This window comes from Momordica charantia (genome assembly GCF_013281855.1).
Source record: "Momordica charantia cultivar OHB3-1 chromosome 10 unlocalized genomic scaffold, Mcharantia_2.0 BLBB01000010.1, whole genome shotgun sequence".
Lineage (NCBI taxonomy): Eukaryota > Viridiplantae > Streptophyta > Magnoliopsida > Cucurbitales > Cucurbitaceae > Momordica > Momordica charantia.
In genome coordinates, this window is record NW_028275158.1 from 4,454,684 (window position 1) to 4,593,435 (window position 138,752).

The 138,752-nt window shown below is 33.2% G+C and overlaps 19 protein-coding genes and 4 non-coding genes across 43 annotated transcripts in view; 9 read left to right on the top strand and 14 right to left on the bottom strand.

The window, feature by feature from the left end:
• Positions 1-2,477: 2,477 nt before the first annotated feature.
• LOC111008098 (protein DETOXIFICATION 27) lies at positions 2,478-9,027 on the bottom strand. The gene is made up of 8 exons (XM_088118663.1): positions 8,658-9,027; positions 8,032-8,573; positions 7,831-7,917; positions 6,326-6,382; positions 3,874-4,112; positions 3,160-3,278; positions 2,922-3,011; positions 2,478-2,624 (listed from the first exon to the last, which is right to left on the bottom strand). The coding sequence occupies exons 1-8, from the start codon at positions 8,937-8,939 to the stop codon at positions 2,568-2,570; spliced, it is 1,473 nt and encodes a 490-aa protein (XP_087974789.1). The 5' UTR covers positions 8,940-9,027; the 3' UTR covers positions 2,478-2,567.
• Positions 9,028-16,090: 7,063 nt separating this feature from the next.
• LOC148208421 (uncharacterized) lies at positions 16,091-17,139 on the bottom strand. Its single transcript, XM_088118203.1, has one exon. The coding sequence runs from the start codon at positions 16,972-16,974 to the stop codon at positions 16,444-16,446; it is 531 nt and encodes a 176-aa protein (XP_087974329.1). The 5' UTR covers positions 16,975-17,139; the 3' UTR covers positions 16,091-16,443.
• Positions 17,140-21,997: 4,858 nt separating this feature from the next.
• LOC111008414 (L-arabinokinase) lies at positions 21,998-29,853 on the bottom strand. 2 transcript variants are annotated; one of them, XM_022281115.2, is made up of 26 exons: positions 29,503-29,853; positions 28,984-29,091; positions 28,134-28,202; positions 27,852-27,935; positions 27,682-27,758; positions 27,456-27,522; positions 26,796-26,853; positions 26,589-26,656; positions 26,445-26,507; positions 26,136-26,189; positions 25,932-26,034; positions 25,741-25,850; positions 25,529-25,648; positions 25,370-25,426; positions 25,104-25,276; positions 24,845-25,010; positions 24,688-24,771; positions 24,478-24,603; positions 24,186-24,398; positions 24,005-24,092; positions 23,874-23,917; positions 23,602-23,774; positions 22,884-23,247; positions 22,719-22,790; positions 22,418-22,621; positions 21,998-22,312 (listed from the first exon to the last, which is right to left on the bottom strand). In XM_022281115.2, exons 1-26 carry the CDS (start codon positions 29,608-29,610, stop codon positions 22,184-22,186), a joined length of 2,982 nt encoding a protein of 993 aa, XP_022136807.1. In that variant the 5' UTR covers positions 29,611-29,853; the 3' UTR covers positions 21,998-22,183. The 2 variants fall into 2 exon arrangements, with proteins under 2 accessions (XP_022136807.1, XP_022136809.1); XM_022281117.2 differs by lacking the exons at positions 27,456-27,522; positions 27,682-27,758; positions 27,852-27,935; ... (1 more) ...; positions 28,984-29,091; positions 29,503-29,853 and adding an exon at positions 26,947-27,012.
• An 852-nt stretch (positions 29,854-30,705) lies between these two features.
• On the bottom strand, positions 30,706-35,598 carry LOC111008324 (ABC transporter G family member 31). Of its 3 annotated transcripts, none has more exons than XM_088118918.1 (16): positions 35,287-35,598; positions 34,614-35,212; positions 34,348-34,508; positions 34,161-34,264; positions 33,926-34,079; positions 33,748-33,813; positions 33,539-33,639; positions 33,127-33,447; positions 32,736-33,026; positions 32,567-32,650; positions 32,324-32,457; positions 31,992-32,219; positions 31,655-31,826; positions 31,465-31,552; positions 31,211-31,377; positions 30,706-31,136 (listed from the first exon to the last, which is right to left on the bottom strand). In XM_088118918.1, exons 1-16 carry the CDS (start codon positions 35,581-35,583, stop codon positions 30,870-30,872), a joined length of 3,234 nt encoding a protein of 1,077 aa, XP_087975044.1. In that variant the 5' UTR covers positions 35,584-35,598; the 3' UTR covers positions 30,706-30,869. The 3 variants fall into 3 exon arrangements, with proteins under 3 accessions (XP_087975044.1, XP_087975045.1, XP_022136671.2); XM_088118919.1 differs by having other exon boundaries at positions 33,127-33,459; positions 33,551-33,660; XM_022280979.2 differs by having other exon boundaries at positions 33,539-33,660.
• A 231-nt stretch (positions 35,599-35,829) lies between these two features.
• Positions 35,830-38,041, bottom strand: LOC148208422 (ABC transporter G family member 31-like). Its single transcript, XM_088118720.1, has 6 exons — positions 37,860-38,041; positions 37,612-37,732; positions 37,432-37,520; positions 37,095-37,179; positions 36,087-36,249; positions 35,830-35,918 (listed from the first exon to the last, which is right to left on the bottom strand). Exons 1-6 carry the CDS (start codon positions 38,039-38,041, stop codon positions 35,830-35,832), a joined length of 729 nt encoding a protein of 242 aa, XP_087974846.1.
• Positions 38,042-43,535: 5,494 nt separating this feature from the next.
• Positions 43,536-44,358, top strand: LOC111008323 (zinc-finger homeodomain protein 2-like). The gene has a single exon (XM_022280978.2). The coding sequence runs from the start codon at positions 43,602-43,604 to the stop codon at positions 44,232-44,234; it is 633 nt and encodes a 210-aa protein (XP_022136670.1). The 5' UTR covers positions 43,536-43,601; the 3' UTR covers positions 44,235-44,358.
• A 1,963-nt stretch (positions 44,359-46,321) lies between these two features.
• LOC111008141 (Mad3/BUB1 homology region 1) lies at positions 46,322-49,721 on the top strand. The gene is made up of 5 exons (XM_022280740.2): positions 46,322-46,454; positions 46,531-46,675; positions 46,847-47,004; positions 48,230-48,314; positions 48,400-49,721. Exons 1-5 carry the CDS (start codon positions 46,366-46,368, stop codon positions 49,552-49,554), a joined length of 1,632 nt encoding a protein of 543 aa, XP_022136432.1. The 5' UTR covers positions 46,322-46,365; the 3' UTR covers positions 49,555-49,721.
• Positions 49,722-50,300: 579 nt separating this feature from the next.
• Positions 50,301-53,641, top strand: LOC111008475 (Actin-like ATPase superfamily protein). Its single transcript, XM_022281204.2, is given in 6 exon segments — positions 50,301-50,523; positions 50,606-50,657; positions 50,923-51,499; positions 52,516-52,671; positions 52,907-53,209; positions 53,211-53,641. Coding segments are annotated over 4 exon segments (1,062 nt in total). The 5' UTR covers positions 50,301-50,523; positions 50,606-50,657; positions 50,923-50,944; the 3' UTR covers positions 53,259-53,641.
• A 1,755-nt stretch (positions 53,642-55,396) lies between these two features.
• Positions 55,397-58,206, top strand: LOC111008400 (small ribosomal subunit protein eS4x). Its single transcript, XM_022281095.2, has 4 exons — positions 55,397-55,515; positions 56,144-56,402; positions 57,105-57,202; positions 57,543-58,206. The coding sequence occupies exons 1-4, from the start codon at positions 55,513-55,515 to the stop codon at positions 57,975-57,977; spliced, it is 795 nt and encodes a 264-aa protein (XP_022136787.1). The 5' UTR covers positions 55,397-55,512; the 3' UTR covers positions 57,978-58,206.
• A 2,099-nt stretch (positions 58,207-60,305) lies between these two features.
• Positions 60,306-60,387, top strand: TRNAS-GCU (transfer RNA serine (anticodon GCU)). Its single transcript has one exon. It is a non-coding gene; the product is annotated as a tRNA-Ser (tRNA).
• A 1,738-nt stretch (positions 60,388-62,125) lies between these two features.
• LOC111008322 (uncharacterized) lies at positions 62,126-64,604 on the bottom strand. Its single transcript, XM_088117390.1, has 5 exons — positions 64,311-64,604; positions 63,719-64,053; positions 62,642-62,746; positions 62,430-62,501; positions 62,126-62,338 (listed from the first exon to the last, which is right to left on the bottom strand). The coding sequence occupies exons 1-5, from the start codon at positions 64,459-64,461 to the stop codon at positions 62,267-62,269; spliced, it is 735 nt and encodes a 244-aa protein (XP_087973516.1). The 5' UTR covers positions 64,462-64,604; the 3' UTR covers positions 62,126-62,266.
• On the bottom strand, positions 63,241-63,331 carry LOC148208423 (small nucleolar RNA snoR128). Its single transcript, XR_015788609.1, has one exon. It is a non-coding gene; the product is annotated as a small nucleolar RNA snoR128 (small nucleolar RNA).
• Positions 64,605-65,737: 1,133 nt separating the features above from the next.
• Positions 65,738-72,203, bottom strand: PFK5 (phosphofructokinase 5). The gene is made up of 13 exons (XM_022281021.2): positions 71,660-72,203; positions 71,455-71,545; positions 70,898-70,971; positions 70,350-70,461; positions 69,966-70,061; positions 69,719-69,820; positions 69,453-69,527; positions 68,689-68,829; positions 68,416-68,532; positions 68,234-68,338; positions 68,009-68,089; positions 67,114-67,242; positions 65,738-66,196 (listed from the first exon to the last, which is right to left on the bottom strand). The coding sequence occupies exons 1-13, from the start codon at positions 71,971-71,973 to the stop codon at positions 66,029-66,031; spliced, it is 1,605 nt and encodes a 534-aa protein (XP_022136713.1). The 5' UTR covers positions 71,974-72,203; the 3' UTR covers positions 65,738-66,028.
• Positions 72,204-73,518: 1,315 nt separating this feature from the next.
• LOC111008216 (phosphoenolpyruvate carboxykinase (ATP) 1) lies at positions 73,519-77,932 on the bottom strand. The gene is made up of 13 exons (XM_022280848.2): positions 77,777-77,932; positions 77,255-77,531; positions 76,841-77,028; positions 76,428-76,581; positions 76,258-76,342; positions 75,928-76,028; positions 75,406-75,704; positions 75,039-75,212; positions 74,867-74,932; positions 74,526-74,704; positions 74,255-74,424; positions 74,012-74,180; positions 73,519-73,930 (listed from the first exon to the last, which is right to left on the bottom strand). The coding sequence occupies exons 2-13, from the start codon at positions 77,518-77,520 to the stop codon at positions 73,787-73,789; spliced, it is 1,995 nt and encodes a 664-aa protein (XP_022136540.1). The 5' UTR covers positions 77,521-77,531; positions 77,777-77,932; the 3' UTR covers positions 73,519-73,786.
• A 12,059-nt stretch (positions 77,933-89,991) lies between these two features.
• ABCD1 (peroxisomal ABC transporter 1) lies at positions 89,992-111,023 on the top strand. Of its 2 annotated transcripts, XM_088118439.1 has the most exons (27): positions 89,992-90,330; positions 92,166-92,285; positions 93,031-93,310; positions 96,076-96,300; positions 98,342-98,539; positions 98,679-99,133; positions 99,333-99,462; positions 99,537-99,615; positions 100,895-101,133; positions 101,240-101,544; positions 101,630-101,729; positions 101,839-101,997; positions 102,578-102,677; positions 102,759-102,867; positions 103,186-103,276; positions 103,579-103,703; positions 105,480-105,629; positions 105,707-105,779; positions 106,264-106,444; positions 106,521-106,679; positions 107,883-108,032; positions 108,118-108,351; positions 109,818-109,981; positions 110,085-110,137; positions 110,233-110,311; positions 110,532-110,619; positions 110,783-111,023. In XM_088118439.1, the coding sequence occupies exons 2-26, from the start codon at positions 92,224-92,226 to the stop codon at positions 110,616-110,618; spliced, it is 3,987 nt and encodes a 1,328-aa protein (XP_087974565.1). In that variant the 5' UTR covers positions 89,992-90,330; positions 92,166-92,223; the 3' UTR covers position 110,619; positions 110,783-111,023. The 2 variants fall into 2 exon arrangements, with proteins under 2 accessions (XP_087974565.1, XP_087974564.1); XM_088118438.1 differs by having other exon boundaries at positions 89,993-90,330; positions 92,171-92,285; positions 110,532-111,023.
• Positions 111,024-112,669: 1,646 nt separating this feature from the next.
• LOC111008491 (annexin D2) lies at positions 112,670-115,826 on the bottom strand. 5 transcript variants are annotated; one of them, XR_002601106.2, is made up of 7 exons: positions 115,629-115,826; positions 115,018-115,163; positions 114,645-114,863; positions 114,196-114,408; positions 113,357-113,780; positions 113,218-113,255; positions 112,670-112,922 (listed from the first exon to the last, which is right to left on the bottom strand). XR_002601106.2 is itself a non-coding variant. In XM_022281222.2 (5 exons), exons 1-5 carry the CDS (start codon positions 115,702-115,704, stop codon positions 113,484-113,486), a joined length of 951 nt encoding a protein of 316 aa, XP_022136914.1. In that variant the 5' UTR covers positions 115,705-115,826; the 3' UTR covers positions 113,257-113,483. The 5 variants fall into 5 exon arrangements, 1 of the variants encoding a protein (XP_022136914.1); XR_002601105.2 differs by having other exon boundaries at positions 113,166-113,255; XR_015788489.1 differs by lacking the exon at positions 113,218-113,255.
• A 1,877-nt stretch (positions 115,827-117,703) lies between these two features.
• TRNAG-UCC (transfer RNA glycine (anticodon UCC)) lies at positions 117,704-117,775 on the bottom strand. The gene has a single exon. It is a non-coding gene; the product is annotated as a tRNA-Gly (tRNA).
• A 1,005-nt stretch (positions 117,776-118,780) lies between these two features.
• Positions 118,781-118,853, bottom strand: TRNAR-ACG (transfer RNA arginine (anticodon ACG)). The gene has a single exon. It is a non-coding gene; the product is annotated as a tRNA-Arg (tRNA).
• A 90-nt stretch (positions 118,854-118,943) lies between these two features.
• Positions 118,944-122,641, top strand: LOC111008430 (TLD-domain containing nucleolar protein). Its single transcript, XM_022281132.2, has 8 exons — positions 118,944-119,336; positions 119,809-120,329; positions 120,442-120,514; positions 120,799-120,879; positions 120,962-121,025; positions 121,867-121,954; positions 122,093-122,177; positions 122,286-122,641. The coding sequence occupies exons 1-8, from the start codon at positions 119,202-119,204 to the stop codon at positions 122,367-122,369; spliced, it is 1,131 nt and encodes a 376-aa protein (XP_022136824.1). The 5' UTR covers positions 118,944-119,201; the 3' UTR covers positions 122,370-122,641.
• Positions 122,642-124,375: 1,734 nt separating this feature from the next.
• On the top strand, positions 124,376-126,809 carry LOC111008399 (F-box protein FBW2). 7 transcript variants are annotated; one of them, XM_022281090.2, is made up of 4 exons: positions 124,376-124,554; positions 125,028-125,093; positions 125,289-125,611; positions 125,957-126,809. In XM_022281090.2, the coding sequence occupies exons 3-4, from the start codon at positions 125,307-125,309 to the stop codon at positions 126,603-126,605; spliced, it is 954 nt and encodes a 317-aa protein (XP_022136782.1). In that variant the 5' UTR covers positions 124,376-124,554; positions 125,028-125,093; positions 125,289-125,306; the 3' UTR covers positions 126,606-126,809. The 7 variants fall into 7 exon arrangements, with proteins under 7 accessions (XP_022136782.1, XP_022136781.1, XP_022136783.1 ...); XM_022281089.2 differs by having other exon boundaries at positions 125,045-125,093; XM_022281091.2 differs by having other exon boundaries at positions 125,045-125,093; positions 125,294-125,611.
• Positions 126,810-127,904: 1,095 nt separating this feature from the next.
• LOC111008086 (Ribosomal L29 family protein) lies at positions 127,905-130,279 on the bottom strand. The gene is made up of 2 exons (XM_022280663.2): positions 129,867-130,279; positions 127,905-128,382 (listed from the first exon to the last, which is right to left on the bottom strand). Exons 1-2 carry the CDS (start codon positions 130,194-130,196, stop codon positions 128,206-128,208), a joined length of 507 nt encoding a protein of 168 aa, XP_022136355.1. The 5' UTR covers positions 130,197-130,279; the 3' UTR covers positions 127,905-128,205.
• A 1,673-nt stretch (positions 130,280-131,952) lies between these two features.
• Positions 131,953-137,920, top strand: UBP3 (ubiquitin-specific protease 3). The gene is made up of 6 exons (XM_022280945.2): positions 131,953-132,379; positions 134,015-134,131; positions 135,351-135,449; positions 135,695-135,883; positions 136,643-136,824; positions 137,203-137,920. Exons 1-6 carry the CDS (start codon positions 132,263-132,265, stop codon positions 137,606-137,608), a joined length of 1,110 nt encoding a protein of 369 aa, XP_022136637.1. The 5' UTR covers positions 131,953-132,262; the 3' UTR covers positions 137,609-137,920.
• Positions 137,921-138,409: 489 nt separating this feature from the next.
• The window catches only part of SR1 (signal responsive 1), a 13,484-nt gene continuing 13,141 nt past the window's right edge, over positions 138,410-138,752 (bottom strand). For all 7 annotated transcript variants that reach the window (XM_022280942.2, XM_088128394.1, XM_088128392.1 and 4 more), the window contains one exon: positions 138,410-138,728. In XM_022280942.2, the coding sequence (XP_022136634.1) occupies positions 138,618-138,728 (111 nt within the window). In that variant the 3' untranslated portion in view covers positions 138,410-138,617. The remainder of the gene's footprint in view (positions 138,729-138,752) is intronic.

Consider the following 138,752-nt stretch of genomic DNA (forward strand, 5'->3'; position numbering starts at 1 on the left):
CTACTATGATTTTGGGATAAATACAATGGACCTCACAAACGCTCTACAAAGCACTCTCTAGATGCCACAACAATGGCCAACTAGCTTCTAAGCACTATGTCAATAGATACTTAGAAATACAAAACGAAAAACCTCACTAACCTCAAGAGAACATGCTGCCGACAACGCTCTACAAATCAAGTTCTCTTTTCTTCCTCTGCCAACCAAAACAATGCCGCCACCTTACAATTTGTGCACCAACACAAACTAGCCGTCACCCTTTTTTTTCTTTTTGGTTTCCATCACTCACGGCGAAGTCGCATGAAAATCCTCCATCATGTGTATTAATATCAGGTCATTAAAACTAATGAAAACAAGGACAAGCTATGGGCTTAGGTGTGACTATTTTGGCCCAATAACCTTTAATAATTATTTTGTCTCCATTATATCCAAACAACTATTTTATTATTCAGGTTCTTCTTTAAATGAAAAAATGAAAAAGAAAATTGTAAAACTACTTAAAAAGAAAAAGAAAGTATAAAATTTGGTTAGGACTTTACAAAAATATTTACATAGTATATTATAAAATGAAGAAACCATGGGGCCTCTAGTCTAGGCCTTGTTGGCCTATGGGCCTTGCATACCTAACCTTTCTAATTTATATTTTTCCAGCCAGCTTCATATACTAAAGGGATATCATAAGAGTTTAATAAACATATTTTAGTCGTGTTAAATTAGTTAATTAAATTCTTTAATTAATTATCAATCTGAACATAATTCATGAGTATAAAATCACAATTTCGAAATTCATCCTACATCGTGTCAAACTCAAAATAAAAATGAAAAATACCTTCAGTACATTATTTCCAATCATCTTAGTGAAGCTTCTAAACTTGTTAGGGAGAAATCACCTCAACAAATTATAGATCATAAAATCCATAGGCTGGATATGAATTCTCGGATGCTTTTTACTTTTGTTAGATATCCATAAATGAATTAAATTTATCCAACAGTTTCTGGGTTGAGTGGTGGTTAATTCATCCTTAACATCAGAATTAGCATATCACAATATCTATCAGAGCCAACTATTTTAGCTTCATTATATATCAGAATTAGCCCAATATATGCTACTGGTTAAGTTGCTGAAGGGAATAGAATTGGAACTTGGAAGCTTTAGCCTTTGCTTGTTCCCCTTTTAATTTGATGCTCTGATCTGTGTGGACAAAAATTTTATTCATTGCAAAATCTAAATTCAATTACCGAAACCCTTGAATTTTTTGTTTAAATATTTCTCTTTGATCTACAATTTTACAACCTTCTAAACATAGAGGTGGTGTTGAAGCTTAGGAGGGTCGCGGAAGTGGATGATATACGTACTCATTAGGAGGGTTACGAGAATCAAACGAAAGAAAAAGATAAAAAATTATGCTCGTTTTCTTACCATTTCTTAATTCATTTGAGTTTTTTTTTTTTTTTTTTTTTGGCGGAATTTCAAAAACAAAAGGTAAGTAGACATGAGTTGCTATTTAGCTACCATAATAGGCCAATGAAAGATAAATGGTGAAGAAGATAATGAGTGGACCAAGCTATAAGGCTATAATTAGGACAATTATATGTCAAACATTAGAGATTTTGGCTTACAAAGAAACCAGCTGCCTTATGATTACCAATCAGGGTTTAGAAATAATTGGAATATGATGTGTTCAGAGAAAAGACAGAGAAAGAAAAGGGGAAGAAAAAAAACCCAATCTTTTTAGGATTTGGAAAGCACCGTATTAATCAAGTTTTGACATAGCTATGATCGAATGAAGAGGAAAGAAGACAGACGAGAAAAATGTAAAGAAGTCAGAGCCCGCTGAAGAAACAAATAAGACATTTCATACAAAATAATAGAAAATATACATGTATTTTATGTTTAGTACCAAATTTAAAAATTGAGTTTTAATTTAAAAAATAAAGATGTATTTAGTAATATATTTGTAAATTATCGAGAGTTATCAACTAAATATTTAATTTAATCTCAAACATTATTTATTAATTTATTAACGTATATATTATAAATATGGTATAACTACTATTTTATAATCTTATATAATATATAGTATAATATATGTTAAATATTTTAATTTTTTTAAAAAAATAAAATAAGTTTATAACACATTAGTTATAATTTTTTTGAAAAAAAAAAGGTAAAAGAAAACTTAATATTGTAGCTGTGGGCCTCTTGCGGCGCAGACGCAAGTGTTTTTGGATAAATTTAATTTTGACAATCATTTAATGCTTCAATAAAGGACCAGAAATTGAATAACGTTTATTTTATTAATTTGTCCTCCTTAAACAACCTATATATGAGGTGTCAATTTCATTCTTGAACTAAATATTTTTATTTCAGGAAATTTTAAAAGGAAAAAAAAAAAGTTGATTGAGATATTTGAAGATCTTAAAAGCCTAGGGTAAAATTGAGAATTAATTGTAGCAAAATTGGAGAGAGAGAGAGAGAGAGAGAGAGAGAGAGAGCATTTGCTTATTAATATGGGAAGCAAATAAACATATGTGAATATTTCCACTTTGAGAAAGAAAAATATAACTTAGTGCTCTGGAGTTTCTTCTGCCCACTTCTTAATGTGCATGCTTGCTTTCTCTGCCTGAAAATTCATCACATTTTAAGCCAAATGACTCATAAACCTAAACTACTTAATTATTTCACATAACTTACGTTAACTCTCAACCAAATTTTGTTCAATTTTAAAAAAGCTTCAATTACATCCCTCCATCTTATAATTCTAATAGGTCTTGAACATATTCATTAGGATTCCTTTCAATGTGGGATGATTAGGCATTTTGTATTTATAAATTCAAAAGTTTGAGAAATTTATTGATTTTTTTTTTCTTTTAAATTACTAAATAGGCAAGAGCTCGTTGGAGAGTATTTTAAAATTTACCTCTTTATCCCAATCGCATCGAATGGTCATAATGGACAAGATCAATGTCTGAATTGCTGTTCCACCAAATATCATTCCAGCCCATATGCCCTAATCACATTTCATCCACAACGTCATTAATAACATAACATCTTATGTTATACCATTTTTTTTATCTTTTTCTTTTTAAATGAAGTTTTTTTTTAAAGAAAATGGTAAAGGAATATATTCAAAAAAATAAAAATAAAAAAAAAAGTACCATAACTCCTTGGTTGAAGCCTCGACCCATCAAAAAACCAAGAGGCAATCCAATTAGATAATAGCAACCTAAGTTCACGTATGCAACATATGATTGCCACCCCGAACCAACTGCCACGCCTGTCAAAACAATCCAAAATTGTAAAGCGGGAGAAATTATTCAATGTGACTATCACGATGTGACTATCTCTAATAATTATCATAACTATTTATCCATTACATTCAAGGATGTAAAATTCCAACCCTTCAAATGATTTCTTGCGTGGTAGACAAATTAGAACATTAACAGTTTTCTTATTGTTAATTTTGAAAATCGTACTTTTCAACTTTTTTTTTTCTTTTGGAATTTACCTTAAAAAATGTATTAGAATTACAATTAAATTCGGAAAATTAAAATTTCGTTCGATACTCATCTCATTTTTCATTTTTGGTTTATAGATCATTTTCATTTCCAAAATTAAGGGTTGCTTGATACCATCATTTTAAAATGTAAACTTTGTTTTTTTAACAAATGTCTCTCTCCATCTTTCCTTTATCGCTCTCACACATCTCTTTCCCTCTTTCTAAGCTTTTTGTCTTTAGCTCTCTACATTTTTTTTTTCGAGAATGCAACAAAAAGAAAAATAGTGAACAAGTTTGTTCTTTAAAAATAAAAATAAAATCATGATGAAATGAACTTCAAAAATAAAACAGAAAGCCAACTTATAAATCATACCCGAGAGAATAGGCTGAACACTGTTAAGTAGAATACTGAAGGCCAAGAGAACAGAGAGCTTCTTAACTTCTTTGAGCACTGCTTTACTCGAAGTGAATATCAAAGCGATTTTGGAGTCGAATATCATAATCAATACCCAGAAAAATAGTCCAATTATGACCGATGTCACAACCGCCACCATTGTGGCAAATTTTGCTCCTTTTCCGTTTCCAGCTCCGAGCTCATTCGCCACCCTCACTCTAACCATCATATTTTAAACAAACACGTTAGTTTACACATTAAAATCTAACATATCTCTCTCAGTAAGATATTCAAGTTCAATCAAATTAAGGATACATAAATTTGAATATCCGACCTCAAAAAAAAAGAACAAATATTCTTTGTCGTTGAACTATGCTCACCTGTTTGTTAGGAGCCATACATTAAATCTTCTTTTTGACATATCATAGAATGTTACTCTATGAGTGATAGGTTGTTAATAAATTCTCTCTTCCAATCTTCCTTTGTAATATATTATTGTCAAAAGATTAAAAACCATGTGGAAAAAAGCTTCTATCCTTGTGTTAAAAAAAGTAAAAGGTACGAAAAAGCTAAACCTATAAATATATATATAAATACAAACTTTAGTTTTGTTTTTGTACCTTTTTCTTTTTCCAATGAATAAGAAGGGTCACTTTTCACTTTTCCCAAAACAATCCCATTTTTTATTTCTCCTTTCTTAAAACCTAGATCATAGGTAGTTGCCAAATTCAGTTTAATATCATGCAATGATTTCTCCAGGACTAAACATGTTTCGTATCACTAAATTAATCTATTAAATCAATTATAAAGATTTTATAAAAATGATAAAGATTAGTTTCTTTTCCATAAAATTTAACTAATAGAATATCCCAAACCAATAATGATAAAAATAAGATTACGTGTTAATATGAATATAGTTCCATTGATTAAAACTCCACCGTTAATTTACTTAAAAGAAAAAGAAAAAGAAAATAGAATCAGACAACCTTTGAAAGAATTTCAAATCAGAAATGAAACTAAGTCAGACTTCCCACTTTTCAGCATTTTGAAGGGGCCACATTTTTAATAAAAAAAAAACAAAATCAATAAAACAAAAACAAAAAGGCAATATTACGACAAATGTATTTTATTTATAATTGTTTTTTTTTTAACATTGTAGTTACAAATATTCTTAAAAACAAAGTTGTTTTCTGACAATAAAAAAAAGACACATAATTTTATGGTTGAGAAAAAAACTAATTTTATTTCCTATTTGATCCTAAATTTTGTAAAAAGAAATTAATTCAGTCATTATCACTCATTTAACAAATATCTGACTTCATTCTAAACTACAGCACCTACATTACATGCGATTTTAACTATTTGATATTTCTTGAAGAACTTGTTAAATAGTTTCTTACATACAATGACTGAAATGAACTTTCACCCAAAATCCAGATGCATAATCGAATCACACTGACTTTCGATATGAAAACGAAGTTGAGGATCGAAAAAGGACAATACAAGTCAAGGTAATAAATTTACAAAAACAAAAATGAAAGAACCAAGAAATTGAGAAACACGTTGATTTGCCAAGTTGAAGGAAAATTCATGAAATGCAGAAACATAGGGCCCGACCTATATTCTATACATTTCCGTTTTTTGTTTTTTTTGTTCATTTTAAATAACATCTAAAGAATTCAAGTATTATAAAACAATATTTTTATTTAAGTTTCAGAATAAGGAAATTAGAACAAAAATGAAGAATCGTATCTTAAATTTTTATATAATTTTGAGAATGTCTAAAAAGAGCAAAAGAGAAAAAACAAAATTAGTTGCAAAATACTGAGACTTCCTAAGAAATTTGAAAACAAAATGCTTATAATTTTGAGAAACCGGAACGTTATCAAACGGGTGACATACATGATATGGACCCGCTAACACACCCATTTCAATTTCAAACCAAACACTTCCTTGTTACTAGATTACTTTAAAATTCTCACATCCATATACACAACATTTAAAAATAGGGTGGGTTCACAAAATAAAATAATAAATTATTTAATAATGTATCAAATTGTAAATGGAAAAAGTTATAGTATCTACAAAATAAATATGTAGTTTCTAAAAGTATGATTATTGAATTGCTTGGTCCACAAATATTGTTTTATATAAAATTCAGAAACTAAAACAAGTATGAAAGGCAGAAAATTAGATTTAAACCAACTGTTTTACTTTTATCAGCAGCATTTACAAACCAATGATATATTAAATTCAAACCTGAGTATGTAAAAGACCATTATTATTATATAAAGCTAGATAAGGATGGTAATTAAAATAAATAGTTAACTTGTAGTATAAGCAAAATGAGATCTTTTAACTCATCAATTTCGAACCATGGATCTTTAAAAAAAGAAATAATTAAGAAAAATAGAGTAGAAATTAAAATTACCCGGAACCGGCGAAAAAAGCCAAAGGAATCATCAATTCCCAGCCATTAATTGTCATGCTGTCGAAAGAGACCAGTGATTCATACATTATATGTCAGCTTTTAATAGCCAGATGCACAGAACAGAGACAGTCTACAAATTGGAAACGTAACTCTTTTTTCGTTTTTTTTTTTTTTTTTTTAATTTCACATGTTGCCCCCTAATATTTTAGGTTCATGTCTGGTTCTAAATCATGTCTATTATTTTTATATTTTCTCAACTTTCTTGGCATCTTATGTTTGGCCTCTCATTTTTCTAAATTTGAGTAAGCAAATTCGTCTACAACATTATGTTTTTAGTAATTTGTTACAAAAATCAATTATATTATACCTAACGATTAAAATAGAAGCTTTAAAAGTTCAAGCGCCACTTTTTATTAAAAAAAAAAAAGGTTTAGTTTATAAATTATTTTCTTGAATTTTGGATTAAAATTATTTGTCAATACCATTAACTTTCGTTTAATAGAAATATAATATCTAACGTAATATAATTTCTTTTTTTCTTTTCAATTAATTAATGAGTGGATATCACAAGTGTAAAGAAAGAAACCAGATTTTCTACTAAATAATTAATAGATAATCAAAATCAATAACTATTATTTATGTAAAAGATTACATGCTAAAACAGGACCTTTTAAAATTTGGACCATACTAGGTTTCAAACAGACTGATTAATTTTGTCCTTCAGAATTCAGATACATTCTCTTCTCTAACATTGGTTAGAAAAACCTTTTAAAATTTTAATTATGATTTTTTTAATTACTAATATATCTTGTTTAGATTATTAGTAAAAATTAAATAGAGATTTTTTAAAAAATAAAGAATAAAATTAAAATTAAAAAACTAGAGTCAACGTTGAAAACTCAAAGTACTATGAAAAATGAAGACCACAAATACACCATATTTAAAACATACGAACCAAACATATTTACTATTTAGTTCCTATGTTACAAGACAAGTATAAGCTTTTTGGTCGCAATAAATAATCCCAAGCAATAAAATCATAAACAAGATCGATAGTTCAAATCTACCTAACCCATATTTATTGTACTACAAAACTGTGAAATAATTCGTTTTCAAGCTCAAAATGCTTTTGAAATATGACATTTCAAGGTGCAAACATAATAAAAATTAGACCAAGTTTTGAATTTTTTTTTTTAAAAAAGAAAAATATGAATTATAATAATGTTACATCTTCAAATTTTCAATTTGAATCGTTACTGTTTTAAACTAAAAAATCATTTCAATCAAACTCGTCATCACAAACTCCGCTAGTAATTGGCAAGTTTTGATTGCAACGACTCGGTAAGTTTAGGCAAATAATTGCTCTTGTAAAAACAGTTATTTCGAATTTACAAACAAAGAAAAAAGACCAATGTTTTTGTTTTTTATTTTTTATTTTTATAATATTATTCAACGATAGAGACACCACGATGAAGTATAAACAAAAAAAGGGTTGAACTCCTTACCATACGGATAAAGCATCCACCGCAATCTTAGCATTCTCCAAATTTCCAGCCATCACTATCAGTATTCTGTAATACCAATTCTCCAAACTGTAAAATAGTTTCAACAAAAACAAAAAATTAATTAATTAATCTCCAAAAAAAGAAAAATAATATATGTGGTTGGCCATGAATCATGATTATGGGTGAAAGAGAGAGAAAAACCAGAGCATGAGGCCGGAAGCAGCCGATAATTTAACAAACTCCCAAAGCCCAGAAAAGGCTTCGACGGAGAAGCCGGTCCAGGTGAGCGGGCAACCGCCGGAGACGGTGTAAATCAGAAGCCCAAACACCAAAACCCACCACGAAAAGTTAATGGTAACGGCGGTTCCGACCAGACCCAGCTTCAGCCCATAAACAAGCAGCCAGCTCACCAGCACGTGCACCACCAGCGCCACCAACGAAACATAAGCGATCGCCGCCGTCTTCAGCTGGCTCTGCAGGAACCTCTGCAGCGGGAACTGAAACGCAAAGCTAAAGTGGAGAGGAATCAGCAGCATCGACACTTTCCCCGACAGCTCCGCCAAATCCGACGGCTGGCCCAGAAGCTTCAGAGCCGGCGTCGCGAACAGATAAATCGGCAACAGAAAAATACAGCAAATGAACAGAACAATCCAAGACCGCTGCATATATATCCCCAACATGTGTAATTTCTTCGCCCCGTACGCTTGCCCACACAGCGTCTCCAAAGCGCTCGCCATCCCCAACTGAAACCCCCCAAAAAATATGAAAAAAGTTTAGAAGCCGTGGTGGTTACTAACGAATGCAGGGAAGGTGTTCGACGAAATTACCAAGAGACCAAAATCAAAGCCGACGATGACATTATTAGCGATGGACATAGCGGCGAGTTCTAGGTCGCCCAAATGGCCGGCAAATGCCTGGGTGATGACGAGCATGGAGTAGGAGGCGACGCGGCTGAAGATTGCGGGTCCGACGATGTGCCAGAGCTTTCTGGACTCTGCCCAGACCCTGGTGGAAAGGGGTTCATCGTCATGGTATTGTTCCTGGATTTGGGACTTGGGTTGCAAGAGAGGCACGTTGGCTTCTTCCTGGTCTGTAAGGTTTGACGACATGATCTTTGATTTTTGATTTGGTGAAGTCGAAGGAAGAAGAGAAGGCGCTGATTCGTTGGGCAATGAGAGATAAATGGGTGAAGTTGAATGAAACCAAATAAATAGCGGAGAGAGGAGAGAGGCGGTGTGTGGTGTGCAAGTTTCTGACGGCTGAGGCTGCGTCTATCTCCCGGGTCCACCAAAAATATTAGCGGTAACCAATTCCACTTTTTCCATTACCCCATAAATTATACCAAATGGGATCAAATAAATATATATTAATACAAATATCAATACATTTTTTATTTTTTAAAACAATATCACAACACTGGTTTTTGATGGGTCTCATGTGTTCTTTTTTTAATAAAATTTGAACCTAGTGCTATATATTTGAATACATGTTCTTTTTTACCATTTTTATAATTTTCATATTTTGTGTCTATTTAATTTTTATAGTTTTAAAAAGTCAATTTCTAATTATTTTACTTTTCTTTTTGTTTTGAAAGTATATTTTGAAATTAGAAGGAGTAGAATAGATATTTCAAGAGTGTTTTCTTTCCAAAATCTACATTCTCTCTTCTTGCATCATTTAATAGCTTTTGTTTTGTTCCCGTCCGATTCCCTGCTTCACCATAGATCTCGGCTAACTACGGAGTTTGGAGTTGGAAGACATTTGTCCATCCATAAATGACACCCAACTATTTGTTTCTTCTCCTTGTTTCTTTTCAATAATGATATCATTCCAAAATCTCACTAGAAAGAATAGATTTAATAATAATAAAATGAACAGATTTGTTTCCTTGTTTTTTCCTTTGAAAATCGTGACAGCATTGGTATCTAATGTTCTTATTGTTTTTCTTTAAAATATATATATATATATATATATTTTTTAATTTCATTTTCTCATCTTTTTACTTACATCAACTAAAATTGGTGCGAGAGTTTTAAGCAACTCTGTATTCGGAACACAAGTTTTTTTTTATTCTATTTATTTATATTTTTGTTAATATTCTTATGTTTCTTTTCTTAAATGTATACATTGTTTTCTCGTCTAAGTTATTAAAATATTTATTTTTAAATATTAGATTCATAACAAGTTTAGATCCATGGTAATTAACATCTATTTCTAACCAAAAGATCATAAGTTCAAATTATTGTATTCCTATTTTTTAAAATATATTTTGTCTTGTATTTTGAAAAACTCATTAAAAAAAAATTGCAAAAAATCATATTTCCATCCAAATCATAAACAAATTTATTGTCTTTGAGTTCTCGTAAAATATTTTGTTTGCTGTTAATTCTGATGGCGACTATTTAGTTTTATCTCTCATAACCAATTTAGATGGGTTACTTTTACTGTATTTGTATTTTTAGGTAGTTGGTCCTTAAATTTGAAGATAACTCTGAATTTAAAAAAGTGACAGTTTGATCCTTCACTAGAAAATAACCTTAAATTATCAAGATTATTTTATATTATTTTTATCTTTTTAAGTGTAATATTTTCTTTTTTTTTTCTTCCCCTCTCCCTCTTGCCTTCTCTTCCTCTCTCTTCCTCCCCTTCTTCTTCTCCAGTTCTGCTGTTCCATCTGATTTTCTCCCGTAGTCCCATCAAGCAACCAAAACAGTTTATGAAATCAAGCTGGCTTAATTCTCCTTCATTTATGAAACAATATTTTTTTAGATAAGAGGAAGAGAAGGAAGAGAAGGTTTAAAATTTCCGTAAAAATTTTAGGTCAAATTTTTTATATTTCATGTTTGTGTGATTCCTAAACATTATTGTGTGTTTAAATTTTTTTTACTTAAATTGCCTAAACATCACCAAACAATTTGCCCACCAGATTCATGCATAGAGACAATTTTCCACTTGCGAAAGCGAGAGAAGAGGAGAATGTGTAAAAAAGGGAAATGGAGGTTCAATCTTTGCGTTCTATTGCGCATCGCCTTCATTGACGAAAGTGATCGCCGCCGTCCATCAATATTCCTCTTCGCAGATACTTCAAATTCCCCAATTGGAACGAGCAATCAGAGCACGGGGCCTCCAGCCCAATTTCGGTAGATAGAGAATTGAAATCCTTCTCTTCTCTTATCTTCCTCTATCTTCTAATGGTTTCATAAATCAAACAGATTCAGAAAAATGGGGCAAGAAGAAGGGGAAGAAAGAGGGAGGGAATGGAAGAGAGCCAGCAAGAGAAAAATAAAAAACAAAATACGCATAATATAAAACTATTCCATATTGCCATGTCATTATTCCCTTAGTCAACTAACCGTCATATAAACTTAGGGACCATTTATAACTATTTTTCAAAGGTTGAGTATCAAACTGTCAGTTTTTTTAAAATTCAGAAATCAAATAGACATTTATCCTCAAACTCAATAATTTAAAAGTGTATTTTATCTTTTTTTTACGTAAGACTCGTGTCATTTCCCAAAACACATGTCATTTTAAGAGATTTAATTTTATTTAATTTTAATAGAGAATTTAAAACTTTTAAAATTATAGAAACTAAATTGAAACTATGACATATATGAAATAAAACGTTCTTTTAATGCAAAGGCAAAAGACTAAAATAGAACTTAAAAAAGTTCATGGGATAAAGGAAGAATTTAACATTAATCTAAAAGAAAAAAAGTGAACAACTTTTGTTTTCTACAATACCGCCAAATTAAATATGCAATGAAAATAATCACATTACTTCTTGAGCAGCACGGAACGGACGGCAGAACTGTATTTATCTTATTAGTTTTTTTTTTCCCCTTTTTTGGAGAGGAGTATTTATATTATTAGTTATTTATAAACGATCGGTCAAAAAATAGTATAATATTATATTAAAAACAAATTCTATTTAATTCTGATGACTCCGCTATTTTGTTTCTTCTTCTTCCTTTTGCCATAGCTAAATGTTTAAAATTTAAATCTCCAAAATTGAAAACTAAAGGGGTGTGTTTAGTATGGGAATATTGAAAATGAAGGTGTGGGAAGTTTCCAAAAGCTCTTGAATGACAATATCTACCATTTAATAAGTAATTTGATAATTCTATTTCATAGTGTAAACTAAGGGGTGTGTTTTATGAAAAATATTTAGAAAAATCAGAGGGACGAAGCCAAGAACAAATGTGTTCCCAACCTAAATTTTAAAAAGTGTACGGTACAACCTATATATGGAGGTATGAATTCAAATTCACAATGTTTTAGATCGTTTAGGTTGGTAGTTCATAAACTTCCAATAATATTATCGAATAAATGGATTATTTATGAAGGTTTAGAGCATGAAAATAATTGTTGATGTGGCCCCAAAATTTGAAAACAAAAGCAAACGTGATATCCATGGACTGAAGGATGAGGTGTGAGGGAGAGAACATGGGGTACTCCATCCTGAATTGATCCTACAAAATGCTACAGCTTCCACTGGGTCCTCAAAGCTGAAAGCTGTCGACAGGCCATAAATTAATGTCGCCCCTTGCTCTTTCTCCATTGTCCAAATAAAATAAAATTTGGACTAAAATTTTCTACTATGTACTTCTTAGACTTTATGTAGTAATTTTATGTAGCCAATGCTATTCATGTTATTTACCAAGCCATAACAGAGCATGTGCCCTATTATAAATTGTAATAGCATGGTGGACATGTGATAAAAAGAAGTAAAAGGATCGACTGGACAAAGTAGGATATGAGATGTTTAAGTCGAATTCTGATTGCTCTCGAGAATTGTGACAATCGAGGAGAATATGAAAAATAAAAATAAGCACTCTAAAACTCAAGTTAGTCTCAATTTGAATTATTTTGTCTCGAGCGAGCAATCAATTTCGTAGACATGTGTAAGGAAAGAAACTTTATTATTTATAGGTGCTTAGGAGTGGAAGCCATTCTTTGACCACTTTGCACGCTCGGTGGATTTCAGTGTACATTCAGCAGGAGTGGTAAGTGGAAAGTTGGCGGTCAGGTGTAGGATCGATAGTTCTATCGGTTGAGTTCAAGAGTCTCACTTAGGTCCAACTCTAAGAAAGTGTTTTACGTCGAACTTGCAGTATGAGAGGTACCTTTCACCTCAAATTAAATGCAATCCTTATTCTGACACGTGCCATGTCGAACTATACCCCTCCAACTCCGACATGATACATTATTTCAAGAGATGATATGTTATAAATGTATGTAGTACTTTAATTTGCACGTGGTCCTCCATTCCTTTACCATTCAATTATAGTGTTACTAATAACAAGAGAAGCATTAAAGTGAGCATAATTTAGCGATAATTGACATTATCTTCAACTAAGAGATTGTGAGTTCGATTCCTAAGTACTTTAAAGAAACAAAAGCACTTTTAATTTTCATAAGAGTTCAAGATATAGCTGTATGAAAAGACACCTTTTTTCCGCAAGTAATTGGAAACTTGGATGTCGGGATATTTACACCAATAATTAGGAATTTAAAACATGTCAAATTTTAATTCGTCAAATGATACGTAATATTTTCCAATAAAATAGGCTCTGAGTCAATGATAATTATCACTTTTATCATTTGGATTAACATCAAATCACGGAAGAAAAAAAAAGGCACCACAGGGAAAAAAAAAACAACTAATAATACATAGGTAGTAGACTAGCAAAAACAATTAGTACCAAAAAGGACGTTTTTTAATTTGATCATGAAAAATGTCATTTGTATTTTTCTAACTCTTTTACAATTTGATTTTGACACTTCTACCCTTTTAATTTTGTTATTATTTTTTAAAATTAAATATCCGAACTTCTATTATCTTTCTTAGATTCTAGTTTTTTTTTTCCTAACCATTATTATTTGATAAATACGTCAAATTTAAGAACACATCACACCGAATAAGATTAGGGAGGGAGGCAATCAGAGATGGAAGACAATTGGAGCCGGAGTTGGGGAGAAATGGAGACCGTAGAAATCCAGCAAGACAAAAAGAAGGGCAACCAGCTAGTCCTTTGAGAGTTCTTCAAGCTTTAGCAGATGGTACAAAACTACTTTTTAAAGAAAATTTACCTCCATCAAGAGGTGATACTCGTTTATTCAGGCCTTCCGTAGTAGTCATATCAATTTCACTAAGCTATTCAGTAATTTCTTTTGGTTATCGCCTTGTTTTAGCCTATCTCCATATCGTTGTTTTTTTATGGATCGCTATTTCAAGTGTTGCTCTCATCTGTCACGATATGGATCCAATAATAAATATTCTTTTTTAGATCGTCTACGACTGCTGCTCAATCAATTAGTTATGAAATACTGTTAACTGTATGTGTATTATCAATATCTCTACGTGTGATTCATTGAGACATAAACTTCTACCACTTTTTTAAAGAAGATTTTGTTAGGCGATGCTACAAATTGACATAATCAAGCGAGGGAACAACTATGGGGCAAAGCGGTGGGTGATAGAGCTAGTTGCAAGTGGGGCTAAAAATACGCCTTATTTCTTACCTTATATATTTCCCTTATTTGTTCACATTTTTTATTCATTGTTCGCTGTATTTATTATTTGTTACTCTATACGTCGTATTTGTTATTTGTTTCTCTATTCGTCATATTCATCTATTTGTTTTGTTTTTGGTCTTAGTATTTGTGTTTCTAGTTACATTTTGTTTATTGATATTTATTGTATACTCTTTTTAGATTGTTTTAGATTATCGTTTATTGTTGAATGAATATATTTTTCTTTAGATTTGTTAATATAATTTTTCTGAAAATTTGTTGGAAACAATATTTGAGTTAACAAATATTGTAAGATTCTAGAAATATTTGAATTGTCCTATAAAGTGGTAGAGAAAAATATGGTGGGATTCTCCTATAAAAAAGAAAGAAAAATAATATATTCATTTTAAAATTATTTTAGGGAGGCTAATTTCATAACTAAAAAATTAATAGAGATTTTCTTATTTATACGTTTGACCATGTTTTGAAATTACCTGTTTTAAATGGCTATATATATTGTTCTCAGTTGAATTTTTTCGTCTAGCACAAAGGTTGAATCTTCAAATATAATAATGCATGGTATGTTTTCGTTATATATATATATATATATATATATATATATATATATATATATATATATATATATATATATATAATGTTATTTTTTTATTGTTATTCTCGTTTCTCTCTGTCTTGATTTTTTTTCTTTTATATTAATATAGTAAAAGAAATATAAATATAATTTATTAAAAAAAAGAACAAAATAAAATTGATTTATTTTTTAAAAATGATTTAAATTGTAAAGATATGATATAACAAAAAAATTTTGATAATTTTTTTTGAAACATAACCAAATTTGTACCAAGAAATAAAAAATAAAAACGTAAATTCAAACACTCAAAAAAGTTATTTTGAAAAGTATTAAAATTTTAATTTATTATAGGTTGATTTCAACTCAAATTTAAAAAAGTTAATCACGTAAAATTCTGCTTTAACTTTGACTCATTGAGTTAACATTATGGATTGAGATATAGATCTTGATGGTGGGGCCTGTACAAACTCGATCCAAATAGTATTTAGGCCCATAAGACTTGGGCGTTTGCTTTGTTGGGTCGGACCGAGTGATAACGTCGCAAGTTTTCCATAAATATCTCTCGGGTAAATAGTAATTATGACTTTTATGCATTTACATTAACATCAAATCACCCCAGAAAGAATTTTAGAAAAAAAAATCAAAACATAAGGTACACTAGAAAAACAACTTTTTGAACTTTAAAAAAAGGTCTTCTTGAATAATAGTTCCCGATGCAATATCGCTTTCACATTCTATTTAAGTATATAAATTTTTCATATTTTATTTTAATTTTTAAAATTTTACTTAAGTTATTATTTTCATCTGTGCCAAAAAAAATTTCAGATTATTTAATAGAAATATAATGTGCAAATAAATCTCTTTCTGAATAAATATTTGAAACTATATCTAAGAAAAAAAAAATTAGCAAAAATGAAAATTTAAACTCACGACTTCTTGATCGTATATAGATGTCTTAATGAATCGAACTCATACTCCATTAATCTAATATTAGTGCTTTTAACTTATCAATATTCATGGGGTTCCATCTCAAAACCAATTGGCAATGAGAGGAGTAGCCATGTCTATTATAAACCATTGTTAGGTTCTTTCTTTTATCAACGTGGGATCCTTAACGCATAGCATTGGTCTATTATAAATTTTTTTTCAAAGTAAAATAAGAATGGGAAATATGATTTTTATTGAATAATAATCTGATGTACACAAGGATTCATCTACAATAACCACGTGTCCCACACATAAAAATATAATTGAATCACCGAAATAACAATAATCAAACTCCAATTCCACCTATCAAATCAACCACAGAAACATGCACAAATCGGAGAAGGGAGTTAAGAATCCAAAGGAATTAAAAATAAAAAATAAACACTACAGAAAGAAATATCAAATTTTAAAATTAACCAGAAAATGGATCTCAGCCAGCGGATTTCAAAAATATATTTCAAAGATCCACCGCCGCCCGGCTGAGCCACCGTGAGAATGTGCGGAAGAAACCGAGACCTCTAAGCGAACACCACCGCCAAGAAAGCTCCGGCCACCGCACCGCCGGCCATGACTGCCCGGCTAATGGTGGCCGCACCATTTCCTTCCGGTGGGGGTGGTGGCATGTTAGGTGACGGGCCGGCGGCCGGGCCGGAAGTGGGGCCCTGGGGCGGTGCCGGTGGTGAGGCGGAGGATGGAGTCGGAGATACGGCGGGACCCTCCTTTGGTGGCGGAGTGGGAGAGGAGTTGGGTGCAGACGGCGGCGGTGACGGAGGTTGGCTCGGCGGTGATGATGGAGGTGGGGTCGCCGCTGGTGGTGGGGTGGCCGGTGGGGTCGCCGCCGGTGGTGGAGTGGCAGGTGGGGTCGCCGCCGGTGGTGGAGTAGCCGGTGGTGGGGTGGCGGGGGGAGGAGAGGCTGCAGGCGGAGGAGTAGAAGTCGGCGGCGCGGCGGGGGTGGTGGGGGGCTGAGCCGGCGCGCCACCGGGAGCCTGAGCCATGGAAGAAGTGGCTAACAAGGCCAAAACCATCAGAAAATGGAAACCCATCTTCATTCTCTCTACCAAAAGAACAGATAGAGAGAGAAATCTAGAGAGAGTTAGTGGGGAGTTGAAACTGAAAAGCAAGAGCAGAGATTTATATATAAAAATGGAGAGACCGAAGAAGAAGAAGAGAGTGGTGGATGGGTTGAGGGAAAGGCTTCAGAGACAGCCTTGCTTTGTCTTTCCCCAATAATGCTTCAGATTCCCAAATTCCTTTTTTTTAATCATTTGCTCTAATAATCATAATTACACCCACAATTTCCACATTAAAAAACACTTACCCTTTCTAAGCCCATCACATTATTTACTCCATTCTTAAAATCAATTTAACACTTTTTAATTTAATCCAATAAAAGCTCCCACAGTTTGTAGTTTTATATTGCATTTCCTCAGGAATCCCATGTGGAAACGACTCAAAGTCATGCAACGGATATTTCCAGGGGTATTCTCGTCAATTCACAGTGAGGTTTCAACTCGGTATTAGCAATGGTAGATCTAGCTAACGGAAACTTTAACTCATCTTAATAAAAAAAAAAAAATACTTTTAAGTGTTTATCACATATGTCTTATTGTCGACCGCTACTAAAAATTTGATAATTCATTATGTTTTAAATTATATAAAACGGTACCTATCTTTCTCTAAAGGGTGGTCAGTGAGCCATTCAATTTCCAATTAAATATTGTTTGATTCTATCCGTTACTAATTGTTATTTCTTTAGTTTAGTGGGAAAAATAGTGAACTTCGTCGAATGAAAATTTTGTTTACTTGACTTTATTTTGTACATGTTAGGTTATTTAATAGTGATAGTTTAGAACAATGTATTAGTTTCAATGGAAATGAAAATGAGGTATTAGTATTTAGGGCAAAATACATTTTTGGCTACTGAGGTCTGAGATACGTGTCTACTTAGAACCTACAATTTCAAAATGAACACTTTTGGTCACTGAGGTTTGGAGGTGTTTAATTGGTCCCTATAGTTTGAAAATGAACATTTTTTGTCCTTGAGGTTTAAAGTAAGTGTCAACTTGATCCCTGAAGTTTCAAAATGAATACTTTTGGTCCTTTAAGTTTGATAAATAGTTCTAAATGGTCCCTGATTTTTTTACCATTAATTAATTAATATTAAAATGATATGACAAATTACAATTAAGTTATTCATTGTAGTTGCTGATGTTGCAAATTATATTAATTAAATGATATATGTCCAACAGCGGCAAAGACGTGGTCGTCGCCGGAAAATGGTAGGAGAAAGAGATGAGGAGATGATAGAGAAAGTACCATCACCTACACATATATTATTTAATTAATATAATTTGTCACAATTTAATTGCAATTTACCACGTTATTTTAATATTAGTTAATTAACAGTAAAAAAAATCAGGGACGATTTAAAACTATTTCTCAAATTTCAAGTACTAAAAGTGTTTATTTTAAAACTTCAAGGATCAAGTTAACTTACTTTAAACTTCAAGGACCAAATATGTTCATCTTGAAACTTCATGATCAAGTAGACACTTACCTCAAATTTTATGGACCAAAAATGTGTTTTACCTGGTATTTATCAATGGTTTCATGTCGTACATGAACTAATCATTATAATAACTATATAATAATGTTTTGATTCAAACTTTTTTTAGGTAAGAAAAGTTTATGAATAGCACCAAATTTCAAAAGTTTAGATAAATAATAAGAAAAGAAATCTCTTATTCAGTTGAAAATTTAAAATGGAAAAAATGGTTAGCAAGAAGACTTATTTTGTAATCATTAAAATCTATTATCTATCAACTTTATTAAGTTAATTTATTTTCATAAATGGTAAAAGTATGTGCCAAACTTTATTTATTATTTAATTTATAAAATAATTGAATATAGTTACAATTTCTTTATCACCTAATCTACTTTCAAATTTTCAACTTTTTTTTTTTTTGGAAATTCTTCTGAAAGAAGGATATAAAATTTATACGAAATGAAGTGAAGTCACGTCGATTCAATTTCTAACATCTTAATTTCACCAATACACCTGAATAAATAATTTATTGTTTTTGATTCCCCAATCGCGGGTATGAAATTTACACGAATGCCCTTGTGGAGGACACGTGTCAGATAAACAAAAGGTAAGTGGAATAAATTCGTAAAATTAAAATATTATTGAATATAATATAGAAATCTTGTAGTTGGCTTCACAGTCTGTCTCCTCCCCATGTTGACAATTTCTCAACAACCCTTGGCGTGATTGGCGATTTGACTGAAATGCCCATCACATCTTTAAATTTCCACAATGGTCCAGCCAATTACAGCTAACGAGTCCAGGGTGGATCACCCACCAAACGAGAATATTTTTTCAAGATAATAACGTGGACACGTGGCAAACACCCATTTATTTGTCTAACCATGTTCATTGGGTCCACTTCGCTCGTTCTCTACACCCAAATCCAACTTATATATATTATATATAGCAATTTCTCTCAAGAAAAACAAAAACAAATGAGTTTTTTTTTTTTTTTCCTTGCTGATAGAATGGTAATGCTAAAGTTAGAGAGAGTTAACATTCTAAGACATCTGACTGAATGCTCTATATATCATCATATCCATATATATCATCATACGCAGATGTATCACGTAAGATCACGACCACTTTATACTATAGAACTAAAAGGAGACTAATATAAAATCTTTATTTACCTGTAAAAAGCCTCGTGCCATAAGTAAACAAAAGTGATTATGATCTGAATCGACAAGTACTATACCATCTCATTTATTTGTCTAGCCATGTTGAACTCATGGCCTATGGGTCCATTTCACTAGCAAATCCAACCTACGTCTTGTACTTGGACTTAGGCGAAGGCAAGTACAAGGCAAAGGCAAGCATTTATGAAATTTCTAAATAAAACTTAGTAAGATTTCTTCAAAATTTCATGAAAATGAAAATTACTGATTACTTAAAAATTAAGACAATATTAATCTTAAGTACTTGAAAATGGAAATTATAGATTAAAATACACTTTAGTCCATGTATTTTTAGCTTTGTTTCATTTTAGTTCTTATACTTTTAAAATGTTTGTTTTTGTCTTTGTATTTTCAATTTTGATTCATTTTAGTCTATGTACTTCGAAAATGTTCATTTAGGTCCATATATTTTTAAAAAGTTGCCAGTTTGGTCTCTTCATTTTATTTTAAATCTCACTTTTTTCTATCACAATTTCAACATCACATTACAATCAATATATTTTTTAAAATATAAATATTACTTTATATTGAATAGTTTCTATTATGTGTAAAATTTATGTTAAAATCTTGCAAATATGGACTAAAATGAGAAATTTTTAAAAGTATAGGGATCAAAATGAATATTTTCAAAATATCGGAACTAAAGTGAACCAAAGTTGAAAGTATAGAGACAAAAATGAACATTTTCAAAATATAGGGACTAAAATAAATCAAAACTAAAAGTAAGAACCAACGTAGTAGTTTAACCAAAATTACATTTAGGGTCTTCCTTATTTAACATTTCTATTTACTATTTTTAAACATGATTAAATCATCAATTAACTTAAATTTAATTGGTGTGGATAAATTTTATTATTTATTGTAAGACAATAAATCCAACCTTATAGGATGATATTACAAGCTCTCCATACAATGCATACAATAATTGCAAGACAATATTCCACCGAATAGGATGATATTACAATAGGTCAAGAAATTCGAAAGAATTATTAAATCAAATGATACAAGTTCAATCGTACATGAACCGTCACTGCAAGTTTTTTTTTGCGACGAGTTTATTTTCGTCATGGTACTTTCATCAAAAGTCTAGTTATACTCAAAACAACAATATCATGTCATTGTGAGAGTATAGAGAATCAGTCATTTGGACGGACTCTCAATGTTTACCACCGTTAAAATTTCTCTCTTAGTTGTCAATTAAAATTTTTTTAATGGCAGCAAGAATAAGATTGATTCGGACATACACAAATATTTTCCCTTATTAAATGCCCATTCTTCTCTCGAACATAAACTACTCTCCAATATGATTTATGTTTTCCCTCTCTCACTTTTCATGGCATCCTTCTTACTTGTACTTTTCTCTCCTAACTATTCTTCTCTATAAAATTTCATCATTTCCTCTTTCTAATTTATATTTTTTTCTTTCAAACTTTTTTTCCCCCTACCGTTTCTTACTATCATTTTTCTTTCCCTTCTCTCTAACTCGATTGGTTTGATGAATGATCCAATCCATGTTGGTTTGTAAATTACAAAACTGATTCGTCGATTAGTCATTTGGTCAAAAAAGTGATTTTCGATCGAACCAACCTACTTTATAAAGAAATTAAATAATATAGAATGTAGCTATCCATAAGGTTTATGATTTCCTTTTAAATTTTCTTCTCCACCATTTCTTCAATTTTTTCTTCTTCTCCCTGCATCTCTCGCTTAGTCTTAATTTTTTTTTCCCTTTCTTCTCTCTCTTTTTCCTGGCGTCTCCTCTCAATCTCACTTCTGTCTCTCTCAAGTCTCTATGCCTCTCTTCGCACACTCACTCAGATGCCATAATAAGGCTCTTTTTGCATTCTTTTGGTTCTTTCTTCATTTCTTAATCGAATTTTTTTCCTTTGTGTTCTCCAGTCTTCTACTTCAACAAAAAGAAAAAAAGTCAGTTTAAACCGAAAGTGGCTGACCGAACCGATCGGTCAGCGTAACAAAGGAAAGAAAAAAATGATCAGTTTCCATTACTGAAAACCGACCAGGTCGATTTTAGCATCGATTTCAACGCCAAATCAATGCCATCCCTACACTACATAACTTCTCTCTATATGTTCCTCTCTCTAACCCATATCTTGCTTATAATTTTTTCCTCTCTAAAATAAAACACTATAATTTGACAATTATCATATAATTTTAAAAAATACTATTAGACAAAATTTATGTTTCTATTTTTGAAAAGCGAAGGAGAAAAAGAAAAAAAAAAGCTTAGAGAGGCACTTGAAATTAGGGAAGACCAAACAGAACTTATTTAATTATTGCACAACCAAATAGACGAATGCAGATAAATCTATATACATTATTTCAATATTTATGACGTAATATTATTTATTATATAAAAGAATGATATGATAAGAAGCTTTTTACATGGAATTTTACCCAAGTTGTCACTGGGTAAAAACAGGAAGCAATGCAATAAAATAAGCAACCAGAAGTAGATGATATGATCTTCTTATCCTAACTCTGTTTAGATTTGAGAGATGAGCGTCGGCGAATTTTTAGAAATCCAAATTTACCAGCACCAGGAGAAGAACCATCAAAAACATATGGCAAGAACCCTGTTGCTCCTTTGTATCTCTGCTGAATCTGGATCACCAAAATTATTAAACAAACATTCCCATTTCAACAAATACAATTTTGAGGATTGATCAGAATAAAATATAGGAATGTAATGTAAAAAAGTAAAGAGACCTCGAAGATTTGGTGGCTGCTGGCTAAGGAGTTTCTGCCCATAACGCAGACGGTTCCACCGGAGCCCCCACCAGTGATCTTTGCTCCATACAAGGTCCCATCTTCTGATTTGGATAACTTAGAGTGCTGCAGGTCCTGCACCAGTTGGACTAGCCTGTCCGTCCCGTCCGACCCCAGCCCACACGCGCTGTAACTATAATGACACTGCACCAAATCGAACCGAACCGAGTCAATATTATCACCTTAATTCCCATTCATTCAGTATAAGTCAAAAGTTGAGTGGTTGGTCCTACTATTGTACCTGATACAACAATTCTCCAAGAGATGTAAGTTGGTAGTCAGAAGTGGCAGAAGTGAGCAGCGCTTTGAAGGCCTTCAAATGAACCCAATGCCAACCACCATTTCATTCATTAGTTAAATTAAATAATACAGTAATTAGCAAAGCAAGGGAATAGAAATTAAAAACCTTGACACGGAAATTCTCATAGATGGGATGGCGAGCGGAGGCCCTGACTCCATAAACCCTCTTCTGATGGATCACCGTGACAGCGTCATTATGATCCTCATATTTCTCAAGAAAATGCTCCCCTGTTATGGAGTCCGGAAGCTCCTTCGCATACATGCCTTCGTAGCGGTGAGGCGGAAGATTGCACAGATACTCTAAGCAGCTTTCAGCTTCCAGCAGTTCCATGCCATCCTGATCCTCCAACTCCTCGCTGTGCGATGAGTATGACAACGATTTTGATACCAAATCGGATGCTCTTGACTTTATCATTTTCAGGCCCATGAACGCTCCAATCCGCACTGAACCGTAGTCTGCCCCGCCCACACTGTCCCACCCAGTAACCATTTTAAGGATGAATTTAAGCTGATGAATTGGGGGAATTTAATTCATATAATGTATATCTAACACTTCTCTCATTCGTGGACTTGGAACATTGCAACGAGTTCCAACAAGTGGAAATCATAATAAATGGAGAGGGAACGACAATGCAAAGGTGCAAACATAGGACCTTCCGTTCTGATATCATTTTAAAAATGAATAAACTATCATTCAACCCAAAAACTTGAGTTAAATATGAATGGATTTGATAAATTTAATTCATGGAATGGATATCTAACAACAATTACCGTATCATGAAATCAAAATCATGCTACTTGAATCAATTTAAAACCATTATTACCTGTGTCGAATTCCGGAATCGATTCCCCAGAATCGAATGTGAGGGGGTATATCAACCAAGCCAATCACCTCCGCTGGCTGGCACACCATTGCTAGAAGTTTATCGGCTTCCCCACACGCCGATGTCATCTGGTCCATCACTCCACACGGTGCTCCTACAATGTGATTCTCCACCTGATTTTCAACCAACCCCCATTATCAAATTTCCATCTTTTTTATTTTTTGAAACCAAACAAACACAAACTAAACTACTTCCATTCCCAAATTTCATACCTTTTGACAGAGTAGGGCCAGGTCTCTTGGACTGATCCTTAATCCTGCACCAATATATTTTCAACTTTGTTTACTTCATTCTCCTCCTGACTTTAACTTGGTTTTAGAAAGAAATAATTTAATTTAATTACCATGACCAGCAGCTATGGCAGACATTGAAGCAACCTCCACCGACGCGGATGATGACACGCCTTTCCCTTCAGGGACCTTGGAAGAAACCTGCATGCGCCATAAAACACAAGGAAGTTATAAATATATAATATTTGTTTGGTTTTTGCATGATATGGATAGATATATATTTGATACGCATACCAGCAAGCTGATGCTATCTTGGAAACGAACACCCAACTCTTTCATGAGAACCAAAATGGTGCCTGCAATATAGGCTGCCCATTTCTGTGCAGGATCCTGAGCAAAATATTTCCTGGCTTTCTCGTACGACATTGGCCTCTCCCCATCCATGAAGTCCTGCAAATCCATGTCGAACGTTGGCGCCCTGTTGCTCAACTCCGACCCATACGACACCTAGATTAATAATAACAATAACTATATAATCAGCAAAATATAACCACAAAAAAAAAGGGTAATGTTAGAAAGTATATACAATTTGAAGAACGGGCTTGGATCCTTCTCCTTTGGCGTTCTGCCGAGCCTGAGCGTGTTTCCAGAGGCGGTGTTTAGTAGGATGGTTTCTTTGCACCGCTACATGGCATGCTTCTCTTATTGGCATCTACAACACAGCACAGATACAAAATTTTTAACTGTAATTTCTTTAAAAAAAGGTAGGATTGGATTGGGAAAATTGTAAATTTACCTGCAGAACAAGACTTCCCGAGTAGTCGGCAATTCCTCCCATGACATCCAACCTTCCTGGAGCTCTTGTCACAAAAATATCTTCCTAAAAACACAAAAACAAACATGATTAAAAAAAGAAGGAAAAGTAGAGAAATTTTGGTAACAACATTACTAACCTCCCAATTGAAGAGTCCAGCAGCAGCCTTCCGCTCCCGCATTTGGCGTTTCTCAGCATTTCCGGATTCATACACTGTACCCAATTCAGCCAAACTCTTCAAGAAACTCATTGTATCAGAGAGTCCCTGAACATCTCCATGAACCACATCAAAATCTTCCAGATATCTATTAAAGTCATGATCCGGGGGGGAACAAAAGTCAGTTTTAAGACACAAGGAACTATCCATTACTTCATTTCAAGCTCGAAAAAGTTCTCACGATTCCATATGAGACCCTCTCCCTTCCACAGGTAAAGCTGCTGATTTGTTAGAAAGACCAAGTTCACTTTCTGCATTGGCATACCAATCTGGAATGCATAGATCTCGTCCCGGGACCCTCTGCAGTTGGTAACCAAGAACTATAGCGTCCCGCAACCTTCTCGCCCCGCTAAACTATATAGTTTGACCATGAAAATTTGAGGATAAGAAACAACATAAGATCTCATTAAACCCTGGAAAGAATGGTGTCGTTTGAGGGAATTCAACCTTATCTGATGCATAATTCTTCCCGCTGGCCGTCTCTTGCAAGATATGAGCTGCAACCTAACAGTTTCAAGGAGAAGCTTCAACTAGATGTATGAGAAAAAGTAAACAGAGCAATTAGAATAATGAATGGAATACAATATATTAGAGGACTCACTATACCTCACCGCCATTGGTACCGCACTCGTAGCAAGGTTTCAAACTGATAGCGCGTTCAAGATATGGTTTCCAGTGACCAGTGAGCAAGTCCCTTCTTATCATCTCAACACCGCTTTGATAATACTGTTAATAAGATTAAAAAAAGGAATCAGATTATCAACAAAACCAGGTTAAAGGAAGTACAGATTAGAAAGACAACAATACAATTGCACCACCTCAAGCATATTCCTTAGAAATGGTTCTTCGTTGAAATAATCTCGGCGAACAAAGACAAAGGGTAACTTGAATGCCAGAGCTTCACTGACAGTTCCATAACCAATTTTTCCTGAAACAGGAAGAACATGTTAATCTACTTCAATCCATCCAATTCAGCTTGCCACCGACAAGTAGCGATATTCTAACTCACCGAGCATACAATCAGAAGCAGCTATTAGATCAGGTGTGTATGCATCTTTTGCAAGCTTGATGAAATTTGGTGGAAGTTCCTCTGTATCAGAAGCACCGCAAACCTGAATCAAAAATCGAAAATGCCACGGTATAAATGTTCGTGATTATAGAATCACATGATTATCTAATGAAAAATTATATGCATAAGATGCTCGAAAGATACCAGACACAGCCAGCCGGGGGGTAGGTATTCCTCCTTCAACTTCCAGCCTGCAGGCTGCCAGTAAGAGGGACAGTAATAAGAAGGGGAAAAGTTGATAAGACTAAGTGATGATAATCATAAAATCGTTCCTCAAATGAGAGTGAAAATTTTACTAAAGCTATTTATAATGTCTTTTGCAAGGCATCTCAATTTCAGGAGAAAAAAAAAACCAATGAAAGCATTAATCTTTGATTGAGTTACTTCAAAAAGTAAAGTTTATTTTAAAACTTTAAACGAATCAAAGGTTGAAAACAAATCGAATTGACAGACCTGCCCGCCAAAGTTGAGGATAACTAACTTTATATCTTCTCCAATTCCAAGTTCCTTCCTCACCTAGAACATAATGATTCAAGTAAGATACTATTAATGACTTAAAATACTCAAGACGTATACTAGAACTTCATAAAACAATACCTCCTTTCGTTGTTTATGAAGCCTTCTAACAACTAGAGGTACATCGACCACATCACGAAAAGCAGGCACTGCAAAATGTGGATGTATTGTATAATTATAAATACAAATATAACAAAACTCCCAGCACAAGAATATGTGATTTGGGTTGTAATGTCATTAATTAAAAAATTAAAAGAAAAAATGTGACAAATTTTTAGACGAGATTACTTGGGCAGTATCCTGGGAGGCGGATCAAGAACTCGCAATGTGAATAATCCTCTGCAATCTGTGAAGAGACTTTACAAGTTAGATACAATTAATGACCAATCGAGGCCTATTCTAAGAACATTACAGAATGTTGAAGTATAGACAATATTACCTCAATCTACCCTACTACACGGGATGAAGAATATCAACTGTCATTGGAATTTTATTTTCAAGTATTTTTTAGTTCAGAATCCATGCATTATATCCCTCACGCATTAAAATTTACATCCTGATCTGAAAATAACAACCACCACCACAAATGGTCTGTAATTATGAAAGTTACATCCTCTCTAATAGTTGGCAAGAAAATCATATCTTCTGACTTAAAACTCACTCTGTGAAGACATGGTTCCAGTGGAATTCCTACCGAAAGAAAACCCCATCACTTCTAAAAAAAACTGTAAATTTCGGTGATAAGTCTATTATCAACTCATTTAGCTAAATCGGCATAATTGTATTCGATATCTGAATTAGACCAACGAAATTACCAAGAAGGTAGTGTTAACACAATGACACTCTTTTTAACATAATTCTAATCAGTATGATCACGGCCTCATTGGATAAGGTTGTTTTCTTTGACAATATTTCATCACATATTAATGCAGAAAGGGAACAATTTACCTGCCAGACTATAGAACGGTGATGATGCCCCGCAGCCATCACATACTCCGCATAGATAAAATCCCAACTGCAGATATTAACTAACGATCATCAGCCAAACGATAGAGTTTTAGAGTAATGCAATATAATATCATTTAAACTTTTAATACCAAGAAAAAGGAACATCAACATTAACCAGATTCTCACAGTTCTGCCTAATAAAAACAGATAAATAAATAAGAGTGACCTAAAGTTCGTGACACAAACAGAGCGAATTCCAGCATCGGCAGCGGCACGGCAAGCAACTGGTACAACATCAGAAACCTGCTCATTGCAGCAGCAGAAGTAAATCCGCCAAGCCCTTTTAACACCATACAGACTCCTTAAATTAGTATCTGTACGAAAAGAAGTGTTTACCACTAAATCAGCTTTGATGCAGTTGAGCCACTCTACTTCAGTAGCCAAAATGGAAGCCCGAGGGACGACGGCTGTCTCATGATACTAATTTAACAAAAAGATCATCAAAACAGTTGGAAATTAAAAGATGCAGCAGAAAAGGGACTCTGAGTTAATGGAATAACTAGTAGCTACGATATAGTTTCTTGTCTAAAGGAAGCAGGGGACAGGTGATGAATGGAACCAAAAATAGCTGGTAAGAAGAAAAACAAGAAAAGAAAAATGAGATATTTATCCCTTCACCTTCTCTAATGATGCCAAACGATCTACCGTCAATGCATCTGCTTGAACAGCTCCACAATCCAACAATACCTGATCATTGATGAGATTATTAAGACCACCATAAAAACTCATTTTTGCATAAGGATTAATATGGTTTGCAGAAGAAAGTTAAATGATAAGCTGTGACTACTAAAAGAAGGGGTGACATGGTTATTCATAACAAATTGCTTGACCTTATAATTGATAATAGTCACGTAATGAAATGAAATTTACAATCTCAAGAGCAACAAGAACCTTTTATTCATGAGGAATTGCACGAAGTTATAATTGGATGATCCAAAGGGGCCAATGCATTACACGAACAGAGTTTTTTTGTCGAGAAAATAAAATAATACAGATTTTGCAGAAGCAATAGTAAAAATCTCAAGGTTTCTTGAGCAAAGTAAAAATACAGGAGAGTGGAAACCCAAAATTAGAAGACTTGTTGTGAACGAATTTCTCTCTCAAACAAAATTATAGCTTTCAAATTCTAAGCCTCTCAAATCATTTCAGAAAGAGAGAGGGAAAAAAAATGAGGAATATAATGCAGAAGCAACAGTAAAAATCTCAATATTTGTTGAATACAGAGAAGGAAACAGTAACGGGTCAGTGAAATTCGAAAGGAAAAAAAAAAAAAGATAACAAAACTCAAGTCAAAACTTTATGAACAATGAACTTAGTAAAAAACTACAAAAATTTAAAAACATTAATTATTATAAGTGTTTAAAGTGGAAACGTAAAAGACAAGAAATTGTAAATGTGTAATAATCAAGTCAAACTTCAATTAAAAGGGAAAAAAATCTCTTGGGCTGGCCTTGGAATTTGGAACTACCTTCCGTATGAATAGCCGAGGGGACTGGATTGCCGAAGTAAAAACGAACTCAGGAGCACCGCTGACCACATGAACATCATGCCCAGCAAGTATAAGATGCCGCACAACCTTTTCACATAACCAATAAATCAAAAACCTTCGATTATCAGAACACGATCGCCAGAGTAAACTAAACAATCCAGTTCTTCTTCAAACCAGACATCAAACGAAAAATGGGAAAATTTTCAAGTCCCACATCGTCATTCCAAACCAAAAATCGGAATTCAAGAGGAACATGCCAGAGAAACCCAAAATCAAAATTCAAGAGGAACATGCCAGAGAAACCCGAAATCGAAACAGAAATTCATTACTGATTTAGCTCAATTAGAAGACTCGAGTCTCTACAAGTTCGAGGCTCAAAAGTCAAAACAACAGTTTCTCACAAAAGACGACGACCCTTTTTCAATCAAAACTCAACTAGATAAAAATTCATTGATTCTGAGAATGATCAACGGAATTGGAGGAGCAAAAACAGCTGACCTCAATAACGCGAGTAGCATGGCCGAAGCCATGTCCAGTGACATAGTAAGCGAAAACCAGAGGATTTCGCGACGCTGAAACTGCCTCCGCCTCCTTCTCAATCCTCATTTTCTTCCTCCCAGTCGAACAAACAAAATTCCCAGGCAATTACTGCTAATAAAACAGGGCAAAGGAAAAAAGAAATGCCACAAATTGTATTTCCCAAGACACGAGTTTATGATGATCTTGATGGAGACCCTTTTGCCATCGAGGAATATGGAGCAATTTCTCCGAAGAGAGAACCGTGTGACTCCGAGTTCGTTTTCGTCTTCGATTGAGACCGTTTTCTTTCGGATTCTGTATTTCCCTTTTGGAATTTGGAGGCATATATATAAGACATAATTAATTTAAAATTAATAATAGTATTCGAATAATACAGAAAGTAGTTTCGTCTTTGGATTTAATCTTAATTGCGTCAGATACACGTCACATTAACCAGACCAACCAATTACCAATCTTATCTCTTCTGCCATACTCCTATAAATGGGGATAATCAACTTCCAATCCATATCCTATTTAGTTTACCTTTTCAGGGAAAAAAAAAACATTTTTGCTTTTTAAAAATTATGCTTAGTTTTATTTATAAATTAATTAAGTGTTTGCCCAATCCCAATTGTAAAAGATACGAAGAAAACAAGTGGTTTCCATAATCTTTTTTAAAAAAAAAGGTTAATTTTCTACTTCAACCTCCGAACTTTATTGTTTTCATTAACAATTTAATAAAATTTCATAATAATTACTCATGTCAAAATTTTATTGTTTTCATTGACAAGTTAATAAAATTTCATAATAATTACTCATTTCAAAAGCAATAAGTAACCCCTACTTGTGATATTATACACTTATCTACTCAAACATCTTTAATTTATTGTCAAAATAAACATAGTTTAGTGGTGGTGAGTTCGATCTTCTACTTCCACTACTTCCACACAGGTTGTACTCAAAAGAAATATGAAAACTTATTAAATCGTTCATGTCTCTTTTTAATTTAATTTTTTTTATAAAGAATATTATATTTATAAAAAAAAAGATTTAAACTTACCACAAGCACTAATATTAATCAATGAATAATGTTAATAGTTGTTTACAACTCTCAGATGTTTATAACAAAAGGTTGTGAAATTGTAAGTTCAAAATGAACAAAAATTTAAAGTACTAGACCAAAATAATATTTTAATGACAACTTTCTTACATTAATTTCAAAAGAAGATATATAAATCTACAAAGTCCCAAGGAGAAAAAAAAAATGCAACTTTGAGATGAGATGTTACATCTGAATTTGTACATGGAAAAGAATGAAAATTGGAAGCGTCTAAACTTTAAATATTTCATCTCCTTTGAAAATTGATGAGTTTGATGGATACTGCAAAGATTGAGAAGAAAAGGATGATGAAGCCGAAAAGCACAGCCACAGAAACTCCAATCATACCAGGGCCATATCCTAAGCTTACTTCCAAATATTGTTTCACAGTGCCTTCAAATCCACCTCCTAAAATCTGTGTCTCTACATCACCAAGCTGTGAGCTTATAATGCCCCGCAAAGTCCATGATACAGGGCACAAATAGTGAAACCAAATCCACCATCCTGGAATACTCTGTTTTTTAACCAAACAAACAAACTGTTAAAATCAAAGAAGGAAGGAGAAGATCGAGCAATATTTTAACTTACTGGTTTTGGGACAAGAAACCCAGAGAAGAGATTCCATAAGGAGTAGAATGCAGAAGAAACAATGGCTGCCATGTGTTGCGAAGGAGTCAGCCCAACGGCCATCATTCCATAAAATGTGAAATAGGTGAATGTCAAGAACATGAACAGAACATACAGCAAAAACTTGCCTGCAACAAATTCCAAATGATCAACCATCAAGTTTCAAGAGGTTACAATTTGAGTTCAATCCAACGAGAAACATATAAAAATCTTACCCAAAGTTCTTTCAAAATTAACCATATAATATGTGATGACACCGAATATTATGGTCTGTGCGGCAATGTATGGGATCTCCACTAGACCCTGTTGAGTATTAAGGACCAAAAGTTAAATATAAGCCCTTACTTACTGATCGCATAACAACTATTACACATATTTCATCACAAAATATGCTTGATTACGTACCTGTGCTAAAGCATAAATGATTGGAGAATACATTCCAGCAGCTCTCTCTCGGTAAAATACCGTTCTCTCAATTGACACAATAGGTTGTACTGAAGAAGCATTGTTCACCCCAAGGAATAAGCATGCGGCGTAAAGAGCTCCCATAACAACAAATAATTCTTGGGTCGAACTCCTTTCATTTGAAACATTCGTAACATTAATATCATTTACTGTTATCAAATATAGTACAAAATATATATGGTATGGATACGCATGCCTGAATAGAAGATACAAATACATAAATCAACATCAAGAATATAATAGCTTGAGTTATTAGATTAAATGAGGAGATTTTTACCTTTTCATACCAATATCCCAAAATACAGAACCAAATATCAATGCACTAATGAAGGTGAAAAACAATCTCATGGCGTTATATTGTGGGCTTCTCCAATAGACAAGTGTTTGCTTCCAAAGACAAGTCAAAAATTGGGATAGTCTGTTCTGAGAATAAGTTGAAGCAAACTTCAATGGTTCTCCACCATCGGGTGGAATACTATTGTGCTTGATGAAAGCTTCAACATTCCTAGGAAAAGAAAATTGTAAACATAGAAAAAATGTTTAAAAACAGAAAAAAAAAAAAAAAATCATTGGCTTAAGTACATTAGTACAATTGCAATATGGCCACACCTGTATTGCTCTGAGTTCCTGTATAGGTCTGCAAAATCTTTACCAATTCTCTGCTCAGCCGCAGGTGTTGTGACCTCTAGCATCCAAGTAGCTGGATTGTAAGAATTTAGTATTGGAGCTACTCCGGTAATCCCCTAAGAATATAAGAATTAGTCTCTTTCAAATCTACCAATAAAATTGGGCAGAAGTGAAATATATTTTATATTCATAATGAAAATAAATTAGATTGAACTATGGTGTTACCTCAAAATAGTTAATCATTATCTGTGAATGTGTTCCTAGCTTTCCCCCATATATAACTCTTCCCCCTCGTTTCATAAGTAGTAGCTGCACATGAATTTTAACTTTTAAAATTTATGGCAAATATTCTCAATTATGTTGTTATCAATTATAACAAAGATTGAGATCTAACCTCATCAAACGCTTCAAATATGTCGATGCTAGGTTGATGTATAGTACAAACAACCGTTCTTCCAGTATCAACTGTATTACGAACCGTTCGCATTACAATGGCGGCAGCTCGTGCATCCAATCCAGAGGTAGGTTCGTCCATAAAAATGATTGAAGGATTTGCAACGAGTTCCACTGCAATAGTTAGGCGTTTTCTCTGCTCTGTTGATAAACCAGTGCTGCCAGGAATGCCAACCAAAGCATGCCTAAGAGTATCGAGCTCTACTAAGTTCATTACTTCTTCAACAAACTCCTGAATAATGTATGAAGATAAGATTGTGAATTATTTGAATCATTCAAGCAAATATAAATGGTAAAATTTTACAGATTCATGATCTAATGAAGCAAAATACCTGTCGTTTCTGTTTGCTGATTTCCTTTGGGAGGCGGAGAGCGGATGAAAACTGGAGGCTTTCCTCGATTGTCACTTGAGGAGAATGTATATCATTTTGCTCTACATATCCTGATATTCTAGCAAAGGTACGTTGCTCTTTTGGATAACCTGATATTTTGATTTCACCTTCAATGTATCCACCAGTTTTTCTACCAGCAAGTACGTCCATTAGTGTTGTCTTTCCCGCTCCACTTGCCCCAACTAATGCTGTTAGAACACCAGGTGAAAATACACCACTCACATTTGATAAGAGCTGCAATTTCTTTTCTGGAACATCTCTCTGCTTCATTTCGTGGAAACAGATATAATATATATCTTTCAATAAAGATAAACAAATAGGATGAACAAGGATGTGAATGAGAAATTTAAACTTCCTGGCTCACCTTTGGAATATCAACAAAATAATTAACATTGTGAAAAGTCAATGTCAGTGGTTGAAAAGGAAGAATCATTCCTTTTTCTTTCTTACTTGCTCCATCCGACGTGTTAGCCTCTGCAAATTCAAGAGTAACAAACAGAAAAAAATGTGAAAAACAAGATTAATAATCACAAGGTGGCATATGGAGAATTAATGACTAACCATTATCTGTAGAAGAATTTTCTTCTGTGGCATCAAGTGGAATTACAGTTTGAGCTTTTCTTAAAGCTGTAGAAAAAATGAAGAGTATTAAAATTTTAACGATGGATTCCCAACACTCATTACTCTACAAATGAATAAAAATTTCCAATTGAAATCACAATTTGTTGTTTTAACTTACGGTGGAGGTAAGCCAAAGCCCAAGTCACCACACTATTGAAAATGAATGCATAAATCAGCAACACACCAACACCGAGCCAGTACCAATAATCACCAGCAGGCATGTTATGCGAATGAAGAATGTTGTATCCAGTTTCATTTCCAATACTAGAATTCTGCAATTTTTTTTTTTTTTTCAGTTAGGAAGAAATTATGATCTCATGAACCAAAAAAACAAAAAAGAAAATGTATGATACCTCGATCCACCTAGTGGCAGAAAACTCATTGACAGAAATTGCACGTTGCCCATAAGACAGTGGAGACACCCAATAAGCCCATGCCCACCATGGCTTAATCATACCTGAAATAACATAACACCCAAATTATAAATACAATATAATCTTTTACATTACCTCCTCAGCTACCAATTTATCAGATTCCTACCTTTGGGTATGATAAATCCACCCAGTAGAAATATAATTAGCAGAGCAGCTGAACCAAATGTGTTGGCAACTACCATGTCTCGTGTTATGGATGCCATCATACGAAAAAGACCCACAGCCATTTGATGGACCGAGAAGAGCAAGAACATGAACCGGAAGAACCTGAAATCATTATAATTAAAATATGTTAATAAGGAGGAAGATGAAAAATAACTGTACACTAATTTAATTAACTACAAGTAATGAAAAAAAGAATTTTGGAGGTACCTTCCAAGAGCAGGGGCGAAACCAACAGTATAATATACGACACAAGACCACACAACAGCTTCAAGTATGGAGTAAGGCACTCGCAAAATCCAACTACTGATGGACCACGCCCATGCAGGGTGAAACAAGTTATCCCTTTGCTTGTAAAACACAGGCAGCCGAGATATCATAATTGGCAATTCGGAGAATCCATTGAACATCATATGAACCAATCCGTAAAATAGACATGAAAGATAGAGGTTTCCATTGTTTTCATCTGTGGGGTGTAACCTCGTTCGCAGAAACATTGTGCATGTCACGAATCCAACAAATGCCACCTGGCATGTCCTGAAAATGTAGAGAAAGCTATGCCGTCTGATCAAGAGCACTTCTCGAGCAAAGCAAGCTTTGAAAAGTTCCAACTTGGATGCAGCGTATTTAGTGTTGGCTAAAGCCGAGGGATGGCTTTGGGATTTGTCATATGAAGAATTAAGAGTGGACTCCAAAGACTTCCCAAAGCTGGAAACTTTAAATGCTTCTGCGAATTGGGAAGCAGATATGAAGGTATATGGACGAGAATCATCGGCCCAATATTGTGCTTGATCCTTTCTAGAAGTCACCTGTTCAGAACACAAGTTAGTGAAAAAGTTAATTAATTTAACTAACATGCATGGTAATTATACTAATACATTACCTCTTGTAAAAAATCAGCAACTCCCTTGCGAGGTGGTAATTGGAAACCAAGTGACTCGAAAAAATCTAACACGTGTGCTCGAGGGCCTTGATATACCAAATAACCATCTGATAGTAAAATAAGATCGTCAAACAGTTCAAATGTCTCAGGAGCAGGTTGTAAAAGAGCCATCAACACAGTGGCATCCATCTGATGAACGAAATTTCTTAAGCATTTGACTATTTGATAAGTCGTTGAGCTATCAAGTCCGGTGGATATCTCATCCATAAAGAGAATTTTCCTTGGCCCAACAATCATTTCTCCTGTAGTGACTCTTTTTCTTTGGCCGCCGGAGACGCCCCTTGTCATATCATTGCCAACTATAGTCTCGGAACATACGTCGAGACCAAGTATTTTCAAGACGTAATCAGTAAGAATACTGTACTTTTTACCACTGACAGATGATGCCTGAAGAAATTAAGTCACGTATTTAGAGAAAGATGAGAATTAAAATTCCATATGTACGATAAAATCTTCATAAATAGTTATGAGTACTACATTGAATCAAATAACAACCTTCATAAATGCATCTATATCTGGATTAGGCTGTATTTTCCTTTCTTTCTCTAAGTGAACCAGCTCTTTTGAAGACTCTATTGTAGGAAAAGATGAAGGAAAAAAAATCAATTATGGTTAAGCTAATTTTATGACAATATAATTTTATAGACCCATAAATTAAATCAACATGAATTATGACTACTATTTGGAATAAAAAAAGTAGAAAAACTATGTAGAAGTGATGGTGTTGAGAAATTACAAACCTGCAAAACCTTGAGTGGCAGCTTGACATCTGGCTGCAAAGTCCAAAGTTTCCCGTACAGTTAAATCTTCCAAGTGATTGTCTGATTGGCTGATGTATGCAGAGGTTCTTTGAACACAGAACTCATCAAAACTATGCCCATTGTAGCTAATTCTACCACTTTTCTGCAAATCAACCATTATGCGGCAGCGTTAGAAAATATACATCATACGCTTCTAATCTTTCCTCAATTCAGATTTTTAAATCATTATATATCTCCAAAATATGAGAGTTTTGTATAATTATGGTACTTAATTACTAGAGACGACGACCAATATTTTTGATCCATTATTCTAAAGCTCAATTATATATCTTCAATCAGAAAGTAAATAAGTTCGAATATTCACCTACACATATTGTTTGTACTAAAAATACAATCAATATTTTTGAATGACAATGTAGCACAGTTTAAGGTTCAAATCTTCGAGCTCCCACATTTGTACGGTAAAAAATAAAAAATAGTAAAGTAATATTTTGAATGGCCTCCATAGTTAGCTCAAGTAATTTCTGGGGGCACCAATGGAATACTCTTTTGCAAGATTGAAATTACTTTTTGGTCAACCATTAATTAATTAAAATGATATAATTGCTTTTCAAAAAATTAAAGTGAGTTACTGAGTTAAAAAAATATTAAATAAAAGATATTAATACATAATTTTTCATTAGAAAGGTTAAAATAGTACAAATTAGCTCAACGATTTTCTTAATTCATAAATTTGATATTATTTTATAAATCATGTAGGTTTAATTTGAAATATAAAAAATAAGTATTTATAATATGTACTAAAATTAGGGTTTTATAGACTTAAAAATGAAATTAGGAATGACATGATACTTTTATGGGTAATTGATTAATAAAGGTTTCATAAAACTCTATATAAATTTTTAATTTAGTAACTTTTTCTCTCTCTTTTATTCTATGGTATTTCTGAATTTGTGGTGTACAATAGAATAAAGATTAGACAGTGACCTTTAAATTGGTATCAAGTTTGCCCGCGAGGGTTCGAAGCAAGGTGGATTTTCCAGAACCAGGAGGTCCCAACAGCAAAGTCATCCTAAAATGTCACAAATTAAAAGCGTAAGGTTAGTTTAGGTTAGGGCAATAAAATATTCTCATAAATCAACTAACTTAGATATCTCAAATTTCTTTTAATTAATATAAATAACATCGGAAGAAAAGAAAAGAAGTGTTTTTTTAGATTAAATGATATATAAAAAATTATATGACAAAGACTGAAACATTATTATTTTATGTGAATTTTAGAGAAGAAAAAATGGTGAATTAATAATCTTGTGTATAAAGTTACCTTGCAGGTTTGACGAAGCCAGTGATGTTGTTCAAAATTGTTAATGGATGTCTTTTGGATTTAACAACTCTCAAACTTGTTAATACATTCTGCAGAGTGGAGATTACCAAAATTAATTAATTAACGAGAAGATAAGATAAGAAGAATAATTATGATATATAATGGTAACCCAAACCCTACCTCAACGACGTCGTATGTAAAATTTGGAAGAGTGGGCAAAGATCGGGAGCCGACTTGAACATTGGCTTCCACTCTCAAGTTGTCGAATCTCACTTCAACTTTGGGTACCTCCACTCCCGCTCTGTTACAACACACAACCACACAAAAAGCGCTAAATTCAAATCTAAATATTACTATTCATCGATCATCGATGAGTAACAAAATCAAAATCAAAATCAAAAAATGAATGTTGATTGTGAATAATGTACCTATGGAGGCGGTGTTTGATTCTGGAAAGCAGATCGAAATTATCTTGATCGTTGGTGGCGAATGCATTGTCGACGATAAGTTGGCGTTGGATTGTATTGAGCTTCCCGGCGCCGATGGCCGCCCATAGAAGCTCCTCATTATCATTCTGCTCTGCGTTACCGTTCGAAGTCGAAGCCGCCATTATAACTATCAAATTGATTCTCACGCTTCGTCTCCCGCTCTATTTATAGGTTTCCTTTACCCCAATTTGATCAGGAAAAGGAATGCAACCCTTTTTAACTTCACTTTCCAATACGAATATTTTATTCTAATATTCGGAATTTTTTTTTCTTTTTACTTTATACACGGTATTTCAAAACTAAAAGCCTTATAGGTTTCCTCCTGTGAGGGATTTTTCCTCTTCCGTAGCCCAAAACGCAACTTAACTAAACTAATGAAATCTCTATTTTTTTAGAAAAAAAATATATTACTGTTATTTTTTACAGCACCAATATATTTTTTAATTGATATTTGTTTAATTTAATAATACTAATTAATAAATAAAATATAATATATATATAATATATATTAATTTTAAATGGTAAATTAAGAAAAAATTGTCCCCAGTAAGGCTCTAATCTTTTGTTTATAATTGGATTTCAACCTCTAATTTTTTGTCAACTACGGATCTATTTGGTAACGTTTTATGTTTTTATTCTCGTTTCTCGTTTTTTTTAGAAACATACTTGTTTGGTAATCTATTTTGTTCTTCGTTTCTAAATTTTGAGAACCGTTTATAAAAAAGAGATTAAATTTTGGAAACTACAAAAGTAGTTTCATTCCTTCTATTTCCATTTTTATTTATTTTCGTTTCCGTTTATAGTAGATAATATATATTGTGCTTTATAAATTGGAAGGTATATATCCACCTAAATTTTATGTTCTCCGCTGCAACCCATGCTCAATTCTCATGCAAAACATTAACTTTCTTTTTTATATTTTCTATTTATTTAATTTTAAAATATCTTTATTTGAAGTTAATAATGATGTCATTACAAAAATAGCAATATGTATATATATTTGTTTTTATCGCGCTGGTTCATTCATTAAGTACAAAATTGAACTTCTTTTCTTTTGTTTGTTTTTTTCCCTTACAAAAAACGTAAAATTCGTTATATTATTGTGGGTATAATGGGCTTAAATATATGTGGGCCTTCGTATAAAGTATCAGATCAATTTTAAGCCCAAGGGCCAATGCATTTATCGTTGACCCATCAAAATCCCAATTCCCGTGTGGTGACGTGGCACGAAGCTCGTTTTACCCGCGGGGCGGGGAGGCCTTGGCGAGGATTATATTAGTAAATTCTATTTATTGAGTCTATTAAACCATTATTTTATATAGGTGCTTTATCGTTTGTGGATAAAGGAACCTCGATTATTTAGTTCTAGAAGCATATGCAACGTAGGAAATTAGAATTGAATTTTACAAGAAACATAGACTTAAATATTTATGGATTGAGTAAGACTGTTCGAATCTAGTCAATCAATTAAAGAGGATGTGAATTATCTTCTTCTTGGGTTTTGTTTAATGATATCTCTAATCTTGCCTCGAGTAAAAGGACAGAGTAAAAAGTTGACTCATACTTTAGTCTTTAGAGCAAGTGTATCTAGACTTTTGAAGTACCTGGTATTGATCTTCTCCGTCTGTTAATTAGTTTTGATCATTAAACAAGATCAGTTATTGCGTACAACTCTAAAAATAATGTACACATATTACCCTATAAAAGATAATAGAGGATTATGTTTAAAAATAATAATAAGAAAAAGAAGATGCCAAATAAATTAATGCGGAAATTACATTTAATGGAGTATTATTTATGAGATCAAATGTTGATAATTACTATAATACGAATATTGTTTTCTCAAACAAAACAAAAAGCTTGGTGAGGGGAAAAAGTGCGGCCAAAAGTCCACTACTGTCGTGTTGGGAACTTTCTTGATTGCTCAAATAAAAAACATTAGCTATAGTCGAATTTGGCTTCTATATATGGGACCAGAAGATTGCTTGAAATAAAGTGCTATATTATTATTACCATATATATATATAACCAATTTGTTCTTCAATGTCTATCAAAAAAAAAAAAAGTTTTTCGATGAATAATAATAATAATATCAACCAAAACATAGTTCAACGAGTTAATTCATACTTGTTCATCAAGTAAATTTCTATGGTCATATGTCACTTATTAGTACTAAACATAGTACATTATTTAGTGGCCATAGATTTTGTCACACATCTTGACCTGGACATCAGACAAAATGATGATCTAGTGGCTATAATTTTACTAACAAAATGTTTAATCTAATAGTTTCTAGTGACTTAATTCTCCAAATAAGCTTCTTGAGTAAATTTGAACACAAAACCTTCTTCTCTAATGTCATTTTAAATATGTTAAATAATTATCAATAAAGTCAAAAGTCTCAGGCGGTAGATTAGAGTAAATTTAACCACTAATAAGCTCAATCTACTCGGATAGTTTAGTTGAGTGATCCAAGCCAATTATTATATAATATATATTTGAAAGAAGATGAGTGGCATATTTGGCATAAATGTTAGATTACAGTAGAGTAGGATTGGGTTGCAAGCAACCAGTCATCTGAGGTAGTAATTTGATGGGGGAAAAAGATAATGGAAAATGGCAGTATTTGTTTGCTTTATGTCAGCCATAGCCCCATAGGGAAGCAGCACAAAGTTTGTAAGGCCAAATCTGCTGCTGTACAACATTATTACTCATCCTGCTGACCTGAATAATGGAACATAAACGAAAGGGCAGAGGGCAGAGGGCAGAGGCTCCCCCCAAATAAACAGTACGGCAAAATATACAGCAGCAGAGGCACGAACACAAAGCGTTGAAATTGCAGGCTGTGGCTGTGATTGTGATTTGTGAATGAAAACGACAATTCCAGCCACACGGTGGAGAAATTTACGGGCAAAAGAATGCATTTTGACACACCACACAACATTCAACAACAATTCCTCTCAAATATTTGCACTTTTGCAAAACCCATTTCCCTTTTTGTCTTCTTCTGCTTGTAATATGCCGTATAGTGTATTCCCCAAATTCTCCACCATCATTGGATCTTCTTCCCTCGTACCTATTTAATTTTACTTCCTCTTCATAACCCTTTTTAACAATATGAAAAGAAAATATCCTTAGTTCAAATCGCATATTCAACTTTTACTCTATCAAAACTTCCAGCATTTTAATTACGACAAATAATTAATAAGTTGAAGCTAAGGTGGCTCTTCCTTTTAATTGAAATTAATAGCCGACATGTCGCACATTACACTGTAGAAAAATTTCTAGGATTACAAAAGTATCATATTCCTTTCAATTTATTGTTTGCCACATCAATAATGTATTATAAATGATGTGGCGTTCATTTCTTCTATTTACTATGTAAAGTACTCCCTTAGAATTAGAAATTCTCTCCTTCATTATCTTATCTATTAAAGTAATGTTTGAATTGACGTCACTCTAAGATTGTAACTCTCGTAAACAGAAATTTACGATGTTTAAAGTTTATGAAGTAAAATGAGATTAATTTTACGATGGTTTTATTAATATATTTGGCAGAGAAAAGGGGTGGTGGTGAGGGTGATTGACATTTTTATGTCACATATTTGAGGTCGCATGGTTTTTTGTAGCCGTGTACTTGCTGTCGAGTTTCAATTTGTGTAATCATTTTTGTCTCTGCTGCTTTTCTTTTATTTTCTTTTTTATTATTTGTTTTCTGAATATCATCTAACTTTTTACCATTTCTTTTATTCTTCCACTCCAACCATCACTTGAAAATTGTCTCTGTTAACTGTTAACACATCAACTTTACTATAAATAATTGTAAATGAGATCACATTTTTAACCCTTTTTAAAATTTTTCTTTTATTTTGTTTAGTACAAGAGACGGGGAGTGATTCAAATTCGTGATCTAATAATCGAAAACATTTGTCAATTATCGTTGAGCTAAGTTCATATTAATTTATTATTATTATTTTTTAATGTTGAAAAAAATTAAGTTCTTTAAGATACATGCTAAACTATTTACCTATTTTTTTTAAAAAAAAAACTATGTAATTTTACTTTTGTTGCATTTTTTTTCTTCAAAATATTTGATTATGTGGTCATTGACATAACAAGATAAGGTGGAATGGGTCAGTTCTAATATAAAATTTCGACGACAATAGATGAAATATATTTATAATTTCTTTCTAATAAATTAACATTTTTATAAATTTGGCTCATTTTTTCTTGAGAAAGAGCAACAATAAAGTTGTTTTTATCGTAGATTCGGGAGATCGATCAGCAAGATTCAGTTCTCTTATCCCATTGACAGAAAATTCTCTTCTTCTGAATATAAACGACGTGGTGATGCAGAAACCAAATATCAATTTTGATTTTTTTTTTTTAAAGTTATATAATTTCTTAATATAAAATTCATATTGTGAATCAACCGAAAAATGATTTCCCTCTTTTGTCTTTATCAGATGTTTGATTCAGACATTTGATTCATTCCCCTCTGTCCTGAAGATCAAAAGCATTTCTCTCTTTTCAGTCCAAACAATTTTTTTATTACAATAAATAAATATTCAATTTCTATTATTTCCAACCCCAGACTTTAAACTTTTTCTCATTGTGCTATTTACATGTTAAATATCTTATTTTAGTCCTACAGTCTTCAAATATTATGTTTTAATTTTTTAAACTATCCATAGAAAGTTGTTAATTTTTCGTTTATAATTTAACATAAAAGTTCTGTTTTTTAAACTGGTTGGCAGATTTGTTGGTGGAATTTCACTAAGTAGCATAAATTTAATATATATTTTTAAAATATCATAACTATTCAATTTTTTCAAAATAGAATGGACTTTTTTTAGTATATTTTATTATTACATTTGAGTTGGATTTAAATTATGTTATTTTAATAAAATTACAAACTTTTTATTATATTTGTGAATACATGTTATTTATATAAATTCCCCCGCTTATAAGTTGGGTCCAAAAACTAGTTTATAAAAAAAAAGAAAAAATTGCATTTGTCAACAATTTATTTAAGAAAATTAATAATAAAGACTAACTGAAGTAATTTTAAGTAAAATTTGAAACAAAAGGCTGGAGCCACCTCACATCGAAAGTACTGCAAAATTCAAATCTCCCACCCATATACTCATATGCAATATATATTTTTTAATAAAAAAATCAATTAGATAATAGTATTTAAGCCATGTATAAAGAATTGGACAATAGAAATTTTACTATCATCGCCTCACTTAATCAAATTCTTATTTTATTTGGAAAATTATTAAAGGGGACCACCACTAGACAAAATTTAACATAAAGTTACCTCAAATTTATAATGAGTAATTATCAAGGTAAATGAAAATTTTCAAATCTACATCCAACCATATAATTTGCCGTGGCAATCTCATTCAAAAGATTTTCACCTCCTCCCTATCAAAAACGTTATTAGTGGTGGGCAGTGGAAAATCACGTCAAATTAAATTATTTGTCCTAGCTAAATTCCTTCCATGCATAAATGTATGAAAAAAAGAAAAAAAAAAAAGGTGCGGAAAATTAGAATTACCGGCACTGGGTAGAGCCGGTGGGTGCACAGGGTAATTAAATCCCTACGCTAGAAGAAGAAACCTTCGTCTTCCTCTGTCCACCATCGCATAAGCTTTAGAGTGAGAGAGTGAGTCATCAATGGAGTTGGAAGATCACGAAGAACGCATGCAACAAGTTGATTTGGATTTGGATTTGGAAGCAGTTATAACCACCAAACCACTACTCCGCAACCACAACCCACCTCATGCTCCCCGGCTCAACAAAAACCCCACTCCGGTCCAAACCAACCTCCCCACCTATCGAGAGTGCTTGAAGAACCACGCCGTCGCCCTCGGCGGCCACGCCCTCGACGGCTGCGGCGAGTTCATGCCGGCCGGGCCCGACGGCTCCCTCGACGCCCTCAAATGCGCCGCCTGCACCTGCCACCGGAACTTCCACCGCAAGGACGCGCCGTTGATCTCCTACAGCCGGGCTCCGGCGGGGTACCTCCACGTGGCGCCGGAGCGGCGGATGCTGGCCCTGCCGGCGCCGGCGGAGATGGGGAGGAAGAGGATGCGGACGAAGTTCACGGAGGAGCAGAAGGAGAAGATGTTGGGGATGGCGGAGAAGCTGGAGTGGCGGATCGAGAAGGAGGACGAGGCGGCGGTGGCGGAGTTCTGCAACGCGATCGGCGTGAAGCGGCGCGTGCTCAAGGTCTGGATGCATAACAACAAGAACACGTTTCGTAAGGATCAGCATGATCATACCAAATTTTCCTCACCCATTAACTAACTAATTAACCGACTTTTAAGTTTTAATTAAGCGGGGATCATGTATCATGAATATGATTAATAATTATATTTATATATATGATCCGGATATATGCTTTTTCGTGATATTATTATTATTTGACATGGTCTTCCTATGAATCTATGCTATGGGTCGAAATTGACTATATGTTTGACCAATGTGCGAGGCCATATGTGTTTGTATACTAATTTTAATGAACCTATGTATAAAGGCTAAATAAATTCGTTTTTATATTTAATTATTCTTAATTAAGTACTTAATTTTTAAAATTTATCGATTTTATCTTTATTGTATTAAGAATTTTCAATTAGATTTTTACATAAAAAAATAGTTAATTTTATAAACAACAAATCCATGTATCAATAAATTATTGTTTTATTAATAATATGTTTGGAGGAGTTTTTTTTTTCTTTTTGGAGTTGTGTCCCTTAATTTGTACTTTTAACCTACAAAATCTAATTGGTTCTTTAACGTATCAAATGTCATTATTAAGCGTAATATCTACATGTCTAAATATATTAATAAAATATAATAATTTAATGACGATACATTTCATTAGTCACTTTTAACTTTTTTTTTCCTCGTAAGAAATGATTTAATTGATCATTTTTAATACATTAAGGTAAAATTGAGAACTTTAGGAGGCTTGAAAAATAAGTCGAGAATCACTTAGAAAAATTAGGGACTATTTGATATATTTAGTTAGATATAAATGAAACAAATCAAATTATGTTTTATATTTTTTTTAATAACCCAAACATAAAGTATGAACAATAATTATAATAAATCTTAGGTTTGTATTTTAATGTTTGATAGTGATTTGGTATTAAAATATTTGTTGGGTTTGTAAGGTGATTATAAACAAAGTCTCACATTTTGGTTGGGGAAAGGGAATGATCATGGATATATAAGAGAGAACAATGATCTTCATTAGTATGGGGTTTTGGGGTGAAATCAAAAGCAAAGCCATAAAGACTATACCCAAAGCGAAACAATATCATAAAGAAGTTAAAAGAACCGTCTACAAAGTTTTGTTTAAAAAGAAATATTCAATTGGTAATTTAGTATACCATTTGTCATTACTAACTTTGAAGAATTCAATGCCAAACATAAAACATTGTAGTTATTGAAATGGAAATATTTTTTGTATGGGTAATTGTAATATTGTAGTTTTACCTTCTTATTGAATTAAAAACTTTTGGTTAATTTGCCACGTACTCTAGTTCATGACAAACTTAATTGAATTGATTAAGACACTCATCATTCAACTAATAATTGTGAGAGTGTTGTTGTATTAAAAGTTTTATAATTTATGGGTGGTTTGCAACAGGTTGCAAAAAAAAAAATTAATAACAATAAAAGGTATTATCTTAAATTTTAAGTTTTTCTCTAGACAAATATTACAATTTAAGTTTAAAATAATGATATAATTTTGTAATATTATAAAACTATTTCTTTTTTTTCCCTGGAATATTATTATAGAACTAGAAGTATTACCTGATTTATTTCTAAATTGTGACTTATATATACAATTTATTTTGGTCTGACAGGGCACCCCAAATTTTTGTTTCTTGCCCAAGACTATTGTCATCAATAATGTGTAGGCTAACTTTTCTTTATTCAAACCTACTTTATTATTAAAGTAGAATCCATCACTTAAGTTTTTAAATATCATCATCAAGAAAACCATCCCTATAGGATGAGAGATTGAACCTTCGATCTCTAAAAAAAAAGAGCAAGACTATTTAACAATTAGTAATATGTTGACGAGGTAAGATAACATATTTTACCATCTCTTAAGCTTAGTTCAAATGGTTATGACCAGAAGACATAAGTTTGAATTCCTATATCTACTTATCTTTGTTTTTTAAAAAAAGGAGATGACATTTTTTTAAAAGAAAAGAGAGGACATATTTTAATTAATTAATTTTGGTTAGAAGTAAAAAAATAATATTTTGTCAAAAAAGCCCTAGAACTGGGCCTAATCCCGACTCGTCAGCCCAATTCGGACCCGAAGCATGGGCCATAGCCAGAGCGGGTCAAGGAAATCAATTCAAAAACGGAAAGGAGTAGCGCCATTTTCATCTCTGCTCATTGTTCTGCTTCGAAGTGTATGGCCATGGCCAGCAACGACCTATTCTCCTCTTTGATTTCAGACATCAAGTCATACTCTGGCAAAGACCCTCTACTTCCATGGCTCCGGTAAGCCCTCAACAAATTACACTCCCATCTCTCTGTTTCTGCGTCTCAGAGCTTAACCCTTACCATTTCGTTGCAGAGGGATTCGGAAAATGAAAGACTCGTTGCCCTCTCATCTTTTAAACGAGAAGCTCCCTCGATTCTTACAGAAATGCGTCGAGAAGTTCGAGTCCGATCGGCGTTATAGGGACGATTTGCGGTACCTTCGCGTTTGGTTACAGTTGGTAACATATTAATCCATCTGGACTGTTTATATTTCTCCTAACTTTATTGGCTATTGTTTGGATTCTGTGAAATTTGAAGCTTAAAGTTATAGATTGTTGCTAATTAGTGTAGTTAGAATTAGTGGTTATAGCTTATGATGGTTGATTTTGGATTTCAATCCTGATGACCAGATGGATTACGTGAATGACCCAAATGCGCTGTTGAAAACTATGGAAGCAAAACGCATTGGAGCGAAATCTTCTTTGTTCTATCAAGCATACGCCTTGTACTACGAGAAGCTTAAGAAGTTTGATGATGCTGATAAAATGTACCACTTAGGAGTGCAGAAGTAAGTAGATTTTCTATTTAAGAAGTTTGCTTGCAAAATTTAACTTTTTAGGTGAGATTCTTTTTTCTCCATTTCTGTACTCCCAAAACATTCCCTGTCCTCATGGACACTGAAAGTTTAAGTTCGCACATGAAATGTTGGTTATTTTGCTTCTTGGTACCATGTTATGTCTTATTCTCTTATATGTATGTGTAGCTTCATGCTATGATTGATTTTAACTATTAAATTTTGGCCCCTTTTGTATGAACGAAAACCAACTGGGTTATACACATTTTATTGAATGCCTCCGGAGAATTGATGATTTAGAGATGGGTGTTTGAGAATAGTAAATTGCTATATCTGGTTTTGCTAGAGAATTGCATGAGGCATCTAAGAGTGACACTTGTTTTGTAGCTTCTTTTTCACAAGTTTTTTCTTGGAAACTATGATGGACTAAAACTTTTCTCACTTTATATTTTTCAAAACATATATGGTTACACCTTGTGATCTTTCAAATTATTATTTACTTAATAATCTTAGGTTCTCGTTATAATTGCCCATGCCCGGTACATAATGGCATTGGTGGATTCCCATGGTTTACGATACCCTTAGACGTCCCCGAAACTCAACGAGTTTCAAGGAAACTAAGATAGCCTTGGCTAAGGTTATTAGTTGATAGTCTTATGAGGAAATCCTACAAAACAGAAGGGAAGTAAATCCATTGAAGCAATGAGACTTAACTGAGACTGAAGAATTGATATGTGCGTATCTGTATATCTTTTGTTGTGCAGCAGTTTTAACTTCCACTAGCATGTTAATTTTGGTCAGCAGTTTTATCTTTTGCTGTTCTTCTGTTCTTTTGTTGTGAATGCTTATCTCAATAACATATGTATGAATGCTTTCCTTTTTGGCTAATTACTCCAATAAATTCTTGTATGAGATTGACTGCATTATTTTTCTGGATGTAAATGCTCCCTTGGTTGGCTTGTCAAAGTTATTAGTTCTAAACTAATTGTTTTAGGGAATAAACTATTCTAGAATTTTGTGATTTCAAGACGCATTGTTACATTATATAATTCTCATGGCCTAAAGTCTGAATAACATGGCTTTTCTCTATAATATTGGTTAATAATATGATTAACTTTCATATCTGCATTAACAGTTACGTTATTAAATCATCAATAGAAGTAGCTGGTATTAATGTCAAAAACCTAAGATGGAATAACGTGTTTTGATTGTTCTACAGGCTTGCTGAACCTATTGATGAATTACAAAGGTCATACGAGCAGTTTCTTCATCGCATGAAAAGACACAATTACAAGAGAGTCCAGGTGAGCCTTTTTATAAGGATGTATTTCGCTTGCTGTCTATGGTACGGTAAATGTAGCTTTCTAATGAACAGCAGGCATCCTGCAGCACCAGCAAGGAAGAACTTCAAGGAGGCATCTGTCTGAAAAAAGCACTTCTAATCGTGGTGACACTGAGGCAAACAATACTAGTATCATCAGAGCGGAGATTCAAGACAAAGGAATTTTTCAGGATGGACCTTTAGCTGTAACATTAATTGATAGTAGAAATGAAACTGAGAAGATGCCTCAAGATGTAGCAGAGAGAGAAGCAGATGAATCTAGGATGTTTAAGAGCGATGATACCGTTGTTGTCAAATTTGTTGATAGCGCCATATATGGGAAATCTGAAGCTGCAGAAGATCCTCGTCACCTTGGTTTGGTGGAACCAACAGTCAATATGAAAGAGGCAATGAATGCAATAAATAGTATGTTTGCTGAACCGCTAGAGATGGCTTCTGTTGGTAGGGGAGGGTCACATAGAAGCCATCCAAAGAAAGATAGCAACTTAAATGGTGGATTTGAGGTGTTTGTTGATGAGAACCTTGATAACAAAACTGAACTGGAAAAGCAGGAGAGATCTACAGTCCCACATCATGGTAGTATATCCCAACCCCGCCAACCAGAACAACCGCCTTTTATGATTTTTGTGGATGATGAAGCAGGTGGTGAGATTGGCAACACAAGTTATGAAAAGGATGGTTCAAAATCGAGCGAATCACGAGATTTTGTGGGAGGCTCTACAACATCTGCTTCACGTGCAAATGCATTTGTGTTTCCTTGTGTGGAGAATCTCGAAGATGTCGATGATCCTGATATACAAGATCCTATTCAAGCAAAGTTTAGGGAAGATACAATTGTTTGTAGGTTTGTTGGTACTGCCATTTCTCATGAGCCAGAGGTGGAGAACATTTGCCACCATGGTTTAGTAGAGCCAACAGTTAACCTGAAAGAAGCCATGGATGATATCAACAACATGTTTGGGGAGCCCATTGAATTTGTGAGGACTGGGAGATCGAAGAAGCATGCGAAGCCACCAGAAGTGCGTAATGATTTTGGTGGGTTCTCAATACTTCCTGATGATGATTTAGAACCTGTACAGGCTCAGCCTCCAGTAAAATCATCAGGAAAATCAAAAGAACGTGATTTGTTTGAGCCAACAGTATTTACTAAGGAGGCCATGGATGACATAAACAAAATGTTTGGAATGCCTCTTGATTTTTAGGAGCAGTAGGCTATGTTTCTGCTTGAATGTTCTGCTTCTGATGGAGATGTATTACTAGTTTGTACTGTAATTTTGAATATGTAGATTTTGATTTGGTGGATTTCTCATAACTTGTGTATTATAAAATACTTAAGTTGGGAGTTAAATTTATCTTGATTTGAGCTTTACGTGGAGAGTTCTAGAGGCATAATAGCACAACATTTAGTGATGAACAAACAATAATGTTTTGGGGACAAGCATTTCAATACCTCGCAGTAGCATTTTATTTTGTAAAGTTTCCCTTTTTGTAAAATTTTAAACATAACGCTGTATTTAAATACATAAACTTTTGTAATTCCCTCAAAAAATAAAGGCAAAATTTGTCTGGATGTAATATTTAGTCAAACAAAAATTCAATTGAGTTTCGTGCAACTATTACCATCCTTGAAATTGATGATTTAATCACCCACTGCAATAGGATTATTGAACCAAACAAAAAGGTTAAAGTCTTGAACAAACATCACTATTTCGATTCCCGGTAGGTTATAAAAAAAACCGAACCAAACCGACAAATGAAAAATGAAAATGGGTAAGTTCGGTTTGGTCAGCGGTTCAAAGCAGACTTGAGTCTTTTTTTTTTTTTCCTTTTATTAATTAATTTTTTTTAAGGAAAGCAGACGAAATGCAAGTGCAGTGTGAATAACCGAACCAAATTTACAGGGGAAATGGACCAATATAACCTAAAAGTTTTTCAATTTACTCAAATGACCAACTTTTCAAAATATGCTTTTCTGCCCGAAAAAACTGTTACAAAACTGTACTTGGGTGTATTTCAATCATCTCTCGCGTTCTCTCTCCCATGCTCTCTTGCCTTTTCAAATCCAAACTCAAAAAAATCTGTGCTCGTTTTTTCAGGAGTTCGATCGATTTTCTTTGGACCACTTGAAATACCATTTTACTCAAGTTTTTACTGTTTGCGTCGATTTTAAGGTTAGGATTTTTTATTTTCCGGCTATTTGAGGGGTCGGAGTTTTGACATCGGTGGTTTCTGTTTGATTTTTGGTGGTTTTAGGGTGTGATTTCTGGTTTGAGGTGGTGGGAGGTTGAAGACGAAGGACGTACTGGTCAGTTCTACTTTCTCTCTTCTACTACTTCATACCCAGTTTCTAGTTAGACAGATTAAATGATGCATATTGCAGTAGTTTTGCGTTTTGCGTTTTGATTATCATACAAGCTTCTAATTTCATCTGCCACTTTTCAGTTTTTGTTTCTTTGACTTCGTCTCAATTTTGGCCTTCTTATAGTTAACTTCTGTTCTGTTTGTTGCTATCCGACTCCGGAATTCACGGTTTTTCAGGATTGAATTTTTCAGTTTTTTGTTTTCTACAGGGTTTTTCGAATCTTTTGAAAAATGAAGAAAATGATAGCTCTTGGTTTTGAGGGTTCAGCTAACAAGATTGGTGTTGGGGTTGTGACCTTAGATGGGGATATTTTATCAAACCCACGCCACACTTACATTACACCTCCTGGGCATGGCTTCCTTCCTCGCGAAACTGCACATCACCATCTTCAGCACATTCTTCCATTGGTTAAGTCTGCTCTGGAAACTGCCAAAATTACGCCAGAGGATATTGACTGCCTCTGTTACACTAAAGGGCCTGGCATGGGAGCTCCACTACAGGTTTCTGCTGTTGCTGTGAGGGTTCTTTCTCAGATTTGGAATAAGCCTGTTGTTGCTGTTAACCACTGTGTTGCTCATATTGAAATGGGGAGGATTGTGACTGGTGCTGATGATCCTGTTGTCTTGTATGTTAGTGGTGGGAATACTCAGGTGATTGCTTACAGTGAAGGAAGGTATAGAATCTTTGGGGAAACTATTGATATTGCGGTCGGAAACTGCTTGGACAGGTTTGCAAGGGTCCTAACATTATCTAATGATCCAAGTCCTGGATACAATATTGAACAGGTGTGTTGTTGAAAAGTGATTATATAGGTTTTTCAACTATTCCATGTATTCTTTTCATTGGATTATAGTAAGGGATGTAGAACCTTCATAGTGCAAGCGAGTCTGAAAAGGAATCTTTGATAGAAGTTTTAGCTTTTATGTTCTTGGATTGGAAGAAACTAATGAATAAGTCTTATTCAAGGATTTTCACCGAAACGTGTGAAACGTTGTAAATTATGTATGATCTTTGCTTGCTTACCATTTTAGAAGGTGCATGTGTTACTTCAGTTTTTTTAATATGCATATGATATGTGATATTTGAAGAAGAAATTTACAGTGATATGGCATAATATTCAAGGTGGGAAAGATGTTATAAGCAAAAATGCTCCTTGTTTCCATTTGATAGTTTAGAAAAGGAAAAAGGAAATAGCAACTTGTGCTTGTGTGACTTTATTGCTATTTTTATTTAGGTACAATTACAGTAATACGAACCTTTCACAGTGGTCAACTGTAATCTTCATCCTAGGGGGATATTTGAACATTCTTTTCTTATTGAAGTTGATAAATGTAGTAGAAGGGTTCGTTTATTTAACAAGATGTTTTTTACACCCTTAAATGTATCATAGCATAGTTTCATTGGTTCAAGATCTGAAATACACCAGTGTTTCAGTTTTCCCTACTTGCTATTTTATGTTTCAAATGGCTGGATGATTTTAACAATTTGTATGGTGGTTTAAATGTGGTGGTTGTAAATTGATCCTTGTTCTTTATTTTCGTGATATAATTAATTTGAAATGTGTTTTAGCTGAAAACATTTTAAATACATTTTGTGTTTTTCTGCTGGAAAAATGTGTCTGAGTCTGCCTTCGTGCAGTTGCCCTGTTTTAACTCTTGATTTATTGCAATTACATATACCTTTGCACTTTTCCTTTTACATCACTTTTTTTTTGTTGCTGAATCCCAGAAAGTGCTTGAGCTATATAATGTGTTAGAAAGTGCTTTCTTTGACTTGATCTATCGATTTTCTTCATCCACAGCTTGCAAAGAAGGGAGAAAAGTTTATCGAACTTCCATATGTTGTGAAAGGGATGGACGTATCATTCAGTGGGATATTAAGCTATATTGAAGCCACTGCTGAGGAGAAGCTAAAATGTAATGAGTGTACTCCTGCTGACTTGTGCTACTCTCTACAGGTAATTTGTATTTACTATGATATTGGGGTTTGTCTCCATTTCTTTGATGGTCTATAAACCTTGGGCCATTCTATAATTAAACTGAGTTTGTGAGTTGGGTTCTGCTCTTTCATGGATGATCTCAAACTTCGAGCAAATTTGTAAAACTATTGTACACTCTGCCACTGCCATTCTTATGTCAAATAACTTACAAATGCTATTCCATTGACTTTCAATGTACTGCTCTGTGTTCTAGGAAACATTATTTGCTATGCTTGTGGAAATCACAGAACGAGCCATGGCTCACTGCGACAAGAAAGATGTTCTTATAGTGGGTGGCGTAGGTTGTAACGAGCGCTTGCAAGAGATGATGAGAATAATGTGCTCTGAGCGAGGTGGGAGGTTATTTGCAACTGATGATCGTTATTGTATCGATAACGGGGCAATGATCGCGTATACTGGTCTTCTTTCTTGGGCACATGGCATATCAACACCATTGGAGGAAGTAACATTCACCCAGCGGTTTCGAACCGATGAAGTACATGCAATCTGGAGAGAAGAAAAAAGATTTGACTGATGGAAATGAACTCATGAAAGGAGACGTCTAAACCATAGGGTGCGTCTTTTATCTTCCTTAAGAGTTAGAGTTAGAGTTGATATGGCAATTAGGGGTTTTGTAAGCCTAGTGTAACTGAAATAATTGTAATTGGATTTTCCATGGCTCTTTAGGTGTCGCCTGAATTTTTATAGTTTAGCATCACTGAAAACTTGGGCAGATGTTCTTTAGGATTCAACTTGTAAATGGTATTTATTTACAGGTTGGACATAAAATAGAACACAGGAAATGAGAGAAACTCTGAAGGTAAAGATCTGTGCTATGGTTGATGAAAGGCTGAAGAACTTCAGCCTTTGCACCTTATTTTTGGGCATCTTGTGTACTTTTATTGTAATTTAGAAACATTGTTCTTAAAACAAATATTGCTCGTGACTATTAGAGTGTGTTTGAGAGTGATGGCAAAATAGTGATTTTAAGTCACCATATGAGTGATAACTTAAAAATCAATTTAAAGTGATTTTAAGTAAGTTTTCCTAAAATCAGTTTGCCAAACATGATCTAGGGAAAGAAAAGTGATTTTGGAAGTAGCAAAATTACTCTCAAACACACCCTGGATCCAGGAAATAATAAGCATTCAGTGCGTAATGCTCATGTGCATTTGAAAGTTAAAAACCTCGACCAAATTCAGAAGGAACAACAGAAAGGAAAAAAAAAATAGAATTCAGCACATGAAGAACAAACCATCAAGGGGTAAAAAACTTTTTACTAAAAAGTCTGGTAAAAAAGGAAAGAGGGGAAAGGCAAAGTAGGTAGGCAGAGCTTTATTTTACTTCTCTCCCATCTTTCCCAAATTGGGGGTCTCTTAACACGGAAGATTTTCTCTTCACTTCGTCTTTGGGAGACTCCTAAGTTTTGACTTCACTTGATAATGTTAGGAAGTACTTCTCACATTGATTTTATTGTCTTTGTACCTAGCTAATAGAAAGTAAAGTTTCAATAGTTTTGCGCCACCATTTTATGTATCTTGTAATTGTTTGTGTTCATGCTTTGTTGTGATCTTTTACCAGTTTTTTCTACTGGGTTTTAGTAGTTCCAGATCAAGATCATATATCGTTTCTGATAAGTTAACCTGTTAAAGGGAATAGGGGCACTTTAGGTACCATCAAACAACGTTCTTGAAACTAACAAATATTTCCTCTGGTAACTTTTATATATATTGAAGCCCTACATTGAGAAAGTACAACAAGTGGAGTAGGAGATTTGAATTATAACCTCTTGGTCATATGTTTATGGGTCTTTATCGAGATCCACTTGTTAGGGAAAAAAATTGAAATTGTGCTTAAACTATTATTTTAGTTAATGAATCAATGAGAGGTTGTACATTGGTTGAGTTCTCAATTGGATAGGCTACAACTAATGAGTTTCACATTTGAAGCTTAATATATCTATAGTTTCAAATATACAAAACCTTTAAAAAAAGAATGAAGGCAATGATTAAGGAAAAAGTAATATTCAATGAAAAGGAAAAAGAAAAAAAAATACAAATTCTTAAAAAAAATAATAAGGAAACCAATAATTAAATTGACTCGATCGAAAAAGTAGATATTCAATAAAAGAAATATACATCCTTAAATAAATAATGAAACTAATAATTAATTAAGGACATGTTTGATAACATTTCTATTTCTAAGTTTTAAATGCAATACTATATATTGCATATTAATATCCAATATGCACCCTCGACTCTATTGGTGTAGGCATGCATGTACAGCCTTAGAAAATAATAAAAACTTATATTAGTCATGTTAAGCCTAAATAAGGATCTTACAAATTAATATAGGATCGAAATGTTGAAATTCAAATTTCAAAATTTAAATTTATAAATTTGGAAAAATTGAAAATAGACGTTTGTCAAATATCATTATTAATTTGAGCATTTGAGATAATTTTCCGAACTGATATTAGTCGTTTATTTATTTATTATTTTGAATTCAAATATCTATAACCTAGTAAAAAGAGATTTGAGAAAGTAAATAAACTTTTATTTTATCTTTCTTTTAACTTTATTTTGATCTTTCATTTAAAAGATAATAGTGATTTTAATTTTTTAAAATTATATAGCCTAAAAATAAAAAATATACTAAAAAAAAACAAAACAGAAAATCGTGTAGGGCATTTTGGTAAATGTAAGTAAAAACCCTAAGCCCTCCTATTTAAACTGAAGCACTAAACCTAATTCCTTCCCCAAAGAGTTTCAGAGGCGGCAGCAAACTCAAGCCTTCGGCGAGCTTCCTTGTTTCGAAGCCATGGTTAGTGGTTTTTTAGCAAATTATTTCCTCATCAGTTGCATTTCGTCGTTGTTATTTTGGGTTAAAATGTTCACATACAATTTCTATTTCTGTTTCCGTTTGATTTATTTTTCGATCCTTGTTGAATTGGGGACTACTTCATCAGTATTAGGTATCTTTTGATATGCTTGTGTTGAAGCTTTGTTTCTCATCTGGAGATCTTATAATGCGCTTCTTATTTCGTTCGCGGAGAAAATTTATTGGGCACGGGAATAAGAAATTCATCGTTTCGTGGTTCTATGACCGTATGTGGGTCTATATTTATGTGTGGTTGTGTATCTGATTGAGTTCAAGCCGTTTTTGTTCTGGCTTCGTTTCCATGTTCTTTTTTCAGTTTCCTTCTCTGTTTTCATTTTGAAGTCAAAGACCGATTCTTTTTCGGCTCTCAAAACATTCCGTAATTTAGGTAACCACGTATTCATGAATTTCATGTTATAAGAGTTTCTGCAAGATGTTCATAAAAGTTACTATGTTCATTGCTTTTGGTTTTGTCTTATGCTCTCTGGATTTGTGTGTGCCTTGTGTATTGCATTTTGGTGTTGAGAATAGATAATATAACATTTGGAATTAATGGCTACGTCTTTGACAGGCAAGAGGATTGAAGAAGCATTTGAAAAGGCTCAATGCCCCAAAGCATTGGATGCTTGACAAACTTGGTGGTGCATTTGCCCCCAAACCTTCATCTGGACCACATAAATCAAGGGAATGCCTCCCATTGATTCTTATCCTACGAAACCGGTTGAAGTACGCTCTCACATACCGTGAGGTTATTGCCATTTTAATGCAGCGACATGTTTTGGTTGATGCTAAAGTGAGGACAGACAAGACATATCCTGCTGGTTTCATGGGTATGCTGCTTACCTTTTTTTTATTGTACTAAAGGGCCATTATTTTTTTCAAAATTTTAGGAATCAGTTGTCTTGGCCGATTCTTTCAAGTCATTGTCAGTCAGTTAATGAACGGAATTTAGGATGATATAGTTTCTGTAGGAAATCTATTTTGAAGTGAATGGGAGGGGGGGGGGGGCGGTGGGGTAGGAACTTTGAATTTTGTTATGATTTTATTTGAGTTGTATGTCCAGGAATTTATATCTTTCCAATAGCTTGACCACATTTTGTAACATTTTAGTGTCAGTAATATAAATTGTTATATGTTTTATGAAATTAATTTTCTGAACTACTAAAGAGTTCAAACTAATTTTTATAACTTTTTTGGCTTAACAAATGCATATCCTTTTTACAGATTAATTTTTTTTAATAGATTTAGCCCTCTTCTTAAGAGAATCTCGAACATACCAAAATTTTACTAGAGTATGAGATGTGGATTGAAATAAATAAAAATGTGGAGATAGAGTACTATATGCATTTCCTTGCAAAGGGTTATAGTCCATATAATATTTACTTGATTACATGATCCAATGATGTGATTGTCACTTCATAGATAAGTCATTCATATAGGATGTGGTATCAATTGGGAATTGCTTTGTCTTTAAACATTACTATTTTTTATCTATGCTGAATATGACACTTCTTTGTGATGCCTTCTGGTAGATGTTGTATCAATCCCCAAAACAAATGAGAATTTCCGTCTTCTTTATGACACCAAAGGTCAATTCCGTCTTCACTCAGTGAGAGATGAGGAGGCAAAGGTATATATTTGCTTATTTTCTTTGATATCAAGTTTTAACAAATTATTTTCTTAAGTAGTTGTTTTGTTGCCTAAAATGTATCACTGCTTGGGAACCTGTGAACAAGTAGCACAAATCTGTTAAGTTTACAGTACATTTCCACATTGGTTGTCATTTATAAAAAAGGAATATTATGCATTTTCCTACTTGCTAGTTCAAAGTTGCTTTTCTCCATTACGTCATGTGAGGTTTATGAAGGAAAATTTGCAACCTAATCCGTTTGAGCAAATGATGGTGACATTATTAGTTGGTCCATGAAGCATTCAGTGATTAACGTTGATTTTCATGTTGTTTTCTGCAGTACAAGCTTTGCAAAGTCCGCTCTGTGCAGTTCGGGCAAAAGGGCATTCCCTATCTGAACACTTATGATGGTCGTACAATTCGGTACCCAGACCCTCTAATCAAGGCCAATGACACCATTAAGCTGGACCTTGAGACCAACAAAGTTGCTGATTTCATCAAGTTTGATGTAGGAAATGTGGTCATGGTGACAGGTGGAAGGAATCGTGGACGGGTTGGAGTAATTAAGAACAGGGAAAAGCACAAGGGAAGCTTTGAAACAATACACATTCAGGATGCCACTGGCCATGAATTTGCCACCCGGCTTGGCAACGTCTTTACCATCGGTAAAGGTACTAAGCCATGGGTATCCCTTCCTAAGGGCAAAGGTATTAAATTATCCATTATTGAAGAAGCTAGGAAGAGGCTTGCAAGCCAAGCAGCAGTTACAGCTTAGGAGTGGTGATGAAAAGGTTGGAAGAAGACATTGTTTATGGTTGATTGATTTGAAATTGTTCTGACATGTCCTGTTTCTTGGATTTGTGTTTCAAATTTTGTTTTAGCAAGTTCTTTTCGACAGGCTGGTGTTTTGTTATTTCCCTTAGAATTTTGGTGCAGCTGCTACCATTAGTCATTCTAAAAACTTCATGTTAATGTTACAAGCTAAATCAGAGTTTAAAAATTAAGCCTGGTCATTGTCCAACAAATATGTCATGTGATAGGCATATATTTTCTTGCTTTAGTTGAGTTCTTCATTGATTAAAAAGTTCGGGACTAGTTTTTAAGAAATTGAAAATGTAAGATAATGTATTAAATATTGAAGAGAGTGAATGTGAAGTGTAAACTCTCTCTCTCAGGCCATTTATATTTAGGTGCCGACTGACTATTTTCATGGTGATGGGTAGAAGAAGGCATTGTTTTCAGCATTAGACATTTAAACTAATTCTAGGAATTTTACAGAACCGAAATGAACGAGGTAACATGGATTGTCTCTGAAATCTAAATGGAGTAAAATGGCCAATTATTCGACAAAGCTGCAAGAACTTGGTCTTTTCCTCCTCAATGTCAATAAATCTTCTCAAGTATGTATTGTTAAAAATTTTAATCTAATGTGCTTTTTTGTTTTCATATTTGACCAATAGATTTTGTGAATTGATGGGTCATGTTTCAATCAGCGTGCATGTTAACTTAATATTTTCAATATTTCCAAGAAAAAATTATTATTTTCAGTACTTTAAGTTTAAAATTAACTATTTTAAAGATTAAATACTAAATTGAGAATTTTTTAAAGCTAGTCACGTATTTAATTAGCCATGGAAGGATTGTTAGTTGCTTTTTTTGGGGCCATTTTTGTAAGTTGGCGAGAAGCAAGACTCATATAAGAACTGAGGAGCAAAAGGACGACAGAGATATCAAGGCTAAAGCCATGAAGCACTTTGGAGCCATTGATAAGATAATTAGAAAGGTTGTAAAATCATAGCTAGTTTGAGGTTGAAGAAGAACTTGATTTGGAACCCCTCTATACAGGAAACTATTGGTGTATCTCTAGTAAAAAGAAAAGGGAAATTTTATGTAAAGTTAATATTTTTGGTGTGTAATAGTTCAATGAGAGGTTGGTCAATTCGAGAAAGAACTTCCAAAGGAAAGGATTTATTTGGGGTTATTACCTGTCTGAAGTTTTTCTAGTACAATATGTGGGGTGAGAATTCGAACTCATGACCTTTTAGTCAGAAATAGTACCTAACCAATTGAGTTATGCTAGGTTTGTTACTTAACCGAAATTATTTGTTAATTTTTATCCGACGAAATTAATTAATAAGGTTGATGTTAAAAATGGAGCTACAACAACTACTAGCTAAGGTCACGGTGTCACAGGTAGCGTCTTGTTGCTGCAAGTCTGAATAAAAAAATGGCACATGCAAAGTGAATGACACTACGGTGGTAATCTTATAAAACTTTCATTTCAGTTAGGTTTTTATCCAATAAAAGCAAAAAGCCTAAATCGCGAGAAGAGAGAAAAGGGAGAAGGTTGTAGAGTTTTATTGACACCCCGTTCTCGACCTTTAAGAAAGGAGTAAGATGCCTTAACCGTTGAGCTAAGCTAATGTTGGTATTGTGTCGGTTGTGATATCTTGAAATATAGTTGTCAAATGTTTAGATTTCTTAATAAAATTCGAAACTCGAAACAAGAAACAGGAATGTTATCAAATAGACCCTGAATTTTTGAACATTTTTACATTGTTATTTGTTAAAATTTGTGGGTAAATTAACGAAAATTGAAAAGATGGTAAATTTTGCAACATTTTTTTTTTTATCTAAATTTATGGTCAAATTTGATAAACTGAAAGTTGTTCAATTTTTCAATATAGCAATAAAACTTGATTTTATTTTCTAGAGATTTTTTTAAGTGTTACCTTAACAAACACCTAGGTCAAAAGCACTCTGCAAGAAAAATTATTGAATGTGATTATCCAAATGACCTATTAGATGCTTGTTTCTAAATCTATATGCCCTTAATAATCTTATAATTTCTCTCTCATATATTGAATCAGGTAAGACTACTAGTTGCATTGTTTTATTTATCAAATAATTTTTCCACTTGCAAAGGAAAAAAAAAGTGCTTTTGGCCTAAGCATACCCTAAATACATTCTATATGCAAAATGAATTGCCGATTATCTTTATATCATCCAATTATTACAAAGAGAAGACGGCTGATATTGGGAAGGAGATAATTGGAATGTAATAAAGCATATAATTATAACAAAAAAACTTGTGAACAAAATTGTCGCTTTGGCCGAGTGGTTAAGGCGTGTGCCTGCTAAGTACATGGGGTTTCCCCGCGAGAGTTCGAATCTCTCAGGCGACGGTTTTTATTCCTCGTATTATTTTTCTTCCTTTTTTCCGTTCATCCACGTATTCTTTTTTGTCCTTTTCCTGTTCATCCACGTATTTTTTTTCCTTTTTTTTTTAAATTAGGAGTTACTGATATTTTTTGACATAATAGGATTTACTAATACCAATATACTATTACTATATTATACAAATATTGTCGCAATTCTTACCTTTTAAATTTTCTTTTTTTCTTCCTTGCTGTTCATCCACATATTGTATTTTTTTAAAATTGGAAAAATTAGGAGTTATTGATATTTTTTTGACATAATAGGAGTTACTAATACCAATATACTATTACTATATTATACAAATATTGTCGCAATTTTTACTTTTTAAATTTTTTACTGAATTGTTTTGTATTAAGTAGATAAGATTGAGTTCAATGAGTTTTGAAAATTTTATTCAATAATGAATCTTTTGTTAGTATAACATACAGTAGCTGATCTTTTTTTTTTAATACAATATTCAATAGTTATTTTTGTACATTAATTAGTACGACTTTGACTTTCACTAAAATTTGATTTTTAAAAAACGTTTCTTTAGTTTGGCTTTTGGAAGACTTTTATTTTGAAATTAGTAAAAAAGCTAATGAAAGTTTAGCGAAAGTTTAATAAAAGAATGTGAGATTTATCCAAGTTTAAAATCATAATCAACTGTTTAAGTTCATGGATAAAAATTAAATGTTGCCTTTGAAACACACCACTTATATGAATATAAATATTAATGAGTACTGATATGAATTCTAAATTCTTGAATATATATATTTTTTTTATAAAACTTCTTGAAAATTTATAACTTATTTAAAAGGTATACAAATTGTACTAAAAAAGAAAAATTGCTTCAAAATATTCTCTCTCACATTCCCACTACATGAAACGTTTCCAAGGCTTTTGAGAGATTAAACTGCAGTCCTTTTTTTTTCTTTTCTTTTTTTTTAAAGAAACTAGCCCAATCAAATTAGTTCAACCAATTTGAACCATACTTGATTCAATTTTCTAAAATATAAAACTAAAAAATAGCTAAGTCGGTTCAAAATTGAATTTTGTCCAAATGTATTGATTCGATGAAGTTTATCAAAAATCAATTTAATTGGTATGTTGATTCGGTGTTAATTTTGCCCAAAAACTGACCCAACCCCAACCAAGACACTTGCACCTCTGAATAAGAGATGTCCTAAATATGTTTCATGATACTCCATTTACTAATATAAATTAAGAAAATTCTAGATTGCTGTTCAATTCTTGTTTTATGATATTGCTTAAGAAAATTTTTCTTATTCAACTAACTCTCTTGTTAGTATAATAATAGTGCAAGTGAGAATTTGACCCATAACCATTCTAATCATTTCCCTTTCATCCCCTCCTCTGTTCTACCCATCGTTACTGACAATACAATCGAAAAATTTTGTCATTCACATTTTCATTCTCCTTTTATATATATATAACTAGCTACTTCCCTAAACCGAGTGGCATCACACTCGCACCAAAATCTGGACCCAATAGATCAAGAAAAATTTGTATTACACTCTCCAGAAAGTTCGAACTTGAGATCTCTAAACTAATATAACCAAGAGACTCCCAAGTCCTTGTCAACCAGACTCCTTGAATGCCATTTTCATTCCTATTATAAACATGCACTTCCTTGTTTTCGGTTATTTAAAAAAACGCATTGTTTCTCGTGTTCTAATTGTAACAATTATAGGTAAACCATGATTCTATCAATGTAATGTTGACTTTTCCATTAGAAAAGCAAATGTAATGATCTATATCATATATGTTCATCAGCACATCCAGCTATCTATGCGAAGGTAAACTACCTACCTACGTATAACAAGAAAAAATTTGGTGACCAAATCAGTCGTCATCTAAACCAAGAACTTGCTCCTTTACCTCACCAATCTTGGCAGCCAATTCATCTCTACTTTCCTGAAAGGTCGCAGCAAGACAGAAATAAGTTCATTCATCACTTATTTGGAGGAAATACAGGATTCCAAATCAAACCACTTCAAGAAATTACCTTGAATAACAAGAAGCGGGCTGTGAACCAAACTGTGTAGCCAAGCCCCACAACTTCCAACAACTTGGGGATCTAAATTACAAGATTTCGCAGTTATAGATTCATCTCAAAACTAACAACAACGTTATCAAACAACACTCCTAAAATTATTTTCTTTTTACAGTTTCAAAGGACATGCAAACTCTTACAGAGGTGATGTAAGAACTACTTACCAATGGGATGGAATCGACAGCACCAACAATGGCTGAAACCAACCAAATGCCAACAAAAGCACCAGCACCGTATAGGACAAGACTGTATGTATCACCAGACTCGAGCTGCAAGTAAAGTAATCATCAAAGCTTTCATACAATGAATCGCAAACCAGAAATGAAAACACAATGAAGTACAGCAACTGTTACATGAAAATGGTGTTTCCAAATCAATAGATCAAGTAAATTAACTTTATACAGGAAACTGAATGTTCATTTTGATATTATCTTTTTATATTCAATACCATACCTGGATTTCAAGCTTTCAAAAATAAAATAGTCAATATATCAGCCTATATATTCTTGGGTTGCCATTACCAAACTGCCAGTTTTTAATTCTACAATCAGATTTCCATGGAAACTTTGATGGACAATAAAATATTAGATGAGAAACTTGTTCTTTAGAGTCCTGTGCATATAAATCTAGCAAACATCAGCGCATTAAGTCACAATTCAAACCAAAAAGAAAAATCACACAAAATAAATTGAAAAATTACAAAAAAAAAAAAAACACGATGAAGTCAAGGAATACAACGATTAAAAATCAATTAGAAGTTAGGTTGCTCGATTAACCGCTCAGGTCGACATAATTGTCGACGTTTCATGTAGCATTGGTATATACTATCAAGTATGATGATATCATCACTGCAACAAACTTTGAAAAATTAATATGATAAATGTAAGAAATACATATGCGGGCTAAAAAAGTCCCAATTTTTCTTTTCAAAAAATATTTAAAAAGACTCCAATTACCCAATAATTGACACCAAAAAAAAAAAGTACAGAGATTTTGTCAAAGGTACCCACAAGCTCAAAAACCAAAGAAATAAATAAATAAGTTCATAACCAACAAAATCAAAATCCAAGTGATCCAAAAATTTGAAACGAATATCTGTAGTTTTGCAATAAATCATTCATTTGAAAAGTCAAAAAAGAGATAGCACAAGACGTTTCTTGTGGATCAACACGTTCAACTTGAAACAACTCATCATAAATCAAAAGGCTTCAAAATAAAAAAAAAAAAAAAAAAGTTCTTACCTTAAGCTCATTCAATAGTTCAAACGGCGCACCCACAACTGGTTCTTCTTTAGGTTCTTCAGATGTCGCTATTTCGTTCTTTTCCGCAGAAGGAGAATCTTCCAGCGTTACGACGGGCGCAACCTCAACTGGTTCTTCTTTAGGTACTTCAGATGCCGCAATCTCGCTGGACGCGAGCTCCTCAGCAGGAGAATCTTCCAACGCGACCGAAGAAGCAGAAGGAGAATCTTCCAGGGTTGTCACGCTATCCCGTTCTTCAGTAATTAAGGGACTATATCCATTTGAGTCGTCAGAGGCTGCTGCTCTTGGCAGCGAAATAGCATAATCACGATAACCTGATAAATAATTTAGAAGAACAAACTTTCAAAACCATATACATGTGAACCCCCCTTCCCCCGCTTCCCCCAAATGTAAAATCAAGCGGAGATTCTAATCAGCTCAATTGATAAATAAGAGAGCAGGGAAAGCAAAGCAAAGCCTAAATCAATCAAGTGAAGGCAGAAATGAAACAAACAGTAATAGACCGCCACAACGACAACCTAGGGATTCGTTTTGGATCGGACAGTGAGAGTATAATGAATGTAGAACATACGGAAGTGGAGGAGGGTGCGAGTAGTGCGCGAAGGCAGGGTCATTTTGATCGGAAGAGCGTGCTTCGGACGGAGCTGAGGGTTTCCGGCGAGAAGAGTGGAGAAAACGGGAAGGTGGGAAATAGGTTGGGAGGCACAGAGCTCCATCGCCATTGGCGGAGGTGGCAACTGGTGCAGCAGTTGTTGAAATGGATTAATATGAAATGGCGGTCAGTGGTGGTGGATTCAGATTGAGTGTTTCTTATACATCGGAGGAAAAGGCTAGGGTTCCACCGAAACACGACAGCCATATATACCGCCCCATCACTTGCTTGGTTTTAAATTTCTTTGTACTCAGATATTAATTTTTTATATTATACTTTTCTTTCTTTTCATGTCTATATTTTTTAAATTAACAATTACTTTTTTTTTTACATATTCGAATTAAAACAATATTTCAAAATTAAAATTATTAAAATGAATAAAAATTAAAGTACAAAAATCAAAATAAATATTTTAAAAATATGTACATTGATTATCGTAGTTAGAAAAAGAATCAATGACCTATTTTTTTTTAACTAGTCTATAATCTAGAGTTTACACTTATTTTTTACTAAAAAATTGTGAAAACATTCTCAATTATTTTTTTTTAATAAAACCCAAAATTATTCTTAGTAGGGAGTTAGTTACTCGGTGGACTCTAACAAACCATATTTAGGTTGTGAAGTTATGTAGTCTGATTCATGTTTTAAGGTAAGTTTTACTAATGTCCAAATTATATAATCCCAAAATTATATTTTACTCGTACGTATATGCAACTTCTTAAATCAGACTTTTAACCAACCTCTAATAATATAAATAAAAACTTATTAAAATCTGGAGTGATACACGTTTTAGCATAAGTATATAACATTTTGTCCAGTAGTAAATTATAGGATAAAAAACACGATACTCAATTTTTAAAAAACTATTACATTATAAATATAGTTAGAAAAATCAATAAATTAATAAAAATATATTTAAATTAACAAATAAATATTTCAACATTTTTAACTAAATTAAATATTTTTATTATTAGCATTATGTCTATATTAATGATATTTCCTAACTATCGGTTTTTTCACAATAGTGTCGAATTACTGACAGTAAAATATAAATAGAAATGCCGTCGATAGCTGAGTTTTTTCTGTGTGCTAGAGAGAGAGGGGGTAAAAAGTTTTGGGCAGAGATATATCAGAAGCATCATACTGAATAATGATAATCCACTGTCTTCTGCAGTGAGCATTACCGAAATAGTTTTTTTTATTTTTATCAGTGTGGAAAAAAAATGATGAAAGACCAAACCATATAAACTAATTCTCTATAATAATGGAAATTTTTACAGAACCAAAATGAACTAAATCACTAAATGGAGCTAGAGAGGAATTAAAAGATCCCCTGATTAGTAAAGTTGCACATAAATATCTCAGTCCTCTTCATTAATAAAATGACCAATGTTTCTGAGATACAATGAATAAATATTATGCAACAAAGCTGCAAGAACTTGGTTTTTTCCTCCTCAGTGTTTCTTATTATCAATGAATCTTCTCAAGTAGTATTGCTATACACTTAAACAATTTCTCTCTGCATTATTACTTATTCTACCAAAGGCATTGCCTAATTAAGCAAAAACTGAAGCTAGTTGCCTGCTCCCTCATTTCTCTGGAACCCTTTTTTCCTTGCATAAATTAAATGGAGATGATTAGATAAAATCTGGTTGGCCTGTCGAAGTTAGACATCGATGCCACATTCGGCTGTTCGGGTCCAATATTCTGGGATACGAAATCACTTCGGGAATCGGAAGATAGACGTAATGTGTGTTGCAGATTCCTACTGTAATGCCACTATATCCCGCAAACGCACCGTGGACCTGTCATCAATCAAATAAACCCATCCATGGAATAATCAATTGAAAAAGCTTCTGGTACAGATAGATGTGTTCGGGTTAATGTGCCATGTACAACCAGTTTACAATGGGATCGATCACATAACAAATGATCTATATATAATACTTGTTCTTCATGAAAGATTCCACTTTTCGTGGAGAAGAATGAAAGTTCAAAGCGAGGCCACTAGAAAGTAAGGTCGACCAAAAGCCGCAAACACAGAAAGAATTACAATAACCCAGCTGTTGATTATCAAGAACAATGAGTAACTTCAAGGAAAAAAACTTTGAAGTATGAATCAAAGACGAGCATTGTAATGCACCAAACCCCGCACACCACCTTTCTAGATCCATAAAAATGTCTCTGTTTCTTTCAACCAAATAAACCACAAAACAACAAAAAGCCACCTTTCCACAACACTTGGAAGACTAGAGAAACTATACAACAAAACTAAATTCGAATTTAATATTTGAAAGACCTAGAGAGGAAGAAAAAGAACGAGACGCAATAGAAGAAATCGTTGTCCTACTTAGTTAAAGACGGGGAAATCTTGTGGAAAAGAAAGTACGCAAAATGGAATGAGTCACGGGCAACAGAGGCCCAATTGATACTACGATCGGAGCTACCATTCATCGTTAGGCCTAACAAATAAAAGCAAAGCACTACAACAACAGGTAGTAATGTATATCATTTTATTTCATGGATCGAGTCCTATGCTTCTGTATCTCTCTTTTTTTTCATTGATTTTTAGTGTGCAGTATATACCTTCTTTCATAGTTAATTAATTTCTCGTCTCCCGAGGAAGGGAAAAAAAACTCCGATAATAACAAAACAACCATTGAAGGTAAAAAAAAAGGCAGTTATTAATTTTGTACTCTGGAGAGAGGGAAGAGGGACTTACAGCATTCTGACCCAATACAGTGCACAAAATCCCATCGGAAGCATTTGCACGACATGCACGGATCATATATGTTGGATCGATATACTTAACATCAACTGGAACACTTATCTCCTTGAAGTATTTCTTCAACTGCAAGAAGGGAGCAAAAAGAAATGGTAAAATACCACGTGTTTGACGGTGAATACACCAGTAGTATAATCCAGAATAAGTTTCCATCGAAGGCACAAAAATTAGGAAATTTTTATCATGTACAGTTGCTATAAGAAGGTTCTGGCTTTCCTCATTATTTTCAATAAAAGTTCCACCCAGGTCAGTTTTAAAAAATAAAACAAAAATTTTGAAGCCAAAAAGAAGGTTCTACTTCTCATAGTGTTATTAGAGGTGTGAGGCGCACTAATTAAAATTGTACTTCTCTCATAGCACAATAGTCATTCGGATCTTAAGCGCGAGCACCAAAAAAAGAAAAAAAAAAAAAAAAAGCAATTTTGTGAAGCGACATAATAGAAAAAAATGTAAATAATTTTTTTATATATGAAAAAATAGTATTGTGGTTAGAAGATAATGTAAAGTTTAAGAAATTAGAGCTTTTATTAGTGGAGAGAAATGAACATTTTTTTAAACTATTTCTTTGGTTTCTTCCTATTTAAAAAAAAAAAAAAAAAAAGTAAAAGAAGGGCTTCAAGCGCCCTATAGCACAGAAGCGCGCTTCATTAAGGGTGCCTCGCTTCTATGAAGCAAGTCGCCCAGGGGCCTTTCTGTGAAGCACGCCTAAGTGCGCTTTTCAAAATACCGACTGCTCACATGCCAAACAAGGATTTGTACAACGTAAGAAGGGCACTTAGATTCTCCCAAATACCATGATCATTAATGTACATGGAAAGGTAAATTTACAGACCTCTTGTTGAATATATACGCCAATATCACCAAGTACAATGTTTCCTGATGCATCAGTGGCATTTGTCTTTTGTAACAAATTCTGCAATTAAAGCAGATCATCAGTATTTAACTCTTATCATTTGGGAAAGAAACAAGTAAAAAGGAAATTATAAGATTCATAAAAAGTTTAAGCAGTTCATGAATTTTTTATCTATGAAAGACAGAAATAACAGTATCAACTTACCTGCCCTGCTCCCTCAGCCACACAGACGACAGCAGACCCCTTTGTCTCTATAAGATATTTCACATGGCGTAGAACACCATGAGGCCCATGTAGTTGGAAAGGTACCTTAAAAGCAAATGGTTACATCAATAGAGCGTCTAGAAAATAGAAACTAAACATGAAATTCAAATTTCGATTCATACCTCAGGGATCAAGCAAACGTCAATCTGCCCACTAGCAAGTGATGCATGCATTGCTATAAATCCACTGCTGCGACCCATCAATTTCACAACGCCAACTCCATGATAAGCACTGTGTGCCTACACCGAATTATTAATTAAATGTCATTGATCATTATATGACAACTATCAGAAGGGAAAGAGAAGTAGTACTACAAAACGAGAAAATAATGCAAGGAAGACAAAATTGCACATGCACGCAGCAGTGATGATACAACAACAGAAAATAGACGTTACCTCAATGTAGGCAGAGTTTATTGCTCGTTGTGCTTCTTCAACGGCAGTATCAAAACCAAAAGTTTTATCCATCAATAAGATGTCATTGTCTATAGTTTTTGGAACACCAACCACTGCCACCTTTAACCGTCTTTTCCGACACTAAAAAAACATAAAATAGTCAAGTCAAATAGTTTACACCTCCAAAAATAAAGCTACACTGTGAAGAGAAAAGGTGCAAAACGTGGATTAAAATTAATCGTTGAGTTGAGAAGCGATATCGCTTTGCTTACTTATCTGCATGTATGAAACTTTGATAATAGTCTTACAGCCTAAATAAACCTTAGCTTCAAACTCCTGCTAATTATGAAACGAGACCACATTTTCCGAAAGGAGAATGAAGACTGAAGAAAGACTGAGACTGATTCTAATCAAATTCATGCGACTTCGGAATTTGTTTTATGGCATCTATATAATGCCTATTGGATTCATGTTCTCGAAAAGTGAAAGATTCCAACATACACACACACATGAGATAAATTCAAAGTATTGAGTAAAGCATAGGATTGGAGTATTTCAATATACTATAAATTTGTGTGGTAAACTCAAATTATCATTAAATTGTTCAGAGCATTATTTCTAATGCAAACAAATAGATTATCAACCTTTACAATAAACCTGTAGAAAGAACACAACAAAAGGTACAGTAATCGAATTCATAACCTTGTGCACGTCAGTAGTGACAAGTACATATAACTGTCGTGTTGGAAAAGGCTATGTTGTACCTCATTGTGTATAGCATTAGCCCCAGCATGTGTGCCATTCCCACCCAAGACAAAAAGCATATCAATTCCCCTTTCCTGCATCACAGTTAATGTATGCCTCAGTGATTTTTTAAATGAAAAGTCATGCTTTCATTATGAAGAATGAAAGAAAACAAAAGGCATACAAAAAGACAGCCCAACAAAAGGATATATGCCTCGATGATTTACAAATGGTGAACTTCCAGTAAAAAATCAACGTTATCAAATTAAGAGAATCTGTTTGAGACCTGCAAGCTGTCCACAATTTCGCTAATTCCAGGACCTCCACGTGAAACTCCTAACAAACTTCCCCCAGAAAGATGAATATTCTGAACCACCTTTCTAGATAGCTGTGAATGAACACCAGCACTGAGTCAATTATAAATAGCTTAGGCCGTTTTTCCAACTAAAACTATATTGTCATGTGAAAACAAATGCTATTATAAGACGAGTGGTTCTACGGTATAACTCTATGCCTGCAGAAAAGCAACTTACTGGCATTTCAGTCAGTTCTTTGTCAGAAAATCCACGATAGCCAAAGGGAATCCCTACTATCTTCTTTACACCATAAATTTCAAGTGTGATTACAATCTGCAAAAGAATGCATATTCTTTGAGAATGTAGGAAGGAATGCTAAAAGCCTCTCCTGATACAAGCCAAACATATAAAATCTAAAGAATGCATATTCTTTGAGAAATAAATGATGTAATAACTTCCAAACATGAAATTTACTTAATGTAATGATTTCACCCAAAAAAACCATGTAAACTAAAGTTCAAAAAAATAATTAATAAACAATGATAGAAATGAAAATAAACTGTCTGAGAACATCACCGACACCAGTAAAGAATAAAAAGAAAGAGAGAGAAAAAGGTTAACCTGTCTGATAACATCATTAAGACCAGGACAGAGACCTCCACAAGTCACAATTGCCGCTTTCACTTCTTCCGGTTGGAAGTATATTTTCTCTCGAGGCCCAGCACGATGAACCCTATAAGAATTTTTAAATTATGCACAGACAACCGATGATCTAAATGCATAAGTTAATTTGAGAAAAGAATGCGAGAGATTCTTTTCCAAATTCATGAAGCCCTATAGTCCCCTTGATAGGCTAAACAACCCATAGTGTCTCAGAACTCTTAAATATTTTTTTTTTTTCTTTTCCTCCCCTTCTTTCCATTTTTTTCCATTAAATCACGTGTCCCTCCTAGCAGATAATTCTCCTAATTTATTCACGGTTTCAGTCTAAGTTCTAACCTTCTCTCTTTTATATCATAGTTGAACTTCAAGCATCTATTATACTATAGGGTTTCTAGAAAATTAACAATAACTTCAAGTCCTGAAAAAAGTCAGTAAAAACTTTCAGCTCAATTTCGCCCATTCCTCCTCGACAATTGCTAATAACTACAAATTTAAGGAGATTTTACCATTGTTCTACCCAAGTACAGTTGGGGTCAATGCACTCAGCACCGGCAGACCTAGGCGATGAGTAATTTATGACCTGGGCAATTGACAAAAAACCAAACTTAAGAGTACATAACTACATTTCTCAACAAGAATGTTTCTTGGTGAAGAAACAATTTCATTGATATGTGAAATTACAAAAGCCCATGAAGGGTTTACATAAAGCACTTCCAACAAGAATAATAGCATGTCATCATAAGATTCGCGGGAACAATTTCTTGTCAGCCAAATTATAGAGTGTAACTGTAGACAGGCCAAAAGAACGAGCCCTGGTATCTCATGTGGCAAACTAACATCCAGGGAGTGTTTAGAATATTGTAAATCAGTAAATCAGTATCCAACAGAGCTTCGTTATTATTCATAACATAATTAATAATCAGGAAGGATAGGCTGAAAGTGAAAAGAAAATGAAAATGGTCAACGAATTAAGGAAAAACCTTCAATACGCTGTCCAAAGTAGATGAACACAAACCAAATCAACATTCAAAAGATTTCACCGTAATAGTGACAGTAAAAATACCTTGAGAAGTACGCGATCGTTATTATTTATGTATCCATGCCACTCTTCATCTGACGGGTAACCTCCAGCAAAGACGTCCGAAACTGGTGTCCTGCAATTTCAAACGCATAGTAAAAATCGACATTCAAAGCCAAAATAAGGAAACCGTAACCAGAAACTAAGGGAGAAAAGCAAAAGCAAAGGGGAAAACAAAACGGAACAGCACCTCATCTTGAGACAAAAAGTAGAAGGAATAGGAATAGCGTCTTCGAAAACGTCAGTAATGTGCGGTAGATTGAACCGCTTCTCAAAGTCCGCCTGGTACTTCAATTTCCAATCAGGATCACTAAAATCAATCGCTGGGTTCTTGTGCTCATCCTTAACATCAAGAGAGGCGCGGATTCTCCCAAAATGCTTCCTCGAACTCAGCCTCAAAAATTGATCACTGTTCAAATTGAAACCGAATGGTCCATGGGAACAGTGAGGTACCTGGTGGTGGAAACCGACTTTTGGACCGATCGCGTGCGATATAGAACCCATCAAACGGCGATCGGCGAAAACGATTGAAAAGCAAAATCAGAAACAGAGAAACGTGCGTATAGATAGTGGAGAGAAAAATCAAATTGCAGAGGATGATTATTGGAGGGAGGACAATTCGAGGTAGAATGTATGAAGAGGATGAGTTAGGTAATATAGAACTCTGTATTTTGAAGCTACAGTAGGAAGAAGAGGAGACGAACTCCGAGTCCGATACGAACTTTGAACGAAAAGTGACTGTCTGGTTTTCCTGTTTTGACTTAATAATCTGGACTCCATATTCACCTCCATTTTCACCTCATATTACAATATTGCCATTCCGATTCCATGACCATGATTGGCCGGCCTTTTAATTCCTCGTGACTGTGACTTATTAAATTGAATATTGTAAAAGGTTAAACTTATTTTATTCCTTTTCTGTTTTTCCAATTTTAACTTTGAAATATTTATTGAAATCTCCACTGTCAGATGATATTTTTTTTTAAATACACTCAAATTTAGAACTCCCTCAAATAACTGTTGAAATCTATAGTTTGAATGTACTATTATAAGGTCAATTTCAATATAAATTTGCGAGGGATTTGTATAGTTCACTAGTGGCTATTGCGATCTTTTCTTTTATTTAGTATTTAAATGGTAGTTCTCAAAAAAAAAGTATTTAGATTGTATAATACAAATTTATTTTAATATTTGTTGTTAATTTACAGTAAATCATGATAAAAAAAACATAAATAATTAGATACAAGGGTATCAAATTTTAATTAAATAATTGACAAGAGATTAAAAGTAACTGAAATAAAATTTTATGCAAAAATTAGAGAAGTAAAATAAAATCATTTAAAGTTTATAGATTAAGTAGAATATTTAATAATTTAGTGATTAAAATAAAATAGGTTTGAAAATTAGACAATTAAAAATTAAAAAAAAAAGCTATTTATCAAAATAATAATAAAAAGAATATGAAAGATATGATTTCAATGTTGTAGACTTTAGAAGGCCCTTCAAGTCATTGGCCTCGCATATCACGATTGAATGAAAGTCCTAAATCCTCTTTTAATAAAATATTAGAAAATGTCAGAAACGTCGTTGTCCACATAATATGTGTCGAAATTGTATTCATTGGCTCTCTGTGGTTGTAATGATATGTTCTCTGTTGTTTTCCTTTTTAGAACATGTTCTGTGTCGAGTCGATAATATTTAGGAAAAATTATTCTTTTTGTCCATTTAGTTATTTTAAGAACAATGCTCACCATTTAAATGAAGGAAAATAGACAAATAATTGTATTGTATTATTTTTAAGATAACATCTCTCCGAGAATGAGTAAGTACCAATTAATAGTTAAATTTGTTGACACAAACTTTTTCAAAAATTATTTCATATTTACAAATATTAGGTTAAATTTAGTTAAATTTGTTGACACAAACTTTTCAAAAAATTATTTCATATTTACAAATATTAGGTTAAATTTACCATTATTTAGACCATTCAACGTCGATGAAAATATTGATAAAAAAAATAAAACATTCATCTCTCATAGAAATGCTAAATAGATAGGAAATTAATTTTATTCAAATGTAAATTTCAAACTTGTACATATGTAATACTCCCCAAATACTAAGCCAAATGGGGAGCATGAGAGCTTACTCACATTGTGAGAAAGTAAACACGAAAGGAACCACACCATCTATAACATTCCGATGCCGGAATTAATCACAAACTATAGGACCAATTTCTACAAAGCCTAAAAGACAAACATTCATCCAACGCACTTTTTATAACTTACAACAGTCTACCAGTTTCTTCTCCCCTTCTGCATTAGTAATTTGGCCCAGCTGCGAGAATCTCCTCTGTCAGCTTGCTGTCCTTTCCAATCTTGTAGTTGGTAAATGTCTCAAAGTTCTTCTTGAACAACCCACCCAGCTGAAGCAAAGTATCCTTGTATGCCTTCTTATTTGACCACTGCATTGCATCCCATAACGCGCAATGTTAGCAACTTGTAGTCGAATCTAACTCGTTTTGCTAGAGAAGAGGCCGACTTACCGTGTTCACTGGATCCAAGATTTCTGAAGGCACCCCATCGATTTCAGTGGGAATGTCGAGCCCAAATACTTCGGTTTTCCTGTACGTCGCATTCAGAAGTTGGCCAGAGTGAATGGCATCGATGATCTTTCTTGTGTAAGGTAGCTTGATGCGGTTCCCTTGGCCATACCTGTCGGATCAAAAATATGTATAAGCTTTTCTTTAGAGAATGTTTTCAGTGAGTGTCTGAATATGGCTGCATACCTTCCACCTGACCAACCGGTGTTGACGAGCCATCCAGTCGCACCATGCTTCTGCATCTTCTCAGCTAGCATGGCTGCGTACTTCGTTGGATGTAACATAATAAAGGCAGCCCCGAAACAAGCCGAGAATGTTGCCTGAGGCTCCTTGATGCCATCTTCCGTGCCTGCCACCTATTCACAAACATACAATCCAACTAGTTGTATTAGCCTTGATGTTTCTAGTCTACACAAACCTCTAGACTCTGTTAATGAGGAAAATGGAGTATACTTACCAGTGCAGTGTAACCACTGATGAAATGATACATGGTCTGCGCTAGGCTCAGCTTGCTCACCGGTGGAAGCACCCCAAATGCATCACATGCCAATAGGATCACATTCTTTGGGTGCGGGCCAACACATGGTATTTTAGCATTTGGAATGTATTCAATGGGGTAAGCAGCTCTTGTGTTCTCTGCAACCAGATAAACAAACACGTAAGGAGAAACGTGATACAAGTAGGTGAGTTTAAGAGGTCTTTTCTAATAATACTTTTCAAATTTATAGTCATGTATGATGACATACATCTAAAATTACTTCTAAAACTCTAGTAGAACAATTTGAAGTGTTTTTATACCTGTAACTGATTTGTCAGTATAATCGACTTCTCGGGTATGCTCATCAAACACCACGTTTTCAAGCACTGCCAAAAACCCAAGGAAATAATTCAATCGCATCATAGATGTAATCAAACACCAAAAACTTAGAGTTTGCCTAGTCGAACAAAGACGGTATGACAAAAACAGTACCTGTTCCAAATATAATGGCATTCCAAATGTCTGGCTCTTTCTCTCTAGAGAGATCGATGCACTTGGCGTAGCAACCTCCTTCAATATTCGACACACCATTATCACTCCAACAATGTTCATCATCCCCAATCAGATACCTATTATGGTCTGTCGACAATGTTGTCTTTCCAGTACCTAATACCAAATCAATTGAGTAATAAGGACCTAAAAATGGCAGTCAAAGACTCGAAAGCAAATAGTGCAAAGCAGTTAACTCTGAAGATTAAGATCAAACAAATAATATGTTAAGGATGGATAGGGTAAGAGGGCACATATCATTAATGGCGGCTGTTGGAGCCATTCTCATCTGGCTCCAATGATACTATACCTGAGAGTCCAAAGAAGAGGGCAACGTCTCCATCTCTTCCCATATTGCAGCCAGAATGTAAGGAGAGGATTTGATGCTTAGGCATGAGATAATGCATAACACTGAATAGACCTTTCTTCATTTCCCCGGCGTACTGAGTGCCGAGGATGACCATTTCCCTTCTAGAAAGGTTAATATCTATGCTAGTAGAGGATGTCATGTAGTGAGTGTAACGATTACACGGGAATTGCCCAGCATTGTATATAGTGAAGTCCGGAGTATCAAAATTCTCCAGCTCTTCGGGGGTGGGTCGGATACACCTGTCACCGACCCAGTTATCGAATTGCACACTAAGCTAATACACCATTGTACATTTTTTACCGTTTATTCTTCCGCTCGACAATGATACAAAACATGTGTAAATTTAACATATGAACGTTAAGGAGACTTATCTGGCAGGCTCAGGCTTAGGCTTAGGACCTTTGAGGAAGGGACAAGAGAAACATATACTGCTGATAAGAAGTGTTCAGTAATTTCACTTACATGTTGTGCATAAACAGTGAATGGTAAGCTCTGGCAGACACGATACGGACTTTGATCCTGTTCTCCGGGTCCCAATTCAAGAACTGATCATTCACGAACACCTGCATATCACAATTTTAGCTTCGTCATCTATTTCTCGGTTCCAAATATCTCAGAAACATGCAGATTTTCCATCTTCGTAGTGTACGGCTAATCAAAGACTTCAATTATTGTTCATAGTTTTATATGTTACTATCAATTTTACCTTTCCACTTAGGGTTTCAATGAAATAGTTTCATCTAAATGGAAACAAACTTTTTAAAAAATGTAGATATTAAAATAAAAATTAACCTTGTCCAATGAGTTGAGGTAATCTACAGCCCTTTCTCTGTTGACCATGAAAGTATGCTCGTCCATTTCAATGTTTGGCGAACCCCTAAAACCAAATAGAAGTATTGATATCATTAAAACCATTGAGGGGGAAGAAACCCAAACGAAAATAGAGGCAGATCGAAACTCACTTTCCCCACCAAAGATCGTCCTCGGTGGTGTCATCTCTGACGACTCTTTTATCCCTGGGAGATCGGCCGGTTTTCGCACCAGAGAGAGTTGCCAAGGCGCCGGTCGACGTGATGAATGACCCTTTCTCATTCTTAATCGCCTGCTCGTAAAGCTCTGCACAAAGTAAAGTAAAGCGCTTAGATATTTTGCTTTCTTTTTGTTTCTGTCGTCTTTTTAGAAAGGTAATAAATAATTTCAGCAGAAAGAGGGGGAGAAAAAACGTCTTATGCACAAAATCCAGATTCCAAACTGGGCCAAAAAAAATATGGGTAGCCTGACAAATAGATGGCCCATGAAATAAACAAAGCTATCTGCCCTGAAATGGAATGAAAATTTTGAAAGCGATGGAGAAGAGAAGCGGACAAAAACCAACCTGCGGGGGAGAGATTGTAAAGGATATGGGTGAACTTGAGAGAGCTGTCACTAACGCTTATTGCCGTCGGCGCGTGGTGGTAGTGATCGTGCACAGCATGTGCAACTTGGGCGGTTTCCGATTTCCTCGCCGGATCCCCTCTCACCACCTTCGGCCCGGTTTCTCTCGTAAACGATGCCAATGAAGCGCTGTTCAAATCAAACAGAAAATTGCAGATTAGAACCAAACAAGAAGAAAGTAAAACCCTACCGAACCCGACCCGATTACGCCATTGATTAATATGTCAGAAGAACAATAAACAATTACCAAAACGGATATTAGTTTAATCAAGCGTCGTTTTCGAACAGTTCTAAAGTGGGAGGGATGATTGGTGGGTGCGACATGTGTCAGCAGAGTACGTGAAAGTAAATGAACCTTATGGACTGGAGCTGCTGCTTCTGCCGCTCCTCTTCAGAGAGCGTAGCGAAGGCTCCCTCAGTGCCCTTAATGGGAGTAGTTGGGGCCGATTTCTTCCTCTGAAGCGAGTGCAGCTCGTCAATGGTCTGCGCCTTCACCGGCGGCCCACTGTCGTCGTGACAGATCCCATTCTGTTTCTTCTGCGTCTGAATTTTCGACAGACCGTTCCTCCCGGCCGGTCCACTGTTGCTGAAACTGAACTCCGCGTTTCCGTTCGCCGCCATTTCTCTTACACCTGAAGCACAAAATTCAATAAAAAAACAGGAAATATAATCGCCTACAAAAATCATCCATCGCTAATCGTTTGTCCTTATTTTTAGGGACTGATCGAGTTTTAGATTATATAATTATAAACAACTCGATCAAAGTTTCGAAGTTGTTCCGTCTTTGAAGTTACTTCAACATCATGTTTCTTTTTCAAGCTCATGATCAAGCAACAGATCAGGTTATTCACAGGTTATGGAAAAGAGAGAGATTAACCAGAGATTGCGAGAACTCTGAAACGAAAGTGGAGAAGGAAGAAGCGAGAAGCTAATTCTGCAGCAAAAGAGAAATGGAGGATTGGACCATCAAAGTAGAGAGATGAATGACGAGGAGAGGCAAAACGAAACGAGGCGCGAAGAATGGGTGTGATGAGGTTGGGTTTTAAAGGGTTGGGGAGGAGTTAACCAGAGTTGGAGGGGGGAGTAACCATGGTTAGTTTCTATCTCCGAGTTTACGTAAGAGAGGAAGTTCCTTGTTGGGACGGCCCATTAAACGAGAAGCTAAAGTGTAGAGAGGAAATCCAGTGGAATCTAATACCATTCCGGTCTTTTGCATCCAGCGGCCGATAATAAATAGCCTACAAATTCTTTAATATCTCTCTCCCTCGTCAAATTTAGCCTACGTCCATCCATACCTATTCCCTAACTCTCTCTCTCTCTCTCTCTCTCTCTCTCTCTCTCTCTCTCTCTCTCTCTCTCTCTCTCTCTCTCTCTCTCTCTCTCTCTCTCGGGTTAAAATTTTTGTAAATATGGATTAAAATACTTTTTTTTTTAAATACAGGAGTAAAAATATATTTTTTTAAGGTCTAGATATTTAGATGAATTAAAAAATTTTAAAATACAATACATGCGGTGGGATGAGATATATGTCTATTAACAATGACGGATCAAGACTTAAATTACATCATCAAAACAGTATTTACAAATATTTAGTTAGGTCCTATTTTAATTTTAATTTTATTATATATTATGAATATGTGATTTATTCCATATTTTTTAAAGAAAATTACATAATTATTAAATATAAAATTAAATTTTGTGTCTGATAGGACTTTTATCTTCTAACTTGGTATCTAATAAGTATATAAGTTTTTAAAATCTACAGGTTTAGAGACAAAAATTGTATAAAAACTCCTAAAAATATAGATGTTTTCACCATTAAACCGGTGTACAAAAATTTATTAATTCAACAGTTAGAGATGGATGATCAAACAACTAATTTTGAGAATTTTAATAAATGTCTAATTTATTAAAATATACTATTTAATTGACAAACTGTGTTCGAATTGACATATTTTTATACCGTAAATGTTGTCCTTCAAAATAAATAAAGAAACAGAGACATTTTTTTCCCTTGGTGATGTTCTAAAAATGCTCGATATTAACCGATGTTTTCGAGAGTATGACCATTTTGTCTTCTCTCATTCCCTTTTATTAATTGCGTCAAGGTTTGACTAATACAAGGTTTTTTTTCTTCTTTAATTTGAATATGGGCGAGGAGGACATTTCATATTAAAAAAAATGTATCAACATATATAGAGAGATATATAACAATTAATATAGCATTCAATTTTTTTTTAAAAAAAAAAACTTAAAATTTTAAACATCATTTGATGATTTTTTTTTTTTAAGGACCATACAACGAAGTTAGTCTAAAGTTTATTTTCATTTGTAATTCTTTAAAATTTTATTAATTTTCATTTAACTGTCAATATGCCTTTGTTTCCAAATTGGATGAGTAGTATTTATCTACAAGCTCCAACGAATATTTATGATTGATGTGGATAACTTTTTTAACAAATAAATTTGTTTTTAGCCCGTCAAAAAGATGTTCTCAAAATTTCAGAATGTTTGGTTATATATAATTAACAGTATTTAATCATGGTTTCTTTTTAGAAAGTGTTTCCCTTAAAAGTTGTATTATCAAATATGAAAATAAGAAAGTTCATCACCAAATTACTAACATGGCCCATTATTTAACAATCTTGATTGGAAAAATGAAGTGAATTGAATAAGATGTGGTCTCATGTAATACATGAATATTATAGTTAGATTAAAAACAAGAATATTGGTTAAATTCAATTATCATTGTTCTTATTCATTATATTATAACAAATAAATATTAAGTGCATGCACGGTCTAAATTATTTCTTATGTCATATTATTCTAAAAGTATTCTTGCATGATAGAGATATTTATATAAATAGCATAAAATAAATATTTAATTTTAAATTTTATAAAAATAAAATCATCAAAATGAATATAAAACTTATTTTATAAAACCATACCGACACTTAAAAAAAGGGAGAAATTGTCACTTTTTTTAAATACATATATTAAATTTATGCTAGGAAATATATTATAATATTGTGATATATATAACATATTAAGTAATATTGATAATATCAACGTCATCTTCAGAGAAGAAAAAAAGATTATATTCATATAACATTTTCGAAATTAAATTTAAAAAAATTAATAAAGAATTGTATGCCTATCAAAAGAGAAAAAAAAAATGTATGAAATACTAGATAAAGTTTACACCACCGATCGGGTGGAGTAATACATTTCATGGCAGTGCACAGGAGTTTCGTGGTCCATCACGTAGGGGATTTGAATTCCATCTAAAAACACCCAGTCAATGTGGACCCCACACGTGTGAGGAAAAATATATTTGATATGTTATCTCTAAATAAAAAAAAAAAATCGAATTTAAATCGAAGTTCAGTTCCAGAGTTATCGCCTACTGACAAGGCAATAACCGGGGTAATTTCTCTATTGAGATAATTTATAATTTACTTTACAGCCTGTAATTGGATGTCAGGTAAAGAAAAGATAGAAAAATAAAAACAAATTCCGCGCCTGGTCGCCGCGCTGCACCATGTTAAAGTCCGAATATTAGAAAAATATCATGTTGGTCAGTCCATTAAATAAATAAATAAATCTTTTTTTTTCACGCGAGTTTAAAAGGTAGGATAAAATATATTTTTGAGTTTACATCTACTTATCCGCGATCGTAATGAAATCAATCGTAATGAAATCAATTAGAATTGTAATGTTATTCCATTGTTTAACATACTTTTTCTGGAATCGTAATCAAAATTCATTTGACGTTATTTACTGAAACTGTATGGAATTTGAATTGAAATCAGAATCGGATATATGACAAATGTATCCCTTCCTATTTTTTAACTAATTACAAATATATTATTGTGCTAATCTTTTTAAAATTATAATAATAATAAATTTTAATTTAATTTATTACAATTTATTGATAGTAAATATTTTTTATTATAACAATTTATCTAATTTTAATACAAAATGAATAATTAAAATTAAATGACATCAAATAAAAGAAAATTTATTATAAACTTTAATATAACATATTATTAAATTTTATTATTCTAATATTTAAAAGTAATAATATTTATTTGAACACTTTTTTGATATTAATTAATATTAATTTATCATATTATATAATAAAATTACACCAAAGAGAGCATAAATGGAGAAAAAATTATAAAAGTATAAAAAAATTAATTAAAAATTATATGAATCTAATCCATAAATCACTAAGAGATGATCAAAGTATATATGTGGGGTCCACGAAAAAAAATAGAAATGAGATTGTAGGAATGTAATGAGATTACACCTTTTTGTAATATGAGATTACAAAGTTTGAGGTGTGTCCACAATTTCATTACATTCGTACAATTTGATAAACACTATAAAAAATAATCAAAATTTTCGTTACTTTTCATTAATTACGATGGCAGATAAGTAAACGGGACTTTATGATTTATTTGGCAGTGGAATTTCAAAAACAACAGCCACTATCTTCGCCGTCATTTTTTAGTTTAGTGTTTACCTGAAATGGCAAGGAGGGATGACAAATGATCTAAGGTAGGGTCAAGTTTGTCTCGAGGAAGATGCACTCATCTCCCACAACCTTCGGATTGGACAAAGAGAAGGATACTTGACGGTGAGTGACGACGTTATCTTCGCCGGCATTTTAGATATGGAGATGGACGAAGGAACGCTTGGTGACGCTTGGTGTTGGTGGCAGGGACGGATGCACGTTAGGTCCAAGAGAGATTCGAGCTCCCCTCAACTTTGTACACATATAATTAATGGCAAATGTTATATTAATTTTCATAAAATTGTTGCCAAACCGAGAATAGCTTAAACGGTTAAAGCACCAACCAAGATCGCTAGAAGAAGAAAATTTTCCTACTTTTAGGACTAAAATGCACATTTTAAAAATTTAAATGAATAAATAGACATTAAACTCAAACTTGATCCACTAAAACTATATTTTTTCCTAAAACTTTTAACCATGACATTAAAAGTGTATTAAATGGTAGAAATGTAAATAAAATATATAAATACAAAGAGAGTAGATTTCAGGAAAAAAAAAACAGTAGGAACAAAAATTAAAAACAACAAATAAACATATATTTATTATTGTTAGTACAGTAATATGATACGTGGGGTGGCGATTTTGAATCCACGGTTTTATTTTTATCGGAATAGTTTTAGTACCTTCAAAAAATTATATTAATTTTTTACTAATGTGGTTATTGATCAAGAGTTTGGACTTTCTCTTAATAAAACAAAATATTTCGTGTTAAAAGCCATAATCAAACGTTTTTTTTTTCTCTTTTCAAATGAGAATAAAATGCAATTTAATTTGAGTGTTTTCCACGTTAGGATTTTGACTTTCAATAGCGCTGATCTTGCACACAATTGTTTGTTTTTTATTTTTTAAGAATAGACAATCGCCTTTAATTAATTTCGTTTACTGTTTGTCACAGAGTCGCCGTGGAAATTTGGAAATACATTTTCGAGATAAGGATATATTTGAATTTATTTGTTATTGAATTTTTATTTCTACTATTCAATTTTTTATGTTTTCAGTTTTTTTTTTAATAATATTTGTTTATTTGACTAAGAGTAACAAAATCTTGTGATGAATCTTTTAGTTCCAATTTTATTAAAATAAAAATTTATAACCTCTGTCAATCTGTGTAATTTTATTACACAGATTAAAAAAAACATTTTGGTTACTTTGAAAAAGAAAATCCTAAAAATACATTTACATTTTGGATAAAATGTTGATGTAGCTTAATATTATGAAAAAAACAAAAATTTCAAACAAGTATTTAAATTAACAAATAAATATTTCACAATTTATAAATAAGATAACAAAATATTAATATCATGTCCATATTAGTAATATTTTGTTGATATTTTAATAATATTGCTTCACCTCTCATGTAGACGTCAAATATATAAAAATGTCAACCTGTCGATAAAAATTTAATACTTCAAGCAAAACATATCTCAATCAATAGTTTTTTTAGTGGAGATTTACTTCAACCCTTAATTTATAGAAGTGGATTCATTTCAATCATATTGTTATATCATGCCACATAAAAGTTAATAAAATACTTAACGCACTAATTATAGCAAAAAAATCTAAATAAAGAGAGTCTTCGTTAAAGAGATACTTAGAATGTTTCTCAACCTAATTGTTTGTGTATTTACTTCTATACACTTTATTATTTTCGTTTAGGTAAAGGCCACGTAATCCAATTTAGGGTTGGACGTTTCGAATCCTTTGAAAAGAGCAAAAGGGAAAAAAGGGAAAAAAAAAAAAACAAACAAATTGAATTGATTACTTTTGTGTGGCTGTTTGTAGTCTTGCTATTGAAAATTGCATTTGTGGCTTGCAGGCTCAACTAGGGGAGGGGAAAATGCCTAAAGTCGCTTTAGCCGAGGGAAAAAAGAAAACTCAACCATTAGTAGAAGCCGTTAAAATATTGAAGTTTCAATTTTATAGAATGATTAATAAAAATATGAAAAAATTTATATACATGAAAGCTATTTTTTAATATTTTTATTAATAATTATATTCTACAATAAGAAGAGTCTTTACCAAATGGTCGCAATATCTAAGATGACCGCGACCATATCAATTAAAATAGGTTAATTGTTGACGTGATTGTGATTTAAAGAGCGATTAATTCAGAAAAGTAATAATGCAGCCTCAGGCCACCAACTTGAGCGAAATCTTACCAGTATCGTGGGCTTCTTCTCCTCGTAGTTGGCTTAACTTGAATTTGGATGCATGAGTTTGGCTTAATTCTTTGGGATTTTTCAGTTTTTTTAAGTTATTTTAGTAAAAGAAGTATATTGGAATGAGAACAGGCCCTTGTCTTGAAAGAAAGCCCAGGCCCAGACTATTGTAATTGTACATGACCCAACCTTCTGTTTATTTATTTTATTTTATTTTATTTTTCAAACGACCTTCTGTTTATTTCGTAATTTATATTTGGAAAAAGACAAATTTTATATTTACAAAGTTGATGAATTACAGTTTCTTCTCTATTAAAAAAATAATAATAATTTATGTCCTTAGAATTTATTAAATCAAACTTTAATTGAAAATATAAAGAAGGTACAAGTTTCTCAAAACTTATTGGTAGGAGTATTTACTTTAATTTCGGTCAAAATCGAATTCTAATAACTTAATGCACAAAATTGAACTTCAACGAGTCAATGCACAAATAGGAATAATAATGCTGTATTTCTCTCAAACTTCATCCATTTGTAAAAAGTCACTAATTTTAATTAATTGAACATGCATGGGAATATTTTTTCTATTTTTATTTTTTGGATGAAAGCCTAACTAACGTAGGGTAAAAGTTAAGTTACTTTATTAAAATTTAAGTCTAATTTGATGAATTTAAATATTTATGGCAAGAGTTTTTACCTTTTGATGGATTCCACGCTAACAGACAAAACTTGAAAACTAAAGAAAAATCCCATAAAGAAGTTAATAATAATAATGTTCACACCACCCACTCTAATCTAACCAAAATGTCGTGAGTTCGATCTCCCACTTCCATAGATTAATATCGTTAAAATTGCAGCGTTTTCGACCAGATTTTGCCCTCTCCATGACAAAGTGATTTTCTATCCCCAACAATTCACACGTGACTAATTGTATGTTCGATCAAAATATTGTATGTTCGAATCTCCACCACACTGTTGTAATAAAAATCTATATAACTTTGTTATATTTTTATGAGAATGGGAAATTGAACCTTTCGATAACCATTTTATTTTTGATTTTAGATTTTAGATTTTTAGTTTTTTAAAAATAAGATTTTTAATAATCAATTCAAATTTCTGTTTTTTACTTCTAATACTCATCTTTTGTTTTTCTTTCTCATATTTATTTCTAAACCCCCGCACTATAGTGACCGGTTCCATGTTTCCCCCGATTTGTTTCTTTATAAATTTCTCACTATAAAATTTATTTGTCTATTTCTAAAATTTTCATATTTTGAATATTTATTATTATTTGTCTCTTTCCAAATTTGTTTGTATTTTTATACTTTTAATAGACAATTTCATTTATCTCTCTAAAAATTTAATATTTTTCATAATTTTTTTCTCTCTAAAATTTCGTATTTTATAACTTTCTTTTCTGTTTGTAATCTATTTTTTCCCGGAAAATTATATATTATTTAACTTTTATTTATCTATGTATTTTATTTATTTTATCTAAAAATTATATTTTGAATATTGTTTTTATCTCTAAATTTGTTTCCACTATAATTTTTTCCTTTTTTTATAATTTCTTTTTTCTTTAGCATATCTTTTCCTCCCAACTTTACTTTTTCTCTCTAAAATTTTTGTCTTTGTGTCTTTAACATTTGTTTAACTATTTTTTTTTTCTATAACTCTTTATTTATCTCGTGGGGCCCAAAAATAGGAAATGCATGTCCCGATCTCGTCACCGATTCCATTATTCAAATAATTAATATATATTTATTACGTTTTTTTATACTTAAATTATAAAAATAATTAAAAACAATTATAAAACTGATAACTTTTATCGAGAACATCTCTCGGACCAAAAAACGAGGTAGAGACGGGGACTTAAAATTTCCACGAGCACGAGAATGGGGGAGAGAATCCCCACTCGCACTCACACCATTTTCATCTCTATCCTACCTATAATTTTATTTATTTAATATGTATTTTCAATTTTCTAACCTTTTAAAAACAGAAAACTAAAAATGGTTATGGTTTTCTGTTTTTTAAAAACAAAATACTTATCAAACATATATGAGTTCTAAAAACATAAAATAAAAAACCAAAAACTAAACAAAGAACAAAAATAAAAATGGTTATCAAACATGCTAATGAGTACAATGTCAGCTAAGTTTGTGTTAGAAGAAAAAAAAAACTATATACTCTAAATATTATGAAATAAATACAGATATGCATATAATGACATACTTTATACATGTTATTAATGATAATCCTAACAGCAATAGTGTATTAAACAACGAATGAAAATTTTTAATGTAAAATACTGTCAATTTAGTCTTTTAAAAATATACCATTCAATGAACTCTAATTAAAGACTTAATAAAAGCCATTTTACTTTCCTTGAAATTTGCTTTAATAACTATTAGATTGTATTCAACAAACATTCATTGAACTTTATCCAATAACTTAACAAAAAAAAACCATAAAATTAATAATAATAGTGATTAAATTTCATTAAATAAATTAATGAATTATAAAGAACAAAAATGTACACTAAATATATTCTTATCAATAAAATGTACAAATTAGATATTATATATAATTTATCTGTATGATACGAATCATGAGATAAGTATAATATACAAGTAATTTAGTTAATTGACTGTTTGACGCGGATCATTATTGATAATCCGAAATATGTCATTTAATGGAATGCAATATATAAAAAAACAATGTTGTCAAAGAGAAAAAAACAACAATAATATAATTTAATTTAATAGTGAAATTTTAACTATTTTAGTCAGTTGATAAACATTTAGCTTTTATTTTTATTTTTTGAATAGAAGGTTAGAACCATTATTTTATTTATATGTTCCTTTGTTTTGTTATATAAATTTTAAAATCTAGGTCAAATTTAAAAAATAAAAAATTCAAAATTTTATATTTTTTCTTAAAAAACTTATAATACAAATATATTTTGAGCGATGAAAAAATTACTAATAAAATTGTAAAAATTAAACATAATTTTAAAAATATAAAATTAAAAATAAAATGATTATGAAATAAATATTTTTTTAATCAAGCTTATCATTTTTCTCTTGTAATCGACTTATTTAAAAATATTTTTTTAAATCTAAGCTACTTTTTGAAAATTAAAAAGTAGTTTTTATTGTCATATTTAGTTAAAACTTCAAATATGTTTTAAATAAATGCGAAAAAGTCTAAAGAAAATCTCTGGAAATTTTTAAAAGTAGAAAATTAGAAGTTGAAACCATCCTCAAATAGAGTCTTGTTAATGTGTTACTTTTATTTAAATTATTTTAGGAATGGACGCTAAATAAAAGAGTTCAAGTTTTTTAGTTACTGTTTTATTAATTCTATAAATAATTTAAAATTTTGTAAGATTGTAATATATTCGTCATTTTTTATCTTCAAACAACGTTGAATAATACGTTGCCAAATCAAATCTAACTCAATCAGATAAAAACCTACTATTTGTAAAAATAATTAATATATATAATTTATCCGTGGTAAAAAGTTACTTTATACCTCAATTCAATCGAAATATAATCAAATCGGTGGAGAGCCAAATTTTGAAAAACCATTTATGGATAGATATTTATTTGAAAAGAAAAATGTTTTAGGATAAAGATGCTCGGCCCGCCAAGAAAAATGGATAGATATTCATTCTTGTTGCACCGCTTTAAATTTTCAAGTTAAAATATAGTTTCGAATTTTTAAAAGGTTTAAATCTATCTCATTTTATGGTATTTTTTCGGTACACAATCTAGCTCCTTCTATGCTTAAATATTTATTTTTGTCTTAAAAAATCATTTTAATTTTTATTGTTACTTTACTAGACGGTACGATTTTATATGTATTTATTAATATGTTGACATAGTCATTCTTTTTAAATTTATCATAAATAAAAGAAATTCGAACCTTCAATTTGTAAGAGTGTTTAGGCAATAAAAACACATATAAAAGTGATATGTGTGGGTATTAGACTTAGACTTGGATGTATTTTAAGTGACAAAATAATAAAAAAATCTAAAAATAGTTTTCTTTATTTTAATTTCAATTAAATATTTTAAACAGTTTCTAAATGAAAACATGACCACAATGAAAATTAAAATGTCAAAATATAATTCAGACATTTCTAAAATTTACATTTATATTTAACTTGATTGTTAAAAATATAAAATATTTATTTAATAAAAAGCTTGTATGTATTGTTGTTGTGTTGATATATTTGGATTTTATCATACAAAAGATTGAATTTATACGTTGAATGATCTTGAAATATATTATTAAAATAATAATTTAATAAATATAATACTTCTTCTCTTCTAAGTACAAAAGATAATATTTCTTTGTTAATTAGTATTATGAGTTTGTTGTTGGTCAATAATAATGTATTGTCTATTTAACAATATATTAACTTTTTTTTTTTTTTTTGTTGGCTGGCCTGAAATGAGACAGATTAAAATTCACCATATGAACTATTTGATATGTTTAACATTTTCTAATTTTATTTTGGTCCTAAATTAAATTTTAATTTGTGGTTATCCTCGGGTGTTCTTTTTCGTCTTTTCTGATATTTAGAGTATTGATGACGTATATGCCAAGACTGATCTTCTATGGTTTCTGAATACACATCCCAAGATTCGCCATGATAAGCAATTTGCCAGCACGCTAAACTAGGAGATGGGAAATTTTATCATTTATAGTACCGCATGGTTCCACGTTTTTTCTTTTCCTGTTTAAAATACAAATTTAAATTAATATAAATTTGAAATCACCTTTTTTTTTTTCAGTTTAATTACAAATTGAGATGTATTTTTGATTCTATACGGTAAGTAATTTATTATTTTGTTGTATGCGTCCACGATATTATGAAATGACGTTGACGTATCCACTTTTTTGTATCGTGAAATTATCAATTATAGACATTCTTTCCATTCACTTGTTTGTCATGTCACGTTGTATTAAAATTAATGTGAAGTCTACTAATATTAAAAAAAAATCATAAAATCAAAATTATATTGTGATAAGGGAGAGTATGGTACTATCGTAGAACTATAGTTTTTCTCCATAAATATTCCTCATTCCCATATGGTCTATTGGAATCCCTATAAATAAATTAAAACTCATTTTTCAAATGGGACCATCACCAAAATTTTAAATATCAATAAATCAAAAACTAGTTATAGAAAATATTTTGATTTGAAAATAGGTATATTTATCAAACATTTATGGTACGCATTAAAAGTAATGATATGTATTTTTATTAACTCTTTCGAAGTAAAAACTTATATAGAAAAACAATAGTGGATTACAACCTATAATATCTTTATGTAATTTCATCCAGGAACAACTAGGTATATATGATTAACTAGAAAAAAAAACTAAATATATATGATTAATTAAATAAAAAAGAAACTATATATATATATATATGATTTTAAGATCTTATCTTGTTCTCTTAAAAAACTTGCCCAAAATTTTAGCGCGTATTTGAGAAAGGATAGTTTATCATAAAAAAAAAAAAAGGTAGTTTAGAATTTACTAGAGGGGTATTTTAGTAAAATACGATACAAAGTTGATAATTACAGGAAGGCATTTATTTATTTCATTTGTTTGAATACAACTTGAGGAAGACATTTATAATCTAAAGACCTACAATTTGTAGTAATTACATCCGTAATAATTTGGTCTATCTACATCTAAAGTTTAATGAAACATTTGTTATTTTTAATAATCAATTAATATGGAAAAATGTATGTAGGAACGATGTTAAATTTACCGAATCAAAAGTTTGGCTGTAAAAACAAGAGGGATGGTTAAATTTTTAACCCTAAACAAAAAAAAAAAAAACAAGATGGTGGAAATAACAATAATTGATTTCAAAATTGTTTTATAGATGGATGATCCTTAAAATTGGATTTGTTGAGTTTTTATTGAAATTTGTCAATACTAATGTTCAAGTATATTGCTCATCCTTTAAAGTTCAATTTTCGGTCTCTATGTTTACTGTGAAGAAAAAACAGTTAAATTTTGAACTTTTATGCCCACAATTTATTTTTTTCCTAAATTTAATTTACAGTTATCTTTAAACGTAAATTAACTGTCACAATAATAATATATATGTACGGGGAACTAAAGAATAGTGAAAACAAAAGTGTATTTTTATATGTATTATTAAGTTTAAAAATGTTTTAAAAATGATATGAATTGAAAAATTATATAATTACAGACAAAGAAAAACTACCTTTGTAACATTTTTGGAAAAAAATTATGATATTCTTATAAATACACACATATATATTTTTAAAACTATTAGTATTATTTCCCTGTTATTATTTTTTGGGTGAAAATATAGTTCATGTGCAGAAGAAAAACCCAAAATTAATGGGGCTGAAACTCTGAAGATGTTTCTACGAAAGGAGGACTTGGAGCGAACCGAACTGGTTGAAGCCATTACGGCAACTGCAAGGGGGTTTTAAGAAGCAATAATTCAGAGGCAAAAATGGTGGCGAGTTCTGCAGGAAGAAATGAGGGATAACGATGGCAGCAGCTAATAGGTGCTTAAACAAGCAGCCAAGGTCAGGATTAGGACGGCTTGCTCCAATTTGGGACCGCTGACTCGCTATCAGATTTTCCGGCGATTTTTGGCGTACAAAAGATATCAGAAATTTCATTAAGGTCAGCTGCAGCCTCCTTTGATTTGAAGCTATATATATATATATATATATATATGTGCGTGTATATTAAACAATTAGGGGCAGAGGCTATCGGAGGAGGGAGAGGGAAGGGAGTGGAAGTGGGAGAAATATCAGATGGGGAACTCCTTTGGTTAGAGGATTTTTCTTTTTATTTTTTCTGCTTTTAGATGTAGAGAGGGCAGAGATAGATAAAGAGTCCGAGTTTCTCATGGGATTGAGTAACATGTCTTAAACAGCTAAAACTAATGGATATATTCTCAAAGTTTCACTGCAGTTGTTAGACCAGGATACAATAAATGAATCTCAACTGTACATGGGTAAAAAATTCAAATCAAGATTATGAGAGACATACTTACTAGTAAGCATTTTCGGGGGTGTAATTTCAATTTTACCCTATCCATACATGTCATTTATTTTGAAACGTGTTTGTGTTTTTAAAGATTTGACTACTATATCCACAATGAATCTATGTAGGATATTAATATCATGGATGGAGGAGGGAAGTATAATGGTAGGGCTATGAATTTAGATTTTTCCTGTTTGTTATTAAGCTAATCTCCAGAATTTGACGTTATTAGAAATTATACATGGTATTGCAATCATTAGTTCTAGTCCAAATGGCATTCAATATATATATTTTTTTGGTTCTCTTGAAAAATTTGTAGTCTGAGTGATGGCTCATTAGTTAAAAGGAAAGCCTAATCCAACACTTGAATGAATCAAAATCACACCGATATGGTGACTAAAGTTGCATTGATAACAGCGAACACCTTATCAATTGCTAGTCCTTAGAATATTTTGCCTTACTTCTAATTTTAGTCTTTATGATTTGGATTTATTCTAAAAATATAATTTCTGTACATAGTAGTCAGTACATCCTCACACCACACGCTGACTTCCCCCCTCCCCCCAGTAAAAAGAGAAACAAAAAATAAAAATAAAAAGAAAAAGAAAAAGATAGGAATAATAGGAAAAGCCAGAGAATAGGGAGACAGCACAATTGCGATCGATTGACTTAATGTTTTTACTTGCCTTTGGCTTATGAATTTATGATAAATTTTAATGTGTTTATCATATGTATGTCATTTGCGATCCATCTTTCCCTCCATGCTCCTATTCCATTCAAATATGGCTTTTCCATGTATTGCAAGGCTATCACTTGTTTCATATAAAAATCAGGAAAGAAAAACGTCTCATGAGATTGTCTATAACACTTAACCACCATGGATTCATTCAGTATTTATCATCATCATTATTATTTTTTTTGATAAGGAACATTTCATTGATGAAATGGAATTGCAAAAGATGGGAGAAAGCTATCATTTCAACGGGAAATTATAGAAAACACGTCCAATGGGCTAATAGAGAAGATAAGCTACAGGCTACAACTATGGAAATAAGTAGAAATTTTACACCATGGGAGAACAAAAAACAGATCGATTTAGCGATTAAAGGGGCAAACTATAGACCTAAATGTCTTTAAATCCACGGGTTCAAATCATAGCAACCAACTAAGTTAGAAAATAACACTTTACACATTTTTTTGTCACTAAATGTTGTAGGGTGAAGTAGTTATTTTGTAGAATTAGTCGAGGTATGTTCAAGCTGGTCCAAATACTCATGATTCTCCAAAAAAGGAAAAAGTTTGTCCGTTACAGTTTCTTCTTCAAATGAACATTTGTATGTAGTAAATTATCTCGATAAACTTCCCACCTTTCTCTCTCATATCTATTTGAAAGATAAGTGAGAACACTTTCTAATTTATTTTGTGGCAATCTTTTCTCAATTAATTTTGCTTGTCTTCTTATTTTTAAGTTTAGAAGATATTTCAACTGTTGATAGTCCCTCCGTGGAGGAAGGTTGATTTTCAAAGATGCCATCTCTTCAACTGTTGCACCTAACCAAACACCGTCATAATATCCTTGCTTCAAGGAGGTATCACTGGTTTCTCTACTACCCTGTATTGTGAATCTATTTTGCAACCGAGTTTATTATTGTTTTGGCTCTTTGATGGGTTCTGTTCTCTTAATATATCTCATTTATGTTATTTGCCCATTCTATTGTCTGTGGACGGAAGAAGATTTATTTGTATGGAATTTGTTTCTTAAACTGGGGGAAATTTTGTTTACCCGAAGGTGTTTTTACAACTGTGTGTCTGGGGGTTACATTATCTCAACTGTAAAAGCATAGATGAGTACCTAAATTTCAAATATTATTTTACTTATGACCATGCGATGGAGGTGAATTATGAATGGGAATATATCTTGTTCATATGGGGAATTTTATGCTGTTAATAACATTAAATGCTTTTGTTAACTATGTAGTATGCTTCCAAAATGCTGTAATAATCAATATTTAATATATCGGTGAAGTTTAAGGCAGTCTATGAATTTGTTTCTCTGTATGAGATTGTTTAATAATCAAGTTGCAAACTGTGCAAGTTTATGTTACTTTTTAGTTTAGAAAATTTTGTAATCTCTTTCTATATCTTTTGATGTTTGGAGTCAATAATCAATATTAACTTCTCTTCTCATGATGTACTTATCATTTTAAATGAACTAGTCACAACATGTTACTTGTTATGGAATTTAATTCACTTGGCCTTTCCTATTAGCCATAGTTACTATTCGAACTTCGGAAGTGGGTGAGCCATCAATGAACTGTCATTTCTTCTTGATAGGAAAACTCTGCTATTTGCTACTGGTGTTGTTCTTGTTGGTGGGACTGCTGCATATTTGCAATCACGGTGTAGAAATAAGAAATCTTCATCTTTTGACCATTACAATGGGCTTGATAGTAATGAAGAGAGATCTATAAATTTGGCTACCGAAGGTAGTATGATCAAGAAAAGCACGCAGAAGAGCGGTGGATTGAAGTCACTTCATGCACTTGCTGCAATTCTGTTGTCTAAGATGGGTAAACAGGGTGCTAGGGATCTTTTATCTCTACTGGGTATAGTGGTAAGCCCAAAGTTATATTCACATGTGACGTGATGACATATTGTCAATCTGTTTTTGTTTTGTTTTTTTTTTCCTTGGGTAAATTCTTCTTTGAGTTGCTTATTGATAACTTACATAACTTATATTCTGATAAATCATTGAGTGCAAGACAAATATTTCGATCTCTCTGTCTCTCTCTCACCCAACGTAGAAAATATGGCTTGGATCACTATGGTTGGTTCACTGCTAATCATGTGGGAACGAGAAGAAATTACTTGAGGACGTTTGCGGTTCTTCATAGAAAATTTTGTGCAAACTATTTACTATGGTTGGGGATAGGAGAAATACAAGCTTTTGGAATCAGATTCAGCCGATAACTGACCTCTAAAATCCATTTCCCCTAAACTCTACCATATTTCTACCGAAAATGAGGGGAAGGTAGCCGATTTGTGGATGCAGAGACAAGGCAGTGGAATCTCAGCTTTACTTATTCTTTTTATGATATTCTAAGTCATCAGAGTTTGAAAGGACCCAAATTGCATAAGATTGATGTTGGAATTTGGAGTTTGGAATTTTTTATTGTAGTTCTTTCTTCTCCAACCCATTCTCACAAATAAAATGCAGATTATGCATTGGGAGACGGAGACTTTTATGTAAATTTGGGGCTCTTGAAACAACAAAGAAATTTGTTTCTTTTTGCTAGAATTTGGTTTTGAGTTTCTAATACAACAGATGTGGTGCAAAATAAATAAAAATAATATCAAGCATGTGCTTCCCATGCAAAAATGAAGGAAAACTTAGAACCACCTTTTTCTACATTGCTTTGCACTCAACCACCTACCTAAGATATTAAAAATCCTTCAAGTCTCTTAACGACCAAACGTTTTAGGGTAAAAAAGTTATTTGTAAAATTAGTTGAGGTGTGTGCTGCAAGCTTAGTCAAAATGCTCACTATATCAATTTTGTTTTTGGTTCTCTTCTGGAAGAATTTAATTGCTTTCTTGGAACACCTCATTAGGTATTGAAAAATTTTGTCCTTTAAGAGAAAATCTAGCCTTTTAGGAGTAAGAAAAAAAAAGAAATTTATGGGAAATTTGGCTAGAAAGGAATCACAAAATGTTCAATATTGCTAGAGATTTTTTCCGGAGAAAATACAGATACTCATGGGCTCTAGATATAGGATTGAGAATTAATCATTGTTGATCAATTTAGCGGATGGAAGTTGACCACATGGCACAGTGGATTAGCGCGTTTGACTTTGGATCAGTTTAGTAAATGGTTATGGTGTTAGCAAACTTGAAATTGCAGGAGAAGAGGAAAAATTCATGATTTACAGCAAATGAGGTTGTTGGAATACACATCCATAACTTTTTTGCAGTCCCCAATTGATGCAAAGTTCTTTAGCAAAACTAGACATGGAGTCTTAACCTTATCAAATGAAAGGATCAAAGAAAGCATGGTTCTACCTATAGGGGTGGATGAACAGGAATGGAGATCTTTTAGAAGACAATAGGACCAAAGCATGGTTTGGGGAGTGAAAGGAGAGGGGAGCTCTTTTGCTCAAGTAATAATGGTTTTGATGGGGGAGATTCAAGTCCGGGGAGGGGGGGGGGGTGTGGAGCTTAAGATTATTTGAAGATTAAGGTTGTATGTTTGGTTCTCCCCTCTTAAGATTATTTGAAGGATTGTCTACATTCTTTCTTTTGGTGTTCCATTGAAAGTATTAAGAGGAATCATAGATTAAGGTTGTATGTTTGGTTCTCCCCACTTAAGATTATTTGAAGGATTGTCTAGATTCTTTCTTTTGGTGTTCCATTGTTCAAGCTCTATGAAGGAAACTTATGATGGATTCTTGGTTGTTTCCCAGTCAAGGCGGATAGTTTTTTGTGGTTTTATTTGATTTGTCATTCAATTTGGGGATTTGAGCTTTTGATGTAATTTTTTGGGATTGTGAAGAGGTGTTATACCAATATATTTAGAAGAAAAAAAGGCGTTAGACCAATCTAGTGAGAAGTACGTATCTTGTTTTTGAATTATTAATAGTTATTCTTAGAGGAAGGAAATGAGTTAAACCATGTTGGCCACCTATCTCAGATTTAATAAGGTTTAATATTCTATGACAACTAAATAGTAGGGTCTGGTGGTTGTCATAGTTGAGGTGCATGCTAGCAAGAATATAAAAAAAAGTTGTTCTTTTGAATAGGGAAGGGTGGGTGATGTTAATCTTGGTTATGGTAGTTATTTCTGTTTTATTTTGTTTTGATGAAGCTTTGTTACATTTCAATTTGTTAATGAAAAGTTGGTTTCTGCTTAACAAGAAAAAAGTGATGCTTGAGGGAGGTTTATTGGGCTGTTTTGATAGATTTGTTCTGTGTAATGTTGCTTGTAACTTTTCAAAATATCAATGAAATTTTTTTGTTCTTTTTTCACCAAAAAAAAAAAAAAAGAAGGAATCATATTTACTTTGCAAGTAAACTAGATGAAATTATAAGATCCATGGGAAACTGAAGGCAGCCCTTGATATGAGAGAAGGATTAAGATTAGAGGTCATTATAGAAAGAGGAGTATTTGAAGATGAGTGGAAATAAATGTGGCGACTGGTGAGTATATATAGAATGCCAGAAAAACCTTAAGTCTCTGGTTTCTCAAACAAAAAAAAAAAAAAAAACAAAAGAGAGAAATTTATTTCTTATAATTTCTTTAGGATGATTGATCTGTATAATATCTGTGGGAAATACTCTTTTTTGCTGGTTTTATGTGTTCATGCTTTTATTTATCACTTGCAGGTTTTACGAACTGCTCTGAGCAATAGACTTGCAAAAGTACAAGGATTTCTTTTCCGTGCAGCATTTCTTCGACGTGTACCATTGTTCTTACGTTTGATTTCAGAGAATATGCTGTTATGTTTCCTTCTCTCAACTCTCCACTCTACTTCAAAATACGTGACTGGGATCTTAAGTCTGCATTTCAGAAAAATATTAACACGACTCATTCACACTCACTATTTTGAGGTACTTTTCGCTACAATTTGTAGAAGCAGCACTGTTGACCTAATGTTTACTCTTTATATTAACTTCTGTAGATTTATTAGACGAAGTGATTGCGTCCTACATATTTTATTGACGTCTTTCTACATTAGTATTCTTTTTGTAGCTTTTGATGTAGGAGTGTTCTTTTTTTTTTTTCTTTCCTTCCTTTTTCCTGCCCTTTTTAGATAGAAGAGTGTCAAAAAAGGGAAGGGATGATTGGTTGTTTAACTTAAACACAAGCAAAAGAGATCACAAAAACGCCCTCCAACTAGCTTATGGAAAGAAAAGTTCATAATTGAAAACTCTCGTTGGGATTGGAAGTATAATGCATAATGCTAGGTGTAACTCTCCTTGTTGGGTATTTGGTTGGAGAGGAACAACAAAATTTATAGGGGAGTGGAAAATCCTGTGGACTATGTTTGGGATCTGATTAGGTTTAGTATTTCTTTATGAACTTCGGTCTCTAAGGCCTTTTGTATTTATCAGCCAGGTGTAATTCTTTTGGATTGGAGTCCATTTCTTTAGTGGACGTCTTCTTGCTGTTTTTTTTTGTACGCCCTTGTTTTGTTATTCTTTTCATTCTTCTCAATGAAGTCTTGGTTTCTTATAAAAAAAAAAAAATAATGCATAATAATCTCGAATCCAGATAAATCTCTTTTTTTGGATAAGAAACATTTCATTAAAGAACCAAACAAAAGGAGAGAACAACCTACAGACAGGGGCTAAGGCAGCCCCTCCCATCAAAAAAGCAAACAAATCACACAAAAGCACTCCAATCTTGTATAATCATGGAGAGGCGGTAATTACAAAAGAATTTTGTATTTCTGATGCACCACCAAGAAGCTAAAACCTGCACACTATTACAAAAAGAATCCCAAGACTTAGCTTTATCTTCGAAGGAGCAAAAGTTCCTTTCCAACCAGATGTTCCATGACAGGGCTCTGAAAGTGCATCTCCATAAAACTCTAGCCTTTCCTTTTAAATGCCAAGCATAAAAACATTCTAAAATCCAGCTCTCCACGTCTTTTGGCATGCAAGTACTGATGTCGAAACATTGTAGAAGAAATTGCCAGCCTTTAGTAGCAAAATGACTGTGAATGAACAAATGATCCAAAGTCTCTGCCCCTTTCCAATAAAGACAGCAAACCGACAGGGACAAAGACCAATTTGGGCATTTTCTTTGAAGCTTCTCATGAGTATTCAAGGCTCTGTACACGGTAGACCAAAGAAAGACCTTCACTTTTTTTGGGATAGTATCCTTCCAAACCGATGTCGAATCCAGATAAATCTCAAACAGCGATAAGACAAGGACAGACCGATTTATAAATTTTCCATATCTCAACGGAGTTTCAAGAAAAGACTGATTGATTGTTCTCATAGTCTTGAGTTGTAATGCTAGGAATATTGTTTCCAAGACCTGTCAATGTCACTTGGGTAATGGATGCGGATGTTTCAAAGATTGTTACCCAGCTGATGTTCGGTCCTTTTTTACCTCCTAAAGCGAGCCTTATTTGGGTAAATGGTGTCAAAGCTATCATCTCGGAGATTTGGTTTGAGAGAAACCAAAGGATTTTTGAGGAAAAAAGAAGACCTTCGGTGGAGTGCTTCAGCTTGGCTAAGTTTAAAGCATCTCAATGGTGTGCTCTATCCAATCTTTTTGCTAATTATTCTCCAGACATGATATATGTTAATTGTGGGGCTTTCATTTTCCCTAGTTAGACATACACAAGATGATACTCTCTCTTTTTATTTTTGCTATTCTGGATTGTATCTTTTTATTTTATGTTTTTTCACTCCCTTGGGAGTTTGTATCTTTGAACATTTTATGTTCCTTTTCATCTATCAATGAAAAATTCGTTTCTTGTTAAAAAAAAAGACCTGTCAATGTCACATTGATCAAATCCTATAAGACCTAGATTTCACTGGTCACTTTTATGGTAGCTAAACTCATTGTATCTATTTTCTCCTTTTTTAAAAAAAAATTTAAATATGAGATTTATTCATCTTTTCTTTTGTGTTCCAGAATATGTCTTACTACAAAATATCGCACGTTGATGGTCGTGTGACCAATCCTGAACAGCGTATTGCGAGTGATATACCTAGGTTTTGCTCAGAATTGAGTGAGCTTGTACAGGATGATTTAACAGCAGTTGTTGATGGTCTGCTATATACTTGGCGCCTTTGTTCGTATGCCAGCCCAAAATATGTCCTATGGATTGTGGTAATCTCTGCTGTTGAATTTTATTGTATCTATGCCATTTGTTAGTGCTTTTCATTTGACATGTGAGATTGTAGATATTTTGTTCAGTTTAAAAATTTTAACTTTATTAGTCAATCTCAAAAAAGATGCTACTTTCCAGGCTTATGTGGCAGCATCAGGAACTTTGATTCGAAAATTTTCTCCTCCTTTTGGGAAACTAATGTCTAAAGAACAACAGTTTGAAGGGGAGTATCGCCAACTTCAATCTCGTTTAAGAACCCATTCTGAAAGCATAGCCTTCTATGGTGGAGAAAGAAGAGAAGAATTTCATATTCTGCATAAGTTCAATACTCTCGTTGAGCACTTGAAAATTGTCCTTCATGAACATTGGTGGTTTGGCATGATTCAGGACTTCTTAGTGAAGTATTTTGGTGCCACTTTTGCCGTTATTTTGATTATTGAGCCTTTCTTTTCTGGTCATCTCAGACCCGACTCTTCAACTTTAGGGCGAGCAGAGATGTTGAGCAACCTTAGATATCATACTAGTGTTATTATCTCATTATTTCAGTCTCTTGGAACTCTATCTATTAGTTCAAGACGTCTCAATCGTCTCAGGTATTGTTCAGTAATAAATTTTGGAAGATAATGTACTTTTGTTTTCAGTTGATGAAGTATTCATCTACCTCAAAGCAAATATAAACAGTCTTTGCATGACATGGGTGACAAATATACGAATGAAAGTAGTCTTGGTTATCAGGAGCAAGAGTTATTATTTATTTGGTTTCATTCTTTTTCATTTCATTTATTATTGCAGTGGCTATGCCAAACGGATTCACGAGCTGATGACTGTATCCAGAGAGTTAAGCATTGAATCGTCTCAGCCAGTATCTGGGGGTATGAATTGCTTCAGTGAAGCGGATTATATTGAGTTTTCTGGAGTTAAGGTATGGTGAATTAGCAAAGATTAACTCCACATGGAGATTCTTTGCATTCTGCTTAAAATTTAATTTGCCCCCAGGTTGTCACTCCCAGCGGTAATGTCTTGGTGGATGACTTGACTCTTAAGGTTGAACCGGGATCTAATCTTTTAATTACAGGTACTCCTTCCAACCAATGGTCATCTTGCTTGGTGTTGATTCTTGTCCATTTAATCCGTATTTTCTGTCTCCTTGCATCCTTCAGCCATATTTTCTATAGCTCGTTTCACTTTTTTGTTAGGGAGAAAGGAAGGATCTTCTGTGGTTCTTTTCATATAGATATATATATATATATATATATATATTTTTTAGTAGAAAGAAGAATAATCCTTTCAGCAATCATTGCATTATTTACTGGGTACTTCTGTTCTGGTGGGAAGATAAGGTATCAACCAAACTAAAAGCCATGGGCACAGCACAGAATTCCTGAAGTTGGCATTGGCAGAAAAATAATTATAATTAAAAAGAATTTTAAAAAAGAGCTCCAATGAAGCATTCAATTTGATAATCTCACAAATCTCATCCTCCATTCTAATCTATCCTGCGAGTCTCAGGTTCCTTTCCAACCATATTTCACATACCATGACCTTAACTGGAGACACCTAAAACTTTGACTTCCTTTCTGATAGGATGACCATTGATAAGTTTCTTTAACACTGAAATGCGTTCTATGGGTAGCAGTTCGTGCATGGTAAATTGGACACCATGAGAAATGAGTTTGTCTTCCTCATTCCCATTACTACCCTCGAAGTAATCCGTCCTTGAAGATGGGGGGAGGAGAAGGTTTTCTTATAAGGATGGGAAGTTTTTCCTCTTGTCATGAAATATAATGTATTTATAAGGTTTTCTTATAAAGATGGGAAAATTTTCCCCTTGCCCACAAATGTGGAAGCAAGCAGGTCATCTGTATCACTACCCAGAATCTTGTATGAAGGACCAGAAATTGTGAGCAAAGGGGCAGGAGGACAATAAATGGCCAAGGTTTTCAGCAGCTCCAAAACACAGAAAAACTAATTCTCGGCTTGTCTAGTAGCATTCTCATGCAAGACACCAAACACAGACATTGCTAGGGGTACCCATGTTATAACTCCCACTTTTAACTTTTCCGTATGTTAGGTGGAAGAGGGTAGATGAGAAAACTAGTAGAGTTTCAGAAGTTAAATTAAGTAAATGAGAACATAAAGAGGTAGTTATGGGAAATGTAGGTAATTATTGAGTGATCTAATGACAAGTATTCTCAGTAATCATGAGATCAGATATTTATTTATTCTCAATTTTAATATTTGTGGGATGACTTGGTGCTTTTATGTTCTGAAAGATAAATCAGGTGCCAGACATTTTCTGACACACTGCTGCAGATATTATTTGGACTCATGAAACTTGTTATTTTGTGCTGAAGGTCCAAACGGTAGTGGAAAGAGCTCGCTTTTTCGAGTTTTAGGTGGCCTTTGGCCTCTGATTTCTGGCCATATTGTTAAACCTGGGGTTGGTTCTGATCTTAATAAGGAAATCTTCTACGTTCCTCAGAGACCATATACTGCTGTTGGCACCCTTAGGGACCAGTTAATTTACCCACTTACTGCAGATCAAGAAGTTGAACCACTGACACATGCTGGAATGGCAGAATTATTAAAAAATGTCAGTTTCTTTCTTATGGTATTTCTTTTGTTTAATCTTAAACTTTAGTAATCATTACACTGATCTTGGTAATGATTGTGTTGGAATTCTGTTGCTTACTCCGAAGGTTGACCTTGAATATTTGCTGGACCGTTACCCACCTGAGAAAGAGATAAACTGGGGCGACGAACTGTCTCTAGGAGAGCAGCAAAGGTTGGGAATGGCCAGATTGTTTTATCATAAGCCTAAGTTTGCAATTCTCGATGAATGCACAAGTGCTGTCACAACTGATATGGAAGAACGGTTTTGCTCTAAAGTTAGAGATATGGGAACATCATGCATAACAATCTCGCACCGCCCTGCCTTGGTTGCATTTCATGATGTGGTACTGTCCCTGGATGGTGAAGGAGGTTGGAGTGTTCATTATAAACGGTTAGATTTCAGCACTGTCAACTATCTCTGTTGTTTAATGTGAAAACTACAGATATTTATTCATTGTACTTTCCTGATATCCCAGGCAGGAGGTTCCACAGGGAGGGACCAATTCCATGAGACCTAAGACAGACCGTCAAAGTGATGCAGTTGCTGTCCAGCAAGCATTTTCCAGTCTTGAGAAGGTTGAAAAGCTGTTAGAACCTTGTCTTGTAATTGGTTTATATTGTCTTCTCCAGATAATATTGCTACATGACTCACGGTTCTTCCTTTTTTTGTTTGGTTGTTGTTTAGGCATCTAGTTTCTCTAAGTCAGATGTAGAATCATACAATCCAAGGGTGATAGCAACCTCGCCTCCTGCAGATAGTATTGCTACTCGTTCAATTGTTCCTCAACTTCAAGGGAATCCTAGACTATTGCCACTGAGAATAGCTGCGATGATCAAAATACTGGTTAGTGTCTCATAAGGTTGTAATTACTAAGCATAACACCCATTAGTGTAGGTTGCCAACCGACCAACTAGTAACTGAAGAGAAAAGTTTACCAACTCTACTCGACTAACTACAGAAAAGTTAACCAACAAGCTAATTGCTGAAAACTACTTGGACTACTAAAATATAAAATAAAGAACGAATTATCTCAATGCTCACTGCATCAAGAACACACTAAAAAAGTGTAAACTAAAATGAGAATAGATTAAGTAAAGTAGAACCTGAAAAAGTTCTCTCTTAGACGGCCGTAGCCACCACAGTATGTTGTGGATATATCAATTTCAGTATTCTGCCTCCAACTAGACTAGATCTATATAGAAAATTAGCCTGCTGGTCATCAACAGTAAGGCATGAGATGTTTTTATTCTTATATGTCTAACCCATGCAATACGTAGAGTTCAACGAAGGTTGAGCTGCATAGTGAATCTGAATATCCTTCAATTGCAGCCTATTGATATTCAAGGGTGATAAAGGGGCCCTTAAATATAATTTTTCTTGTCATTTATGAATGTCATTCATCCTTAACCTACTTATTCTGCAGGTGCCCACATTATTTGATAAACAAGGAGCACAGTTGCTTGCAGTTGGTTTTCTTGTTTTATCTAGAACCTGGATATCAGATCGCATTGCCTCATTGAATGGTAAAATTTTCCATCATTGCTGAAGCATGGTTTTATTAAATAAATTTGTCCATTTCATTGAAGGAGAATCAATTGCCACAGGAACCACTGTAAGGTATGTTCTGGAGCAGGATAAGGCATCCTTTATTCGGTTGATTGGAGTTAGTGTCCTGCAAAGTGCAGCTAATGCATTCATTGCACCTTCTCTAAGGTAATTTGGGATTCCTTGAAACTCTTTTAAGAAACTCTAAGGTAATTTGTAGGTTTGGCCTCTTGGCTTGGGCTGAGCTGTATTTTTTTATGCTCTTGTACATTATTTCATTTTCTCAATGGAAGCTTGGTTTTTATCCCAAAAAATGTTGTAACTTTTTTTAATAATTATGGTGAATGGGTATTGTAAGCTCTCTGAGCTTTGGGTATTGTAATCCCGGTTTTTTCTTTTTCGTTTCTAGTTTCCTATCTAAAGAAAAAAGTCTCAGTTTTATTTATTTAATTCAAATTTAGTCTCTGATATCCTGTTAATTAACAGGCACTCCACTGCAAGACTAGCCCTAGGTTGGAGGATTCGGTTGACGAATCATTTGCTGAAAATCTATATGAAGAACAATGCCTTTTACAAGGTACGTTGGTTGTTAGAGCTTTTCCACCCAAACAAATTTTCTAATTGTGAAAAAGGGTTTGATCAATCCACTAAGCTTGTATAGTTGACTTCCGAAATGTGCTATATTCTGATGCCAGAAGAGCATTATATAGTTATACCCAAAAAAAGAATAGAGAAAAACCAAAAGCAAGCGTTGAAGAAGTGCTTGTTTCAATTGTTCTGCTGCGCATTCATCTTTTAGTTAGGTTACTATTTGTTTGACCTTTTAGATAAAGGCTATCTCTGACTTAGACAAATTTTCTATTTATTTGTTTATTGTAGGTCTTTTATATGTCAAGTAAAAGTATTGATGCAGATCAGAGATTAACTAATGATCTTGAGAAGTTGGCAGCTGACCTGTCTGGGCTGGTAACTGGGATGGTGAAGCCATCTGTTGATATTCTTTGGTAAGTGAAGTTTAGCAGTGGAATATAAGAAACTAAGACTTTGTATTTCTATGTATGCTCTCGATAAGCAGAGTACAGCCGCTTTAAAGAAAATTCAGGTTAATTACATTTGATAACTTGCAGCAGGAAAAAGAAAGGAAACACAATACCCATATAGAAGGAAAACGTATTTAACATTTACAACTCGATTGGTCATTAGTAAAGGTCAAACAGGTTATCTAAGCCTAATTTATTTATTTTTTACTTTCTCCTCAAGAGGGGTTGTTGATGATTATTAAACTCAACTAACTCTTCAAATTTTCAATGTAGATTTGAAAAGTCTTTTTGTGAAAATTTAGCTGTGTGAGAATGTATATAAGGTTGATTCTTTTTTTCTTCAATATTTTTTTTAATAAAGTGGTAACTAAGAACCTATCTCATTGTGTTTGTATGGTCGTGACAAACAAGATTCCTTCAAATATTTAGTGCCTTCAATGTTATCTGACTATGAGTGGCCAGGGCAGCTTATGTTCGCCTCACCTAATCTCATGAGATAACTACTCGACCCACTTGTCCAAAACTCACAAGTTTTTAACATTTGAGGTAGGTGACCACCGTAGGATTGAACCCATTCGTTCAACGTTCCTTAGGTGTGAGAATTATTCCTTTGGTCATTGAGTTTTGAAGTCTTGAATACGAATGAGAAATTTCTAAAAAGGAATCCTAGCTTCTACCTCAACACAAATTGGTACAAGCTTTGTATCTGGAACTTGGAGGCTACTGTCCACCTTTTCTTTTCTTCCTTCCTTTATACCGCTAGCCTTTCAACCATGCTTTTTTTTAGGCCAAGAAGGAATTTGAAACTCCACTTCTTCTGTACAATCTTCTCGTGCCCAGTAAATTATAGAAACACTCTCAATTGTTATTCTATATATATCAAGTTGATTCGAACACCGAGTGAGCAGGCTACAATATTGAGGGACATTCACTTTACCTACCTAAGATGATGGAGTTTTGCCTTCAATTTCAAATGATTCAGAGGGATTCTCAAGATCACAAAAGGTTTCTCTTAGTGCATCCCATATGTATATTTTGTAGTTTGATAGAGTATAAATAGAAACTCTCCCCCATTTAATTTGTCATGGAATTTATAAGCCAAGACAAAACTGTCTATTTTTAGCTTTCCGTACCATTATACATTGAATTAGTAGCTTTCGGTAATTTATTGTCTGGAGATGTAGTCACCGTTTCTCTTACCACAAATGAACATCATGAAAGATTGAGCCCATTATTGTAGGTAAAACTTTTCCATTGAGATTATCTGGTGATAGGGAGTACCATCCAAGTAAACACATTTATGTCAATTGCAAACTGCTTGATTTTAGTTGCTTCAGTTTCTGGGCGAGATGTTCTCTCCATATTCCAGCTGCCTCAATAATTCCTAATTGACCCAAAATATGTCTGATTCCATGAAGTTAGATAGAAAACTAAGGACTTCTCTGTTTCTATATATACCTTGGTAAGCAGAGTACAAAACACTGTAAGCAAATCCTAGGCTAATTATATAATATGGTAACTTACAACATGAAGAAGAGAAGTAGAACACACGATATGCATATAAAAGGAAGAAATTACTCATGTACAGCCGAATTGGTCAGAAATAAAGGTCAATCTGGGGCTGTCTAGGCCTACTTTAATCTTTCAACAGAAGGCTTTTTAGTAACTAACAAACTGTGTTATTTGCTTGCTGTCTAATTAAAATTAAAAATTTTCTGTTTTCTGCTGCTATGTTTCAAGGTTCACTTGGAGAATGAAGATTTTGACAGGTAGGAGAGGAGTCGCCATTTTGTATGCTTATATGTTGCTAGGTCTGGGTTTTCTAAGAACAGCTGCTCCGGATTTTGGTGAACTAACTAGTCAAGAACAGCAACTTGAGGGAACCTTTAGGTAACTAGTTTTTTCTGTTAAATTTGTAATGTACTGCAGCACATTGAGAATGACTTACAAGATCGTGGTTAAATTAGGTTTATGCATGAAAGACTCCGTACTCATGCTGAGTCTGTTGCTTTCTTTGGTGGTGGTTCTCGAGAAAAAGCTGTAAGTTTTCTAAACTTTGCATTACGTCGACTAAATACATGCATGGCTGGTAAAGCATTCTAATTACCTATTACTGCTCAGTTGAGGATTTTTTTTTAATGGGTACGAAAACATTTCATTGAAGGCAGTGAAATTACAAAAAGGAGTTACAAAACACTCTCTAATTGTCTTATATGAACATGATGAAATTATTGTAGGGGCTATAAGGAAATTTGTTCTGAAAACAGATTTTCGTTTTTATTTTCAGAACTATTTTGATTATAGTTTCCTGCTTTTATTTTCAAAGAAAAATGATGATTGATCTATTTTGACCGTTTGCAGCTTAATGGATAAGTAGGATTCTATCTGCTTTCTACTCTTAGTTTTCAGATGTATTCCTCACAAGAATGAGTTCTTCCATTAAGGGTTTTCATAACTTCTACTCTATTCACGTTGAGTTGGCTCATGATCCTCATTAAATTTCTATTTTCTTATTACTGAGCAGATGATTGAGTCAAAATTTAAGAAGCTTCTTGACCATTCATTGTTGAATTTAAAGAAGAAATGGATGTTTGGTATACTAGATGATTTCATCACAAAGCAATTACCTCATAATGTGACATGGTGTTTGAGCTTGTTATATGCCCTGGATCACCAAGGTGACAGAGCCATGACCTCCACTCAAGGTAGCTGACTGTCACCTAGAATTTAATTGTAAAAATGACCACATGCTCCCTCTCTCTCACCATAAAATTTTCTCAGGTGAGCTGGCTCATGCACTACGATTTTTAGCATCTGTCGTATCTCAAAGCTTTTTAGCTTTCGGCGACATTCTTGAATTGCACAGAAAGTTTCTTGAGCTCTCTGGTGGTATCAATCGAATATCTGAGCTCGAAGAATTCTTAGATGCTGCACATTCTGGTAGATTTTTCTCACCCCATCTTCAATTAGATTTCTAATGCGTTGGTATTATGATTTCAATTACTGTATTTTATGCTAAAATTAATTTATAAGTTAAATAATATGATGTCATTTGGTGGCAAGTTTGTGATCAAATAACTGGTGGCCAATTGAAAGATTTCATAGTTAATAGTTGAAGTAATTTTTGTTATAAAGTAATTTTTGTTGGTTGATGTAATTAAACAATAGAGAATTGAATCCATTCCGAGTTTTTACATTCTTTTAAGTTTCTCAAATGAGCTAGCTGATAGTTGATTAAACAACTTAACTAATTTTAGCCGACTATATGTGCATCAGTAATTAAATTGACTTTCCTCTCATGGAAAAATGTTAGCGATAAAAGAATTTTATTTTCCTAGTAGAGGTATGTATGTGAAAAAATCCAAAATTCCCATCCCTTCCTTCGAGCCATTTAAACCCACACTTTTGCCTCGATATCTCATTCCCTCTTTGAAAATCAGGCTTTGGAGCTAGTTTTATAATGGAGCTTTCAACAATTTATCATCTTCACTGTATCCAGCCTCTTTCAAGTCCAGATCATCAATTTCTCTATAAAATGTCTATTTTTATCGTATATGCTGCCAAAATGACTTTTGTTCCAGAATTAGAGGATATCATGTTGTTCATGCTATAACTAATCTATTGTGACAAAAATTGTGTGGACGTTGGTGTGGACTAATCTTTTGTACCAAATGTTGTGCTTAGGAATGTGTGTGATTCAGTTCACATCCATAGTGCTATGCTTAAATCCTTCAATCTCAGAATATAGAAGATATGACTGAAGGTCCTTTTTTTTTCTTTTTCTTTTTTTTTTCCCTTGAAACAGGGAAAATCAGGGTTGCTTGTATTGCTCTGTTATGTTAATTCTTTGTTATTTTTGTATTTTCTCTTCTTTTTCACCGCTTTGGGGGTTTGTACCTTGAACATTTCTCCTTTTCATATATCCATGAAAAGTTGTTTCAGGTTCAAAATTTAAAAAAAAAAAATCCAAATTTTTTATTTTATTTTTTGTTTATATGCTATATTTTGGTTTTGAAAAACACGCTGGTGGAATATGATTTTATGTGTAGTTAGAACTCTTATCAATCAAAAACTGGGTATTGCTACTTCCACTCGTGAGAATTAAAATTGTAGTGTATGTATTTACCACTGGAAAAATTGCAGTTACTAGTACATCGGCGATCAATAAGAGGGACTTTCACTCAGAAGATGTTATTTCCTTCTCCAAGGTAGATATCATTACACCAACACAGAAGATGTTAGCAAAGAAGCTGACTTGTGACATTTTACAGGAGAAGAGCCTGCTGGTTACTGGTTAGTAAAATTATTTATTTATTATTAATTTTATTAATATTCTTAATTTTTTATCTTTGTCTCACAACGTTTTGAAAATTTTAAGGTCCAAATGGGAGTGGGAAAAGCTCAATTTTCAGAGTTCTCAGAGGTCTTTGGCCAATTGCAAGTGGGAAACTCACCAAACCATCACAAAATATCAAGGAAGATCAATGGGGTCGTGGTATTTTTTATGTTCCTCAGCGCCCCTATACGTGTCTTGGAACACTGAGAGATCAAATAATATATCCCCTTTCTCGTGAAGAAGCAGAGATGAAGTCATCAAAACTGTGTGCTGAAGGTAAATTTCTTACTAATTTCCACTCTGCTTTTTGAATGGTTCAAGTTTTGTAGTATTAGTTTACGGTGTATTAGTATATCATATGGCAATTCTCCAGTACACGCACATTTATGAAGCAAAATATTTTGCTTGGTTAACTGTTTGCATTCAACATTTATAAGGCATGTGTCAGACACGTTAGATGTGTTAGATACTTGATGGACATATGAATAAAGTTTCAGATCTTTTTTAAATCAGTAATTTTAAAGGGAAATATAAGGAGAATTAGTATGGTACCAATTGGTATTTTGCTGAAGCATTGTAGCACGTTTAATTATCTGAAGATGTAAGAGAGCCAGACTCACTATTAAATAATTATCGCATTAAGAATCTCAACATTCGTCTGGACATAGACTCTTTCATAATCTTTTTCTGTTATGTGGAAAACTTGAAAGGAAGAGAATAGAAGTTTTGAGGATAAGGAGAAGCGAGCAAGAGATTTGATATGTGATTAAGTTTGTTGTCTCTACTTGATGTTTGTAGCCAAAAATTATATTGTAAATTTTTTATTTATTTATGCCAAATAGAGAGCCTGTAAAACGTGGACCAACAGAGACACAATATGGTACAAGTATGATAATTTTTATAAGTTAGGACACAGACATGGCATGTTTATTAAATTTTAAATTTTTTAAATGTATTTACTTTTAAAATTTTCATAGTAAATATTTGTTTTAATTCTGACATTTGAATGAAAATATGTAAAAGAAGTAATGAAATATCTCATATTTCAAGAAGTATAAGAAACTGAACACAATATTTCTAATATGATTCAATAAGAAAAATATTCGAGAATAAGAAATCCAAAATTAACTAAACATTTTTGTAAATGATTCTGTAATTGTAAAAAAAAAAAGAAATTTAAAATCAATTAGTTTAAGACAGTCATATGCTTCAAAAGAACAGGTCTTGAACTTTTCACTCTCAAAATTTATTACTCTTGACTCCTATATTTCTTTTTGTTGTTTGACACTTTTTTTTTTTAATAGATAAGATTTTTTTAACCTTTTCAAATAGAAAAGAAAAAAAAATAGTGAATAATTTAATAAATGATTTAGCATTGTATGGGTTCAGATGTCCAAGACAAATGTTCACAAGTGCACGTGTAAGTGTAAGATGTATCTTGTGTGTTCTGAACTGCTTGACTGTGTTAAAAAACTATTTCAGGATATTAGGTACATTTTGACTGATGGCTCTGAAATGGATGTTAATTGCTAAATATGAATGAAGTGTGTTCGCAATGTAGAAAACCCTTGTTAAGAGTGCCTAAAACCCATTCTGGAAAAGAGTTGTACTTTAACGTTCAGAAATATGCTTGTTCTTTTCAATTATGATCTACCTGTTGCTCAGCTCAAGATGTAGTTCAAAATCTTACGTTTTTCTGATTCCATTCCATTAAATCTCAATCATGTACCATACTCATTCAGGTGAAACATCCGTGGGTGCCATGAATGTTCTGGATGCGCATTTGGGAACTATTTTACAGCATGTTCGATTAAATTATCTTTTGGAAAGAGAGGAAGGTGGTTGGGATACAAATTTGAATTGGGAAGACATTCTTTCCCTTGGGGAGCAGCAGAGGTTAGGAATGGTGAGTGATCCTCAATTTGTTTCATCTGTCAGATCTAACATTAACTTTTAAGAACTTTGCATACAGATGTCTTAATTAAATTTATCTTATGTTTTATTGAAAGGCACGATTGTTTTTCCACAAGCCAAAGTTTGGCATCCTTGATGAGTGCACCAAGTATGTCCGCCAACTTCAAATTTCTCCCTTACCAAGTCTACATATGTATTAGGTCACATGATCATAACTAATTACATCTTTTTTTTTTTAACCAGTGCTACAAGTGTAGACGTTGAAGAACACCTATACAAGGTTGCAAAGAGCATGGGCATAACAGTGGTTACTTCATCACAGGTTGGTGCTCTTTCATGTGTATTATAAATTTATCACATGATGTAATTTGGATGTGATGCACCATGAATACAGATAGTAACTGAATGTTCTACTCAAGTTCATCTCCTTTTGTGATCTACTAGGCTATCGAGTTTGTTCGAGAAGATTTTAGTGTGATTTTTAGCCCCCAAGAGATATTATGAGAGTTCCCCTCACTGTTTCCTTTTCATATTTCTTTCAGAGACCTGCTCTAATACCATTCCATTCATTAGAGTTACGACTTATTGATGGAGAAGGCAACTGGGAACTTCGTTCCATTGAGCAGTAAGGTATGCACAATCGTCCAACTGAATTCACTACAGATTATTTCGTTATGATAGCCTTTTTATGGGGACCATCATGAGAAAAAATGGTTCTCCACTTTTTTTTCCTTTTTTTGGGAAAAAAAGGATCCTCTATAAATAATATACATACAAATGGTGTATCATATAGCTCAGGAGATGAGAAGGGAAGAAGCCATTTATTGATATGTTGCACTGAACTGTTACAATAGAAGGTAATAAGATCCGACTTCTGAGCACACAAGCAGGTCATAATCCTGTAGGATAGAGAAATTATTTGTACAGGATTTATCATTTAATTCAAATAGTTTGTAAGATTGGATTGATTTTCATATTTTTATGTCCCCACTGAATAAAAGGGGGAAATGATGATATATTTCAAGTTTTTTCCAGCGACTGGCCAATGATTCTCGTGACCCCTAGATAGGACAGCAGAGAGTTATGCATAAATGCCTAGTGAGGAGAGGCCCAGTGTAGTTGGAGATCATATCAAAGTCTTAAATATCGATTGATATTCTTTTTAAAAAATTATAATTAATATTTAAAATGAAAATGTCAGATTTTTTCTAATACTATGAAAATGTTAATTTATCTCTCATGTTGATGTCGTTGAATTTATGTACATAAAAATATTGACGAAAAATATTGACATGCAAAATGAGAATGTAATACCTGGGTTTGCGTTTTCCTTTGAATATGTGATATAAATAGCAATAGTAAAAAGCTCTTGCAAGATGTTGTCCTATTTCAATGGACCCGTCCCACTTTTTCCCTTATTCAGATTGAGAACGTGTTTGTGAGTGATTTTAACATGGTCAAAATTACTTTTGTCATTGTCAAAATCACTTCTCTTTCTATTGATTATGTTTGACAAATTAAAAAAAAATTGATTTTAAGAAAATTGAAAATCATTTTAAATTGATTTTTAAGGATCACTGTTATTTTAAAAAATTAATTATATTTAAATTAATTTTTGCAAGATTACTTATTCCGACATTTCTCTCAAAAATACGGGAACGGAGGTTCTAAGCACGTATTGTGTTTGGGCGTTTAAAATTTGAATTCTTTTCTCACTGCATTGAAGATGAAATCTGAATGCACAAGAATTGATAATAATAACATTAGAACTAACAACATGCACTAACAACATTAGAACTAACCAATGGTAAAAGGAAACTGACAGCCTCAAATAAAATATTTACCTAATAGTTCTACTATTTAACTAAAACCTTTTAGTAGTGACATAATATCTATCCAAATTTGATATGCCATTAAGTGATATATTATTTATTTTTTTTCATTAATATCTATTCTAATTTGACACATCTTAATTATTTGAATTTAATTGATATTATTTGAATTTAATGGGTGCTGCTGCTATGACAAACGAGAATGAAATTTTCCACAAGTCAATTATAGCTCCATATTCAGCAGGTATCTTTTCAATTTTCCATAATTACAAGGTTGATTGAGTGGTGACAGCCACCTAGCACTAGCAACCAAACTTCAATCATAAATCTTGGAAGATAAGAAATAAGGTTTCCAGATCCCGGTGATTCATTTTAATCGTGTATTTTATTTTAATCTTTAAATTTCTCCTAATAAACTATTTTCATCATTATCATTAATAGTTTATTAATTCTTCAACAAATATTTGTACTTGTTTCAAAATACAACTAATTTATTTCTATGACCTCAAATGCTTATTTGTGTAAATATCTACTTGTCAAGTAAACAAGAAAAAAATCATGCCTATTTGAAGATTTTATACAGTAATTTATTAAAGATTAACTATAAGAACTAAAATGAATTTTTGTGCAAAGTTCATAGACTAGAATGAACTATGAAGTGTGGCATGGAAGCTAATTTGGCACCACCAAGCACGTTTGGATAGCAAGTTTGAAATCCAAATGTTCCTTGTACAAATAAAAATTCTTGTGATGAGTTAGATAATCCACTTTCTTATGGTAAATTGGACAATTCTTGGAATCATCTCAATTCTCCATTAGCAAAAAATAAAAAATAATAAAAATACTACTTAGTTTAATGGTTGAGAAATTTATTACTTTACAAGGTTAAAGACGATCTCCTAGTTTCATATTACATTTGTTGAACTAGAAAAATAATGATAAATGTAAAAACAAAGTTTTAAAGACAAAAGTGAAAAAGGAAAAATGAATTCAAACAAAAACAACGTTTTGAGGAAAAAGTGAAAGTCAGGGTCTACTGTTTCAAAGGGGGCTCCGACAAGTTGAGTGCGTTTATCGGTCAGTTATGTATCTTCATACCAACTGCAAAATAATAATAATTATTATAATTAACAAACAATTCATTTTTCTGAAGAAAAAACTATTTTCCCTCTCTTCCATGATGCATTTATATAGTTTATTTTCAAGGCAAAAGATTGCATATTTCAAGGTGTTACTAAGCAATTTATTTTAGTAGTGAATCTTGTTTTCAAATTTTATCTATGAAGATCAAAATTTTCAGATGATATTCATCTCTTAAGAGAGCAAATTTCATATAATCCTTACTTTTCAAGTTAATGTTATCATTAGTGAAGGTGAAAATGGAATTTCACCTCACCTTTGATCATTTTGTCTTCTCCAGAAACGACAAAGAATCTGTAGGAAAGAAAATCTTACTTATTCTATGCCTTTGGAAACAGATACATGTAGGAAATCCAACAGATTACACAGGAAAAGACATGAAGATGAAGACAAACCAGTTATGTAGCTTTCTCACGGGCAGATCCCACTGTGTAAAAAGCAAAGCATTTGGTTCTCCATGTTCGAAGTTCAAGCAAACAAACAGATAAACAAAGCAAAGTAACTTTCCTGAACAAGAGGAACTCAGGCATCACCATGTCCAATCAACTCCAGAGCCATTTTCTCGAAGTCCCCAGAAGTGTCTTTGGCAATGGCACGATCCAGAGGAATGCTGTTCCTGCGATAGTATTCTTCTTTGATGCGCTCCAAATCGGTTTCAGCTCGAGAAGAAATCACTCTAGCAAGAGCCCACTCATCTGTCCCCATCTTGTCAATGGCCAACCGAAGGACTTTTGCGAAATGTCTTTCTGGAAAGGTCAAACACTTGATGGTTGTTCTCAGTAACTTCAGGTACTCGTCATTGGGGTCGGCCTTCAAATCCTGAAAATAGGCCCTTCCAAAGTTACAAGTCGAATCTAGTATAAATAAAATTTGCTAATTATTAGTTAGATGGATTATGCAGTGTGTGAGTGATTTAAACACTCATTGTTTGACATGTATAGTTCATTAAGTTTTGAATTTATTCATCAGTTGCAATGAACTGATGCTACCCGGATGGGAGAATTGTATTTAATGGACTATTTCCCCATGGCATTTTTAGTTGGGGCCGGGGGTAATGTTATTGATTCAAATTTTATGAGAAGTCTTTGTTCTTCCTTCTGGTGATGTACATATTTAAAAAGTAGTCTTAAGGAAATGAAGAGCTTCTACATGAAAGCAAAGGATAGAATTCAAAACTAATACTCAAACCCTGAAATAGTTGCGCTTATGGCAGATCAGATGCGTACATATTTACCTTATTGATGGGATTACCGTACTCGTTGTTGTAGAGGTTAACTGTTGCAAGTAATTGTGCTTTGCTCCTAGTCGTCAGAATTCTAATGAGTTCCTCATGGTTGTATTCCTTCCCTGCTATCTTCTCATGGAGTACTTTAGCCTCTGATTTCGCTAAGGTTTTGTTCACCTCATCTCCCTCGTACCGAAGTGAGCTAACGAGAGGGACCAAAAGCTGCAGAAAGTTTTAGTCAGGGCGACTTTCAACAAATAAAGTTGAAGAATTGTCAGAGAGAAATTGAAACTCGGTCCACAGTTATTAGCTTTTGGAAATTTCGTTTCCCTCAAGCATTTTCTTGGCTCATTCTCTGAGTTTATCAAGAGCCATTGAATTCTCTCATGTTTGCTGAAATTGCTTAAATGTTTCAAAATAATCTAGTAGCCAAGTACGTGAAAAATTAACTCTGATACCTTGCGGATATCTCCAGATGTATGATATGCAACATCTTCTTCAAGAGATTTCTTGAAACGGGCATGATAGGCCTGCCTCACCTTGAATAGTTCGAGCAATGGTCGAGTACAAGCTATTTCCACAATGACCAAATTGTTTGAGGTTGACCTCTTTGTTGCTTCATTGGCCATAAATGCATCACGTTCTGCAGGTTGCAATGTCCACAAAAGTACAATCCGCTGTATGAAGCACAACAAAATTCATGGAAACAGAAAGGGGTGAATAAATTCTGGAAAAATATCTTGCCCTGTACAAATACTTTATCACAAAAACCGACTTTCAATCCAAGCGATTGCGAATTTTGAGAGGTGAAATACGAAACAGAAGTCTTGCCTCAAAATCACTCGAAAGTTCTTTGTCTAGTTCTTTAAGAAGATCTTCACCATATATTTCAGCGTAGGTTTTCCGAATTAAACATCTCTGAGCTGCATTTCTGTGAGCCAAAATGGATATTATCAAGTCCTCGTTCGTTCCCCATCCTGCACGTTGATCGACCATAAGTCACAACGGAGCAGTTATTAAACGGAACGATAACCAGAAAATTCCCGTTAACCAAACGTAGATCGGAGAGCCATTAAACACTACAAATTGCATAAATAAAAGAGTACTTACTGCTACACAATTTCACAAGACATCTATATTCTGTGTGACAGTGACTTAACTACCGTAAGTTGAAGCATCTAACAGAAATATAGATCAAGCCGACAGTTGATGAACAGAAAGAATTCAATAATGATTTCCAGCAGATCAGAAATTTCAATCGACGTAGCTTCATTTCGATTTACGTTTAGGCGATCACATGCCAAAAAAATGCGCAAAAAAATTGATCAGACAGACATACAAAATCTTCACAACATAATCATCATCGATCAAGGTGCAACAAAACCTGGATCCTCAAACCTCGACTCTAATGAGAGACAAAAAACTAGATTTGAATTACAAACCTTGGAAAGCTTTGCGAAGCTGCTCACAGTCTTCGGCAGGAGAAGGAACATGCTCCGGAACTTTGATGGTCGCCATTGTCACTTCCGTTACCTGATTACGATCGAGAGTGTCTAGTTTTCTTCTGTGAGATCAGAATATGGAATGAAATCGGTATAAGCGATGGAAAGGGGGGCCCTATAAATAAATAGCCGTGGAAATTCATGGTAATGTTGTCACGTCCAGCTTTCGATTGTAGAAAAATAAATTTTTCGAAAAAAGAAAATCATTGTAATCTTCTAAAAAAGAAAAAGAAAAAGAAATCATTGTGATTCATGTCAATTATTTGTCCTGTCTATCGGGATTCGGGAGACTTCTAACTAGATAAATGGGTGCCACTATATGACCGACGAGTATTTAGTATTAGCAAATTTGGCCCACGATAACTCAAATGATATATATCTATAATATATAATATATTTGTAATGTATCTTATTATTGGTATATATATATGATAATATCTGATATATTACTGATATGATTGTTTGATATATGTACAATATGGATGTGATATATATATGACATGCTAGTGATATAAGTGTTTGTGCAATATGTATGTGATATACTAGTTATATGAGTATTTTATAAGTGAAAATTTGTGCTACATTTGAAAATTTTAAAAAGATGTGACATGTTTTAAAACACTTAAAAGATTTTTGCTACACATTGCAATTTCTTTAATTTTTACTCCTCGAAGATTTGAATCTGGATCATAACTATTATTTTACAAAATTTTTAACAAGTTCTTAAACTTTCAATTTTGAGTCGAGTAAATTTTTGTGGTTAATTTTGTAACCTTAATATTATATGATTTGAAATGGTTGTTGAGGAACTATGCTACGTTAATTGATTTTTAGTCATGTAGGATATTAATTCTTAAATGGATGGCCCATAGAATTTGAATTCATTCTTTTAAAATTATTTTTAAATTTTCTGGATCCTTTTATACAAATGACACAACCCACGATAGTTAAGAATCATCTATCACAAGAGTGATTCCTAAATGCTACGAGTAAGTTTTTTTTTTTTTTTTTTTTTATTAAACTAACAATATTAATTACATGAACATAAAATATTATGTTAAAAGATTTATTAAAAAATTTGTAGGAACAGTTGTAAATATGACAAAAATATTTAGTAAAATTAGTAAAATAATAACCACATTTAGTTTTTTTTTTTTCCAAATATATCACTTTTAAAAAAAACGGAGGTTCGATTTTAAAATGACAACTTTATCCAAATGATATACATATATAATATATATGTAATACATCTGATTACTGATATATGTATGTGATATAAATTTGATATACTACTAATATAAGTGTCTGTACAATATGTATGTAATATCTATATGATATACTACTGATATGAGTATATGGGTCAAACCGAACATAGCTCAATTGGTTAAGGCACCTATCTCCGCCCAAAAGGTCATGAATTCGAACTCCCACCTCCACACGTTGTACTAAAAAATATATATATGAGTATATGGTATATTACTGATATAAGTGAAATTTGCGTTATATTTGAAATTTTTTGAAAATATGTGATATATTTTAAAATACATACAAGATTTTTTTTTGTTATGCAGTGCAATTTCCAAACTTTTTACAGTAGATTGACACAAACATACAAGTAGATATTAATTGCATATTTTTATATTTTATTAATTTAATTTGAGCAATACATAAACAATCTATTACTTTTCTTCGAGATTGAGAATTTGATCTCCAATTTTATAACCTAAATTAGAACATGATATATACATGATGTTAATTTACTTAAAATTTATGTAATAGATAATTGCATATTTATCTTTCTAATTCAATTTGAGCAGTGGATTTATTATTTTTGTTTAAGATTGAAAATTTGGTTTCCAATTTTATAGCTAAAGTTAAAAAGGATAATAGTAAAATAAGCAAAATTATTATTATTATTATGCAGTATGCACTCTATTTTTATTTGTTTAATTGTACACGGTAAAGCGCAGTTAAATTAAATAATAAGACAGAAGAAAATGGGAAAAGTTGGCATATGCGTTTGCCGGGAGTCGAACCCGGGCCTATTGCTTGGAAGGCAATTATCCTAACCGTTGGACTACAAACGCTAGACGTTACATTAATTTAAACACTTTATAAATGATAAATAGCAACATTTAATCTTTCTTTTTAAAGAGAATTTAATCTTGTTATATAAATATCAACTTTTATATATAAATATCAACTTTTATATTTTTAAAATTATGGCATATAATAATTAATAATTACCATTGAGATATGCCAAAGCGAGCATAGCTCAGTAGTAATAAGTTCGATCTCCCACCCCAAAAATTCATTTAACTAAAAACTTTGAAAGTTTATGAACCTGGACAAAATTATTATAAAATAAATAGACATGAAATTTTAGAGTAAACTTATAATTTAATATAATTTTAGTAAAAAAAAATTTCTCTGAAGTATTTTTAATTAAAAACTTAGTTGCCAACCCGAGCTTAATTACCTAAGTGGTAATTGGCACTAATCTATGATTAAGAGATTATGAATTTGAATTTTTCACCCTCGCTCGTTGTACTAACAAATAAATAAATAAAAACTTAGTTCTCAAAACACCCGGGGTAAAATTTCAGTTTTTAGGACAAAAAAAAGTTTTAAATGATTTATATGCACATAATTTGTAAGAATATTCTAAAATTTTAAAATATAAACAAAAAAAGTTTTAAATGATTTATATGCACATAATTTGTAAGAATATTTTAAAATTTTAAAATGTGAACAAATATATTTGATAAGAAGATTAAAAAAAATTGAACAATACTTATCAAAAATAAATTATTGTATATGTTTATTAAAATAACTGTTGGGTTAGTTTATTAAAAGAAAAAGAACTAACAACCATTATCTTATTAAAAAAAAAACAACCATTATAAAATATTTTAATTTTTAAATATCGGTGTAAAGTTTTAAAATTAAAAAATATGGACAAATATATTTGATAGAACATTATAAAAAAAAGTGAGCATTAAAATAAGATAGGTAATTAGATATGTTTATTAAAATAGCTATTGGTTTACTTAAACAATAAGTAAACAACAATGGTTCTTGAAAAAACGAAACGACTCCACTGGGGATCGAACCCAGAATCTCTGGTTCCGTAGACCAGCGCCTTATCCATTGGGCCATGGAGTCAACTGTTACCTATATGCAAATAATAATATAGAAAATATTGTCGTGTTTCCTCCGCTATCCATGGTACCTGCTCACCAAACTCGTAGCTTAATCTGAACAAACAGAGGTCCACGAGGAAACCAAAGAGAATTGATAAAGCAGAGCAAGACTTTCTTCTATTCTGGTCTTTTTGTAGAGAGAGAAAAAGGATTTTTAGTTCGTATGCGGCAGAATCAATGGCGGAGAGGAGGAGGATGATCGAGTGGGAAGCAAAGAGAATCTGAATTTTAATGGAGAATAAGCTGAGCTGAGGATTGGGGATTTTGCTGGAAATCAATTGATTCCTCCTCTTTTACTTCAAATGCTATAATGGGTAAACATAAGCAACAATCTTTACGCAGCAGAGCAGTTCATTTTGTCTCTGATATCACCACCGTCCTCCTCAACCCAATCTCCGATAAACCTTCTGCGAGAACCTCTGCTCATCCTCAATCTCACGCACCTGTGAGTTTTTCTCTCTCATATGGATTAGGTTTCCAATTCTTTCCGGTTTTTGTTATGCTTTAAGCAGGATCATTTTCCGCAGCTCCTCTTCGATTCTTCCGTTTTTCTTCGGCGTATTTTTAATTAACGGGACGGCTCTGATTTCATTTGTATTGACTTAAATATGTGATTGTAGTATGCATTTATTTTTTTGGACTAATTGCTGAGCTTCAGGAGAATCGAGTTTCATGTGATGCTTTATCTGTCTTAATCGTTAATCGTTGTGCAAAAATGTAGGGCTGAAGGTTAGATTCCTCCTGTTTGAATGTAGTTGATAGGGAATTTCACTCTGATGCTGAGAAATAACGCATTTTTCATGTAATTGAAAATTTCTTCTTAGAGATGTTTGTTAATGGGAATTAACTGACGTTTGAAAGTGTCGCTATAAGTAGGCAGTCATCTCTAAACTTTAACTGGATTGGATTTCTTCTAGGAAGATGGGAGCGACCTTAAAGACGACAGTGACCTAGGGTCATCTAGTGAACAGGGTTCTGAGTTTTCGGATGATGGCCCTGATACATCTTCATTTACTGCATTCCTGTATTCCCTCTTGTCATCCTCAGAATCTCGAGAAAACTTGGACTCAGACAAAATAAGTGATGATCAGGAAGAGGCTGGCAGCCAGCCAATGAACAATGCCGTTAAAGAAACTGTTGTGAAGAAGAGCTTGTTTTCTAGGGGGAAACAATCACTCGGTAAAGCTCTTCATCATGCTGCAAGAATCACTGGCTACCGAAATCAGGAGCTGAAGAGTGATGTTGAGATGAAAGTTAATGATGCTAAATTTTCCGGCATTGAGATGATGGAGAAGTCAAATGTTAAAGAGGTTGCTTCATCCGCTGATATTGCTGATATTTCTGAACCTTCACTGCTCCTTTCAGAAAAAACAAGAAGTGTTCTTTATGCTTCACTTCCAGCACTAGTACAGGGGAGGAAATGGCTTTTGCTATACAGGTGCAGACAAGCATTTTATTTTGTGGATCATGGTTCTAGAAATCACCATAGGATTGCGGTTATTTAGACTCTTTCATCTGTTTCCTAAATGTATGTTGATTGTGCAATGCAGTACATGGAGGCATGGGATATCTCTTTCAACTCTATATAGGAGAAGTATGCTTTGGTCTGGGCTTAGTTTGCTGGTAACTATAAGTTTGATTTTTCTATGGACAAGTTAGCTCTGACATGTATTCATCTTTAACTATATCTTTAGAATGAGTGCAGAAAAATTCCTTCAAATAAAAATCCAAAGTTGAATCAATTCATTGCTTGGGTTCCTCAAAAAAAAAAAAAAAAAAAAAATCATTGCTTGGACACTCGTGACATATAATACATCTTGAGGATTCAAATACCGATGCAGATAAATATTACATATATGTGCAGTTTACATCAAACAATGTATAGCTGATGTATGATTCACTTCTAGGTTGTTGGGGACCGTAAAGGTGCTGTCTTTGGCGGCTTGGTGGAGGCACCTCTAAAACCGAGCAGCAAGAGAAAGTATCAGGTGCTTCTTACATGTCTTGATTTAAGCTAATCCAGGAATTATTTTGCATAAACTCACCTTATTAATCATGAAGCTTGAACAGGGAACAAATAATACTTTTGTTTTCACAAATATACCTGGCCATCCTGTGATTTATCGCCCCACAGGTACTTGCTATCCTTGTTTAATAGTTCGTTCTCCAGAAATCACTCCATACCAATAATTGGGAATGTTAGACTTGTTATTTGTGAGTTGACATTGATTTACTAGTAACAACAGATCCCGCTTGTTAATTACATCGACAACATATTGCCAATATCATAAAATAATTAACAACTATGAACTTGAGCTAAATATTGGTTGGAGCAGAAGGTAAGTGGACGTCATTACTGAGCCCATGAAAATAAATACCAAAAAAGTAGATACAATATCGATCATCTCATTTGGTAGCTATAATATTTTGATGCATACTGTTGCTCTGCCTACTCTTGAGATGAAATACAGTCATTCTAGAAAATGGGGATATTTATGCTTTTATTCCATTTTTATGGGCCATATTCTCGTTCCTGCTGAAACTTTTGTAACTTCTTTGTGCGGCGGTCTATGAGTAAAATTTTGGATGCACTATTTTTTTCTCTCTCTCCTTCTAATGACTAGTCTACTTTTCTTTTTCTCCATTTCAGATATTATTGAATATTAACAAATCATTAAACTCAGTGATATTCAAATTGGATAGTTTTGTTTAAACAACCTAGTTTATTTCCATAATCGCCAAGTATATTGTCCTAGTATAGAATTAAACATGTAAATTTAGTTTAATATGAATATTTGGTTCCAGCCTCCAATAAAATTTTTGAATTTAAATATTCGGGATCAGAAACTACCTTGTAAGTAGAGCGTAGAAATAAAGAGAGAGAAGGAATTCTATGATTGCTGCAATAAAGTTTACTTTCTTACATGGTTTTGGATCCAGTCTCATGGAGGGAAATTTTAAACTGATTCAACCAGGTGAAAATCACTATTTCACTTTGTGCTCCCCCGACTTCTTAGCCATCGGCGGTGGCAGCCATTTTGCACTCTATCTGGACAATGACCTGTGAGAACACTGATATTAACTGTTCCTTTTTAGTAGTCTATGTGGTGTGAAGTAAACGCCTATTTTGAAGTCCTATCAATTTTCTGTAGTAAACTCACAACTTGATTATATGGTTATAAATGTGTTCTTAAATTTAAGATTGAACGGGTCGAGTTCTATATCGGAGACCTACGGGAACCCTTGCCTTGCCAATGCTGAAGAATTTGAAGTGAAGGAAGTTGAGGTGATTGCAGAGCATCTTAGTTCTCTCACATGCTAATTTCATCTATGGTTTTTAAGTAACCTACCATTGATTATAAGATCAATTTTTAAAATTGTGTATGTAATGCAGTTGTGGGGCTTTGTATACACCTCAAAATATGAAGAAATGCTTGCTTTAAGCAGAACCGAAGCACCCGGGATTTGTCGTTGGTGAACGACTTTCTAACAAAAGGCCAACCTCAACTTTACCGGGACGTATCGACATCGTGTGGATCTCATGACCTTCTTGACATGATTATCAAGGCAGATGAACTAATTAACCAGGTGAGAAGATTGAATGAATGTATGTATCTGAATGCTTTTTCCACGCTTGTACATAAGAAAAAAACTTCACACATATGCGTATAAAAAGGTGAGTGTTGTTTTGTAAACAGCCAGTTCTGTTGATATTGATTTTAACATAGTTACAGTTTTGCTTTCCTCTTATCTCTTTTTCTTTTTCCATTTTTTTTTACTGAGAAGTTTCCTCTTTCTATTTGTTATACCAAACTTTGGTTTAAAGTGAATTTTTTTCGTTGGGATATCATATTCTGAGTATATATTCAATGAATGATTGCCATTTTGCTTCTCAATGATATTATATATTATACTTCATTTTTCAGCAAAGCTACCAGTTTCTCTTTTTCTAGACTCATTTATTACATAAAGCCTACATATTATTAGTATATTTCCATCATCAAGAAAAAAAAATGGGTAAGCTTGCAAGCTAAAAATTTTAGAAAATCAAATAATTGCATTATATTCTATAATTGTAGCTTTCAAAGAGATTCTAAATCAATCAAAAGATTATTTACCTATTGCTCATTCTTTCTCTATTTCTTCATATCTTGAGAAGCCATTTTAAACATCAAGTTTAGCAAAGCTTTCAACTCCTTGGAGTTTTCCCTCTTTATATTAGTGTAAGATTATTTTGTAAAGAGAGTTTATTTTGTAAAGAGAGATTATTTTGTGAGAGAAAAAAAAAAGTGATTGTTTGGTTCAAGTACTATATGAAGAAGCACTCACACCATTGAAAGGGTACGGTAAAAGTGGTGATTTTTTTTTTTTTTTTGGAGTTCTTAGTGAGTATGAATTTATAAAGCTTAGGTTTGGGAGGTTTAGATTTGCGAAATATATATTTGGGTTAGACAACGAAATAGATTGTAATAACATAGGTTCCTGTAATTTGTATCAGTCTGTGGATTTATGATTTGTAAATATTAGTATTTGGTATAAAATGTAATTTACATAAGCTTTAAGCTTATGGAATTTGTATAAAAAAAACGCTTATGGAATTAAAGACTTTAATGTAGTTTGACATATATAGTTCGTTGATTTATATAGTTAGTATATAATGCAACTATTTGATTCCGTGAAATTTTAAACCTACCACTTTTTTCGAACCTACCATCTTTTAGAAGAAGTAGGATGAATTCATGTTCATGTTGCATAATGGTGAGATGTTTATCATATGTGTGACAAATTTCAAAATAATTTCATTTTTTGTTAATTTAATGAAAATTAACAAAATGTAAATTCTAAAATAATTTTTAATTCAAAAATTTAAGAACTATATCTTTTATAAAATCAAAGGGTGAACTGTGAAGGTTTATATCTGAGTCGGACTTTCAACCATTTGGCCAAACGGATTTTTTATCGGATAATTTTGTAAGCTAAATATATCAAATAGTCTCTAATGTTAAAAAGATTTTTCTCCATATTAATCTTTTCAAAATTTCAATTTTATCTTCAATGTATTAAAAATCTTCAATTATCTTGTATTATTATTTTATTTACATATTTAGACACACATGGATGTCACTTAACTCACCCCTAGAAAAAATGGATTTTATTGATCGACCTATCGAATTTTACTAATAGATGATCGAACTTTTTATATGTTATAGGAGTGACATGTTCACGTACTAATGTGTTAGTAAAATAATAGTTTAGCATTACATTAATTTTTTTCGTCGAAAATAACTTTTTTGCTAACATATTTTTTAGGGAAACACCTCAGATAATTTTTAATACATTAAATATAAAACTGACAATTTAACGGGTATATTCGGTATTTTGTTTTAGTTCACCAATAATATTTTTAAGTATAAACAATTATATATGTATGTAATATATATTATTTTAAAATGAAGCAATCTTTAATCTGATAATAAATAATGATGCGAGCCGAAGAATTGTGTGCGCTCCATTCATCCGCCACCTGCCTCCTTCACAGTCGGCTTCGTACTCGTATCTCACTCTTTATCGCGGACCGTTCGTCTCAGCCTTGAAAAACACGGCGATGAAGATCCAAAATCTCCGATCTCCACTAATCTGAGAACTGCTTTTTCTTTTACCTGGTATTCTTCGCTTTTTTTGTTTGCCTTTTGCTTTAATTCGTGCTTCTCAACGAGCTTCACATGCTTGTTCTTCGGCTGTGTTAGTTTGTTACATATTCTCTTCCAGATTTTCGCTCAAGAATGTTATTGAAATCATTTCTAAGGTTGGATTTTTTTTTTCCAATTTTTGTTAAGGCCACGGAATTTTACTTGTTTTCTCTCTCTACCTTATGCGGGGATAGCTGATTTTAGCCATCTCTTCGGATTTTTTGTCGACCTGTCGCGGATGTTAATACCCTAACTATTTTGAAATTCAAATTTTTATCCGATTGGTTGTTCACTCTAATTCTGGGCTTCTGAATCTCTCTTTCGGATTGAACTGGCAATTTTCATCCGAAGATGATTCCGGACTATTTATCGTTGGTATTTTTTTTTTAAATAAAAATGCGTTCCTTTTGTCTCCGATTTGAAATTGATGGCTGATTTTTAGATAGAAATGCTTAATTTGCAGGTGTTTCCTCCGGCCGCAGGAGTAATTGACTATGGAAATTGGAGTTAGAGTGAGGGTCCCTTTCAATTTGATGGAAAAAAGAGAAAAAAGATTGACCTTTATTTGCTCGAACTTTTTCCATTCATTGCTTTCTAATGATATTAAGGAACACTAAAGATGATGCTTAGTTTCAAAGTCTTCTGTTTTTCCCCCTTTTTCTGTAACTTTTGTATGACACGAGTGTTCTTTTTTTACCTCTGTAAAGGGAAGGTGGTAAGATTTGATGGAGAATAGCGAAATCCGGCGCTGGGATGAGCTTCTCCCTGATGCACTGGGGCTCATATTTAGGAATCTGTCACTCCAAGAGATACTGGTTGACATCCCAAGGGTTTGCAAATCATGGAGAAAAACAGTGTTGGGGCCTTACTGCTGGCAGGAGATAGACATTATGGATTGGAGCTTACTTCGAGATCCCGATACTGTCAATAGAATGCTTCAAATGTTGATAACAAGAAACTCGGGTTCCCTCCACAAGCTCTGCGTTAGCGGTCTGCCTAATGACTCTAGTTTGTCCCTGATTGCAGAACAGTGAGTCCAATAACGATCCCTTATTCTTGTTGGCTTCTTTAACGTTATCTTTGAAGATCATTGTTTAGAGATGATATTGTTTGACCAAAGTATTCTATTGTTCTTTAGATGGAAAAAAAAATCTGAACGCCCCTTTTTCAAGTTTTGAGTTTCAAACTGGCTTATCAAAAAAAATTTCAAACTGGAAGATCAAAGGATTTAAAATGTCTATTTTATAAAATATGGGGCGAGGATTGGAAACAACATCACAATTCTTGGAGTCAGATACTAAATTGAGTCCACAACCTCATATGCTTGAATGTTGTTACTTTCTGTACATTGATATATGATATTCCTGATTGACAGTGGCAAAGATCTTCATAATTTACGGCTGCCAAGAAGCGAAATAACCAATTCCATTGTAGAACAGGTTGCTGATAGGTTTTCTGCTGTAACTTTTTTGGATCTAAGCTTTTGTAAAACCATCGGAGCACCGGCCCTTGAGGCATTTGGGAAGCATTGTCCAAACCTCACAGGGTTGAAGAGAGTTATGTGCCCATTTGAAGCCATTGACAAGTCTTCTCAAGATGATGAGGCCCTTGCAGTTGCATCAACAATGCATAAGCTCAAGCACCTCGAGATCGCCTATTTGCTTATCAATACTGAATCAGTGCTGAAGATCCTTGAGAATTGCCCCGAGCTCGAATATTTAGATGTGCTAGGGTGTTGGAACGTGGTACTAGACGAAAAGTTCAAGAAGTTCTCGAGAGTGAAGTTGGTTGGCCCGTTGGAAGAATATTCGGAAACAAACGGATGGGATGCTTGCTCAAATTACTCAAGTTCTTCCGGATACATTTGGGATTTTGTGGCTGGTGACTTAGATGATCAATTTGAAATGCTGGAGTTTTTTGGAGACGACTACAGAAGTGCAGATGCAGATGATGTGGGTTTTTATTATGATTATGATTATGGGGTGGAGCATGGTTACCCTGATTGGCTTGGGGGGTCTCCTTGAACTTCATTGACAATTCAATGTGAAATCCAAAGAAAATGGGTGCGGCTCTTCATGACCTTTTACTTTACTTTAAGTTAACCAAATAATAGAACCCTTGAAATTTGGTCAGCTTTATGGTTGATTGCTCTGTGTATTGATGCCTTCCTGATGGATTTTCTTTTTTTAAATTTTATCATGAAATATGTTTATAGTGTTTTTCTGCTAGTAACTTTGTTCATTAGATAATTAAGGTGGCGTTTGTTGAAATTAGTAAGAGATCCAAATGCATACACGAGAACCACCACTCATTAAAATTTTTGAAGCCCTATGTAGTACTCGGTTGGTTCGGTTTAGTCGAAATCGATGGCTTGCTTTGCAATTGGTTGGGTTGACCAGTTGGTTTGAATATATGTTTATAACTTTGGGTTCATTCGGTTTGGTCGAAATCGATGGTTTCTGTTGCAATTGGTCGGGTCGATAGTTGGTTTGAGTTCCGATGGTCCAAGGTGGAGCAATCTATGAGCATAGCCAGAGGTTGTGAGCATGACTGAGGGTAGAATTGAGGCAAGGGGGCATGAGACTTAAAAGAGGATAGGGAACAAGAAGATGCTATTGTTTTGCTAAGTGTAAAAAATTGTAAATTTTGAAAGTTATTCACATGGATACTAAAATTTTAAAGAATGAGAATGAGAGATTGAAATTGTAAATTAGGCTTAGTAGTTCATATCTTAACGTGTGCACAAATTGGTATTTATTTTATAAGGCTAAATTTCAAAAAAAAAATAAAAATAAAAATAAAAAAGTAAAATATTAAAAAGAAGAAAACTTCTCAACTTTGTTGTTTAAAAAAAATTATCATTTTAGAAGTGTCTGATCTTTCTTAAACATTCCAAAAAAATAGAGTTTGTAGTATCAATTAATGGTTAAATTCCTTGTACTACCAGTTTAATTGTTTCAAGCAAGCTTCCCTTAATTACCACTTCTATAAAATTTAGAACTTCTTAAAAATGGATAGTTATATTTTTAAAACAAAAGGCAAAGCTCAAAGGTATTTTTTCTAATTTTAGCCACTTTTATAATAAAAGCACATCAACTAAAAATAATTAATAGCAGATTGTAGAACTTCAAAGGTATTTTCTTATAATTTTAGCCTATTTTATAATAAAAGCACATCAACTAAAAATAATTAATAGCAGATCGTAGAACTAGTAATTTGAAGAATTGTTATTGAGAAATTAATCCTCCATCCTCATCTTTGTTGTACTAAAAAAAACACGTCAAATATAAATATATCAATAATCATATATAAACTCCATGGAATTAGAAAAAGAAAGAAAAGTAATTGAATGAAAATTCTGTTCAAGTAATGTAGCTCAATTTTTTAAGGTCATACATTCGAATCTATTGATCTGGCGACGAAGATCATGAAAGTTAAAGAATTCCCACAATCCTCTTAAAAACTATTTCCATTTGTGCATAAGCTAAGTACAAGATCATAAATTTTTTTCTTCAAAAAAGAAAAACTCCTTTTAAAAAAGATAAGAATGTTGTTTCAATGGGCATTCTCAACAACTTCAAACTCATAAAAATACAATATTCGTTGAGAGCATATCTGATAGGATCAAGCAGATTTCTCAGCTTCTTCAGCTGCTGCTTCTTCCTCTCTCAACTTCTTCAGAGATGGAGGTGGTCTTACAACAATGCTTTTCTTCCACTTTCTATCTAACTTTCTTGACAGCCTTTTGCCCACTCCCTCCTCAATCTCTCTTTCACGTTTTACAGTAAGCATCCGAGCAATCTGCCATTGGTCAGACATTAACAAAATTTATGGTTCAAAACTCCCAAGTTTCGGGACGTATGAGAGACATGAATTGAAAGTTGTAGGGCAAGTCCAGTCATCGGATGTGTAGTCAAGATGTTGCAATCCAACAGAATGTAGAGATAAATAATAACAATAAAGAGAGAGGAACATTATTATGTTGCTGAGAAGTTAACTTTTGCACCCATTTTATAGATTACCGGGAATTTTCGGGAGGCTTTGCTCACCCCAAAGCCAGCTTCAAGGGGGAACGAAGGTTTTCAGTAATTAAGTTGTCAAGCTACAGACTTGAACCAAATACTTTGGAAGGGTAGGTACAAACCTCAAGACCTAATCACCAAGGCATTAGGATTGGACCATAGATTCAAAATTTAAAACTGGATGTCTTCACTAGTTTCTAAAATTAGAACATGCAATTCTTACCACGAGAACGAGCCTGTTACAGTATTAAACATCCCTACATCATGATCACAAGCGAATTCGGAAAAAAGCTAGTCTTACTAAATTCATACACATCAACTACTAAAATTCCCTATTGGCTGTTTAATAACTTCTGATCATTCAGGACTTAGGTTCAGTGCAACTGTGAGAGGCCCAACAGATAATTCCAACATCCTTATCACTGAGCATGAAGAAGTTTGGTAGAAAAGTCATGAAAAGACTACACGTGGCTCAAATGCAAAGGCCCCTCTCTCTTACATAAAACATTTATGTTGTGCCAAATAAGTAACTTCATAAAAACAGATAAGTTACTTTGAACCAATTTATAAGCTAATTCATGCTTCAGGCATCTTGGGAATCTAAAACAAAATGGTAGCATGAAGGCATTGAAGAGTCTTTAGAAGATGGTGCAAAATATATCAACAATGTACATTCCACTAGACAGCTATTTCAAGGATTGAGAGCTATTTCAAGTAAGGGGTTATTTTGAAGTAAATACTTAATCTAAGTCCAATTTGAAGTCTTTCGAACCTGAAATCCTACTTTCAATTAGATTTCCTGATTCTAATTGGATTTCTAAGTTTCAGAAGGAGTCGAGCTGGCTCCCTAATTGCATTGTTAAATGGAGCTGCTGCAACTTTTTCCCAACATGGTGAAATATACTTTTGGTTAACCTTTCTGGATTGTGAACTAAAATCTGAATCCTGAATGGATTCTATAAATGGTCCTATAATTGTTTACTTTTCAGATTCAATTTATTTCAACTCTTCTTCTTTTTTGGCGGTAAAAAATAGCCAAGAATCTAAGATTCCAACAGCTACAAAGCCCATTAGAAACCATTGCACTCCCAAATTTAAAGAAAATTTGGCACCAGATAAATAAAATGTGGATGATAAGATAGTGGAACTTAGAAACTACAATTTCACATGGGTTATATTTTTAACACGAACATAAAATCCACTTATTTCAGTTGAATTCAAAATCAACTAAGAACCCATCAACCAATGAGGGAAGAAAAGTACCCGTTTGCGCATGCGACGGAATTCGCTGGACTTAAACTCATTTCGAGCTGATTTCTGAAGCCGAAGCATAAGGAGCTCGCCCTTGAGATCGACCACCTCCTCGTTTATTTCCTCAGTAGTTTTGGCTCTGATTTCCTTCAATTCCTCCTCTCTCTTCGCCATCATTACCACAGACGAATTGCGGCTTCCGGCACATGTCGTTTTAGCAGCAACGCGAACCGAAAATGGGGAACGGATCTGAAGGCCAATGAAGGAGGATTTGGAGGTTGAGCTAAGAACTGTAGAAGGGAGGGAAACGGTAGAAGGCGAAGCAATAGAGAGGTTTATCATCTTCAGGCTCTGTATGTGGTTTCGCTCAGTCACACCGCTCCAGTTCGAAGAAGAAGCCCAGCTACGATTGAAGATGAAGATAAGCTCTCGCCTTTTCTTTTATTATTTTTCCATCTTTTTTTGCCCTCTCCAATTGTCCCCATTTACGGAAATACCCCTGCTCCCCAATCCCCACATCATATCCCTTGATAAAAATTTTGGTGAAATTTGATAAATAATCTTGTTTTGTTCCAACCTTACATGAATTATGTTCGTATTGACATTACTTTAATATTTGTGTGTCACTCGATCTATAAATGTCAAATTAATAAACTTAATATAGGGACCTATTAGATGTAAAATTTAAAGTTCAGGAACTTATTATAAATGTAGAGGAATGAATTTAAACCTCTAATCTCTCACCCGTGCATGTTTTACTAAAAACAAATTACATGAAGCTAACCTATCACTAAAAATAAATTACATGAAGCTAACCTATCTATTAATATTAAACACGTAATAAAATTTGATCCTAATTTATGGCTTTTATCCATTGTCGCTTCTAACATTTAAGGACCAAAAGTCTATGGCTAAAATAGGCCTATTAAATAAATATATTAATAAATATAATAGAGTTGAAATACAAAAATGACGAGATTTTTTTAGGTCAACAGATAATAAAGTAATCTAAAATAAATCCAATGGCGAATTTCAAAAATATAATACATTCAAGCTAATTCAAGATAATGGAACAATGTATAATTGTAAATGTTTGTAAATCAATGATATATTTGTAATTATCTTCCACCAATATAAAATTATTGACAAATTTAAAAAAAAATATATATCAAATGATTATCTATCCAATTTTTATTAAAAGTGCAGCAACTTGAGATACAATTTCAAAAAAGTATATGGGAATTCGAATCTGATCTAAGTACTCGAATTGTAACTATAAATTGTGTTCAGGTAGATTTTTAGCAAGTAGGCTACGGAAGGTTGGAGCCAAAGTGAGGTAGAGAGTTTGGTATAAAAAGAAATCTAACACATGTCATGCTTATGATCTGATGCTTAAATTAGAGTTTAGATCGAATTAAATCGATTTGAGATAAGTTCGTATATATGAGTACAAATGGATCCCCAATATATATAGAATTATGGAATTGATCCGGTTTGCCATTTTGTTGGTGTCCATACAACGCCCTTAATACCAGAATGCATTAGATTGTTGATTTGTATAGAGATATAAGTTGATGTCTCCCAGGTAGGAGCTCTACTATGAAGCGACCTTAAGTACTCATCTTTAGGTTCTAGCGAATTGGTTCTTGATGGACCACTTTGATCCTGTATAACGCCATGAGATGTCCATTACTTGATCTGGTGGAGGTGCATTTTTGTGCGTGTAACAAATTAAATTTAAGTTGATTTAAAAATATAAATTTAAAAATAAAGATTTAATAAAAACCTAGAGTTATATTTCATATTAAAACAATTATATCAAACATCTATCCACTAATTCAAATTTGATTGAGTGAATCTAAAAAGAAACAAAAATCTAAATTCTCGACCAAACTAGTTGATAAAGTTGGGCATAAAATAGATAATATAAAAATTAATTTAAAAACAAAAAACAAAAAACCAGATAGAAATTAGACTAAAATTTTAATATATATACCAAATGTCAAAAAGAAAAAAAAAATTTAAAAGGGAGAGCGAAAAGGCAAATCCAAAAAAGCCAATTTCAATTTATTTGTTGGAGTTTAGTTCGATCCACGTGGCATGTAAATGTTTCTCTCCATTGATTGTTTAATTCCATACCAGACCTTCCTCTTTTCTTTCGGTCTCCTTCCTCCGTCTCGTTGCTTCATCGAAACCCTCGTTCCGTTTCTCCTTCACTCTCTGCGACCAGAAATTGCACAAACCAACAAGCAACTGAACTCACCCCCTGCCCTCAAAAACCCTAGCAATTTGAACTACGGAACCCACGACCCTGTCAAACCACAGATTTTCATCTTTTCATTTGTATATGGGGAGCAATTTCCCGATTGAGATCTAGTCGCGTTTGATTCTTCCATTTCGACGCACGGATGGGTGCTACGGGCTCAAAGCTCGAGAAGGCTCTCGGCGACCAGTTCCCTGAAGGCGAGCGCTACTTCGGCCTTGAAAATTTTGGCAATACTTGCTACTGTAACAGCGTCTTGCAGGTTTGCTCCTTGTTTGTGGGATGCATGATGATTCTTGCTTTAATTTAATTATCCCTCTTCCTAGGATCTTCGTTGGTTTTGTTGCTAGGGTTTTGTTTGTTTGTCGATGCATCCATCGCGTGTCTTTTTGGTTATTAAAGGTAGAATGGCGGTCTATGAATTCTTTTTTTGGCTGGATTATGAGTTTCATGGATTGGATTTGCGAGCCATTGCTGTAAATGCTTTCTTTGGGTTCTATAATTATTCATTTTATTAAAGAATGATAATCTTGTTGACATTCCTCATCGAGAAGTAATTGGGTTTCTAACTTGTAGTTTCTATTTCGAGAGATTGTTTGGACTTATAATAGTATTGTCAGGTGGGTAAGATTTCCCTATCATTCAAACTTTTCATTGTGAATTTTACCCATCAATTGTCTTGGGATTAATGCTCTTCGCATAGTTGTAGTATTTGAGGGATAAATAGAAAAGATACTGAAATTTTATAGTATGCATTGATTGTCTTTTTCTTTTTTTTTTTCCTTTTTTAAATACTTTGTATTGTTCATACATATATATGAGTACATCTTCATCTCATTTTGTTTTTTACGTTTGTTTTACTAAATGCACTTTAAAAATACGCATGCAGCATACCCTGGGTTGGGGCTTGGTTTTCCTCCTTTTTTTGTTTGTTGTAATTTCATACCATCTATGAAATTCTTGGCTTCGTATATAAAAAAAAAAAAAAAGCATATGCTTGCAGCATGCAAGTGTTGGTCAATGTGTTTACAATTGTATATACTCAATTATGAGAAGTGATTCATCGTTTCATGTTTTGATTTTCTCATAAACGTGTGTGCTTGTCGGTTTCAACTTTCAACAGCCCAACTTATAGTCTTATACTTCTTCCAACTGCAATTTTTTGCGTTCCCTTTTTGATGTATTTGATGGGTCTGTTATGTTTGTCCCATTCAAAGTTGCATTGTTTCTGTGTTTGCCTTTTTTTCCCCCTTTCTGGGGATGTATTTCCCCCCTTATATTAAGTGGCTACATCCCCAGTCCCCCTGGCTTAACTTGTAAGTGATTATTCATGGATTACACAAATAATCATCCTGGATGAGCTACACTAGTAGTTGAAAAATATGGATGCTGTTTTTTTACTTTATTTTATTTGATATTTTGTACTTGTGGTGATTTGTTATCCTGCTGTTAACCTGTGTGAATTCAAATGTCCGTGTGTACAAAGTTAAAAGTATAAAAATGACTGCATTTTAAAGTTTACAATTTTAATAGAAGACGGGGTTCATTTATTCAGAACATAATTTTAGATCTAATAATGGGATATTTAGGAGTCTTTAACAGAAGGTGGTATTTAAGTTCATGAGTCACGACTTTTATGAGTTTCCATAGCATCCTGCCATGTCAAATGAGATTTTAGATTCTTTTATTATCTATATCATTTTTGCCCTTTTTGATGCATGTTGGATTCTTAAAGATTATATTATTTTTTTATGGTCTAAAAAGTATGATGTTTAGAACTTGTTATATGAGCATGTGCTTAAGTGCTTAATATCCGGCTTGATATTTTCTTTGATTTGTCAAATAACTCTTTGAAATCATCATTTGTATCTTACTCACCATTCTCTTTTATATGCAGGCACTGTATTTTTGTGTTCCTTTTCGTGAGCAATTGTTAGATTATTACTCAAATAACAAGAGTATTGGAGATGTGGAAGAAAATCTTTTAACATGCTTAGCAGATTTGTTTACCCAGGTAAATTTTTGGGGGAGGAAGGTGGTGCGTGTTTTACTTGATTCGTTGCTTGTTCTTGACTGACAGGATTTGTGTTGTTTTTGCTCTGTTGTGGCTTTATTTTTTATGTTTGCAAATAGTATTTCATAGAGATTTAAAAATCTAAAGCTGTATTGACTCTTAGAGCATACGGATGATTACTTCTGAAGAACTTCTATAATATTTTTTAAAATGAACTTTTTCTTGACCGCTCAAATACTTTTTATTCATACTACTAATGATAGTTAGTATTTGTATGGAACTACAATTTCAAAACCATATTCCTATTTTACTAAAAAACAGCAAGTATGGTGTTTATTTTATTATATCTGTTGCATATAGTCGAAGCAAAGAGTAGAAGATTCATATTTCTCTTGTTTTTTTTTTTTGTTTGTCCATTTGTGGATTATTTTGCTTGAGAGGAATATAATAATTTTTAAAGATGTTGAGTGTCTTTGGCCAGGTTCATAAAAAAAACCTCTGTATGGGTCTAAGAGTTCTACAACTATTCTTTTTCCTCTTATTCCTTACAAGTGGAGCCTCTCTATGAACTGTAGTTTCAGTTTTTGTTTAGGCTCCTCTTATAATCGACTTTATTTTTTTGTTCTGGTCAATTGTTTTCTTTCATTATCTATTCTTCCTAGGAACTGGAGCCTTTTTATAAACTCTAGTTTCAGTTTTTTTGTTCAGACTCCTTCTATAATGGACTTTTTTTTTGTACGATCAATTTGTATTCTTTCATTAAGATAGATTAATGAAAGCATGCTTTTCCATTTAAATAATAATGTATGAGCTTCCATGTTAAGAGGTATATTTTGCTTGTCATACAGTTTATTTTACTTTACTGCCACTGGTAGGGAATAATACCAATTGAGGTGATTCTGTGAGTCTGTACGTATGTGTATGTATGTGTGTGTATATATATGTATGTATATTTACTTCCATTACAGGTCATTGGCTACGTCGTTGTTTATAATTCTGTTGAGTTGAGACTGTAATATTAAATTAAAAAATGATTAAAATGGTCTGTATATTTTTTGTGTATCTTTTGTGAATCATTTATTGAAGTTCCACGTTTTCATCCTATTTGGTTCTAAAATTGATTGTTCACTTGATGACCTTAAAGAAGAGCTCTTTCCATGGTTAGGTTGGAGAATAATAATCCTTTGAATAATAATCCTTTATTCACTTCTGATTGCAGATAAGTTCACAAAAGAAAAAAACTGGTGTCATTGCTCCAAAGCGCTTTGTTCAGAGATTGAAAAAGCAGAATGAAATTTTCCGTAGCTATATGCACCAAGTATGTTTTTAATTTTGTTTTTAAATATGACCACTTTGATTCTTACAATAATATGGTTGATTCTTACAATAATATAGACTCATTTTCATATTTTTCTTTCACTTCATTTTCCTCTCCTTTCTAATTCGTATTAAAAAGTGAAAACTTCTGTACATATTCATCTAATCAATTTTATATTTAATTAAATAAACGTGTTCAAATTTCACCTATCTCTATCTTCTCTTATTTGAAAACTGCTGATGTAGGATGCACATGAGTTTTTGAACTTTTTGCTCAACGAACTTGTTGACATACTGGAGAAAGAGGCACATGCTACTAAAAGTGATGCGGAAAGTTCGTCACCGACTGAGAAAATTGCAAATGGTCCTAAAACTGGTCAAGCAAATGGTGCTCAAAAAGAGCCATTGGTGACTTGGGTGCATAAAAATTTTCAGGTGATTTAATTAACCATTTCGATTTACAATACCCCGTATCCAACTCAGTATTTTTTTCTCTGGGCATGGAATATGTATATCTTGGTAAGAAATATCAATAAGATGAATGTTATTTCCTGTATTTGCATGTTGCATGCCCTCGCTTGCCATTACATCAAAACTATGTTAAAGATAGTTCTTTATTAAGATGAAACTAACTCGCTTATGTTTTCGTTGGGTTTTTTGTTTTTAGTGAAAGACCTATAGGCCACAAAGTATGGCTGCCACTTGCGCCCCCCAGCCTGATTTTCCTTCCTTAGAAAATATAAGAGAATTATTAATTTTGTTCTGGCCTTCCGAAGACAGAGAAATAGAATCCTTCCTACAAGCCACCTAGACCACTGGATGTTTCTATAAATGAATGTACCTTAGAAAATATAAGACATTTTATTCTGAGTAAATTTAGTGTTTGAGCCATGAGAAGTAACTTTGGAAAGTGGACACCTAGAAAATATAAGGACTTTACTACTAAAAGATAGAAGAGGCTTTTGGAAAGTGGACAACATGAATATGCTTCGAAACAAACCACAAACCTGATTAAAGACTGAATCTTGAATACAACACCAAACCCTGTCCAATATAACTCAATTTTCTAGGGAGATCCCTAAGGGTTCTCCGTCCAAACCATGCCAAATTAGAATTTGAGCCATGAGAAGTAACTTTGTTCTTGTATGATAAACTTTTAATTGCAGCCAGAGTCACATGCAATCTGTCTTTCAGGGTTTACTAACCAACGAGACAAGGTGCTTGCGGTGCGAGACAGTTACAGCAAGGGATGAAACTTTTCTTGATTTGAGCCTTGATATTGAACAGAACAGTTCAATAACTAGCTGTTTAAAAAATTTCAGCTCCACTGAGACATTGAATGCTGAGGACAAGTTCTTCTGCGACAAGTGCTGCAGGTAGATTGGTATACATGATTCTATTTTGCCTCCATAGTTGAATTTTTGGTTACTGTAGGAATCGTCATGTACATCAAGTATTTAATGGAGGCAGTTTTCAAGTGCGCTGCCTTTTTGGTACTAGCCAATCTGCCTTATTATTCTAATTGTCTTGTCTTCGTCATCTTCTCAGCAGCAAGCATAGTCTCATGTTAAGTAGGAGTGGAATATGATGATACTTCATAATCCCATACCAGTGATTTGTGTGCGTGGCTCCACATTTTTACATTGAATGTGAATAGTAGTGTAGTTAGTTTCTTTGTCCCCACCCACAACCAAAATTTAGGAACAAAAACCAATCAAGGGAATGCTGATTGATGGCCTCATTTTGGTGTGCAGTTTGCAAGAAGCACAGAAGAGAATGAAGATTAAGAAACCGCCTCATATCCTTGTTATTCATCTGAAGCGGTTTAAATACATCGAGCAGCTTGGCCGATATAAAAAGCTGTTATATAGAGTCGTTTTCCCTCTCGAGCTAAAGCTTAGCAACACAGTGGAGGATGCAGATTCTGAGTACTCTTTGTTTGCTGTTGTGGTCCATGTTGGAAGTGGACCCAACCACGGACACTATGTTAGCCTTGTGAAAAGCCATAACCACTGGTTATTTTTTGACGACGAAAATGTGGAAATGATTGATGAGTCTGTTGTGCAGACATTCTTTGGATCTGCGCAGGAATATTCTAGTAATACTGATCATGGGTACATCTTATTCTACGAGAGCATTGGCACCGGCAACAAGAGCTGATATATGGAGAATTCCCATTTCAGCGGTCGGGTAATTTATGATTCGACTCTTGTTTTTTGGGTTTCGCATGTTTATTAATGTTATTATTACTTTTTTCCTTCTTTTTTCCCCCCTTTTTGCCTTTTATAACCAATGGGAAAGAGCTGTGAAATATTATTGATGTTATGGACTGAAAAATGTATACATGGTCGGTTGCCAGTTTGGCATATATAGTGTATGGCGGCAGCTTTTCTTTTCCCCTTTAAATAAGTGAAAAGAGAGCAATGTATCATGTTTATGACTGCTGCTTTAGAGGAGTGTCTATTCTGATTCCGATTCTGGCTCTGGTTCTATGCTGTGGACTAATCAACCAACAACAATGCATTGAATTTCTTGTGAATAGTTATGGATGTCATTGCCAAGGTAGATCTCGTAATTTACTCGGGGAGAAGTTTGTTTCGTGGCCAAGAAATTGTAGCACTTTTATAGGGATATTACCCCTTGTATAGATTCTTGGTAAAATTGCTTTTGCTTGGATTGAATCAACCGTTCCTCAATTCTTATTGTTTATATATAGAATCCTTGGTAAAAGCTAAAAAGGCCTGCTAATTTGAGAAAAGAATGCTTTGCAAAGCTTGCTTAAATCTCTTATTTGACTTTTGCTTGTTATAGAAATTAAGCCTGTGCATGACTTGAAAGGAACGATTTCATTGCCCCTCCCAAGATAAAGACACATATACAACCTTTTTTCTTTTCATCCCTATTATTTACTATCTCGAAATAAAAAGGGGAGGGTATAACAGTCGTATGACATCCAGCCTCTAAATTGAATGAGTCCTTAATCATACAAATACGAACATTTTCTAAGATCCAGTATAAGGACTTCTTTTTTTTTTTTTTTTGACATCCAGCCTCTAAATTGAATTTGAGTCCTTAATCATACAAATACGAACATTTTCTAAGATCAGAGAGGATAGTATTCGAGGGAAAGAGAGATGTCATCTTATTTATTACACACTATAATAAGATCTTAGATTGCTGTAGGCATGAAATTATCTTCACCCAAAAGGGTTTCAATGTCGATGAGATCATCAAAATCAGCTGTTTCATCCACGTTGTCTAAAGCACCATTTTTTACAACCTGAATGGAGAAAAAACACCTCTC

Bases quoted from the DNA above. Each gene is read 5' to 3' on its own strand.
- LOC111008323 (XM_022280978.2), top strand. From the start codon at position 43,602: ATGGAGTTGGAAGATCACGAAGAACGCATGCAACAAGTTGATTTGGAT.
- LOC111008098 (XM_088118663.1), bottom strand. From the start codon at position 8,939: ATGTCGTCAAACCTTACAGACCAGGAAGAAGCCAACGTGCCTCTCTTG. The intron at 8,574-8,657 runs GTAATTTCGTCG...GGGGGGTTTCAG, and splicing joins GCTTTGATTTTGGTCTCTTG to TTGGGGATGGCGAGCGCTTT. The intron at 6,383-7,830 runs GTAAGGAGTTCA...CTCTTTCGACAG, and splicing joins GTGGATGCTTTATCCGTATG to CATGACAATTAATGGCTGGG.
- LOC111008216 (XM_022280848.2), bottom strand. From the start codon at position 77,520: ATGGCGGCGAACGGAAACGCGGAGTTCAGTTTCAGCAACAGTGGACCG. The intron at 76,582-76,840 runs GTTGGTTTTTGT...TACTTTGTGCAG, and splicing joins TTACAATCTCTCCCCCGCAG to AGCTTTACGAGCAGGCGATT. The intron at 74,425-74,525 runs GTAAGTATACTC...GTTTGTGAATAG, and splicing joins TCAGTGGTTACACTGCACTG to GTGGCAGGCACGGAAGATGG.
- LOC148208422 (XM_088118720.1), bottom strand. From the start codon at position 38,041: ATGGCGGCTTCGACTTCGAACGGTAACGCAGAGCAGAATGATAATGAG. The intron at 37,733-37,859 runs GTACATTATTCA...GTGTTGTAACAG, and splicing joins ATCAAACACCGCCTCCATAG to AGCGGGAGTGGAGGTACCCA. The intron at 37,180-37,431 runs GTAACTTTATAC...GTGACATTTTAG, and splicing joins GGCTTCGTCAAACCTGCAAG to GATGACTTTGCTGTTGGGAC.
- LOC111008491 (XM_022281222.2), bottom strand. From the start codon at position 115,704: ATGGCGACCATCAAAGTTCCGGAGCATGTTCCTTCTCCTGCCGAAGAC. The intron at 115,164-115,628 runs GTTTGTAATTCA...ATCAACGTGCAG, and splicing joins GCTTCGCAAAGCTTTCCAAG to GATGGGGAACGAACGAGGAC. The intron at 114,864-115,017 runs GCAAGACTTCTG...TGCTTCATACAG, and splicing joins AACTTTCGAGTGATTTTGAG to CGGATTGTACTTTTGTGGAC.
- ABCD1 (XM_088118439.1), top strand. From the start codon at position 92,224: ATGCCATCTCTTCAACTGTTGCACCTAACCAAACACCGTCATAATATC. The intron at 105,630-105,706 runs GTAACTAGTTTT...TGGTTAAATTAG, and splicing joins CAACTTGAGGGAACCTTTAG to GTTTATGCATGAAAGACTCC. The intron at 109,982-110,084 runs GTGAGTGATCCT...TTTTATTGAAAG, and splicing joins AGCAGCAGAGGTTAGGAATG to GCACGATTGTTTTTCCACAA.
- LOC148208421 (XM_088118203.1), bottom strand. From the start codon at position 16,974: ATGAAGATGGGTTTCCATTTTCTGATGGTTTTGGCCTTGTTAGCCACT.
- PFK5 (XM_022281021.2), bottom strand. From the start codon at position 71,973: ATGGGTTCTATATCGCACGCGATCGGTCCAAAAGTCGGTTTCCACCAC. The intron at 69,528-69,718 runs GTCTCAAACAGA...ACTGTGATGCAG, and splicing joins AAATTGTGGACAGCTTGCAG to GAAAGGGGAATTGATATGCT. The intron at 68,830-69,452 runs GTACAACATAGC...ATGTTTTTTTAG, and splicing joins CTAATGCTATACACAATGAG to TGTCGGAAAAGACGGTTAAA.
- LOC111008414 (XM_022281115.2), bottom strand. From the start codon at position 29,610: ATGAGGATTGAGAAGGAGGCGGAGGCAGTTTCAGCGTCGCGAAATCCT. The intron at 24,399-24,477 runs GTATATACTTTC...TTATTAATCTAG, and splicing joins CCAAGCCCGTTCTTCAAATT to GTGTCGTATGGGTCGGAGTT. The intron at 23,248-23,601 runs GTAATAATGGTT...TGGGTGGGACAG, and splicing joins GATTCCGGAATTCGACACAG to TGTGGGCGGGGCAGACTACG.
- LOC111008322 (XM_088117390.1), bottom strand. From the start codon at position 64,461: ATGGCGATGGAGCTCTGTGCCTCCCAACCTATTTCCCACCTTCCCGTT. The intron at 64,054-64,310 runs GTATGTTCTACA...ATTATTTATCAG, and splicing joins TCGCACCCTCCTCCACTTCC to GTTATCGTGATTATGCTATT. The intron at 62,747-63,718 runs GTAAGAACTTTT...CTTTACTTGCAG, and splicing joins AACTATTGAATGAGCTTAAG to CTCGAGTCTGGTGATACATA.
- LOC111008324 (XM_088118919.1), bottom strand. From the start codon at position 35,583: ATGATTGTTGGGCCAAGGAAAATTCTCTTTATGGATGAGATATCCACC. The intron at 33,460-33,550 runs GTGAGCCAGGAA...ATCTGTTTCCAC, and splicing joins ATTTTGTTGATATTCCAAAG to GAAATGAAGCAGAGAGATGT. The intron at 32,220-32,323 runs GTGTGGCCATAT...TTCTTTTCCTAG, and splicing joins AGGAACTCAGAGCAATACAG to GAATGTTGAAGCTTTCATCA.
- LOC111008086 (XM_022280663.2), bottom strand. From the start codon at position 130,196: ATGATAAACCTCTCTATTGCTTCGCCTTCTACCGTTTCCCTCCCTTCT. The intron at 128,383-129,866 runs GTACTTTTCTTC...GACCAATGGCAG, and splicing joins TCCGTCGCATGCGCAAACGG to ATTGCTCGGATGCTTACTGT.
- LOC111008399 (XM_022281090.2), top strand. From the start codon at position 125,307: ATGGAGAATAGCGAAATCCGGCGCTGGGATGAGCTTCTCCCTGATGCA. The intron at 125,612-125,956 runs GTGAGTCCAATA...CCTGATTGACAG, and splicing joins TTGTCCCTGATTGCAGAACA to TGGCAAAGATCTTCATAATT.
- UBP3 (XM_022280945.2), top strand. From the start codon at position 132,263: ATGGGTGCTACGGGCTCAAAGCTCGAGAAGGCTCTCGGCGACCAGTTC. The intron at 135,884-136,642 runs GTGATTTAATTA...TCTGTCTTTCAG, and splicing joins GGGTGCATAAAAATTTTCAG to GGTTTACTAACCAACGAGAC. The intron at 136,825-137,202 runs GTAGATTGGTAT...TTTGGTGTGCAG, and splicing joins TTCTGCGACAAGTGCTGCAG to TTTGCAAGAAGCACAGAAGA.
- LOC111008141 (XM_022280740.2), top strand. From the start codon at position 46,366: ATGGCCATGGCCAGCAACGACCTATTCTCCTCTTTGATTTCAGACATC. The intron at 46,676-46,846 runs GTAACATATTAA...CCTGATGACCAG, and splicing joins TTCGCGTTTGGTTACAGTTG to ATGGATTACGTGAATGACCC. The intron at 48,315-48,399 runs GTGAGCCTTTTT...GGCATCCTGCAG, and splicing joins ACAATTACAAGAGAGTCCAG to CACCAGCAAGGAAGAACTTC.
- LOC111008430 (XM_022281132.2), top strand. From the start codon at position 119,202: ATGGGTAAACATAAGCAACAATCTTTACGCAGCAGAGCAGTTCATTTT. The intron at 119,337-119,808 runs GTGAGTTTTTCT...GATTTCTTCTAG, and splicing joins ATCCTCAATCTCACGCACCT to GAAGATGGGAGCGACCTTAA. The intron at 120,515-120,798 runs GTAACTATAAGT...ATTCACTTCTAG, and splicing joins GGTCTGGGCTTAGTTTGCTG to GTTGTTGGGGACCGTAAAGG.
- LOC111008400 (XM_022281095.2), top strand. The intron at 56,403-57,104 runs GTATGCTGCTTA...GCCTTCTGGTAG, and splicing joins ATATCCTGCTGGTTTCATGG to ATGTTGTATCAATCCCCAAA. The intron at 57,203-57,542 runs GTATATATTTGC...TGTTTTCTGCAG, and splicing joins TGAGAGATGAGGAGGCAAAG to TACAAGCTTTGCAAAGTCCG.